The sequence below is a fragment of the Pavona decussata genome, unplaced genomic scaffold (assembly GCF_977016875.1).
Source record: "Pavona decussata unplaced genomic scaffold, jaPavDecu1.1 SCAFFOLD_258, whole genome shotgun sequence".
In the NCBI taxonomy this organism is placed as follows: Eukaryota; Metazoa; Cnidaria; class Anthozoa; order Scleractinia; family Agariciidae; genus Pavona; species Pavona decussata.
The window spans coordinates 560,590-675,182 of NW_028145661.1; the positions used below are offsets into that span (position 1 = coordinate 560,590).

At 39.1% G+C, this 114,593-nt stretch overlaps 9 protein-coding genes across 13 annotated transcripts; 4 read left to right on the plus strand and 5 right to left on the minus strand.

The window, feature by feature from the left end:
• The first annotated feature begins 1 nt into the window (after position 1).
• LOC146456333 (uncharacterized) lies at positions 2-9,059 on the plus strand. 2 transcript variants are annotated; one of them, XR_014858831.1, is made up of 7 exons: positions 2-305; positions 5,010-5,150; positions 5,665-5,772; positions 6,430-6,648; positions 7,013-7,160; positions 8,206-8,324; positions 8,912-9,059. XR_014858831.1 is itself a non-coding variant. In XM_085093269.1 (6 exons), exons 1-6 carry the CDS (start codon positions 34-36, stop codon positions 8,272-8,274), a joined length of 957 nt encoding a protein of 318 aa, XP_084949395.1. In that variant the 5' UTR covers positions 3-33; the 3' UTR covers positions 8,275-8,326. The 2 variants fall into 2 exon arrangements, 1 of the variants encoding a protein (XP_084949395.1); XM_085093269.1 differs by lacking the exon at positions 8,912-9,059 and having other exon boundaries at positions 3-305; positions 8,206-8,326.
• LOC146456334 (uncharacterized) lies at positions 8,205-24,866 on the minus strand. Its single transcript, XM_085093270.1, has 6 exons — positions 24,700-24,866; positions 12,905-13,039; positions 11,827-11,934; positions 10,748-10,966; positions 9,966-10,113; positions 8,205-9,247 (listed from the first exon to the last, which is right to left on the minus strand). Exons 1-6 carry the CDS (start codon positions 24,864-24,866, stop codon positions 9,179-9,181), a joined length of 846 nt encoding a protein of 281 aa, XP_084949396.1. The 3' UTR covers positions 8,205-9,178.
• Positions 24,867-27,985: 3,119 nt separating this feature from the next.
• Positions 27,986-33,192, plus strand: LOC146456335 (collagen triple helix repeat-containing protein 1-like). The gene is made up of 3 exons (XM_085093229.1): positions 27,986-28,174; positions 31,438-31,683; positions 32,638-33,192. Exons 1-3 carry the CDS (start codon positions 28,091-28,093, stop codon positions 32,983-32,985), a joined length of 678 nt encoding a protein of 225 aa, XP_084949355.1. The 5' UTR covers positions 27,986-28,090; the 3' UTR covers positions 32,986-33,192.
• A 2,539-nt stretch (positions 33,193-35,731) lies between these two features.
• Positions 35,732-93,469, minus strand: LOC146456336 (uncharacterized). Of its 4 annotated transcripts, XM_085093268.1 has the most exons (10): positions 93,381-93,469; positions 91,732-91,808; positions 90,911-91,057; positions 40,566-40,601; positions 40,085-40,216; positions 39,656-39,679; positions 38,637-38,777; positions 37,701-37,832; positions 37,057-37,537; positions 35,732-35,964 (listed from the first exon to the last, which is right to left on the minus strand). In XM_085093268.1, exons 3-10 carry the CDS (start codon positions 91,035-91,037, stop codon positions 35,958-35,960), a joined length of 1,080 nt encoding a protein of 359 aa, XP_084949394.1. In that variant the 5' UTR covers positions 91,038-91,057; positions 91,732-91,808; positions 93,381-93,469; the 3' UTR covers positions 35,732-35,957. The 4 variants fall into 4 exon arrangements, with proteins under 4 accessions (XP_084949394.1, XP_084949392.1, XP_084949391.1 ...); XM_085093266.1 differs by lacking the exons at positions 90,911-91,057; positions 91,732-91,808; positions 93,381-93,469 and adding an exon at positions 88,542-88,665; XM_085093265.1 differs by lacking the exons at positions 90,911-91,057; positions 91,732-91,808; positions 93,381-93,469 and adding an exon at positions 40,775-40,989.
• On the minus strand, positions 47,455-50,986 carry LOC146456337 (uncharacterized). Its single transcript, XM_085093274.1, has 3 exons — positions 50,778-50,986; positions 47,550-50,729; positions 47,455-47,485 (listed from the first exon to the last, which is right to left on the minus strand). Exons 2-3 carry the CDS (start codon positions 50,420-50,422, stop codon positions 47,455-47,457), a joined length of 2,904 nt encoding a protein of 967 aa, XP_084949400.1. The 5' UTR covers positions 50,423-50,729; positions 50,778-50,986.
• Positions 53,103-58,830, plus strand: LOC146456338 (uncharacterized). Its single transcript, XM_085093276.1, has 6 exons — positions 53,103-53,164; positions 53,968-54,108; positions 54,607-54,714; positions 55,420-55,638; positions 56,313-56,460; positions 57,755-58,830. Exons 1-6 carry the CDS (start codon positions 53,103-53,105, stop codon positions 57,821-57,823), a joined length of 747 nt encoding a protein of 248 aa, XP_084949402.1. The 3' UTR covers positions 57,824-58,830.
• Positions 59,392-70,149, minus strand: LOC146456339 (uncharacterized). Its single transcript, XM_085093271.1, has 5 exons — positions 69,983-70,149; positions 62,352-62,486; positions 61,569-61,676; positions 60,406-60,624; positions 59,392-59,661 (listed from the first exon to the last, which is right to left on the minus strand). Exons 1-5 carry the CDS (start codon positions 70,147-70,149, stop codon positions 59,457-59,459), a joined length of 834 nt encoding a protein of 277 aa, XP_084949397.1. The 3' UTR covers positions 59,392-59,456.
• LOC146456340 (collagen triple helix repeat-containing protein 1-like) lies at positions 75,584-81,099 on the plus strand. Its single transcript, XM_085093272.1, has 3 exons — positions 75,584-75,994; positions 79,336-79,581; positions 80,549-81,099. The coding sequence occupies exons 1-3, from the start codon at positions 75,911-75,913 to the stop codon at positions 80,894-80,896; spliced, it is 678 nt and encodes a 225-aa protein (XP_084949398.1). The 5' UTR covers positions 75,584-75,910; the 3' UTR covers positions 80,897-81,099.
• LOC146456341 (uncharacterized) lies at positions 83,659-88,229 on the minus strand. The gene is made up of 7 exons (XM_085093277.1): positions 88,127-88,229; positions 87,883-88,014; positions 87,461-87,484; positions 86,443-86,583; positions 85,605-85,736; positions 84,961-85,441; positions 83,659-83,887 (listed from the first exon to the last, which is right to left on the minus strand). The coding sequence occupies exons 1-7, from the start codon at positions 88,227-88,229 to the stop codon at positions 83,881-83,883; spliced, it is 1,020 nt and encodes a 339-aa protein (XP_084949403.1). The 3' UTR covers positions 83,659-83,880.
• Positions 93,470-114,593: the final 21,124 nt, after the last annotated feature.

The following is a 114,593-nucleotide window of genomic DNA, read 5'->3' on the forward strand; positions in this document are numbered from 1 at the left end:
CCCTATTCGTCGGCCAAACCTCGGGCAGTAGGAATGCCTGTTACTTGTCTTCTTCGCCTGCTCCGAGATTCTGCAAGAAAAGCACAGCTTAGACATTTTAGCCTTGATCTCCGAGCGTCAAAGAACTTCGCAACGATGAGTTTCGAAGGAGAAGGTATGGCAAGAACAGTGATGTTAAACGATGGCTACAAAATGCCTTTGTTCGGTCTTGGAGTGTACAGGGCTTTGGATGAAGACTGCAAACAAGCGGTAAAGTTCGCTTTGCAGAATGGATACCGCATGATTGATACTGCAGCATTTTACGGGTGAGTGTGATGTTTAATTTTTTCAATTATTTGGCTGGAGTGCTTGTAAACTAGGATAGCTTTAGTGTCTTCCTACGATAAACAGAAAGTACAATGTATTCCCGGGGGGGTTCTCCCGAAACTTTTCGACAGGGGTGTGCCGCGAAGGTTCTCGAACCCTGAACCCATTTAAGCTGACTTGTCCCCAGTCGTCTTCATACAGCTTGCCTGCAAAGGGAAGCGTGAGGTGGGGCAGCAGGGGTTGATCCCATCGCACCTTGCACTCCCTTTGTCGGTACCCATCTCTCCCCGCTTCGTGCGCACTTCCCTTTGCTGCGGGCTGTATGAAGACGACTGGGGACAAGTCAGGGTACAAGTAAGGGGACGACTGGGGATGAGTGAGGGTAAAGGAAGGGAAACGGATACCTTTTTTTAAGGACTGAACGCGAAAAATTACACCCTATTCAAGGGACCCAAACAAAGGCTAATGTGCACAGATAAACACAAATCTCTATGTAAATCGCTTTTCTAATACTTTAGCGAACACGTCAGTTTTAAAAAGCCATTTCTTTTTCGTAAAACGTAGCGCTTACAAGCTTCAATTTAACTGATACAATTTAGGTACCCTGTCTAAGGACTAATCCAGGAACACGTTGCTAAATGAGGAAAAAAATTAATGATACCCTATTTAAGGACTGAGAACCTCAAAAGCCATACCCTATTTCGCGGCATGTACCTATATAGCCCAAATACTTTGCAGTTTATTACTTTCACATTGCCTCACTAAAGATACATGTACACGGAGAGTTAACTCATAGCACAAGTCAAGCTCAAGTCACGAGTCAAGTTCGAGTCACAAGCCAAGTTTGAGTTAAGGTCCAACTTTAATTTTTCTCTTTTTTCTTCTTCTTCTTCTTATGTCTTCTGGTTGTTATTCTCTTTTATATTATGACGTGCTTGTGATAAACGGAAAAAAAATAACTTTCAGATTTGCAACAGTTTTCGTTATCGATCAGTGATTCACTCCTACTGTGGAAAGATATACAACATCCGTTAGTGTTTATAAATTTCCTAGGAGGATTAAGACCTGTAGCTGCATACACCTGAAGCAGAGATCCGATTTCCACGGCTAAGAAAACTGACGGTGATGAAGTATTTATTAAACCTGCCTGACTCAAGCGCCATCTTGTTGCGTCCAGAGGACACCCAGGATAACACAGAATAGAATCTATACCCTTTGCGGGCAAAATGTAGAATGTAGACAGCCAAGGGAATTTTTAATTTTCCTAACAAGTGGGTTTCACAAGGCATTATTAGTGACTGAAGCTTAATAGTCACCAACAACATTGGACAAACCTTTTCAGGAAAATTATAGATGGCGAGAATGAATGAGGACTGTGGTTAATTTGCTACCAACAATGAATTCTCACGATCACGCTGACAATAATGCTCTGAACATCAGTTGGCACATCATTATGAAAGCAAGAATCACAATCACAGCCTTTGATAAAGACGAAAACCAAGCAAAAGGGAAAAGATAACAGAAGAAACAAAACCTGACTTGAACTTGACTCGTGACTCGAACTTGACTCATGCAACGAGTAAACTCTGTACATGGATGGAGTGTTGTTTACGTTCATATAGACCTTAAGTATGGTGTTTGCATGATATAATCATCCAGTCTGGTAGGATACTGTATGTTCATTTTGGTGTAGGCACAGGCAGCCCAAGTTCGATTCACTAGAGAGCGTGTAATAATTAATTACTGGTGGGCATGATGACCTTTGAGTGCAAGCTTTGCATAAAAAAATCGCGGCTGGGATGGAAATTCGAGGAGCAAACCGCCTCTGAGCGGACTATGCGAGCTTATGATCGAAATCTTAGTGTGCTGCCTTGTCTCCGTCTTATGAGGGGAATGACAGTGATTTCAAAGAACGCTCGAAACGGTGAAATAGGCTACAAAATTCACAAGGATACACCAGAGGTGAGTCAGTTTTATTCATTTTATTGAATGAAAGTGAAATTTAGCGTTTTTTTAAGCGTAAAAATCGTCGGTATTTTATTTCCCATACAAAGTCTTATTATGTGTTCAAATTCTCAACGGCTGCCCGTAACCCAATACTGCTTACACTCAAAGGTCATCGTCTCACTAGTTATTAATTATCACACGCTGTCTAATGACGCTGCGAACTTGGCAGTTTTATTTGTTTTATTGAATGAAAGTTGAATTTAGCGTTTTTTAAACTTCATAATTGACAGTATTTTATTTCCCATAGAAAGTCTTATAGTGCGTTTTAATTCTCAATGGCTGCTTGCACTCAAAGGTCATCATACCCACTTGTCTAGTAATTAATTATTACATGCTCTCTAGTGACGTGCACTTGGGCTGCCTGTGGTGTAGGTCAAGATTTTCACACAACCTCATACAAATATTTGAGATCCTTTTTGAAACCATATTTTTTTATATGAATTTAAGTCATTTCAATAAAGATTATTATTAAATTATGCATCAGTCAATTCCAACAGTGCCCCCCTCCCTCCCTCCCTCCCTCGAGTTAAGATTTTTTTGAAAATAAACTGGCAAATGCCCCACGGCCCGTACAAACTAGTTATTCAGATGCCCTGGAATAGTGGCTCAAAAATGTTTTATTTTCTTTGTTTCTCGTCGGACTTTCATTAAAATATAAGCTAATTCAGGCCAAATTTAGTGCTATAGTAACAGTGTACGGCTGCAGTGTATAGTTTTAGATGTCCTATCTAGATGTTTTCAATAAGAAACTTACTGTATTTGGAAATAAATTGGTCATTAAAAGAAGTGACAATGCTGTATGGTGAAAAAAGCCAGATGTTGACTCAAATACCCTGGGGTACCCTCAGGATGGACAATGTGGGAAAATGCACTATTGCACCCGGAGAAGGGTGGGGGTGGGGGGGGGGGGTTGAATGGGTGCAGCTGGAATTGACTGATGCATTACAATACCATACACTGTATGATAACTTTATTTCGATGCGGTATTTCCATCAGCTGTATATTAGTCACCATAAAAATTAAATACTTAATGTAATATATATGTATAATGTACATTTTCTGGCTCATACTCTATTGAATGATGCTTGATGTTTGCTTGAGGGTTAGTACATGTATATAACAGACGCACTGTCGTGTGTGTATATTTAATATGTGGGGAAGTGCAGAATTCTTTCCAACTGCATTACAGAGAAGGAATCCCAGGGTTACTCCTCAGAATTTTTGAACATTTTTTCAGCATACTGTCTGTTTTACCAAATCCTACATGTACTCCTATTTTCAAATAGGATATTTTCAAATTTTTCAAATATTTTCAAATTTTCTTTGTACTCAAGAGAACAAAGAAAGCAATTTTCCCATATCATTTTCTGTCTGGTAAGCCTATACATCGCTCAGACCTTCCTTTCCTTTTCAGAGTTTAAGTTAGCCCAAATAATTTTTCTAGTTATGTTACTTTTCGTTTAAATTGTATTTTGTCACTATTTTGTTATGCTACTATTACCTCCTACTGAAAATTGTATACTGAGTAGCAAATGAATAAAATAAATAAATAAGTAAGTAAGTAAATAAATACATACATGTATACATACATACACAAGTTTGCACATAATCCACTGGAAGCATCCTGACTGATACTTTGTAACATGCTAAATATGGAGTAAAACATGAGCAAATGTGTTCTACAAGCCATTCCAACTATGGAATATCTTCTCCTTGACATATACAAGATACATGTAACCAAGAAGGACCACTGCCAACATGCACAATTCTCAACAGCGTTCACATCTTTATTCAAGATGGTGACCAGTGCAAGCACATAGTCTGAGTACAATGCTCAAAGCTAATGTGATTGACAAATGTGGAGATTGGCCCAACCCTGAAAGTCCTTCAAAGTGATTCATACGACATTACATGTAGCTCAACTCTTTGCTTGAGTCACAATGCAAACCAGAGTGATAAAGTGATCATTACAATCCCAAGATTGTGTCACAAATTTTGCATGAAAAATCATAAAGGGCACACAAAAAATCCATGAAATAAAACCACTCTTCTGATAAATTAAGAGGGTGTTGACGGTGAATTGAGACCAGAGCAGGCAATTTTAGGGAGGATCGTGTAGCTTGATTTAAACTAACTATGGACTTGAATTTTTATTTAAGAGAAAATGGCAGATATTTTTTGTTGAGGTTTGCAAAGAACATTATGTGCCTAGGATCCTTAACATGAAAACTATTTGCTATAATTATGCTTTTTCAGCATGAAGGTATTTTACTAATATCATGTCTTAGCACTGTTAGATGAAATTCCATTTTATACATGTAGGTGCATTGTAAACACACATGTAGCTTTCACAAAGGTTTACTTATCAAGCACTTCTAATGAGTGTTGTTTTGCAATGTAATTTAAAGCTCTGTAAGAGAGCTTAATTCGTGATGTGCAGTTTTCTATGATTCACTGTACCGGTAATAATCTTAAGACTTAGGACTGTTTATTGTTTCATTTATTGATATAGTTAGAATGTTAGTCATTAATTGATCATGTATGTTTTTTTTATATGTCTTAATATTTTAATATTTTTCTCGGCATATTAGCATCACTGTATTGATAGGGGCCCAACCAGCCTCATCATCCCAAGTTGAAAATATAAAGAACTTTATGTTCTTACTGAAAGAAAGATTTTTAATTTAATGTCTCAGAAATGAAGCTGAAGTTGGACAAGCAATCAAGGAATCAGGCATTAAACGGGAAGATATATTTGTGGTGACAAAACTTGCAAGTTGGTCTGGTGGCCATGGATATGATCAGTGTATACAAGCATTTCATGAAAGTTTTAAAAAGTGAGTACGTAGCTGTCAGAACAGGATGTAGATCTAGTAAAGGGAAACATGTACAATTAGTCTACTTGTAAAGACGGAATTGTAAGGGTGCCAGTAATGTATTTATTTATTTATTTATTTATTTATTTATTTATTTTTACAAGGAAATGCTGTGTGAAAAACCACTAACCACATTTATGTAGCTTTTGGGCTATCCTAATGAACAGTGAAATAGTTTTCATTTTCCGAGTGTTGTTAACTATAAACCAAATCTAAACTACATGCACATGTACATACATGTGTATACATGCACCTGTTGGTCTTACAACAGGTCAGGTACAAACATCACAATAAGTGAACCAGTCAATAGTCAAACTGCATTTATAAAAAATGGAAGTGGCAAAATGCAAGTGGTTCTGATTGTTGCTGGTCTTGTCTAGAGTTTCTTTTTAACCTATATTAAAGTGAAACATGCCATGCAGTACTGTTGAAAAATGTAGTATACAGTGTAATTTTATGTTCTGTCTTTTTGCAGGCTTGACACTGGTTATGTTGACTTATACCTCATTCATACCCCTGCTCCTGGAAAAAATATTGATTCATATAAAGCCATGCTGAAGCTCAAGGAGCAAGGACTGATAAGGTGACTACCGCCACTGAGGCTGCACTGTTTGAGAACTCTATCACTTACCTTATGAACTAAATACCGTGTAGGTTCAAATGTTTGATCATGTATTACCTGTTTCCTTTATTATTCTCTTAGTATTATCAAAGATCAGTGGTTCAGGCGTGTGAAGCAACAAGGAGTAAATATTACATACCCCCCCCCCCCAAAAAAAAAAAAAAAAAAAAAAAAATTTCCCTAGAGGTTCAGGGACTAGAGGGTGAAATTTTAGGCTGTTTTTGGATTTATCAAATATGCATGGTCAAACTTCGGGGGAATATGGGGCTAACTTTCTCCAATTAACTGCTGTAGTGTGCTAAAAATTAGAGCAAGCAGAACGACAGAAAAGCTTTAAATGCCAGATGTTTACTTGAAATGGTCAATGAAAATTCATTCAAGAAACCTAATCTCATTGTGCTCCATTAACTGCGTTTTTACGGTCTGTATTGCAAGTCTTGCTCAAAATAAGGAAGTGTTTTCACGTTTTTGGGCAACTTTTTCGCAAAAGTACATTAAGTGACACAAGACAATAAATTTACCTACAATGCGTTGCAAAGAGCAGTGAGTGAAAGATACAAACCATCATACATGTACAGCTGTAACTGATTCTGTAAACGTTCTTGTTTTTCCTTAAAGATCTGTTGGAGTGTCCAACTTTGGTGTTCATCACTTAAAGGAGATGGAGAAAGCAGGGCTTCCCTCTCCAGCTGTCAATCAAATTGAGCTCAATCCTTATTGGCGACTGGATGATATTGTGAACTATTGTAAAGAAAAGGGAATTGCACCAATGGGTTACTGTCCATTATTTCGTGGCCAGAAAAATGATGATCCAATATTAATTGAAATGGCAACAAGGTAAGACACTTTTTGTCATCTTTAGTGAGATAAAGAATAACCTACCCAGTGGGTCAAAAGTTTAGTATCTCATGCAAGCCTCTCCTCAACTGCACTTCTGTGACAAAATAAGGTAAATTCGGGCGATTGCTATTTAAATCCTACTGAAATTTCACAATTTAAAAGAGAAAAAAGAAACCTCTAGTGTTTAAGATGAAAATAGCACCATCGCGGAATAGGCCTGTTTGCACCTGGTTGTAAGAGGAAAATGTACATGTAATAATCAAGCTGTACTCAAAAATTCCTGTATCCAAATTACTATACAAATTACCCCTTCCTCAGGTAAAATGTCTCGCCATTTTCTAATATTCTCTTTTATCTCTAGGTACAAGAAGACAGTTCCGCAAGTTCTTATTCGCTGGAGTGTACAAAAAAATTACATAACCATTCCAAAGTCAAGTAGAAAAGAAAGAATTTTAGAAAATGCTGATGTGTTTGACTTTGTCCTCAGTGAAGAAGATATGAACATTTTGGTAAGTGATAAATACATAAATACGGCCAAAGAGCAGAGACTTTGGCCAATGTTATCACTCTATTAAACCTTGCAAGCTACGTGGAAAAACTCAAGGTCAAGGTTTAATCATTTATACTGTATTCAGGCTTACTATGGTTCAGGAAAAATCAGGCAGAAACAGTTTTTTTGTTATTTTTTTTCAAGATCAACGAAAGGTTAAGAATTCTAAATGCAATAGTGTCAAAGTCAGTAAAACGTCATTAGAAAGTTCCGATTTAAGAGTAACTTATGCAGCTTATATCTCCGAGCATTTACCCACCCAACCATGAGAATATACACACAAAGACCAGACCACAACACCGGGAACTACGTCCCCTACTTGCGAACAGTGAGTGGGTTCTTAACGTCCCACAGAGTTATTTACGAACAAGGGTTGTGAGACGGGGCCTACGGTTTATCGTCCTTATCCGAGAAGACTAGAAAGTCTAACCATTTGCAGATGTCATTACAAAGGCAGCACTTTCACCTTAGCATCACAACACCTTAGTTATTTGAAGACCCTGAGTGATGGTCCGGCCGGGTTTGAACCCACGACCTCCCGCACGGTAGTCCGGTACTCTACCAACTGAGCTAACCGGACGGCAGGTGGTAATCTTTTACTCCAGAAAACAGCATTAGGAATCATGATAAGCTTATACTAGCTTGCTTGTGATGAAATCACACGATGGTGTTGGGTTGAAACTCTCGATTGCGTGGGTTGCTGAGCATTAAAGATTTCATTTGAATAGCATAAATCATTCCAGTTACATCAAGATAAGCTACTCTTCCCGTCTCCTCGAAGGTTTTGGCAATGCGTTTTAGAACGTCGCCGATCATATCCAGGTTGAAGAGGGTGGGGATGGGGTTAAGTGACAGAGACGGGGATTTGGGGACACTGTTGTTGACTCCAGCGTTATTGGCTTCAAACGATCGCGGCAACATTATGCGAAGTGACCATAATTTTTATAATTTTAGATATGAAAATACTTCATGGGCACTGTTAACTTTATTAATTCATGTTGCAGAATAACATGCCCACGGAACAGTGTGCCGCCGGTTTGGCTAATGTGACAGGAGCACCTTGGAGAGGATAAATTTTAATTAAATCAGAAAGCCTTCACACCATGGAACATTTTTCAATTAAGTGTCCGGAAGTTAATCAATTTTGCTTTGCTTTCGTGTAACTAAAGTGCTTGAAGGAAATTTGTCATTAGTGTTAGAAGCTAGAGAGTTCATACACGTTGTTTTCACTTCCGGGAGTAGGGCACTGGTTGACCCTGCGTGTGGCTGACTGCTGAATTAGGGAACGTAAGTAACGACGACGGCGCAACGCCAACGAAAACGTCACTTGAAAATAGAAGTTCGCGCTAGCACTACTTCGCGATTATTCCACTACATTAAAACTTGTACAATGTGGCCAAAGGATACGAGAACTAAATTGATAGAAACGGCGGTCACGTAAGGAAGGGGAATGAAAAATTCACCGTCGTGTGCTGACGTTCTCCACAAAACCTTGAATTTTGTCATTTCACGTTGTTGTTTTGCTGATGACGGCAAAGAAATGTACAAAAACATATGACGTACGTGCAGAGCGATTGCTTTTGCTCATTAAACCTTTTGTTTTGTGGCATGCACGTTGCCGTCGCCGTCGTAGTTGCTTAAGTTCCCGAATGTGAATCAGCTGCGTAGTATTAGTGGCGCGTTTTAAACAACAAGTTTAAATCGGTCCAGTTTAAAAATAATCCTTAAAAACTTTCTGTAGGGGATTAAACGTCACAACATTTACAAGGTTTCCGCTGTACGGGAACTTCTGGGATATGGGCTATTTTAACCTCAGTGTTAACCGTTGGAAGAATACAGGAAACGTGGCATACTAAAGTGGATTTGCACGCTATTGGAAATATCTCGATGTATTGTCCTTTTATTAATTACATAGTATTTTTATGGGTAAAAACTATTATTCAGTAAATTTAACCGGGAACAAATTCATTGTTATCGTTATCCTTTCCAAGGGCAGTTTGTTATATCTCGTAATGTAGCACAGCATTGCTCTCTTGGCATTGTATCCTGTTTGTAAAATTTTAAAAAAAGTAAAAATGTTACAGTTACGTATATTGCTACGTCTACCACTAATACCAAAATAATTTCAGCGACGTGGTTTGCACGAAGGCTTGTTCAAGGAGCAAAAGCCTCTGTCATTTACACAGAGAGACGTAGCCCACTGCTTCTTGCTTAAAAGCGGAGGAAGACGGCTCCCCTCCCCCATCAATTGTTGATGGGCTAGACATCGAGTAGTCTTATTTTTCACTGGGATAGCAGAGTTAGCCAAATACGCGAACGCAAACAAAAATTACATGTGTCGCTCGCTTTACTATCTCGGAGAAAAATAACTCACTCCTCGTAGTCTACATCTTTAACGTTTAAGTAAGACGTTTCTCCATAGAAACAAAACCACCGTCCCTTCGCATTTTGAGGACGATTTAAAATAAAAGAAACAAGATAGGCATCGATAGGTACAAGATAGTATAGGCAGAGTCACTGTAGTCTGAAATAGAACATCGTGACAAAGCAGCGAGCCTGTGACAAGATCCGTTTAAAACCTTGTCTGACACACATAATTCTAATTAGTTGTAGTTGTATTAGCATTATAGGCAGAGTCACTGTAGTCTGAAATAGAACACAGTGACAAAGCAGCGAGCCTGTGATAACATCCGTTTGAATCCTAGGTCTAACTCACGCAATTCTCATTAGTTGTATCGGCACAAAGACTCCGTAAAATACCTACCAGTGTTTTCATGTCCTCGTCGCTGACAGCGAAGTCAAAAACGTCGGCATTTTGTTGAATCCGTTCCAGCTTTCCTGACTTTGGAATAGTAATGTAGTTTTTCTGTACACTCCAACGGATCAGAAGCTGCGGTACCGATTTGTTGTATCTATAGAATTAAAAAAAGTGGGGGGTTTTTATCGTGGCGCTGATTCTTGAATACTCTCATTACCACCGAACACGATCCTTTTGACGTTTATTGTATGACCCATATGAGTCGCTCAGTAGTACGTTAGAGCATCCGACTGCGGACAACCACGTTACCAGGGCTTTTCCCTTTAACCCCTGGAAACGAGGTTGGAGGGAAAAGGCCTGGAAACGAGGTTGGTATGCGAAAGGTTATGGATTCGATGTCCCTCAGGAACTCGAGTTTGTTAAAGCTGGATTGATTGATTGATTGATGCTCCGCTGGTATTGCAGGGACGCATGGGTTATGTAGTTAATCTTCACCAATTGTTTTAGTTTACGTTAGTGTTTTCACAGACCTACAGATTGTTTCGCACATTGTAATCCGTTAACGCTATTTGAATCGTGTCCAATTTGACTATCGTGTACTTTTTTTCGAATTTTTTCAATTCTTTTAATTTAAACAATTATTCGCCCTCAATTACCATCATCCTTTGGGTTACAGGCTCGCAAGAAAGCGCACGGAGATTACCGAGGAACATTCAGAGACATTTGAAGACAATCCTTGAAGGAAAACCAAACGCATCAGGGTTTGGCTACTTCATTATTTCACTTACCTACTAGCCATTTCGATCAGAATAGGATCTTCGTTTTTCTTGCCGCGAAATATTGGACTGTAACCCATTACGGCAATTCCTTTTACTTTACAGTAGCTCACAATGTCTTCTAAGCGCCAATAAGGATTCAGCTCTATTTGATTGACAGCTGGAGTCGGAAGGACCGCTTTCTCCATCTCTTTAAGGTGATCCACGCCGAAGTTGGAGACGCCGATTGACCTATGAGTTTCGAAATGCTTGGTTAGAGTTTAGTCAAAATATGAGTCCCTCAAGACCAACTAACATAAGCAACAGCCGAAGCACGATAGTCTCCTACGCAGACGTTCTTAGTGTCGTCACGCAACGCTCCTGCGTGACGACACTAAGAACGGCTGCGACGAGACTTAAGAAGCACGATGCCTTCTATTTGCCCAAAAAAAATCGACAAAACTGGATTGGAATTACATAGATTAAAACCTTTTCGAAAAAGAAACACTACTATTTCTCTTTCCCCGGTTCAGGAATTTTCCATACAATCCAAATTTTTCTCAGGCCTTTAGTCTTCCTGGAGAACAATTTGCTTGATTTCGAAACGTTATTCTGTACTAATCGAGAGGACTTATAACGCTATGGCTGTTTACCATGTTTAGTCGCCAAAAAGAAGAAGAAGAAGAAGAAGAAGAGGAGGAGGAGGAGGAAGAAGAAGAAGAAGAAGAAGAAGAAGAAGAAGAAGAAGAAGAAGTATAGTAAAGTATTCCACGATTTGTGGAGCGTGAGCTTCCCCCCCCCCCCCCTACCCCCGACATTTTGAATTTCGCGAGGACACTGGGGACGAGGTTGATTTTCAAGTGGATCTCTGCCTAACAACCTGCCTAAAACCAACTACAATCACAGCTCACTACTCAATAAGGATTGGTCTTCGCTTTGGCGTGGCAGTTCTCAACTCTTACCTGACATTTTAGTATTGCTTCGTGATCGTTAATAAGACATGTCAGCCGTTCGAAGGCTTACTTATTTTCCCGAGACCTTGAAACACGCGCAATAAGGCTTTTATTATCCTAAAACCTCTTGCTAAATTATAAGATAACACACATATATACCGTATAAGCCCTTGTTGCTTGAGTTTCATCATGGCTTTGTAGGAGTCAACATTTTTTCCCGCGGTAGGAGAGTGGATGAGAAACAAATCAATATAGCCTACATCAAGCCTGCAATGAAAAAACAAGTTCACTTATCACACAAGGCTTCGATTATGTACTTTGAAAACTAACTCTTGCTAATGCAGCAATTTGGTTGTTATCTCAATAATGTTATGTTAAAACCTACACGCCTTTATAGCATTCCTCACCGATATGGACCACAGCTGTCACAGTTGCGGATGTACGCATTGAACTCTGGGTCTGTTTGCTCCCATGTGGGTGCAACTGCACCAGTGTGTTTGAGACTATCAAAATATCACGTGACAACAAAGTAACAGCAACTGTAGAACAGACGTGGAAAACGGAAAAGTCATGATTTTGTTTTCCCTTTACGTCACGTTCTCTCCTCAACCGAAAGAAAACCGGATGTCCCGCACAATTGCTGTGTTGACCGAGCCAAAGCCGTTGGGGGTTTCGGAAAGTGAAGAAAAGGAAAAAAAACTCCAGCTTAACCTAGAACAAGGTTTGCATCACGGGCCGTCTAGTGCAAAAATAAAGAGAAACTCATATAAAGTGTTCATTAATTTGCTACGCATCAAAAGGTGTCTACCCCTTAAAGCCTTTATAACGTTTGAAGGATGAGATCTGAATGGAACTGAGATTATATAATAATAAATACGGTCCATTTAGTAATTCGTATTGAATAACTGCTATTATTAAAAACTGGATCATTGTATAATGCAATTCGAGCGATTTGATTGGCTTAGCGGCCATGGTATATGAGCAATTATACCATACCCGAGAAATAGAGACCATTAAATTGTCTTCTAATTGTTCTTGCAAAGCGAAATTTTCAAATTGTAGCATTATTTCTTGATTGTTTTTAATAAAACAATTATTCCACTCGCGCTTGTTGGATATGAAATGATTATAGCCAACTCGGCGCTACGCGCCTCGTTGGCTATCTATCATCTCATATCCAACGCGCGCTCGTGGAATAATTGTTAATTATCACTCCTACATTTATTAATAAACCTACTTCTTAAGACTTGTATCGAAAGCCTTCAAACATTCCTCGTATCCATGACCTGCCCCTGGTAACTTCGTCACCACAAAAATATCTTCTCGTTTCACTCCCGATTCCTTGATTCCTCGACCAACTTCATGTTCATTTCTGTTCAAAACAATTCGAATAACTTTTTAAAATAAAATCACTTCATGCAAGCTCGCCTCTCTCCTGCCCTCCCCTCCCCAACATCCCCGAAGAGAGTTTACTTGCGACCGATTTACATGAGAAATCAGCTAAGCGCGACGCCAATGTGATCTCTACGGCAAACACTCAAATCGCTCGCGAGAAATAGTAGTAGTAGAAGAAGAAGAAGAAGAAGAAGACGAAGAAGAAGAAGAAGAAGAAGAAGAAGAAGAAGAAGAAGAAGAAGACCAGGAGGCCGTTTCTCGAAAGTCCCGGTAACTTATCGGGCCCGGTAAGTGTCCCGGTAAGTACCCGATAATTTTAAGGGTGTTTCTCGAATCTCCCGCTATTTTCAATGTCAATTTCCCGGGAGATGATCTCGGAGAGGCGATTTACGTGACACCAGCGTTAGCTGAAAATTCAAAATATATTTGACGAAGAGACGGTTTTGGTGTCAGTCTACATTTTATACCCAGTCTGCAGTCTGCAATCTGCATTTTATACCTAGTCTGCATTTAATACCCAGTCTGCATTTTATACCGACCGTTTCATAATTACTTGGGCTTCCCACAGGGAGACCAAGTTGAAATTGCCCTTTTTTTTTTTTGTTTTTGTTTTCCACATTCAGTCACAAATCGCCGTCTGGGCCTTAAAACGCATGCGCAGGTAATCTTGTCGCTGCATGGGTTTGCATGGGTCGGCTATTTTTTAGTCGACGATTTTCGCGTTTTCCGAAGGAAAACACAACTTTTCGAAATGGTACATCGAAAGAAGAACTACTTGGGAATACTCAACAGTTTCGATAGCGGAAATCCGAGAAATAACGGCGAAGAAACTGTGCTTCGAGCACAAATTGTTGTTTTATCCAGGCGACGAGTTAGCGGAGCGCGGACATCTCAAATCCTTATTCAGGCCACGGACTTTCTACTAAATTTTTTAGTACTTCTGGGAATTCAACGGCTGAAAAATTACAGGTTTGATCGTGAATTTGTACTGAAATACTATTCTAATTGACCGATTCTTTATATTCTGAACAGTTTTAGCGAAAATTTGAAAAACGTGCCACGCACGGGTTGATAAATTCGCTTCGAAATGGACTGATAGTTCCTTCAAATCGCTTTCGCGTCTCTCGTCTCGCATTTAGAATTATAAGCGTTTCTTTCTTAGGCGTAAACAAAGACTATTCTCAATAAATTTTTCCTTTGGGAAAGCATTCTGTCTGTTTTTCTCTCTATTTTAATTGCCAAAACGTGACAACTGCGTAATCTTGCGTAAACAAACGCATGCACTGGAGACGGATCAAATTTCGCCGATGTGACGCGAGGACAAATTTCATCGATTAATGGGTGAAAGATACTGACAAAAAGAAATTCCCACGAAACACCAATTTCAATCAGAATTCCCTTATTTCAAAAAACAAAAACTTTTGCGAGGGGGGGATGAAGCCAACACAAGATATCCCTGCCCACTTTGCTAAATCCTGTTGGCCAGATAGATGCACAGATAGGTTGAAAGCTCGGATTTTACTGTCAGAACCTGTATTCGATTCTAAAATTTATTACTTAAACGGTCAGTGTAAAACGCAGTCTACAGACCGGGCGTAAAAAACGGACAGAGGGTACAATTTAGACCAGGAATATACATTGTTTACAATATAAGTGCTTGTACTATGCTGTAAAACAATCGACAAATGACAACTGAGATTTTATCATGTCAACTTTCTGGCGTTTACAGCTGGATATACCAGGAATGAAGCCCAAGTTCACGCACATATGCGTCTTGTTTCTTAAATAACAAGGGCCGGGACCAGGTTATGTCTTTATCAGGGGATTCAAAGCCCTTGAATAGGCTTTTGAACATTATGCTTTTGATTCCTCACTAAAATCCTCCAACTTAATGCTCCATTTTCTTTTCCACTAAAATGCTCGGTCTATCCCCCAAAAGTCACCCAAATGCTTGGATGATGAGTCATTATACACCTCCTTATATATTTTATTAATTAATGCAGGACATGAACAATAGATGAAATCGATGATCAGAAAATCAATCAGGGATCAATCGATGTGAATTAATTGATTGACATTGATAATCAATGAACAACTATGCTAAAGAAATTTGTGATTGTCGATTTTCATCGATTATAAATTTTTATCGGGTAGTGGCTCAAAAATGTTTTATTTTCTTCGTTTCTTATCTTACTTCCAATAAATTCTGGCCAAATTTAGTCCTAGCCGGTGATAGGTCTTGTTTCCAGTAGATGTAAAAATAGGTCATTCTGCATATGTATGTATAGGTAGATATTATTCAATAAGAAACTTACTGTATTTGGAGATAAATTAGTCATTAAAAGAAGTGACAATGCTGCATGGTGAAAAAAGCCAGATGGTCAAATACCCAAGGTTAATTGGGTGGTAGGCTAATGCTTGACCCCCTGGATGGAAAGTGTGGGAAAATACCCCACTATGCCGGGGTGGGGGGGGGGGGGAATGGGTACAACTGGGATTGACTGATTTTCTTTTTGGATACCAACAGCACTTGTAAGTTCTGCTTTCTCTGCATAGTTTTAAACTGTGCAAAAATATCCCTGTAGGCACCACCCATAGGATCTTAAGCCATACTTAGATGGTGTCCTCACAACTATAAGGTCCTTGATGTAGTCGGGTGCCATACCATGAATAGCTTTAAATGTGATGAGCAGCAACTTAAATTGGATCCTGAATCTGACATGACCTGGTCCTTGTTATTTAAGGAATTATGAATTATAAATAACAATGACTGTAGCAATGGACGAACCCAAACACTCGTTAAGGTGCCTAAGAAGCGAAAATTGTTTTTGTGTAGTTATAAAATTTGCACTTTGAAATATATGATTCCGAAGTTTCAGAGTGCTGGGGTAAAAATTGCGGATTTTACGAAGGCTGAAAATTGGGCTATTTTGCTCTCAAAAATGGTCAGAGGACTAGGTCGAGTTTTATGCTGAATTCCAAGTTGTGACGTCACGATGGTGCCAAAAGTTTGTTTACTCTCATTCTGTTCTTGCCGCCAAAAAGGATTGTAGAAAGAATAAAACATGACTAGCGAATCTGTGAACGATCGATTCTGGCAACTCTCTTTAATATCCGCCTCGCTGTCGCTTATCTTTCTTCTCTTCCGCCATGATGAATTGCAATTTTTGGCACCAACGTGACGTCAGAAGTTATTGTCACCTGGCATTTTGGCCGCGCGATTCGAATACCATTTTTGAGGGCAAAATAGTCTAACTTTGAGCGCTCACAATATCGGCAATTTTTACCCCAGCAATCTCAAACTTTGAAATCGCATGTTTAAAAGGGTAAATTTTATAACTACCTAAAGACAATTTTCGCTTCATAGGCACTTTAAAAGAGATGGTATTTTAAAAGCATCATTCTAAACTACAGGTGTACTAGCTGATCCTGTTAAGGTTCTTTGAAAGGAACTTCAGAAAATTCTGAAGGACCTGCATCATTTGCTACAGATTGAACAAAATTGCAACACCTGACACCAAGACCACCATTTGGGGCCTTTTTGTGGGATAATCCGCAGGACAGGTTGAACACTTCAGACTCAACCTGGTTGAAGTCCTTGTTATGTAAGGTCTTTCTACATACCAGGACTATTGTGTGCCTGTTGTCTAGTCTGTTTTTGTTCAGAGCCTCAACTCTTTGTTATGGCGCAGGTATATTTTGTAAATTTAGTTTATATATTTGAGTGTTGTCCAATACACACAAACGGAATCCGATGGAATGGATTGGCATTCCATTGGTACACCATTGGTGAATTGCATCTCATTAAGGGGACTTAAACTATTTTCACTACGGTTCGGTTTGAGTACAGCTGGATTCCGTTCGTCCATTGGTACCAATGGTACGATTGGTACCAATAGAATGACTTGGCATTCCATTGGAACACCATTGGTGAATGGCATCTCATTAAGGGGACTTAGACTATTTTCGCTACGGTTCCGTTTGAGTACAGCTGGATTCCGTTCGTCCATTGGTACCAATCGTGCGATTGGTACCAATAGAGTGACTTGGCTTGGTTCACCATTGGTGAATTGCATCTCATTAAGGGGACTTAGACTATTTTTGCTCAGTTCGGTTTGAGTACAGCTGGATTCCGTTCGTCCATTGGTACCAATGGTACGATTGGTACTAATAGAGTGACTTTGCATTCCATTGGTACACCATTGGTGAATTGCATCTCATTAAGGGGACTTAGACTATTTTCGCTACTGTTCGGTTCGAGTACAGCTGGATTCCGTTCGTCCATTGGTAGCAATGGTACGATTGGTACCAATGGAATGACTTGGATTCCATTGGAACACCATTGCTGAATTGCATCTCATTAAGGGGACTTAGACTATTTTCACTACAGTTCGGTTTGAGTACAGCTGGATTCCGTTCGTCCATTGGTACCAATGGTACGATTGGTACCAATAGAATGACTTGGCATTCCATTGGTATACCATTGGTGAATGGCATCTCATTAAGGGGACTTAGACTATTTTCACTACGGTTCGGTTTGAGTACAGCTGGACTCCGTTCGTCTATTGGTACCAATGGTACGATTGGTACCAATAGAGTGACTTGGCATTCCATTGGAACACCATTGGTGAATTGCATCTCATTAAGGGGACTTAGACTATTTTTGCTACAGTTCGGTTTGAGTACAGCTGGATTCCGTTCGTCCATTGGTACCAATGGTACGATTGGTACCAATAGAATGACTTGGCATTCCATTGGAACACCATTGGTAAATTGCATCTCATTAACGGGACTTAGGCTATTTTCACTACGGTTCGGTTTGAGTACAGCTGGATTCCGTTCGTCCATTGGTACCAATGGTACGATTGGTACCAGTAGAGTGACTTGGCATTCCATTGGAACACCATTGGTGAATTGCATCTCATTAAGGGGACTTAAACTATTTTCGCTACAGTTCGGTTTGAGTACAGCTGGATTCCGTTCGTCCATTGGTACCAATGGTGCGATTGGTACCAATAGAGTGACTTGGCATTCTATTGGTACACCATTGGTGAATTGCATCTCATTAAGGGGACTTAGACTATTTTTGCTACGGTTCGGTTCGAGTTCAGCTGGATTCCGTTCGTCTATTGGTACACCATTGGTGAATTGCATCTCATTAAGGGGACTTGAACTATTTTCGTTACGGTTCGGTTTGAGTACAGGGGGATTCCGTTCGTCCATTGGTACCAATGGTACGATTGGTACCAATAGAATGACTTGGCATTCCATTGGAACACCATTGGTGAATTGCATCTCATTAAGGGGACTTAGACTATTCTCGCTACGGTTCGGTTTGAGTACAGCTGGATTCCGTTCGTCCATTGGTACCAATGGTGCGATTGGTACCAAAAGAGTGACTTGGCATTCTATTGGTACACCATTGGTGAATTGGATCTCATTAATGGGACTTAGACTATTTTTGCTACGGTTCGGTTTGAGCACAGTGGGATTCCGTTCGTCCATTGGTACCAATGGTACGATTGGTACCAATAGAGTGACTTTGCATTCCATTGGTACACCATTGGTGAATTGTATCGCATTAAGGGGACTTAGACTATTTTTGCTACGGTTCGGTTCGAGCACAGTGGGATTCCGTTCGTCCATTGGTACCAATGGTATGATTGGTACCAATAGAGTGATTTGGCATTCAATTGGTACACCATTGGTGAAATGCATATCATTAACACATGTAAGCCGTTTGAAACTTGAACGAATGGTCGATTGGTACCATTGGTACCAATGGTACAAATGGAAAAGTATTCAGTCGATTGGTTAACCATTGGAATCTGCATCTCAATCCATCTTTAATCCATGAACCAAAACAAGCGCGTTACGCATGAATATAACTCGATTAACTTGATTAAAGAACAAGTTGTATTCAGGCGTATCGCGCTTGTTTCGGTTCACGGATTAAAGAACGAGTTATATTCATGCGTAGCGCGCTCGGTTTTCGGTTAATGGATAAAGCAACGAGTTATATTCTGTGTAGAGCGCTTGTTTCAATTCATGGATTAAAGAACGAGTTATATTCATGCGTAGCGCGCTTGTTTCGGTTAATGGATTAAAGAACGAGGTATATTCATGTGTAGCGCGCTTGTTTTGGCTTATGGATTAAAGAACGAGGTATATTCATGTGCAGCGCGCTTGTTTTGGCTCATCGATTAAAGAACGAGGAATCTTCTTGTGTAGCGCGCTTGTTTTGGCCCATCGTGCATTAAAGAAGGAGATATATTGATGTGTAGCATGCTTGTTTTGGCTCGTGGATTTAGGAACGAGGTAGATTCATGTGTAGTGCGCTCGTTTCATGTTGTTTCGGCTCATGCATTAAAGAACGAGGTATTTCGCTTAATATCAAGGAAGATTCAAGTCATGACGTTTGTCTTGAGATCCAGATTCCAATGGTGAACCAATCGACTGACTACTTTTCCATTTGTACCAATGGTACCAATGGTACCAATCGACCATTCGTTTTCGCATGGCTTACAAGTCAGTTAATGAGATGCAGTTTACAAATGGTATACCGATCGACTGAGGAGCTTACCATTTGTTCCAATGGTACGAATCAAAACCAATCGACTGACTACTTTTCCGTTTGTACCAATGGTACCAATGGTACCAATCGACCATTCGTTTTCGCATGGCTCACAAGCCAGTTAATGTGATGCAGTTTACAAATGGTATACCGATCGACTGAGGAGCTTTCCATTCGTTCCAATGGTACGAATCGTAACCAATCGACTGAGTACTTTTCCATTTGTACCAATGGTACCAATGGTACCAATCGACCATTCGTTTTTGCACGGCTTACAAGTGTTAATGAGATGCATTTCACCAATGGAATTCCGATCGAATGAGGAGCTTACCATTCGTTCCAATGGTACGAATCGTAAGGCGTCTTTGACAAATCGTAATCTTTTACCAATGGTACGATTGGTGAGGGCGTTTTGACGATTCGTATCCGTTTGTGTATATTGGACATGAGTGATATATTTAGTAAGGGAACCTTCACATAGGGCTAACCTCGTGGTCCTCCTTTTCAAATATATCATGTATGGCATATGCATTCGAATAAATTATTATTATTATCATCACCACCATCATCATCATTATAAAAAGTTTTTTCAAATATCAACTGTATATATAAAAAATTATATATACATTTATAATTATAATTATATAATTTATATTTAACTATCTTATTATTACTATTACTACTATTAGCATTATTGATAGATGAGTTAATCGTTTGTCTCACGATTGAGTCACAAAGATGTGGATCGCGACGTTTCGACCGCTATACTGCTGGTCTTCATCAGGCGATGGTGTCGACTGATTGCGTGACAGTATAAGTAGCACCTTGGTTTGTGTTGATTGGTGCGTTTCGATCCTCTCTTAGGCTGTTGTTGATAGGAGGATTTCGATCCTCGTCGTTCAGACTAGAAATTGTTCCCTCGGCCGTCCGCCTTGGTACCGATCGGCTGCTGTGTTGTTTGATCGTGGGCATCCACGCTTCCGGAATTTCAATTCCATTATCCCTATTGATGTTGTCAGGGTGAAGTCTTATGTGAATAGCCTCTTTAACCCTACGGGTGTACGGTCCGTTGGGTCTTTATTAAGAAGTCGGTATGGACCCTTCTCAATCAGTGTTTTCAGTTTATCGTCATAGGTGTTTTTGTCTAGCACTACACTGGCACGACCTTTGTCTGCCGGGAGAATCATAATGTTCTTATCCTCTTTTAAACCTTTGAGAGCTTGTTTCATCTCCCTGGTGATATTAGGTTCAGGAGGCTTAGTCTTCTGGAGGATAGAGTTTACGTTTCTCCTGACAGTGTCTGCCTGTTCTGCGTCAAGTGGTCTTATTGCAGATTCAACCTTGGCAACTATCTCAGTGGCTGGGATGCTTGTAGGTGTTACAGCAAAATTTAACCCTTTCTGTAGTAAAGATACCTCAGCGTCGCTTAAGGACCTGGAGGATAAGTTGATAACCCATTTGGATTTGTCAACTTGGGGTGTTCTGTCAACATGAGGTGTTCTTGTCGTTGAAACAGAAGACTGTTTCTCGATCAACAGGTTATCGAACTTTCGTTTCTGTCTGTCTCTGGTCTTATTAAACAGTCGTTTTGTGTTGCAACTGATCTTTTCAAGTATCTCAGAAGCATCTTTAGGCGAAAGAGTGGCTGTTATACTCTTCGCTGTAGAGTGGCTATCTTGCATCGCATTTCCCTTAGCCCTCTGAGCTAGTCTGATTCTCTCTCTTAGCAATGTCAAGGATGCTAGTTCGGCTACTCTGTGACCGCCTTTGGTTGGAACTGGCGAACGGACCCGAAGGTCTCTAGGAACAACGTGGTTCCTTACGCACCTTATGAGAAAGGTGAGGTGGTTAGCATATCGCGCGAGCTTGCGTGAGCAACGCTCGTGTCGACGAATCAACCTTAGGGCTGTGCGCCCATATTTCAGGTCAATATTATGAAAGGTGTTTGTCATCGTGGTTTAAAATGATAGATGAGTTAATCGTTTGTCTCACGATTGAGTCACAAAGATGTGGATCGCGACGTTTCGACCGCTATACTGCTGGTCTTCATCAGGCGATGGTGTCGACTGATTGCGTGACAGTATAAGTAGCACCTTGGTTTGTGTTGATTGGTGCGTTTCGATCCTCTCTTAGGCCTAAGAGAGGATCGAAACGCACCAATCAACACAAACCAAGGTTGCTACTTATACTGAGTAGGATCCTTTGCATGTTCTGTTCTTTCCTTTACTGTCATTAATACAAAGTGTCTTGCAGTTTTCTTGGAACTCTGGTGGTCCCCAGCAAACACACTCGCTCCATGTTGTAGGGCATGCCCAGCGGCTTTAACCATTTACCAAATCCTCCCGAGACTGTACCCAATGCACCAAAGATTACTGGAATGACCAAGACTGATTATCATCATCATCATTGTTTCAAACACAAACAGCAGTGTTTTATGAAGTTTAAAAAACGAGCATGAAGGCTAGAATTTTTAGACTTGATAAAACATGTGCTGTGGGTGTTTTGAACAGCTTCAATAACTGTCCCCAGAGTATTTCCTTTCTATAGTATGGCTAAGTGATTTTTTTCTGATTTGAAATATAATTGATTGAAAAATGCCAAATAAAAGCAGCAAAAATAACAAAGGTTGGTGAACTTTTGTTGTGCAAATGATATGTATTTGGGATCTGATGAGACCAGAACACCAAGCAGCCTGGAATATTGTACTCCAAGATGGCACCAGCTAAAAGGCATTTTCAGAAAGATTTCCACACAGACACTTTACTCAGTAATTATACATACATCACTGTCATACTAACCCTCTTACATAAAGAACAAGTATGAACAGAGTTTGAGTCACAAAAACTAAAGTATACATAACTATTGTATGGGGCTGAGTGGAATCTTGCATATTGTTGTTTTCATTGATAAATCTGTAGGGTTAAAACTATGGAAGAAGAGAGAAAAATGCTTGAGGAAGTGTCCCCAAGTCCACCCAAACTTCCATTAATTAAGCCTTCATTTAAGGAGGTGGTATGGCCCAGTGGTAAGGGCGTCCGACTTGAAATCCGGAGGTCCCAGGTTCATTAGTCTCGCCTCAGCCATGCTTGTAAATAGCCAGCTGGTTTGCCTCCTGCCAGTTGGGATTTTTAACATATTATGTTCGATTTGATTATTATTTGTTTCCCGTTATTTCTGAGTGGAATGCCTGTAAACTAGCTTTGGATAGCTAAGTGCATTTCCACTATAAAGGAAGTATTTTTTATTGCAATTTGTTGGTTTGTTTCTTTTTTTGGCTCTCTATGTTAATTTGGATGAACGTTTTGTAAATTATAAAATTTAATGATCATTAGCATTCTTTATTTAAAATGTTCATCCTGATTAGCAATTCATTATTTCAGTAATTCAACCCTGAATTTCCCATGACATTGAATTATTTATTTTATTTACCTTAAATGTATGGATTACACTATATGTATGCTTGTATATGCTTGCAAAATAAATTGAGACACATTGAGACAAAATTCAAAGCCCTTCCCAGACTTTTCTCTTTGATGAAATTTGTGCTTTCAATTGGACAATACATATGCATGAATATGCCCACTCAACATTCAAATTAGCCCTTCTTGACTTGCTGAAGGTAAAATATTGTTTGACCTTTGAGCTTTTTTTTGTTTTGTTTATGACTATGCTGGGAAAGCAGATCTTAGCAAGAACTGTTAAAATCCAAAAAGAAAATTGGCGGTAACCACGCATTTTTTAGAGATACAACAGTCATTCTAAAAAACAGTAAAATACAAGGAAATGTATGGCATTTTTTTCCAAATTGAAGCTTTCTTATCTCTGAAAAACGCATGATTAACCCGAAGTTTCTTTTTAAAAAGCTAGAGTACTTGCTAAGTTCTGCTTTCTGCCTAGTTTTAAACCACGCAAAACTATCCCTTTATTGGTAGGCACCACCCATAGGCAACCCGAGTAGCTCAAGATGCACAGAATGTATGCGCAGTAACAAACGTAGGCATCGTCCTTAACTCTTTGACCCCTGAACGGATGCCCTAAGGCACACTTACATATATGGTGTACATTTTGCCCCACGAAAAGGGGCCAAAGGCACATTCTACGTCCCAGACCTCCTCTACTATTGCGAGAAACAACTTTCGGGGGGGGGGGGGATTTTCAATTTTTTTCGAAGCATTGTTTATAGATGTTAGCTGGTGATTTAAAAATGGCGTCCTTCTACTCAGACATGGAGGAAATTCATTGAATTGTGTTGGAAAGACCCGACATTAGCAATGTTTCATAGGAAAATAGTTCCGAGTACAAAACCGCCAATTATTCTTCCCCAGGAGAGTCCGAAAATGTAAATACTGTGGAAGCATCAAGAGAGCAACATCTCACGCACGTGCAAAAATGGACAAATATTAAGATAGAAACAAGTTTGGCAACAAACGCCATAGAGATGAAGAGAAAACTCTAAATCTGAATCAGAGCGTTTTAAATTTCAGTTATACAATACAAACTGACCGCAATTTTCAGGCTCCAACCATGGACCGACTCATGCCTTTGAGGTTGATATCAGTACAACTATATTTTTTGACAAGCTGTTTTCAGATGAAGTGTGATCCAAGAATGAAAACGGTTGCTGATTGTTGTAGCTGATATATTATTCAAGTGATTTATTATACTCTGAGTCTGATAGTTGAACATCAGAAGCTTGCATGGAAGGTAATAAACTAGGACCCAAGACAGCAGATGTGATATTTCTTCTTTTTTGGCGAACATTTTGAATGACTAACCAGACTAGTTAATAATTAACAACATAATGTTTACATTTTCAAAATGTTAATCTCATCTACTTTCTAGATCTACAAATATATGGTTATGTATGGTTTGGATGAAAACCTAAGCTTTTATTAGCTATTTTCTCTGTCCATGTCAATTTTTAGCAAAAATTACTAAAAAATTCAGGGGGTCAAAGGGTTAAACTCGCACGGTTATGACTGGACCAAAGTTCCTCTGCTAGCATATAACACACAAGCGAGAAACCGTGATATCAATCCAGGCTTACACTGTGTCATACTCACTGATAGTATGTAGCGGTATCGATCATGCGGTATCCATTCTGTAAAGCAAACTTGGTAGTCTTTAGAGCTTCTCCTACAGTGAAGTTATTCCATACTCCAAGGCCAAACATTGGCATTTTATGGCCATCGTTTAAGCAAGCAGTTTTGAGAAGGCCTTCTCCTTCCATTCTCTCAATCTCGTACCGAGAGTCCTCAGGCTCTTTGGCCAGGGGTTGTTCGCCAGGAGAGACTCTGGAGAACTGGGGGAGGAGAGGGGGAGGGGACTTAAGAGGGAGGCCTTAAAGTGCCCATATCGGAAATTTTTTTATTTTCGTATCTGAATCTAAACATCACCCTAAGAACTTCAGTGAAAAAATTTTTCGATTTGCATAAAACGCGAATTTTTTATGAATTTTATAAGACGTTCAAATTTGCCGCCATTTTGGCCCACCATTCGCATTAGTCTCCTCTCGGTCTAGCAAGAGCTGTGACGTAGATTCAGGAACACGTGACTTCAGCCTTTCTCTGGATCTCACTGAAAACAAGTCGCGGTATTTCTGCACGTCTCTCGAAAATGCCGGAAAGATGTGTTGCAGCGAGATGTGGAAACATCAAAGACGAAGTGAATGGAATAAGCATGCACAGGATTCCTTTCTTTGGCACCACATGCCCGCAAAGACTGAGGAGGCGAAAGAAATGGATCGATTTTATGCTGGAGCGGAGGAAGATGTGGACGCGCGCCTGGAAAGACCTCGTCCTTGTGCTCGATGCACTTCAATGACGAGGATTTCACAAGGCTGATGAATTCAGGTTTAAACTTAAAACGTGAACTGAAGTAGGATGTCATAGCGTTTGTGTTTATCCTTTAAAACAGCTAAGCGAAAGGAAGACGAAGACCAAGAGCCACCCTCGAAGAGGAGCAGGGAAAAGCGAATGGTAAGCTTTCGATGCTGAATATTCACACCCGCTTGTGACATTCTAAGCGTTGTAACCGGCTGAGGTTTATAGTTTGACCTCACTGTTAACTCAGTGCAAGGTATGGCGTAATTGTTTTGGTATATATTCTTATAGATCGTGAGATCCGCGAAGTTTCGTTGAGACCAAGCTCTCAAAAAATACTAGCACAAATGCTACCACTGATGTAAAAAATAGATCGATGCGAGAACAGTCGCACTCGGCGAACCGGCACAGAAAACATTGTAAACCACGATGTAGATAAGGTAGATTAACTGCAGCAAGAATTCAACGAGCTCAAACAAATATTCTACACACATGTGTTGCAGAATTCTGCAAACAATAAAAATGTTGAAAAGTATAACAGCGTTATCTCTGAAAACCTAACCACCACAACGGGGATTCAAAATAGAAAAGGGCACAAAACAAATAACAAGCGCAAAGAGCGCAGAAAAAAAATGTTTAAAAAACGGATTGAGACACAAAGAGAAAAACACGAGAAATTCATGAAGAATTTTTCAAACAAACAACTTAGCGACAGCCTGTTAGCGTTATTTCTAAAAGGCTCAAATTTGTCCCGACACCGGTGACAGACACGAATTACATTAGACGCCAACTCTTGTTAGACTTCGAACATTTCGCAAAACATATGCGCCTAAAAGATACAATGGATTTCGTAAACTGTGGGACAGTGACAAAAAGGAAATTAACCTGTTCATTGGACAAGATAACAACTTCCATCCTACAATTAAATTTACGGCCGAAATTTCAGAGAACGAGACAAGCTATTATTATCACAATTCAAGTCGTGTCCTTCCTGTAGTTCCGCGAGAACAATGTCGCTAGTCAGCGCTTCCCAATTGCCTTCGAGTTCCTTGCAGCAGTAGCACTCGCTGATATTTGCTAGCAGATCATGGCTACAGTTATCACAAGTACATCTACATGGAAGATAATTCGTTCGAATGTATGTGAGTACTTGGCCATAGTTTTGACAGATGATAATGAGGAGCGGGTATGCAAAATGCAAGGTGAGAACTTTACCATCCACTAACACGCACTCTATTCTCCAAGCGTTTCGTTAAATCTTCCTCGAGTCGTCGCTTCTCCTCTTGTTCCTTGCGATATCTTTTTAGCCATTCTTCGTCTGCTATCGGCTCGTCCGCGTACGGTTTGAGTGTATCATCTTCACACGTATTACTTGTTTCGTGGACGCCATCTATCGCCTCGACTTCGACGCTTTCAAATTCGTCCTAGCTGCTTTCTTCAGCGGTTTGCTCACTTTCCGTGTCAGATAAGTTTTCTGCCATGGAATATATTTATTTGGAGCTCAGTTTTTCCTTCCTACCGGTGAATCCGACGATTTTCTTTCTGCCGCGAATGTACTTTACTGAAGGTCAAGTGAGTGCATAGACTCGACAGTTCCTGAATGTACGTCACAGACCATGTCACGTGGCCCTATATTGAGCCCGTCGGCATTCTCATCAGCGGGGCGGGTGGACCGCAATAAAATAGGATTTTAAAGATTTGTAAAATTCATAAAAAATTCGCGTTTCATGCAAATCGAAAAATTTTTTCGCGGACGTTCTTCGCGTTATGTAAAGATTCAGATGAGAAAACAAAAAAAATTCCGTTATGGGCACTTTAACTGTGGCCCGTTCGCGTTTCTCGAAAGTTAAGTTCCGGTTCCTTACCGAGGTCCCGTTTCTCGAAATTAATACAGATAGATTCTCGAAGTTAATACAAATAGATTCAAGAACTCTTACGTTAATCGCCTAATTTTCAAATACAATTTAGCTATTTGAGCGTATTTTAATGGTAAATAACTTTGATATTATTGTAACATGAAGATTTTTTTCTTATCTTGTGAGGAATTAAAGACTTTTATTATTAATATTAATATTTTTATTATTATTATTATTATTATTATATTTATTATTATTATTATTATTATTATTATTATTATTATTATTATTATTATTATTATTATTATTATTATTATTATTATTATTATTATTATTATTATTATTATTATATGAAAATCCCGATAACTTTTCGCGCCCGGAGCCCCTTTTCTCGAAAGTCCCGTAACTTACCGGGCCCAGTAAGTGATTGACGCCTATGGAGGACCCACTCAAGCATCGAGATCACTCGCCTAAAATGACAGCTCCCTCTTCTCTTGGTTCATCCTTATTGATTCGTTTATTGCCTCTAAGCAGCGATTTAATGTATAATGCCTGCCAGCAATGAACTGCGGCCGCAGAGCGGAAGCTTGTTCTCCGAGTGATTGACGTCCTTGGAGGAACCAATCACGCTTCAAGATCACTTCCTCAAAATTTAACAACAGCTCCTTAATCTGTTGATTCATTCTCAGTGAGACTGTTCCTCTTATATCTGATCGGTTGACGCAGCCATTAATTTATCTTTGAGGAAAAAGCCCGTAATTTCGTGAAACTTTACAATGTTTACGAGGGAGGCAGTTATTTACCTTTTTTGTTCAACTCTGATGTTTTGCTGCATTCAAGGAGTGGAGCCTGCCCAAACTGTAAGTGTATACATATAACGAAGTACGGAAGAGCGATCCCTACCTTACAGTTTATTACATTTTAATTAAATTTTTGTCCAGAGAGAAAAATTCCTCTCCAAGAGAGGATGAGACAGAGAATTCTATAAAAAATCAATTAGAGATTAAAACTAAAAGATCATTCAACAACAGGTCAAGCTGCTTGTATTTGACGGTGCTGTCTGGAAAGGAAAGCTTTTAAATCTAGTGGATCCTTCTTGATAACGGAATTATTCGGGGGTAGATGTTTGATTTTAGGTGTTGTTTGATTCTAAAAATTCATTTAGACTGATTCGTTGCCCTTGATAAAGCCCTTCTATAAAAACTTCCCTGTTGTGGTGTTAATCAGGTTTTCTAATATCAGTGTAAGTTTTCAATAGCAAAATATTTTTAAGCATTTTACTATTGCGAATGAAATTCCGTGTTGGTGCTCAGCATGAACAACCCTAAACCTTAAAATGTTTAAGATATAATCTTTGCAAGGTCAGTCCGTTTTGCCTATTCCTTAAAATGAACGTTAATTAAGGTTACCGTATACCTTCAGGGGTGGCTTCAGTTTAACGGATGTAGTGCCTCTCAGTTACATCACAGATACCCAAAACCCTATATCAAATTAAAGCTTATAGAACTGGGTGTTCCAATATTTCATTGCTTTTTACTCGACACAACTGATAAATTCCCAGGTTTTCCGTAAAGTCGAAACTTGAAGGTCCATTATCGTCCTGCAAGAGTTCCAACTCAATGCGATTTATATATTTTGGAAGTTTGTTTTTATTCTCCAGGTTAGGTCACAGCCCAAAAGCTTAAAAAACGTGTTTGGGTTTTCCTTAATTCGATTGAGTTAAAAAATTATAGAACTTTTTTAAAATTGCAAGAAAACCATGCGGGGTGAATTCACGAAAATGGCTTTGAAATAAAAAAAAAGAGGAAGCTCACAAAGCACGATTCAAGGACTCGCAAATTAAAACAAGCTCGTCTCCAAATATTTGCTTTGAGGGAAGATTTCAAGACCTTCACCTACTTTAAAGTGTAGCTTTAAGCTATTGTCTTTTTTTATCTCAGTTTCGTACTTGAGTAAACGCAAGTTCTTCCACTAAATACAGGATATTTGATGTGCAGGACTGGGAGGGGTTCAAGACTTAAGAAAGACCGTTCGCGCAATTGCCGCAACGGATGGTTACACCGGCAGCAATATACTGTCAATCAAAGTAAAATTTAACTTCCGGTGGAAATTGCTTACGTCTTATATAATTTCTCGGCAAATAGTCACTCTTTTCCTAAATTTTTTTCCTCGTTTGTAAAAACTTACTGGGAAGTTTATTTTTATCTAAGAAAAAATGAAAATCTAAACATTTTCTCTCTGAACGTACACGGTAACTTTTATACTCGGTTTTACCGTGATCAAAAGCAAGTTCTGTTGCTTTCTCCACATGTGGAAGATTGTGCAATATCGAATAATAGGTAAATTTTAATTTTAGTTTGTGGAACATCGTATGACTGATGTGGCCGAACAAATGCTCCAAGAAGTCGCTTTGAGTCCAACACTTTGAAAAGCGAATTGAAGAAGGTGCTAATCTCAAGAAAAGCTTTGACAGGATTGAACTTGTTGAGTCATCATCTGGGATATAAGAGAATAATATGAGAAGTAAAGATGGCTGCCTGTAAAGAAATCACTCGAGTTATCATGTAACAACTATCGTTGTTTTGCAAATAAATATTGTCTCTGACGTTTCCAAATATAGGGCAATCTTAGATTATTTCGCTACCATTCTTTGATAGGCCGAAATGTAGCAAGAAAACGTGGAATCTCATAAAATTAAAGGTAACCAATTAAGGTTGGTGTTTAAGTCACAAAGCCAAACAAACACTATTCTGTATATGCTGAAAATTCTGGCCACATGCCACAGTGCACATCGTTTGACATGTTTAGAACCGTTTTGAATTTTGATACACTTCATCAGCTCGAAGAGGTATTAATGCCAACGATTATTGCCTCTGATCAGACGCTTCCGCTCAGAGTGATTGACGGCTATGGAGAACCCATTCATACCTCAAGAAGACAGCTCCCTGTTGTGTTGGTTCTTTCTTATTGATTCGTTTATTGCCTCTAACCAACGATTTAATGTATAATGCATGCCAGCGATTAAATGCGGCCACAGAGCGGAACCTTCCAGTGATTGACGTTCTTGGAAGTAACACGCAAGCTTTAAGACTATTCACCTAAAACGATACCTTGCGAGCAGAGGCCCTTCAATCTTCCCAGATAAGTAAGGAAGAGGAGAAGAAATTCCTCTCCAAGAGAGGATGAGGCAAATAAATTAGTTTAAAATCAATTAGAGATTAAAAGTAAAAGATCAACGACAGTTAGGCCTCTTATATTTGGTGGAACTCTCTAGAAAGGAAAGCTTGTTGATGCACATGCTTGATAGAAATATTGCCGAATTAGTCGGATTTTACAACCCTCACCTCCCACTTGAAACTGAATGTTTTAACAGATTTTAATAGACGATGGATTGAACTTTCTACTGATATGTAGAAGAGCCTGTAACTACAAGCTACTTTTGCAATTGATTCCTTTGAACTTGGGCTAAATAACATGTTGCGATCCTTGCTCAAAGTAGATAAACTTTCCACCCTCAAATTTATTGCGGCTAGAAAATCTTATGATTGCAATTCATCACATCATAGTAACGTGCATGGTTATCGCTCATAACTAGCGAATTAGGAGGTTTTGAATTATCTGTATTCTCCAGAACTAACAGGTGCAAGTCTTCCAAAATTTGCGTTCTCGCCAGCCCAGGGTGCCCAGGGTGCAAAAAGTTCGAATTACAAAATTTTAAGAAAATTTAATTTCTCCGTTAGTATTTCATATTAGTTACCTACTTCCCACGAGAAATTGATTGAAGCGTTATCAGCGAAATATAACTTTTCAATAAAAAATGAATACGAGGTTCTTAGGGAGAGTTGCTGTCAATAAGTTCAGGCACAATATTTAGTTTTAATAGGATCCTGGAAAAAAGAAATAGACGAGGAATTTTTTTGGACAAATCGAATCATTCTAGTGACGGTGGGATTTAAACTCATATAATCGGGATATGTCTAAGAGTGTAAAAATCTGTGGTGTTGTAATAATACTAGTTAAGCACTGATGAGAAAGGACACAAAGAAAAAAATTTTCCAAATCCCTCCAAAAATTCGTGTTTAAACTTCCGTAATGATAATTTTAAGTTACTTTTGTTTTCCAGGAAGATTTCTCTTCTCATTGCTCCTCGGCAACTCCATGCTATCTGCAAGGACCGCAGGGTCCCTCCGGAACACCGGGAACGCCGGGAACACCGGGAATTCCGGGAACTCCCGGAACACCGGGAACTCCGGGAACTTCAGGTCTCCAGGGACCCGCTCCAGGATGTCTCGGTCGCAACCGAAGATGGAAACAATGCACTTGGTTATTTGACCAAACAAAGGACACCCGGGATAATGGCCAGGTTCATGTAAGTAGTAAATTTAATTATGTTAATATTGTTCTTGATATGAACCAGCGGTAAAACCTAAATCGCCCTCGCACGCCGGTTCAAAATTGACTCCAACAGATTTTGTCTAAACGTAGTTTTGTCTTTGACCGTTGGAAGCGGTTCAATTCTTTGACATTAAAAGAAAATTGCTTAGTTATACACCAAATTGGGGAATAGGAGAAAGAGAACAGAGAACAAAGTGGATAGAGATGAAAGCGATCTGGGGGCGTGAAAGAAAGGGAGCTGGATTCTTGTCTTTGCCCTATGCCCCACTTGAGAGCCTGTTCACATTCCAAGCAATCAGTTTGGTTCACTTACCAAGACATGCATTCCCACTACAAGAGACCCGGCAACGAAAATATTTCAGAACAGTTAATTTTAATTTCCGTGTCGTCAGTATACATACGTACATACAGTTTATTAAAGTGAGTTCACGCTTACCCAAAAGGCTACTTCTCAGGTAAGCTGACTGATAAAACAATCAAAATAATTGAAATACTACTTACATGCTACAAATACATGATTTACAAGTCGTTAAAAAGGTGGAGTTATAAAAATGCACCTGTAGTATAAATAACTAAAACGCATCTAGACAATACATTTTACATTGTTATATACCTAGACTTCACTCAACAAAACGAGCACTGTGATTGGTTGATTCTTGGTCACGTGCCCCTGACCAAATAAGAACTGATAGGTACATCCTAAAGTCTGCGAAAAACTGTTGACAGCTACCTTCCCCCGCCCTCACCCGCCAACACTTTATATTTTCCACCTTTGATCTTTGTCAAGTTGGTTAACTTTCCTTCCCAGTTCTGTTTCTGACTCACCACAGTCTTCCGGCTCAGACCAAGGTTTTGTATTCTACTGATCGGCTGACGGAGCGGTATCAGTTAGTAGCATGATCTTTATTTCTTTTAACTTGAATTCCAGGAGTGCGAATTTACGAAGAGGAAAAGTGATACTTACCTACGAGTGGTGTATGTGGGTAATATTCGTATATTCGGCTGCACTTTCTGCTGCAAAAGATGGTTTTTCACTTTCAACAACACAGAGTGTACAGTGCCTGCCGCTATAGATGGAGTCTTGTACCAGAGAGAAAATCTCAACATCCACAGGTCTGCCAACATAGAAGGTTACTGTGGCGGCTTGAGCCCTGGAAAGGTACAGGTTGGTTTTAACGTCGGCAACTGTGCTGAGTACGGAGATGCGAACGCGCATACAAGCTGGAATTCGGTCAGCAGGATCATTATTGAAGAAGTAGAACCGCCAGTCGCTTGAAAAACCATCGAGTTAACTATTCTTACTCTTTGTAGTAGCCTCAACTAAACATAGCTTATCGTGCAAGATTTTATCATCAGCAAAATTACTAAAAAACAAACCTTATAGTGTACTTCTGCATGACGTACTTTTGGGATTTTATTAGCAGATATCATGTAAAACAGCATTAATAAAGTTGACCGGGTGATAATGGCCTTACCATATTCAGTTTTTGCGGAGTGGAATGATTGTTTTTCCCTAGTTATTTTTATTATTTTTTTCTTTATTATGAAACATGGTATGCAAAAATGGCCTAGAATCTTTGATAAGGGACTAGACGATAAGGGAAAGGGGACTAGCTAGGTGAACTTTCTTTTTAAATTGATCCGTTTCTTTTCTGCAAAATTTGATTTTACCCCCCCCCCCCCCCCCCCTGTCCAACTCATGTCTTTTAGCACCCCACACACTCTCCTCTGAAGAGGCCTCTTTCGCTCGAGCGGAGAGGAATAAAGGAGTGAGTGGAACACGAGGGTCGAAGGGAGACAAGTCAGGGGACGAGCGAAATAATGAGCAACGGAAGAAGGGAGGGGGGAGGGGGGAGGGGAATGACCACATATAATATCGGCATTCTGAGTATAAACCACTGGAACTAAAAAGGTTTGGAATATAAAAAGAATAGAGAAACTGCATGCGCATGTGCGTGGCAACGTAGGATCACGCGCGGGACGTTTTCCAGGGGTATGGTTTCCAGGGAATATTTCACTAATCAATAAGCATTCTTAGGAAGATTTTCCCCATTCACCTTTGATTTAGACTTTTCTTTAGCTTTAGCTTAAAAGAAGCTTTTTAAAACATTTTAACGAGCGAGATGAAAACCTTGGTTAACTTTTAATCGTGTTAATCGGTTTTCGCTGAACAACCGAGCTCTGGCCTGTGGGTTTTCAGATCAGGCGCATAGAAACAATTTGCGACTGGAACAGCTAGATTCTGCAAAATGCACGGACTGTGTACATCAGTGAAATGTACCGCCCCACAAACTCACATATCCTAAGTAATATCCAAAAGCGCGTTGCTTTTGGATGTGACTTTTGAAATAAAGACGTTTGTTTAAATGAAGATAATAAATATTGAAAAGTTGCTTTAATTGACCAAAAGTGCCAGGGGGCCGAAACCTGGGCCAAACACTAAAGAACTAAAACGCTGAACGAGACACTCTTACGTTCGAAAAATCCAGGTGTTTTGCCGACTAAAAGAAAGATTTTATGTTTACAGCGTCTATCCTCATTATTGTATATCCAGTCCGCGTTTTTTACCTCAGCCCATGTTTTAAACATTACTTTTACTGACCGTTTAGACTTGCCACAAGTCGACATTAAGTCGACAGTTGTTAAAGCATCAAACACGAGCGACAACCGTCCAATTGAAAATAATCTTTAAAGGGACACTCCCACGGTGTGATGTGTCAGTAATACTGCTCTCTCTCAGAGGCTTTCTCGGACTATGTGTTTATGATGGTCGTCGGATCGATCGATCTTTTGCTGCACTTGGTGGTTTAGACGAAGATCAAGAGACATGAAACAGCCTAGAAATTACCCCTTCACTCAGTTCCCAGGGGGATTCTTGCCCCTTGTTTGGGTTTAGCTGGGGATTTGAGACCCTGATCACGTTAAGGAAAAAAATAACCTTACATGCCTCCCCTGAGTAGGACAGCACCCTCTATTTTAAGACCCTTTATGTAGACACTGAAAACAATGGCGCTAATATCTTGTCTTGAAAATGATCTAATGTTGACTGATGACATGCTAATTAGATACAGACAAGCGTCTCCGATTTGGCATTGCTAACTATTCGACAACAGTCTTGCAGCCATACTCAACCTCGTTGCTAGCGCTAGGGTCTCTCCAGCCTGGGAACGAGGTTGAGCTATACCCTGTCTAGGACGGGTCTAGACCCCGATTAGGACAGGCGCGCTTGAAATTATATACCCCGTGTTCAGGGCAGAGGGGCCAAAAACCATACCCCATCCAGCGGCACGCCCCTGTGTTGGCCATATAGGGGAGTATCCCCCCCACCCCCCTGTTGGAATAATTTACCGTTAATTAGGTTGTACAGGCACGATGCAACGGTAGTCACACAGTGTTGGTATTGAGTGAGTGATTTGCGAACCTGTTAAATAAATGAATCACGTTCCCTTACATATCTCCACAAATTGCTAAGGTTAGTACGTCATTTGAAAGCTGAGAGAATGCAGAGTCATTTCTATGAGATAACTTTGAGGTCAAAGGACGTTAAATAGGCCAAAATTAAATTATGCCCTGTTTCGGTAGCCGTACATTGAAACCAGTGGTGAGTAAAACTGATCGGAACACAGTGTCTCCTAGGGGTTAAAAGAAAAATTAGGGACTGCTTGTGACCTGTTTTTATTCTATAGACTACAATGTAGGGTCTTAACTCATGCGACTAGAGCGACCTGCCTACTCAAGATCATTTTCCAGTCCTCTCTCCCTCTCCCACTCCTCCCTTTGGAGGCTCGTCATAAGATCGAGGGTGTGCCCTCGTCTTTGCTGGGACTGAATGCCTTGTACTTTTGTTTATCCACAAGTGTGTATGAGTGAATTAGATAAACGGCTACACGGTCAAAATTCATCTCGAATGTATGTGTCACTATATCTATCCCTGAGGTGAGAGTTAGGATAACAGCCAGGGAGCAAAAATGTTTTAAAAGTACTCCTACCTCTAGTGAATACAAATAAATAGAAGTAGATCAGATGGAACTTTACTCAAGCCTTTATTGAATATAAGGTAACTTTAATACTGTAAAACCAGACAACTCTAGTTTCAACTGACACAGCACTGAGATAATATAAGAGCTTCAGGGTTCTAAGCAAATTGAAGTTACAGTAAGACAAAGGGTCACTCAAGCCTTTTGTATAATTGGCTAACGCTTTAAAGATGGATTGCTATTCATACAAAACTTGTCTCCGTCATTTTCATCAGGGGCTGCGAAACAAAAAAGAAAAAAATGAATACATATTATCAGTTTTTCTCGTAAAACAATAATGCGGAGTTGATTATTTTGGGAACTCTTGTCGCCTGAATGCTTTACATCAATGAATGTAATTGTACACTGTAATTCCCTCCCCTCTCTCCCTGGGTACGTTAAACAGTGTTGTTCTGTGCGTGTTTATTTTAGCTTTGCTTCAAGTATTGTTTCACTAATGAGGTGAAACAGGAAGTAAAAACTCATTCTGTGTTCATGTGTTCCTCTTTGCACGTGCTGACACTCTTGCTTAACGTTAGCCCGTTTCGTTGGAAACTAAATTTACCCGAGTATTGGGGGGAGGGGAGAGAAGCCTTCAAGGATAATCTGGAGTGGGTGTCTCGGGGTTCTTAAGCATAAACCAGATATTGGTGCTGATTTACAAATTAGTTGGTGCGGACACTCTTGCTTAACGTTAGCCAGTTTCGTTGGAAACTAAATCTTTGATATTATAGTTCAGCCTGCCTTCTTACTTAGCAGTTAAAGTCATTCTTTCTTTTTGTCATCCTGGTCCGCCTAGATTTGCTTTGCTACCTGCGGCGCCAAGAAATTGTAAATGTAATAAAAAAAAAAACACCTAATAAAAGTTCAAGTTGAAGTAGCTAAATTTACCCGAGTATTGGGGGGAGGGGAGAGAAGCCTTCAAGGATAATCTGGAGTGGGTGTCTCGGGGTTCTTAAGAAGAAACCAGACATTGGTGTTGATTTACAAATTAGTTGGTGCTGACACTCTTGCTTAACGTTGGCCAGTTTCGTTGGAAACTAAATCTTTGATATTATAGTTCAGCCTGCCTTCTTGCTTAGCAGTTAAAGTCATTCTTTCTTTTTGCCATCCTGGCCCGCCTAGATTAGCTTTGCTACTGCGGCGCCAAGAAATTGTAAATGTAATTTAAAAAAACACACCTAATGAAAGTTCAAGTTGAAGTAACTAAATTTACCCGAGTATTGGGGGGAGGGGAGAGAAGCCTTCAAGGAAAATCTGGAGTGGGTGTCTCGGGGTTTCAACTGGTCCATTGTTTCTTAAGCAGAGACCAGACATTGGTGTTGACTTACAAATTAGTTGGTGGTGGTACGTTCTCTTTGAACTCTCCAATCCAGTTTCCCACGGGTGAGTACCTAGCCACTGCCACAATCCTGTTGTTACCTACAGCAGTTGCCATCCCAAGTTCCCTGGTCGCTTTCCAAATAATCTGCGTGAAATGTAAGATATCTGCGCCTGGTGTCTTCGCTTGGCCTGTGCCGTAATCATAATCTTTTTCCTCATTATACCACGCCTGCACAACCTTTTCACAACTGAAACAATCTGCTCCGTTCTCACCGTAATCGCACAGTCTCTTGGCTGGCCCCTCGTAGTAAAGATTCTCACCCTGGTCTTTGCTCCGTGCTGTCGGGTCGTGATCAAACTTGCCAGTAGCGGCAAGATGATTGGCCCAATTCTGTGCGTCACGTGACAACTTTGATGACCATTTAAGGGGAGGCACCTCATGAAAGAATCGGAAATCATTGTGTGCCTCTAGGCAAGTCTTTTGAAAACCTGGTGTGACAAAAATATACATCAATGAACTAAGAATAGGCAGTGGTAAGTTTTTTGTGGCTTTTAATTTTGTGTTACATTAAGGTTTACGCCAGCCACGAATTAACTGTACATCAGTTGAGGTTAGACTGGAGGTCAACAAGTTGATTATTGTTCTGATCACCTGAAAATGGTTCCCCTGATGGTTGAGTTGGTTTTGGTGCGACACTTGGTTTTTCTGTAAGTTTCTCTGTGGGTTTCTTGGTCTCAAGCTCCTCTGTTCCCGGCTCGATAGGTGGAGATGGGGGCTTGGAACCTACAGATTACAAGAAAAGCGACAAAAAGTGAAAGAGAACAGGAAGTGTAATTATACCTCTGTTCCCGGCTCGATAGGTGGAGATGGGGGCTTGGAACCTACAGATTACAAGAAAAGCGACAAAAAGTGAAAGAGAACAGGAAGTGTAATTATACCACCATGCTGGGCCATACAGTCAAAGCCTTGCTCCTAGATTATTCATAGCTACAGGTGGGGAGGGGAGAGCAAGTGGGAGGAAGTTAATAAAATAAATCGACATGCATTATCTTTGAAAACGAAAGCTCTGAAGACGTACATTCTTACAAAACTGAGTAAACTAAATCTACTCAATTGTAGTCTCTGGTTCACCCATTTCACTGGGCAACCAAAACATTACAATTGTTATTAAGTGTAGACTTGAGAGTATGGCATTCATTAGTAAGCCAACGATGTACTTATATCTGCATTGAAACCTTGAATACTAGTCGAAATATTGGCCATCAAATATGCATGAGCTGTATATTTTTCTTTTGTCTAAGCCTGCCTATCACTGTTTGTCTACGAACCTGTTTTACTGACAAGAGATATTTTTTTTAAACAAAAATTTGAAAGCGTTTATAAGCGCAAACTCTGTTGCACCTTTTGCTCTAATCTAAAGTTTTTGTGATCAGTGAGATACATGCTATTAAAAAAGCATCAACAAAGTATGTTTTTGTTTTCAAGTTTACATTTTTTTTGTTCTACTTTGTATAGAATTAGTTAATGTGCATTTACCGAATTCTAAACGGTTAAAGCTCCAATTTATTAACAAATTTGATAACTCACAGAATCCGCAAGTGCTTTTGCATTGTTTGACCGCAGGATCATTACGCCATTTTTCACAGTACTTTTTTAATGCGTCAGACTCTCTAGTGCCTCCTGTTTTCATGATTATTTTGTAGCAATCATCACGCTCGTCTTCACATCCTATTGAGAAACGAAAGAGAAGAGATGCCATTACTGAGGCTGAAATGAACACGGACACCTGCAATAAACCTCACTGACAATGGAAGACTCTATAGACTACAATCTTTTGGCCACAAACATGACATCCAGACGGGTAAGGAGAGAAAATAAAGGCTAGCCCCTACTTTGGGGCCAGGTGGCCCGCAAACGTATTGATACGTACGGCCACAGCATGGGATGCTGATTCATCACCGGGTGAATTACGAAGACAGCAGTATGTAGGCGTCACTCATTTATACACCTTAATGGAGAAGAGCAGTACGCGCCGTTAATGTACCTGTGGATAATGCAGAACCTCTTTTCTTTTTCTTAGTTTTTGTCAGGTCTTTATAGTCTTTCAATTTTGATTTTTGTGTCCCAGTTAGCTTCCTTAGCTTAATTCATAGATGATAATAAATAGAAAATTATAACGTGGGAAGTGTGTACTGTGTGGGAACTCCATTGATACGATTCATGGTCGGGACGCAAAAGATCAAACTACGACAGACAAGGAAAAGAAAGAAAATGCAAGAAGAAACACAACAGAGGAAGGGAACAAAACTTAGAGGATGAATAAAAAGGATAAAACCTGATCCCAAAATACAGGTTAAAAAATTTTTTGTATTTGTCGTTTATTTAAGATTATTTATTAATGGGGTAAATTTAAAGAGCACAAGTGTGTGTCGCCAAAAAGCGGTCGTTGGTCCTTTCGTGTTGAGAAAATGACTGAGATTTTGTTTGGGCCACGAAAAAGTGATCTTAAGCACAAGTTTTTTATCTAGCGGGGTAGTTGTAAGTCAGAATTCCGTCGTACCGGCTTCTTGGCATTTACGACAAACACAAACTGAAAACAATCTTACCGACAGGACTTGGAGCTTTTCCGCCTGTCAAAATATAAAATGTAAGCCATTTTTAAACTGGCAAATTAAGTGTCATTTTATTGTGAAAATTTAAATGACTTGGCATCACCTAGAGTTTCAACATCATGAAGCCAGTTAAAGCTTAAAGCATGGAACTGCTTTGACCTTTAACAAACTTCACCGAAACTTGTCCATGCGGGTGTCCATGGTTACAACGCATGCGCAGGTAATCTGCACAGATCTGCACGCGCAGCTGCGTTAGTACATTGCAAAGGCAAAATTTGATTGGCAGAGCCACAAAAATGATTTCAAGGAGAAAAAGTTTCATAATTTTTTGTTCTATCAGAGAATGGCTGACAATGACGGCTAACATTGATTTAACTGCACGTATGTTCGAACAAAAATTATAGCAAACATCAAACTACTCACAAAACTTGCATGTTTTCTGACATTGCTGGATCGCTGTTGTGTGTTTCCAAGTATTGCAGTAGTCCTCTAAGCCCTTTTCTCCTTCAGTGTTTTCAACAATCCAGTTACAGTCTTGGCGCTCATCTTTACAGCCTTAAAATAAAAAGTAAAACTAGAGTCATAAAAAATGATCAGGTGAAGACGGTTACAGTATACTTTATTACATATCTGGCACTTAAGGGTTACGAATTTCGGCCTCTATACCGTTGACGCAGTGAGCAAAAGTTGACGGCCAAACACCGGGATAGAAAAATTGTTTTATGCACTTTTGTTGAACGCTTTGAGACTTGTGGAAATCTTTTCTCATGATTAGACCCTGGTATCCAAACATCAGCGTGATTTGATTTGATTTTTAGGCGAACCGTTAGTTTAGCAAATGGCAAGGGTCTGTAAAAGATCAATCTGTGAGTTAAACAAACAGAGATGACATTATTGGACTTACTGTTGGAATCTGCCAAAGAGTGAGTCAAATCCTTCACTGCAACAAACAAACATATACGGTCAAACCGAATTCTGCGTCCAGTTGATTCTGACCGGGACTTGGAGGAAGATTAATCAGTGATCATGAACTGATTAAGCTGAACGTTACTCAATAACAAAATGCAGCCAAACATAAATAAATAAATAAATAAATAAATAAATAAAACCTACCCAGATTTGAGTCTTCTTTTAACTCATGAAGTGGAACTGCAGTGGCATACCACAGAGAGACCGTCAGAACGGAGAAAACCGCGAATGAAATTATTAAAAACTTCGCCATTTCTGACTTTTTTAGCCTTGCGTGGACTGTTGTTGATCGCTCGATTTCAAATTTGAACTGAGTGAAAACCAACCTTTCAAAGACAATACAAGTTTTGGCTGGGCTATTCATATTCTAATTGGCTAAAAATAGTTTGGCTGTTTTTAAGTGCGTTTTTTAAATTTCTCTTGTTTGTTTGTGGATTGTAAGATGTGTTTTTCACTCAGGAATGCAGCTTTTGTTTAGTAAAGTTAGTGACCGTTGATTTAAACAAACGTTGGCTGTTTGGATTTTAAATGGCAATTGTCTTTTGCTCAGTTGTTTACTAAGAACTTTAAGTTCTAATAATGATTTCTCGACCGCTATAATATGTGGTAGAATAAACCAGCTATTAACAGTGGCTTGGTTTTCTCGTTTTACCCGACGGTCTGGCAAACGTTTGCATGCTCTTTAATTGTGCATGATTTTATTAAGCAGCGTGAAATAGAAAAGAATTAAATGATTCATCCAACCGAAACAATGTCAGTTATTTACAGCAGCGGCTAATTTACATTAGTAGGTTTGAATCAAGCATGGGCCAATTTTACACGCTACAATTTGCCGGTCAATTTCTATTTCTTTTGGCATCCTTAAGCGAGGGGTAATAACCAGCCTGACTGATCAGAAACAACGTAACACTGCCATAGATTATTTTCGAATGGGCCGATTCACGTCTGCTCGCCTATTTTAAATTTCTTTCTTAAATATCAAACGTTAAGGTCAAATCAGCCTGATAATCGGTTGAGTTGGTTGGCAGTTACTAATTAAGGCAACCGCTAAATCAGTCTGCAATTACACGCTTGAAATGAAAATTTCGTTTTCAACCGTCATGACTGCATTTTAGCCATACTCCTTATTCCTCCTATTGATACTTAATTAAATGTTTAATTGATTACTTCGTTGAAACCTTTGAAAATAAGTCAAGTCCATGTTGCAAGGTAACCAAGGAAACAGAAAGAAATCAAGACAGCTCTTAAACTCGCCACTGCCATTGACGTTTTGTTCTTGTTTCTTTTCGGTTAACACACTTGCTTTGAATAATCACCTCTTGATATCCCGATTTGAACATTGATTATAACGATTTTTCTTAGGATTTTCTTCTTTCAGCTGTACGCATTGTTAATCAGCGTTTGTTCTTGTTAGTGAATTGTTGTTGTTTGGAAAGATCTCTAAGAGTCATGATGAGTTAATAATGTAAACAGATCGACAATTATAGCATGACGCCCTATAATTATTTTTTTACAACGCAATTTACATTAAAAGTTTTCCAAGTCAGATGAGTATCAAAAGCCTGGTTCATGCTACCGACAAAACTTCATAAAGTTAAACTATGACGACTTTGTTTCACTAATGTGAACGAATACGACATAATGAGATGACAGCACTCATAATGTCCTAAAAATAACGAGAGATATTTATCTTCCCCTTTGTCTATATTGTTACACGTGAACCAGGCTAGGCTCAGCATATCCACAATTTAACTGAACTAACGGAAAACCAATACGATCACGCATGCTTAGTTCACAGGAGAAGCAAACACGGACTGGATACTCCTAGAATGATCGAAAATGTTCACAAAAAAAGACGATAATACCCAGCTGCTCACCCAGTGCTTTAGTCAACCGTCTTCAACCGTCTTTCCCAGACTCAGTCCAACTACTGGCACCGCGAGAGGACCTGGAACCTCGAGACTGAGACTGAGAGAATTTACCAACTAAAAGCTTGTGGAAAATGTAGGCACGTAATTCGTGCAGATATGATTCATGGAAGTTCAAAATAGGAAAATCCTGCTTCCAACCCATCTTGTTTTCCACTTACGTTGTCAGTTTCCCTAGGTTGTTAGTACATCACGTTAAATTTAGCCGACGATAAGCGCTGATTAAATAGAGGAAACATCGTTGCAGCTATTATGCAGTTGCGAAATGAAAGCAATCTTTCAGGCTTGAACGGGATTCAAACCCACGACCTCTGCGATACCAGTGCAGTGCTCTACCATGCAATCAAGCCGGCTGGGAGCTGGTCATATTGTGAGTTGACTTTGTAATATACCCATGGAGACTGAATTAATGAACATGGGGGTGAATTGATGAAACAGATATTTGAACTGCGGGTGAGAGCTTAAATAGAAGAAAGATCCTCACAGTTATGTACAATACAACTTGAAAATTGTTGGATTGCCTCAAGCAGCGGAGTACGAATCTTCGGAAGCGACCGCAGCTTTATGTCTAAAGCTATTTGAAACCATGGGAGCTGATGGAATCAACATTAACGACATAGACATTGCTCATCGTGTTCCATCACGAAGAAGATCGAACGAAGGGGCATCGAATGGTAACAGGCCAGACCCAGTTATCTGCAAATTTACCCGCCGCCTTGCAAGAGATAAGGTCTTAAGCAAAAGACAAGAAGTTAGAAAGGTGAAGTATTCAGACCTTGGTCTTACTTCCGATGACACAGTCAATTATCTTGCCGTCTACGAGCATCTAACTCCAAGATTACAGAATCTACTTTTTGAGGCCAAGAAATTCCAAACCAGTGATCGCTACCAATTTTGCTGGGCGAAAGGTTCTACAATCCTACTAAGGCAATCCTCCGACTCCCGTGTCATTAAACTAAAATCCATGAGCGACCTGGAAGTTCTCACCAGCCGACATCAGAGATAAGTTTGTTACCACAACTCTTAATCTTATTCTAAGCCTCATGACTGTAATAACAAACATTCAAACTTCTCGCCAACGCAGAAATGATCTTAAAGAACTACCATATTATAATGTAACTCCATGTCTATCTACCGTCCATGGTCAATTTAATAATAGTTTGGCTAACGATTTACCCACAAAACAACTTCTAGACAAATTACCTAGTCTTTACGATTTAGATCTCTTTAACCTAAACATCAATGAAGACATAAATCCTGATGAGAATTTTGCATACAAACAATTTCGATCTAATTATTACTCCCCGTACAAATTTTCCGAGATAAAGAGGTCCGTATCGGACTCGTCTTTATCCTTTATACATCAGAACATTAAGAGTCTAAAAAGAAATATTGAAAATTTCCAGGATCATTTACTTCATGAATTAAACTTTAATTTTAGCGTAATAGGCCTCTCAGAAACACGGATTACCAATGCTGATGCTAATTTTCTCACCTTTAATCCTGATATACCAGGTTATTGTTTTGAATATGTCCCAACACCTCTCTCTGCCGGAGGTGTTGGTATGTACATAAAGGAAGGAATTAGCTATAAGGTAATTGAAAAAACTTCGAATGTCTCTTTTCAAATGCTCAAAGCTGACACAACTGAGCCACTCATTTTCGAGATTAGGTTGTAAAATCTGGAATGAATTACCGGAATCTTTCCGTGCAAAAACTAAAGCCTCCTTTAAGAAATGCCTTCAGACCAGATTACTAAAACTTCTTGATCAAGAGGATATTTATGTTGACGTCAACACTCTGATTAAAAACTTCAAATATCAGTGGTATGATTAGCTAATATGAAACTTTCTTAATTTTAATTTAGACAGTCGTTATTTTTTACTTAACTTAGTACACATTAATTATTGGTATATCTTTAAATTATATTCTGTAAATATATACTAATCAACTGCACTACCCGCCTAGATTAGCCTATGCTATTTGCGGGCTAGTGCATTCTTGCCTTACCTTCGTGAAAAATGTGCTTTAATAAATTGAATTGAATTGAAAAAAAAAAAAACAACAACTTTGGCTTAAACTGCAGAATATCCTGCCACTTGAACAGTCTACATAGCCGGCTAACTCATTTTAAATATGTTATTATGTATTTCTCGTTAAACAACGTTTGCCATGTTTCGGAGTAAGAGCAGCTTACACTTGCTGATTGACACTGTCCGACTTAATTAACTCAATTTCCAATCTTTTTTTAATAGTTTCAATGGTAAAGTTGTGGTTTTTGTAGTAACTCATGACAGGAGCCGAACTCGATTGTTCTTTAGGAGGGGCTCTTGTCAGACAAATCCGACGATAAGGTAGGGCATTTGAACACCATTTTGGCCCAAGGGGGTGGGAATTTGAACGATTTAATCTTCAAAAGTTTAAATGCCCGGGCTTTGCCCGGGGGGGGGGGGGGGGTTGATGTTGAAGTTTCGAGTTGATCGGTGCATAACTCATAGCACGAGTCAAGCTCAAGTCATGAGTCAAGTTTGAGTCACGAGCCAAGTTCGATCTAGGGTCCAACTTTTATTTTTCTCTTTTTTTTTCTTCTTCTTCCTATGTCTTCTGGTAGTTATTCTCTTTTATATTATGATGTGCTTGTGATAAACGAAAAAAAAAAATAACTTTCGGATTTGCAACAGTTTTCGTTATCGATCAGTGATTCACTCCTACTGTGGAAAGATAAACAGTAGACTCCTGATAACTCGAACCCTCACTGACTCGAACCTCGCGCTAATTCGAACCAAGTTTCCTTTCCTTTCAGGTGATTTTCTATATTATCTTACCATCGATAACTCGAACTCCCGCAAACTCGAATCTTTTTCAATTTCCCTTGAAGGTTTGAGTTATCGGGAGATGACTGTACAACATCTGTTAGTGTTTATAAATTTCCTTAAGGAAGATTAAGACCTGTAGCTGCATACACCTGAAGCGGAGATCCGATTTTCACAGCTAAGAAAACGGACGGTGATGAAGTATTTATTAAACCTGCCTGACTCAAGCGCCATCTTGTTGTGTCCAGAGGACACCCAGGATATAACATAGAATAGAATCTATACCCTTCGCGGACAAAATGTAGAATGTACACACTGTAGACAGCCATGGGAATTTTGTAATTTTCCTAACAAGTGGGTTTCACAAGGCATAGTGACTGAAGCTTAATTGTCACCAACAACATTGGACAAACCCTTTCAGGAAAATTATAGATGGCGAGAATGAATGAGGACTGTGGTTAATGTGCTACCAACAATGAATTCTCGCGATCACGCTGACAATAATGCTTCGAACATCAGTTGGCACATCATGATGAAAGCAAGAATCACAATCACAGCCTTTGATCAAGACGAAAACCAAGCAAAAGGGAAAAGATAACAAAAGAAACAAAACCTGACTTGAACTTGACTCGTGACTCGAACTTGACTTGGGCTCGAACTTGACTCATGCAACGAGTAAACTCTGTACATGGATGGAGTGTTGTTTACGTTCATATAGACCTTAAGTATGGTGTTTGCATGATATAATCATCCAGTCTGGTAGGATACTGTATGTTCATTTTGGTGTAGGCACAGGCAGCCCAAGTTCGATTCACTAGAGAGCGTGTAATAATTAATTACTGGTGGGCATGATGACCTTTGAGTGCAAGCTTTGCATAAAAAAATCGCGGCTGGGATGGAAATTCGAGGAGCAAACCGCCTCTGAGCGGACTATGCGAGCTTATGATCGAAATCTTAGTGTGCTGCCTTGTCTCCGTCTTATGAGGGGAATGACAGTGATTTCAAAGAACGCTCGAAACGGTGAAATAGGCTACAAAATTCACAAGGATACACCAGAGGTGAGTCAGTTTTATTCATTTTATTGAATGAAAGTTAAATTTAGCGTTTTTTTAAGCGTAAAAATCGTCGGTATTTTATTTCCCATACAAAGTCTTATTATGTGTTCTGTTACGAGTTCGTTTTGTGAGTGGCGAATAGTTCGTAGTCTAAACAGAACGCAGGGTTGTCGGAACAACAACAAGGTTATTTATTCCAAATGAGCGTAGCAAATTCAACACAAAACTTCACAACAAGCACACGCTAGGCTTGTAAATTACAGTTCGACCTCTGTCACACTTGAATAAACACGGCCTCTGCCAAATATACACGCGACCTCTGTCACACTTCAATAAACACGGCCTCTGCCAAACTTTACACGTGACCTTTGTCACACTACGATAAACACGTACTCTCTTCTCATAAACAACAACCTCTCTAAAAGCTAAACCGATTTCCTTATATACTAATGAGCGTAAGATTCTAGAACTTTCCGGCGCAACTAAATAAAGTAACATTACAATATAAATCTATTTACGGGATCATACGTAAACGGCTTCAGAAACTGCTTAGTCACTATGATGCAAAACTAATTAAATATGCGAGAATATTCTAGACTAAATTAGCATACGGTCACGCAACAATTTTTCGTAACATAACCCCCTCTTGAGAAGAAATTTCTTAAATTTCTACTAACGACGAAAAATTAATTAAATAGTGCAAAGAGAGGAGGTAGTCCAATGTCTCTAAAGTTATTCCTCTACTCTGCTCAGATAATCTGCTCATCAGTAAGGTTGTCTCCAGTAGCCACATCTTTGATCGACTCTTCAGCAACATATCCACCAATTTCTAAAAAATCAACACCATCCACAGGATCAACTTCTTCTGCTTCACTTTCAGCATGTCCGCTCTTACTAGTGTCAGCGTTCACTTCGACAGCCACTGCTCCAACGGGTACAGAATCCTCTCGTTCAAAATACTTCTTTAGTAGGTTGGCATGGTAAACTCTCCTTTCCTTTGACACACACTTTATAATCGTTGAGACCCACTACTGCACTGACCTCAAATGGACCTTTCCACTGCATTAGAAGCTTGTTATGGTCGGTCGGTAGCAGTATTAATACTTTATCTCCTTGTGCAAACCTTCTGGCTTTAGCCTTACGATCGTAGTAATGCTTGCCTTTGTGCTGGGCTTTCTGAAGTTCAGTATGCGCAAGCTTGAGAGTATCTTCCAGCTTCTCACGTAGCTCAAACACATACTGGTAGCTGTTCTTTACTTCAGGTTCCTCCAACTCTTTCGTCCAGAGCTCTTTAAGAATAAACATCGGCCCTCTGACAGCTCTTCCATACAGCAACTCAAACGGCGAGAAACCAGTAGACACCTGAGGAACTTCACGATATGCAAACAATAAAGCGTTGATATAACGATTCCACTGTCTCGGCTGCTCGCTGCACAATCTCTTTAACATACTTTTCATGGTTCCATTAAACTTCTCCGTCAGGCCATTACACATAGGGTGATAAGGAGTCGTAGTGAGCTGTTTAATGCTCAACAACCGTGTCACTTCCTTCATACACTCAGATACAAATTGCGTGCCGAGGTCACTCAAGATCTCTTCAGGCACTCCTAAACGACTAAAGATATCCACCAACGCTTCCGCCACAGTCTCCGTATCAATGTTTTTGAGTGGGACAGCTTCAGGATAACGGGTTGCAAAGTCGACCAATGTCAATATATATCTATGACCGTCTTCACTCGGGGGGCCAATAGGCCCAACCAGATCGATTGCTACTCTCTTGAACGGCTTGTCAATTAATGGCATCTTCTCCAGGGGAACCTTCGGTACAGAACCCTTGTTAACCGTCTTCTGACATACATCACATGACTTGCAGTAACGAGTCACGTCCCCTTGAATACCTGGCCAATAGAATGCGCTTTGAATCTTATCAGCCGTCTTCTTTATTCCCATGTGACCTCCCATGAGCGATCCGTGAGCTAGTTCCATGATCCGACTTCTCAGCTGCACAGGAACCATAACTTGCTTCAGGGGTTTACCATTATTCACGTAAGGGTGTTTGTAGACGCGGTACAAAACTCCACCTTTCACTTCAAATGAAATCTCAGCCTGGCCTCTCACAACTACATCATTTCGCTCCCAATATTTTTGTAAGCTCTCGTCATCATTTTGCATTTGTTTGAGCTTTTCTCTATCAACTATTGGACTTTCTTTAGTACTCGGTACCTTCAATGGAATACGTTCTCCGGCCCTTTTTGCTTGACCTCTCGTGGTTACAGCACACGCCTCTTGCACATGATCTTGCCAGCTCGGATCCGGGTCGTCAGCAGCTCTCGCGCCTGGTACATTACCAACAATTAAATCATAAACAGCATCGGGAAGACACTGCGCTTCCACTTGGCCCTTGAGATAAGGTGTATCAACGTCAATCTTTGCAATGGGCACTTTCCTTGCCGTGTTGTCGATGAGCAGCATAACATTAAATTCGCCAGTGAACTGATCCTCAGACACAAGATCCTTCTTTACTACTATTCCGCTACAGCCAGTGTCTCTCAGGACATCAACAGACTTCTCTCCAACTCTACCTTTCACTACAGGCATTTTACTTCTCACTCCAGACAAAGGTTCAACACAGGCGCTACTCAATAATGGAATCTTCTTACCACAGGCTAACAGCAGCTTCTCATCTTTAATACAGGACTTAACTTCTTCCGCTGTGGGTTTACTCTCAGTCTGCTGGACTAAGCAACTGGCGCTCACTTGACCACGTTGCACAGGGTTACCATCCTTACTTTGTCCTCCGGATCTCCGTCCACCTGATCGACAGTTTCTAGCTTCGTGTCCTTGCTTGCCACACAGAAAACACCTTTTTCCTATGGTTGGGCAGTTGGCGGCTCTATGACCACGAGCGTTACACCTAAAGCACTGGAGGGCTGTTGAATTAGACTGTGTGTTCTTGGCTTCCTCCCTCTCAGGCGGTAATACCGGCTTCCTGCTCACTGGGCTAAACAAATGCTTACCATGGGCCTCTAAGTACTGGTCAGCGATCTTCGCAATCTGTGCTAGGGTCTCAGGTGCCCTTTCTCGTAGGTGAATGGCCAAATCCTTAGGGCAGGAGTCAATAAACTGTTCTTTCACTATCAAGTCCTTTAGACCGTCAAAGGTTCGCTCAGTATCCGAAAGCTCTAGCCACCGTAACAGGTACCTGTCCAGTCGCACGATAAACTGGTCCGGACTTTCGTCAACTTCCGGCTTAGACGCTCTGAATTTACGACGATAGCCGTCTTCTGTGAGATCATATCTCTTCATCAGCGCAATCTTGACTTTACCGTAATCTCTAGCTGCTTCTTCAGATAGGCGTGAGTACACTTCGAGTGCTCGTCCAGACAACAGAGCACTGAGCTTTGATGCCCATCCAGTTCTATGCCACTTGGCTGTATCTGCAAATCTCTCGAACCTCTGCAAATATGCGTCCAAATCATCTTTACCATCCACGAACGCTGGAAGTTTCGGCGCTTTAGCTCTATCATCTCTCTCTGCGGTACGACCATCACCATTCGTTGCTGCTAACCTAGCAAGTTCTAACTCATGTTCTCTCTTGGCGGCCTCAGCAATTTCCTTCTGTCTCATGAGGTCAGCTTCATGTTGTAATTTCCTAATTTCTCTTTCCTGACGTCTCGCTTCCCTTTCTTCATCCTGGCGTCTGCGTCTCTCTTCCCTCTCTTCTTCCTCACGTCTCTGCCTTTCTGCTTTCTCTTCTTCCTCACGTCTTTGCCTTTCTGCTCTCTCTTCTTCCTCACGTCTTTGCCTTTCTGCTCTCTCTTCTTCCTCGAGCTTCTGCTCCTTTACTAACTGCCTTTGTTTTTCTGCTCTCTCTTCTTCCTCACGTCTTTGTTTTTCTTCTTTCTCTTCTTCCAACTTCTGTTGTTCACGCACAAATTCGAGTAGCTTTTCACCTTCCAGTCCAAACTCCTTACCAAGTTGCATAAGTTTCTCCATTTGACAGCGTTAGAATTCCAAGGCTCTTTCACTTGCTACCACTTGTTTCCACGGCACAGTTACTTCCTTCCGAGTTGCGATCCTTTCCTGGTTATCGGTAGACAACAAACAGTTCCTTGAATTCCACTCTCCAGCGACAGGCCCCCAATGTTACGAGTTCGTTTTGTGAGTGGCGAATAGTTCGTAGTCTAAACAGAACGCAGGGTTGTCGGAACAACAACAAGGTTATTTATTCCAAATGAGCGTAGCAAATTCAACACAAAACTTCACAACAAGCACACGCTAGGCTTGTAAATTACAGTTCGACCTCTGTCACACTTGAATAAACACGGCCTCTGCCAAATATACACGCGACCTCTGTCACACTTCAATAAACACGGCCTCTGCCAAACTTTACACGTGACCTTTGTCACACTACGATAAACACGTACTCTCTTCTCATAAACAACAACCTCTCTAAAAGCTAAACCGATTTCCTTATATACTAATGAGCGTAAGATTCTAGAACTTTCCGGCGCAACTAAATAAAGTAACATTACAATATAAATCTATTTACGGGATCATACGTAAACGGCTTCAGAAACTGCTTAATCACTATGATGCAAAACTAATTAAATATGCGAGAATATTCTAGACTAAATTAGCATACGGTCACGCAACAATTTTTCGTAACATGTTCAAATTCTCAACAGCTGCCTGTAACCCAATACTGCTTACACTCAAAGGTCATCGTCTCACTAGTTATTAATTATCACACGCTGTCTAGTGACGCTGCGAACTTGGCAGTTTTATTTGTTTTATTGAATGAAAGTTGAATTTAGCGTTTTTTAAACTTCATAATTGACAGTATTTTATTTCCCATACAAAGTCTTATAATGCGTTTTAATTCTCAATGGCTGCTTGCACTCAAAGGTCATCATACCCACTAGTAATTAATTATTACATGCTCTCTAGTGATGCGCACTTGGGCTGCCTGTGGTGTAGGTCAAGATTTTCACACAACCTCATACAAATATTTGAGATCCTTTTTGAAACCATATTTTTTTATATGAATTTAAGTCATTTCAATAAAGGTTATTATTAAATTATGCATCAGTCAATTCCAACAGTGCCCCCCTCCCTCCCTCCCTCGAGTTAAGATTTTTTTGAAAATAAACTGGCAAATGCCCCACGGCCCGTACAAACTAGTTATTCAGATGCCCTGGAATAGTGGCTCAAAAATGTTTTATTTTCTTTGTTTCTCGTCGGACTTTCATTAAAATATAAGCTAATTCAGGCCAAATTTAGTGCTATAGTAACAGTGTACGGCTGCAGTGTATAGTTTTAGATGTCCTATCTAGATGTTTTCAATAAGAAACTTACTGTATTTGGAAATAAATTGGTCATTAAAAGAAGTGACAATGCTGTATGGTGAAAAAAGCCAGATGTTGACTCAAATACCCTGGGGTACCCTCAGGATGGACAATGTGGGAAAATGCACTATTGCACCCGGAGAAGGGTGGGGGTGGGGGTGGGGGGGGGGGTTGAATGGGTGCAGCTGGAATTGACTGATGCATTACAATACCATACACTGTATGATAACTTTATTTAGACGCGGTATTTCCATCAGCTGTATATTAGTCACCATAAAAATTAAATACTTAATGTAATATATATGTATAATGTACATTTTCTGGCTCATACTCTATTGAATGATGCTTGATGTTTGCTTGAGGGTTAGTACATGTATATAACAGACGCACTGTCGTGTGTGTATATGTAATATGTGGGGAAGTGCAGAATTCTTTCCAACTGCATTACAGAGAAGGACTCCCAGGGTTACTCCTCAGAATTTTTGAACATTTTTTCAGCATACTGTCTGTTTTACCAAATCCTTCATGTAATCCTATTTTCAAATAGGATATTTTCAAATTTTTCAAATATTTTCAAATTTTCTTTGTTCTCAAGAGAACAAAGAAAGCAATTTTCCCATATCATGTTCTGTCTGGTAAGCCTATACAATTACATCGCTCAGACCTTCCTTTCCTTTTCAGAGTTTAAGTTAGCACAAATAATTTTCCTAGTTATTATGTTACTTTTCGTTTAAATTGTATTTGTCACTTTTTTGTTATGCTACTAATACCTCCTACTGTAAATTGTATACTGAGTAGCAAATGAATAAAATAAATAAATAAGTAAGTAAGTAAATAAATAAATACATGCATGCATGCATGCATGCATGCATCCATCCATCCATCCATCCATCCATCCATCCATCCATCATCCATCCATCCATCATCCATCCATCCATCCATCCATCCATCCATCCATCCATCCATCCATCCATCCATCCATCCATCCATCCATCCATCCATCCATCCATCCATCCATACATACATACATACATACATACATACATACATACATACATACATACATACATACATACATACATACATACATACACAAGTTTGCACATAATCCACTGGAAGCATCCTGACTGATACTTTGTAACATGCTAAATATGGAGAAAAACATGAGCAAATTTGTTCTACAAGCCATTCCAACTATGGAATATCTTCTCCTTGACATATACAAGATACATGTAACCAAGAAGGACCACTGCCAACATGTACAATTCTCAACAGTAACACATCTTTATTCAAGGTGGCGACCAGTGCAAGCACATAGTCTGAGTACAATGCTCAAAGTTAATGTGATCGACAAATGTGGAGATTGGCCCAAACCTACAGGTCCTTCAAAGTGATTCATGTGACATTGCATGTAGCTCAACTCTTACTTGAGTCACAATGCAAACCAGAGTGATAATGTGATCATTACAATCCCAAGATTGTGTCACAAATTTTGCATGAAAAATTATAAAGGGCACACAAAAAATCCATCAAATAAAACCACTCTTCTGATAAATTAAGAGGGTGTTGACGGTGAATTGAGACCAGAGCAGGCAATTTTAGGGAGGATCGTGTAGCTTGATTTAAATTAACTATGGACTTGAATTTTTATTTAAGAGAAAATGGCAGATATTTTTTGTTGAGGTTTGCAAAGAACATTATGTGCCTAGGATCCTTAACATGAAAACTATTTGCTATAATTATGCTTTTTCAGCATGAAGGTATTTTACTAATATCATGTCTTAGCACTGTTGGATGAAATTCCATTATATACATGTAGGTGCATTGTAAACACGCATGTAGCTTTCACAAAGGTTTACTTATCAAGCACTTCTAATGAGTGTTGTTTTGCAATGTAATTTAAAGCTCTGTAAGAGAGCTTAATTCGTGATGTGCAGTTTTCTATGATTCACTGTACCGGTAATAATCTTAAGACTTAGGACTGTTTATTGTTTCATTCATTGATATAGTTAGAATGTTAGTCGTTAATTGATCATGTATGTTTTTTTTATATGTCTTAATATTTTAATATTTTTCTCGGCATATTAGCATCACTGTATTGCTAGGGGCCCAACCACCCTCATCATCCCAAGTTGAAAATATAAAGAACTTTATGTTCTTACTGAAAGAAAGATTTTTAATTTAATGTCTCAGAAATGAAGCTGAAGTTGGACAAGCAATCAAGGAATCAGGCATTAAACGGGAAGATATATTTGTGGTGACAAAACTTGCAAGTTGGTCTGGTGGCCATGGATATGATCAGTGTATACAAGCATTTCATGAAAGTTTTAAAAAGTGAGTACGTAGCTGTCGGAACAGGATGTAGATCTAGTAAAGGGAAACATGTACAATTAGTCTACTTGTAAAGACGGAATTGTAAGGGTGCCAATAATGTATTTATTTATTTATTTATTTTTACAAGGAAATGCTGTGTGAAAAACCACTAACCACATTTATGTAGCTTTTGGGCTATCCTAATGAACAGTGAAATAGTTTTCATTATCCGAGTGTTGTTAACTATAAACCAAATCTAAACTACATGCACATGTACATACATGTGTATACATGCACCTGTTGGTCTTACAACAGGTCAGGTACAAACATCACAATAAGTGAACCAGTCAATAGTCAAACCGCATTTATAAAAAATGGAAGTGGCAAAATGCAAGTGGTTCTGATTGTTGCTGGTCTTGTCTAGAGTTTCTTTTTACCCTATGTTAAAGTGAAACATGCCATGCAGTACTGTTGAAAAATGTAGTATACAGTGTAATTTTATGTTCTGTCTTTTTGCAGGCTTGACACTGGTTATGTTGACTTATACCTCATTCATACCCCTGCTCCTGGGAAAAATATTGATTCATATAAAGCCATGCTGAAGCTCAAGGAGCAAGGACTGATAAGGTGACTACCGCCACTGAGGCTGCACTGTTTGAGAACTCTATCACTTACCTTAAGAACTTAATACAGTGTAGGTTCAAATGTTTGATCATGTATTACCTGTTTCCTTTATTATTCTCTTAGTATTATCGAAGATCAGTGGTTCAGGCGTGTGAAGCAACAAGGAGTAAATATTACATACCCCCCCCCCCCCATCCAAGCATTTTGCAAATATTGCTTAGCACCCCCCTCCCCCCCCCCCCTAAAAAAAAAAAAAAAAAAAACATTTCCCTAGAGGTTCAGGGACTAGAGGGTGAAATTTTAGGCTGTTTTTGGATTTATCAAATATGCATGGCCAAACTTCGGGGGAATATGGGGCTAACTTTCTCCAATTAACTGCTGTAGTGTGCTAAAAATTAGAGCAAGCAGAATGACAGAAAAGCTTTAAATGCCAGATGTTTACTTGAAATGGTCAATGAAAATTCATTCAAGAAACCTAATCTCATTGTGCTCCATTAACTGCGTTTTTACAGTCTGTATTGCAAGTCTTGCTCAAAATAAGGAAGTGTTTTCACGTTTTTGGGCAACTTTTTCGCAAAAGTACCCTAAGTGACACAAGACAATAAATTTACCTACAATGCATTGCAAAGAGCAGTGAGTGAAAGATACAAACCATCATACATGTACAGCTGTAACTGATTCTGTAAACGTTCTTGTTTTTCCTTAAAGATCTGTTGGAGTGTCCAACTTTGGTGTTCATCACTTAAAGGAGATGGAGAAAGCAGGGCTTCCCTCTCCAGCTGTCAATCAAATTGAGCTCAATCCTTATTGGCGACTGGATGATATTGTGAACTATTGTAGAGAAAAGGGAATTGCACCAATGGGTTACTGTCCATTATTTCGTGGCCAGAAAAATGATGATCCAATATTAATTGAAATGGCAACAAGGTAAGACACTTTTTGTCATCTTTAGTGAGATAAAGAATAACCTACCCAGTGGGTCAAAAGTTTAGTATCTCATGCAAGCCTCTCCTCAACTGCACTTCTGTGACAAAAATACTGTAAATTCGGGCGATTGCTATTTCAATCCTACTGAAACTGCACAATTTAAAAGAGAAAAAAGAAACCTCTCGTGTTAAAGATGTAAATAGCACCATTGCGGAAGAGCCCTGTTTGCACCTGGTTTGAAGAGGAAAATGTAATAATCAAGCTGTACTCAAAAATTCCTGTATTCAAATTACTAAACAAATCAATAGCTATCAATATAGCTTGCAAATTCTTTTTTGTTCTTTATATTTACTTATTTGTTTATTACTTACCGGTATTTAAGTTTTATTTTGGTTGTTGCTGTTGCTTTGTAACTTTTGTTAATAATGTCAATTTGTAAACACCAAAATTTATTTGCATTTAGTTTAATATAGTCATACCTAACTGCCTCGACTAGCTTTAGCTATTTGCGGGTGTATACCTAACTTTGCAACTCTCTGTTTTTTAATAAAGTGTTGTTTGTTTGTTTGTTTGTTTTTTTAATAACGTGTTGTTGTTTCTTTAAATTCCCCCTTCCCTTCGAATGATTTTGGTAAAATGTCTCACCGTCTTCTAATATTCTCTTTTATCTCTAGGTACAAGAAGACAGTTCCGCAAGTTCTTATTCGCTGGAGTGTACAAAAAAATTACATAACCATTCCAAAGTCAAGTAGAAAAGAAAGAATTTTAGAAAATGCTGATGTGTTTGACTTTGTCCTCAGTGAAGAAGATATGAACATTTTGGTAAGTGATAAATACATAAATACGGCCAAAGAGCAGAGACTTTGGCCAATGTTATCACTCTATTAAACCTTGCACGCTGCGTGGAAAAACTCAAGGTCAAGGTTTAATCATTTATACTGTATTCAGGCTTACTATGGTTCAGGAAAAATCAGGCAGAAACAGTTTTTTTGTTATTTTCTTTCAAGATCAACGAAAGGTTAGGAATTCTAAATGCAGTAGTGTCAAAGTCAGCAAAACGTCATTAGAAGGTTCGGATTTAAGAGTAACTTATGCAGCTAATATCTCCGAGCATTTACCCACCCAACCATGAGAATATACACACAAAGACCAGACCACAACACCGGGAACTACGTCCCCTACTCTTTGCGAACAGTGAGTGGGTTCTTTAAGGCTGGTTTTCGCTAGCGACCGAATCGGAGTCGGAGTCGTAATCAGAAGCGTAGAGCTTATGATCTGGTGAAAACAGCGTTCCGATTCCGGAACGTAAGCGACGGAGTCGTAAGCGCAGTCGGAAGAAAATGGAAACGTTCTGATTCTTCTGACTCCGATTCCGTCGCGCTTATGACTCCGCTTACGACTCCGATTTTTGGTTTTCACTAGGTCATAAGCGCTCTTACGACTCCGACTCCGTCGCTAGTGAAAACCAGCCTTTAACGTCCCACAGAGTTATTTACGAACAAGGGTTGTGAGACGGGGCCTACGGTTTATCGTCCTTATCCGAGAAGACTAGAAGGTCTAACCATTGCAGATGTCATTACAAAGGGAGCACTTTCTCCTCAGTTATTTAAAGACCCTGAGTGGTGGTCCGGCCGGGGTTTGAACCCACGACCTCCCGCACGGTAGTCCAGTAATCTACCAACTGAGCTAACCGGACGGCAGGTGGTAATCTTTTACTCCAGAAAACAGCATTAGGAATCATGATAAGCTAATACTAGCTTGTGATGAAATCACACGATGGTGTTGGGTTGAAACTCTCGATTGCGTGGGTTGCTGAGCATTAAAGATTTCATTTGAATAGCATAAATCATTCCAGTTACATCAAGATAAGCTACTCTTCCCGTCTCCTCTAAGGTTTTGGCAATGCGTTTTAGAACGTCGCCGATCATATCCAGGTTGAAGAGGGTGGGGATGGGGTTAAGTGACAGAGACGGGGATTTGGGGACACTGTTGTTGACTCCAGCCTTATTGGCTTCAAACGATCGCGGCAACATTATGCGAAGTGACCATAATTTTTATAATTTTAGATATGAAAATACTTCATGGGCACTGTTAACTTTATTAATTCATGTTGCAGAATAACATGCCCACGGAACAGTGTGCCGCCGGTTTGGCTAATGTGACAGGAGCACCTTGGAGAGGATAAATTTTAATTAAATCAGAAAGCCTTCACACCATGGAACATTTTTCAATTAAGTGTCCGGAAGTTAATCAATTTTGCTTTGCTTTCGTGTAACTAAAGTGCTTGAAGGAAATTTGTCATTAGTGTTAGAAGCTAGAGAGTTCATACACGTTGTTTTCACTTCCGGGAGTAGGGTACTGGTTGACCCTGCGTGTGGCTGACTGCTGAATTAGGGAACGTAAGTAACGACGACGGCGCAACGCCAACGAAAACGTCACTTGAAAATAGAAGTTCGCGCTAGCACTACTTCGCGATTATTCCACTACATTCAAACTTGTACAATGTGGCCAAAGGATACGAGAACTAAATTGATAGAAACGGCGGTCACGTAAGGAAGGGGAATGAAAAATTCACCGTCGTGTGCTGACTTTCTCCACAAAACCTTGAATTTTGTCATTTCACGTTGTTGTTTTGCTGATGACGGCAAAGAAATGTACAAAAACATATGACGTACGTGCAGAGCGATTGCTTTTGCTCATTAAACCTTTTGTTTTGTGGCATGCACGTTGCCGTCGCCGTCGTAGTTGCTTAAGTTCCCGAATGTGAATCAGCTGCGTAGTATTAGTGGCGCTTTTTAAACAACAAGTTTAAATCGGTCCAGTTTAAAAATAATCCTTAAAAACTTTCTGTAGGGGATTAAACGTCACAACATTTACAAGGTTTCCGCTGTACGAGAACTTCTGGGATATGGGCTATTTTAACCGCAGTGTTAACCGTTGGAAGAATACAGGAAACGTGGCATACTAGAGTGCATGTGCACGCTATTGGAAATATCTCGATGTATTGTCCTTTTATTAATTACATAGTATTTTTATGGGTAAAAACTATTATTCAGTAAATTTAACCGGGAACAAATTCATTGTTATCGTTATCCTTTCCAAGTGCAGTTTGTTATATCTCGTAATGTAGCACAGCATTGCTCTCTTGGCATTGTATCCTGTTTGTAAAATTAAAAAAAAGTAAAAATGTTACAGTTACGTATATTGCTACGTCTACCACTAATACCAAAATAATTTCAGCGACGTGGTTTGCACGAAGGCTTGTTCAAGGAGCAAAAGCCTCTGTCATTTACACAGAGAGACGTAGCCCACCGCTTCTTGCTTAAAAGCGGAGGAAGACGGCTCCCCTCCCCCATCAATTGTTGATGGGCTAGACATCGAGTAGTCTTATTTTTCACTGGGATAGCGGAGTTAGCCAAATACGCGAACGCAAACAAAAATTACATGTGTCGCTCGCTTTACTATCTCGGAGAAAAATAACTCACTCCTCGTAGTCTACATCTTTAACGTTTAAGTAAGACTTTTCTCCATAGAAACAAAACCACCGTCCCTTCGCATTTTGAGGACGACTTAAAATAAAAGAAACAAGATAGGCATCGATAGGTACAAGATAGTATAGGCAGAGTCACTGTAGTCTGAAATAGAACATCGTGACAAAGCAGCGAGCCTGTGACAAGATCCGTTTAAAACCTTGTCTGACACACATAATTCTAATTAGTTGTAGTTGTATCAGCATTATAGGCAGAGTCACTGTAGTCTGAAATAGAACACAGTGACAAAGCAGCGAGCCTGTGATAACATCCGTTTGAATCCTAGGTCTAACTCACGCAATTCTCATTAGTTGTATCGGCACAAAGACTCCGTAAAATACCTACCAGTGTTTTCATGTCCTCGTCGCTAACAGCGAAGTCAAAAACGTCGGCATTTTGTTGAATCCGTTCCAGCTTTCCTGACTTTGGAATAGTAATGTAGTTTTTCTGTACACTCCAACGGATCAGAAGCTGCGGTACTGATTTGTTGTATCTATAGAATTAAAAAAAAGTGGGGGGTTTTTATCGTGGCGCTGATTCTTGAATACTCTCATTACCACCGAACACGATCCTTTTGACGTTTATTGTATGACCCATATGAGTCGCTCAGTAGTACGTTAGAGCATCCGACTGCGGACAACCACGTTACCAGGGCTTTTCCCTTTAACCCCTGGAAACGAGGTTGGAGGGAAAAGGCCTGGAAACGAGGTTGGTATGCGAAAGGTTATGGATTCGATGTCCCTCAGGAACTCGAGTTTGTTAAAGCTGGATTGATTGATTGATTGATTGATTGATTGTTTGATTGATTGATTGATTGATTGATTGATTGATTGATTGATTGATTGATTGATTGATTGATTGATTGATTGATTGATTGATTGATTGATTGATTGATGCTCCGCTGGTATTGCAGGGACGCATGGGTTATGTAGTTAATCTTCACCAATTGTTTTAGTTTACGTTAGTGTTTTCACAGACCTACAGATTGTTTCGCACATTGTAATCCGTTAACGCTATTTGAATCGTGTCCAATTTGACTATCGTGTACTTTTTTTCGAATTTTTTTCAATTCTTTTGATTTAAACAATTATTCGCCCTCAATTACCATCATCCTTTGGGTTACAGGCTCGCAAGAAAGCGCACGGAGATTACCGAGGAACATTCAGAGACATTTGAAGACAATCCTTGAAGGAAAACCAAACGTATCAGGGTTTGGCTACTTCATTATTTCACTTACCTACTAGCCATTTCGATCAGAATAGGATCTTCGTTTTTCTTGCCGCGAAATATTGGACTGTAACCCATTACGGCAATTCCTTTTACTTTACAGTAGCTCACAATGTCTTCTAAGCGCCAATAAGGATTCAGCTCTATTTGATTGACAGCTGGAGTCGGAAGGACCGCTTTCTCCATCTCTTTAAGGTGATCCACGCCGAAGTTGGAGACGCCGATTGACCTATGAGTTTCGAAATGCTTGGTTAGAGTTTAGTCAAAATATGAGTCCCTCAAGACCAACTAACATAAGCAACAGCCGAAGCACGATAGTCTCCTACGCAGACGTTCTTAGTGTCGTCACGCAACGCTCCTGCGTGACGACACTAAGAACGGCTGCGACGAGACTTAAGAAGCACGATGCCTTCCATTTGCCCAAAAAAAATCGACAAAACTGGATTGGAATTACATAGATTAAAACCTTTTCGAAAAAGAAACACTACTATTTCTCTTTCCCCGGTTCAGGAATTTTCCATACAATCCAAATTTTTCTCAGGCCTTTAGTCTTCCTGGAGAACAATTTGCTTGATTTCGAAACGTTATTCTGTACTAATCGAGAGGACTTATAACGCTATGGCTGTTTACCATGTTTAGTCGCCAAAAAGAAGAAGAAGAAGAAGAAGAAGAAGAAGAAGAAGAAGAAGAAGAAGAAGAAGAAGAAGAAGAGGAGGAGGAGGAGGAGGAGGAGGAGGAGGAGGAGGAAGAAGAAGAAGAAGAAGAAGAAGAAGAAGAATAAGAAGAAGAAGAAGAAGAAGAAGAAGTATAGTAAAGTATTCCACGATTTGTGGAGCGTGAGCTTCCCCCCCCCCCCCCTACCCCCGACATTTTGAATTTCGCGAGGACACTGGGGACGAGGTTGATTTTCAAGTGGATCTCTGCCTAACAACCTGCCTAAAACCAACTACAATCACAGCTCACTACTCAATAAGGATTGGTCTTCGCTTTGGCGTGGCAGTTCTCAACTCTTACCTGACATTTTAGTATTGCTTCGTGATCGTTAATAAGACATGTCAGCCGTTCGAAGGCTTACTTATTTTCCCGAGACCTTGAAACACACGCAATAAGGCTTTTATTATCCTAAAACCTCTTGCTAAATTATAAGATAACACACATATACAATTAGTTTACCGTATAAGCCCTTGTTGCTTGAGTTTCATCATGGCTTTGTAGGAGTCAACATTTTTTCCCGCGGTAGGAGAGTGGATGAGAAACAAATCAATATAGCCTACATCAAGCCTGCAATGAAAAAACAAGTTCACTTATCACACAAAGCTTCGATTATGTACTTTGAAAACTAACTCTTGCTAATGCAGCAATTTGGTTGTTATCTCAATAATGTTATGTTAAAACCTACACGCCTTTATAGCATTCCTCACCGATATGGACCACAGCTGTCACAGTTGCGGATGTACGCATTGAACTCTGGGTCTGTTTGCTCCCATGTGGGTGCAACTGCACCAGTGTGTTTGAGACTATCAAAATATCACGTGACAACAAAGTAACAGCAACTGTAGATAAGACGTGGAAAACGGAAAAGTCATGATTTTGTTTTCCCTTTAGGTCACGTTCTCTCCTCAACCGAAAGAAAACCGGATGTCCCGCACAATTGCTGTGTTGACCGAGCCAAAGCCGTTGGGGGTTTCGGAAAGTGAAGAAAAGGAAAAAAAACTCCAGGTTAACCTAGAACAAGGTTTGCATCACGGGCCGTCTAGTGCAAAAATAAAGAGAAACTCATATAAAGTGTTCATTAATTTGCTACGCATCAAAAGGTGTCTACCCCTTAAAGCCTTTATAACGTTTGAAGGATGAGATCTGAATGGAACTGAGATTATATAATAATAAATACGGTCCATTTAGTAATTCGTATTGAATAACTGCTATTATCACTCCTACATTTATTAATAAACCTACTTCTTAAGACTTGTATCGAAAGCCTTCAAACATTCCTCGTATCCATGACCTGCCCCTGGTAACTTCGTCACCACAAAAATATCTTCTCGTTTCACTCCCGATTCCTTGATTCCTCGACCAACTTCATGTTCATTTCTGTTCGAAACAATTCGAATAACTTTTTAAAATAAAATCACTTCATGCAAGCTCGCCTCTCTCCTGCCCTCCCCTCCCCAACATCCCCGAAGAGAGTTTGCTTGCGACCGATTTACATGAGAAATCAGCTAAGCGCGACGCCAATGTGATCTCTACGGCAAACACTCAAATCGCTCGCGAGAAATAGTAGTAGTAGAAGAAGAAGAAGAAGAAGAAGACCAGGAGGCCGTTTCTCGAAAGTCCCGGTAACTTATCGGGCCCGGTAAGTGTCCCGGTAAGTACCCGATAATTTTAAGGGTGTTTCTCGAATCTCCCGCTATTTTCAATGTCAGTTTCCCGGGAGATGATCTCGGAGAGGCGATTTACGTGACACCAGCGTTAGCTGAAAATTCAAAATATATTTGACGAAGAGACGGTTTTGGTGTCAGTCTACATTTTATACCCAGTCTGCAGTCTGCAATCTGCATTTTATACCTAGTCTGCATTTAATACCCAGTCTGCATTTTATACCGACCGTTTCATAATTACTTGGGCTTCCCACAGGGAGACCAAGTTGAAAATTGCCCTTCGTTTTTTTTTTTTTTTTTTTGTTTTCCACATTCAGTCACAAATCGCCGTCTGGGCCTTAAAACGCATGCGCAGGTAATCTTGTCGCTGCATGGGTTTGCATGGGTCGGCCATTTTTTAGTCGACGATTTTCGCGTTTTCCGAAGGAAAATACAACTTTTCGAAATGGTACATCGAAAGAAGAACTACTTAGGAATACTCAACAGTTTCGATAGCGGAAATCCGAGAAATAACGGCGAAGAAACTGTGCTTCGAGCACAAATTGTTGTTTTATCCAGGCGACGAGTTAGCGGAGCGCGGACATCTCAAATCCTTATTCAGGCCACGGACTTTCTACTAAATTTTTTAGTACTTCTGGGAATTCAACGGCTGAAAAATTACAGGTTTGATCGTGAATTTGTACTGAAATACTATTCTAATTGACCGATTCTTTATATTCTGAACAGTTTTAGCGAAAATTTGAAAAACGTGCCACGCACGGGTTGATAAATTCGCTTCGAAATGGACTGATAGTTCCTTCAAATCGCTTTCGCGTCTCTCGTCTCGCATTTAGAATTATAAGCGTTTCTTTCTTAGGCGTAAACAAAGACTATTCTCAATAAATTTTTCCTTTGGGGAAGCATTCTGTCTGTTTTTCTCTCTATTTTAATTGCCAAAACGTGACAACTGCGTAATCTTGCGTAAACAAACGCATGCACTGGAGACGGATCAAATTTCGCCGATGTGACGCGAGGACAAATTTCATCGATTAATGGGTGAAAGATACTGACAAAAAGAAATTCCCACGAAACACCAATTTCAATCAGAATTCCCTTATTTCAAAAAACAAAAACTTTTGCGAGGGGGGGATGAAGCCAACACAAGATATCCCTGCCCACTTTGCTAAATCCTGTTGGCCAGATAGATGCACAGATAGGTTGAAAGCTCGGATTTTACTGTCAGAACCTGTATTCGATTCTAAAATTTATTACTTAAACGGTCAGTGTAAAACGCAGTCTACAGACCGGGCGTAAAAAACGGACAGAGGGTACAATTTAGACCAGGAATATACATTGTTTACAATATAAGTGCTTGTACTATGCTGTAAAACAATCGACAAATGACAACTGAGATTTTATCATGTCAACTTTCTGGCATTTACAGCTGGATATACCAGGAATGGAGCCCAAGTTCACGCACATATGCGTCTTGTTTCTTAAATAACAAGGGCCGGGACCAGGTTATGTCTTTATCAGGGGATTCAAAACCCTTGAATAGGCTTTTGAACATTATGCTTTTGATTCCTCATTAAAATCCTCCACCTTAATGCTCCATTTTCTTTTCCACTAAAATGCTCGGTCTATCCCCCAAAAGTCACCCAAATGCTTGGATGATGAGTCATTATACACCTCCTTATATATTTTATTAATTAATGCAGGACATGAACAATAGATGACATCGATGATCAGAAAATCAATTGATCAATCGATGTGAATTAATTGATTGACATTGATAATCAATGAACAACTATGCTAAAGAAATTTGTGATTGTCGATTTTCATCGATTATAAATTTTTATCGGGTAGTGGCTCAAAAATGTTTTATTTTCTTCGTTTCTTATCTTACTTCCAATAAATTCTGGCCAAATTTAGTCCTAGCCGGTGATAGGTCTTGTTTCCAGTAGATGTAAAAATAGGTCATTCTGCATATGTATGTATAGGTAGATATTATTCAATAAGAAACTTACTGTATTTGGAGATAAATTAGTCATTAAAAGAAGTGACAATGCTGCATGGTGAAAAAAGCCAGATGGTCAAATACCCAAGGTTAATTGGGTGGTAGGCTAATGCTTGACCCCCTGGATGGAAAGTGTGGAAAAATACCCCACTATGCCGGGGTGGGGGGGGGGGAATGGGTACAACTGGGATTGACTGATTTTCTTTTTGGATACCAACAGCACTTGTAAGTTCTGCTTTCTCTGCATAGTTTTAAACTGTGCAAAAATATCCCTGTAGGCACCACCCATAGGATCTTAAGCCATACTTAGATGGTGTCCTCACAACTATAAGGTCCTTGATGTAGTCGGGTGCAATACCATGAATAGCTTTAAACGTGATGAGCAGCAACTTAAATTGGATCCTGAATCTGACATGACCTGGTCCTTGTTATTTAAGGAATTATGAATTATAAATAACAATGACTGTAGCAATGGACGAACCCAAACACTCGTTAAGGTGCCTAAGAAGCGAAAACTGTTTTTGTGTAGTTATAAAATTTGCACTTTGAAATATATGATTCCGAAGTTTCAGAGTGCTGGGGTAAAAATTGCGGATTTTACGAAGGCTGAAAATTGGGCTATTTTGCTCTCAAAAATGGTCAGAGGACTAGGTCGAGTTTTATGCTGAATTCCAAGTTGTGACGTCACGATGGTGCCAAAAGTTTGTTTACTCTCATTCTGTTCTTGCCGCCAAAAAGGATTGTAGAAAGAATAAAACATGACCAGCGAATCTGTAAACGATCGATTCTGGCAACTCTCTTTAATATCCGCCTCGCTGTCGCTTATCTTTCTTCTCTTCCGCCATGATGAATTGCAATTTTTGGCACCAACGTGACGTCAGAAGTTATTGTCACCTGGCATTTTGGCCGCGCGATTCGAATACCATTTTTGAGGGCAAAATAGTCTAACTTTGAGCGCTCACAATATCGGCAATTTTTACCCCAGCAATCTCAAACTTTGAAATCGCATGTTTAAAAGGGTAAATTTTATAACTACCTAAAGACAATTTTCGCTTCATAGGCACTTTAAAAGAGATGGTATTTTAAAAGCATCATTCTAAACTACAGGTGTACTAGCTGATCCTGTTAAGGTTCTTTGAAAGGAACTTCAGAAAATTCTGAAGGACCTGCACCATTTGCTACAGATTGAACAAAATTGCAACACCTGACACCAAGACCACCATTTGGGGCCTTTTTGTGGGATAATCCGCAGGACAGGTTGAACACTTCAGACTCAACCTGGTTGAAGTCCTTGTTATGTAAGGTCTTTCTACATACCAGGACTATTGTGTGCCTGTTGTCTAGTCTGTTTAAAACCAGAGCCTCAACTCTTTGTTATGGCGCAGGTATATTTTGTAAATTTAGTTTATATATTTAGTAAGGGGACCTTCACATAGGGCTAACCTCGTGGTCCTCCTTTTCAAATATATCATGTATGGCATATGCATTCGAATAAATTATTATTATTATCATCACCACCATCATCATCATTATAAAAAGTTTTTTCAAATATCAACTGTATATATAAAAAATTATATATACATTTATAATTATAATTATATAATTTATATATAACTATCTTATTATTACTAATACTACTATTAGCATTATTGATAGATGAGTTAATCGTTTGTCTCACGATTGAGTCACAAAGATGTGGATCGCGACATTTCGACCGCTATACTGCTGGTCTTCATCAGGCGATGGTGTCGACTGATTGCGTGACAGTATAAGTAGCACCTTGGTTTGTGTTGATTGGTGCGTTTCGATCCTCTCTTAGGCTGTTGTTGATTGGAGGATTTCGATCCTCGTCGTTCAGACTAGAAATTGTTCCCTCGGCCGTCCGCCTTGGTACCGATCGGCTGCTGTGTTGTTTGATCGTGGGCATCCACGCTTCCGGAATTTCAATTCCATTATCCCTATTGATGTTGTCAGGGTGAAGTCTTATGTGAATAGCCTCTTTAACCCTACGGGTGTACGGTCCGTTGGGTCTTTATTAAGAAGTCGGTATGGACCCTTCTCAATCAGTGTTTTCAGTTTATCGTCATAGGTGTTTTTGTCTAGCACTACACTGGCACGACCTTTGTCTGCCGGGAGAATCATAATGTTCTTATCCTCTTTTAAACCTTTGAGAGCTTGTTTCATCTCCCTGGTGATATTAGGTTCAGGAGGCTTAGTCTTCTGGAGGATAGAGTTTACGTTTCTCCTGACAGTGTCTGCCTGTTCTGCGTCAAGTGGTCTTATTGCAGATTCAACCTTGGCAACTATCTCAGTGGCTGGGATGCTTGTAGGTGTTACAGCAAAATTTAACCCTTTCTGTAGTAAAGATACCTCAGCGTCGCTTAAGGACCTGGAGGATAAGTTGATAACCCATTTGGATTTGTCAACTTGGGGTGTTCTGTCAACATGAGGTGTTCTTGTCGTTGAAACAGAAGACTGTTTCTCGATCAACAGGTTATCGAACTTTCGTTTCTGTCTGTCTCTGGTCTTATTAAACAGTCGTTTTGTGTTGCAACTGATCTTTTCAAGTATCTCAGAAGCATCTTTAGGCGAAAGAGTGGCTGTTATACTCTTCGCTGTAGAGTGGCTATCTTGCATCGCATTTCCCTTAGCCCTCTGAGCTAGTCTGATTCTCTCTCTTAGCAATCTCAAGGATGCTAGTTCGGCTACTCTGTGACCGCCTTTGGTTGGAACTGGCGAACGGACCCGAAGGTCTCTAGGAACAACGTGGTTCCTTACGCACCTTATGAGAAAGGTGAGGTGGTTAGCATATCGCGCGAGCTTGCGTGAGCAACGCTCGTGTCGACGAATCAACCTTAGGGCTGTGCGCCCATATTTCAGGTCAATATTATGAAAGGTGTTTGTCATCGTGGTTTAAAATGATAGATGAGTTAATCGTTTGTCTCACGATTGAGTCACAAAGATGTGGATCGCGACGTTTCGACCGCTATACTGCTGGTCTTCATCAGGCGATGGTGTCGACTGATTGCGTGACAGTATAAGTAGCACCTTGGTTTGTGTTGATTGGTGCGTTTCGATCCTCTCTTAGGCCTAAGAGAGGATCGAAACGCACCAATCAACACAAACCAAGGTTGCTACTTATACTGAGTAGGATCCTTTGCATGTTCTGTTCTTTCCTTTACTGTCATTAATACAAAGTGTCTTGCAGTTTTCTTGGAACTCTGGTGGTCCCCAGCAAACACACTCGCTCCATGTTGTAGGGCATGCCCAGCGGCTTTAACCATTTACCAAATCCTCCCGAGACTGTACCCAATGCACCAAAGATTACTGGAATGACCAAGACTGATTATCATCATCATCATTGTTTCAAACACAAACAGCAGTGTTTTATGAAGTTTAAAAATTCGAGCATGAAGGCTAGAATTTTTAGACTTGATAAAACATGTGCTGTGGGTGTTTTGAACAGCTTCAATAACTGTCCCCAGAGTATTTCCTTTCTATAGTATGGCTAAGTGATGTTTTTCTGATTTAAAATGTAATTGATTGAAAAATGCCAAATAAAAGCAGCAAAAATAACAAAGGTTGGTGAACTTTTGTTGTGCAAATGATATGTATTTGGGATCTGATGAGACCAGAACACCAAGCAGCCTGGAATATTGTACTCCAAGATGGCACCAGCTAAAAGGCATTTTCAGAAAGATTTCCACACAGACACTTTACTCAGTAATTATACATACATCACTGTCATACTTTGACTTGCTGAAGGTAAAATATTCTTTTGACTTTTGAGCTTTTTTTTGTTTTGTTTATGACTATGCTGGGAAGGCAGATCTTAGTAAGAACTGTTAAAATCCAAAAAGAAAATTGGCGGTAACCACGCATTTTTTAGAGATACAACAGTCATTCTAAAAAACAGTAAAATACAAGGAAATGTATGGCATTTTTTTCCAAATTGAAGCTTTCTTATCTCTGAAAAACGCATGATTAACCCGAAGTTTCTTTTTAAAAAGCTAGAGTACTTGCTAAGTTCTGCTTTCTGCCTAGTTTTAAACCACGCAAAACTATCCCTTTATTGGTAGGCACCACCCATAGGCAACCCGAGTAGCTCAAGATGCACAGAATGTATGCGCAGTAACAAACGTAGGCATCGTCCTTAACTCTTTGACCCCTGAACGGATGCCTTAAGGCACACTTACATATATGGTGTACATTTTGCCCCACGAAAAGGGGCCAAAGGCACATTCTACGTCCCAGACCTCCTCTACTATTGCGAGAAACAACTTTCGGGGGGGGGGGGGGGGATTTTCAATTTTTGTCGAAGCATTGTTTATAGATGTTAGCTGGTGATTTAAAAATGGCGTCCTTCTACTCAGACATGGAGGAAATTCATTGAATTGTGTTGGAAAGACCCGACATTAGCAATGTTTCATAGGAAAATAGTTCCGAGTACAAAACCGCCAATTATTCTTCCCCAGGAGAGTCCGAAAATGTAAATACTGTGGAAGCATCAAGAGAGCAACATCTCACGCACGTGCAAAAATGGACAAATATTAAGATAGAAACAAGTTTGGCAACAAACGCCATAGAGATGAAGAGAAAACTCTAAACCTGAATCAGAGCGTTTTAAATTTCAGTTATACAATACAAACTGACCGCAATTTTCAGGCTCCAACCATGGACCGACTCATGCCTTTGAGGTTGATATCAGTACGACTATATTTTTTGACAAGCTGTTTTCAGATGAAGTGTGATCCAAGAATGAAAACGGTTGCTGATTGTTGTAGCTGATATATTATTCAAGTGATTTATTATACTCTGAGTCTGATAGTTGAACATCAGAAGCTTGCATGGAAGGTAATAAACTAGGACCCAAGACAGCAGATGTGATATTTCTTCTTTTTTGGCGAACATTTTGAATGACTAACCAGACTAGTTAATAATTAACAACATAATGTTTACATTTTCAAAATGTTAATCTTATCTACTTTCTAGATCTACAAATATATGGTTATGTATGGTTTAGATGAAAACCTAAGCTTTTATTAGCTATTTTCTCTGTCCATGTCAATTTTTAGCAAAAATTACTAAAAAATTCAGGGGGTCAAAGGGTTAAACTCGCACGGTTATGACTGGACCAAAGTTCCTCTGCTAGCATATAACACACAAGCGAGAAACCGTGATATCAATCCAGGCTTACACTGTGTCATACTCACTGATAGTATGTAGCGGTATCGATCATGCGGTATCCATTCTGTAAAGCAAACTTGGTAGCCTTTAGAGCTTCTCCTACAGTGAAGTTATTCCATACTCCAAGGCCAAACATTGGCATTTTATGGCCATCGTTTAAGCAAGCAGTTTTGAGAAGGCCTTCTCCTTCCATTCTCTCAATCTCGTACCGAGAGTCCTCAGGCTCTTTGGCCAGCGGTTGTTCGCCAGGAGAGACTCTGGAGAACTGGGGGAGGAGCGGGGGAGGGGACTTAAGAGGGAGACCTTAAAGTGCCCATATCGGAAATTTTTTTATTTTCGTATCTGAATCTAAACATCACCCTAAGAACTTCAGTGAAAAAATTTTTCGATTTGCATAAAACGCGAATTTTTTATGAATTTTATAAGACGTTCAAATTTGCCGCCATTTTGGCCCACCATTCGCATTAGTCTCCTCTCGGTCTAGCAAGAGCTTTGACGTAGATTCAGGAACACGTGACTTCAGCCTTTCTCTGGATCTCACTGAAAACAAGTCGCGGTATTTCTGCACGTCTCTCGAAAATGCCGGAAAGATGTGTTGCAGCGAGATGTGGAAACATCAAAGACGAAGCGAATGGAATAAGCATGCACAGGATTCCTTTCTTTGGCACCACATGCCCGCAAAGACTGAGGAGGCGAAAGAAATGGATCGATTTTATGCTGGAGCGGAGGAAGATGTGGACGCGCGCCTGGTAAGACCTCGTCCTTGTGCTCGATGCACTTCAATGACGAGGATTTCACAAGGCTGATGAATTCAGGTTTAAACTTAAAACGTGAACTGAAGTAGGATGTCATAGCGTTTGTGTTTATCCTTTAAAACAGCTAAGCGAAAGGAAGACGAAGACCAAGAGCCACCCTCGAAGAGGAGCAGGGAAAAGCGAATGGTAAGCTTTCGATGCTGAATATTCACACCCGCTTGTGACATTCTAAGCGTTGTAACCGGCTGAGGTTTATAGTTTGACCTCACTGTTAACGCAGTCGCAAGTTTTATAAAATATGGCGTAATTGTTTTGGTATATATTCTTATAGATCGTGAGATCCGCGAAGTTTCGTTGAGACCAAGCTCTCAAAAAATACTAGCACAAATGCTACCACTGATGTAAAAAATAGATCGATGCAAGAACAGTCGCACTCGGCGAACCGGCACAGAAAACATTGTAAACCACGATGTAGATAAGGTAGATTAACTGCAGCAAGAATTCAACGAGCTCAAACAAATATTGTACACACATGTGTTGCAGAATTCTGCAAACAATAAAAATGTTGAAAAGTATAACAGCGTTATCTCTGAAAACCTAACCACCACAACGGGGGCTCAAAATAAAAAAGGGCACAAAACAAATAACAAGCGCAAAGAGCGCAGAAAAAAAATGTTTAAAAAACGGATTGAGACACAAAGAGAAAAACACGAGAAATTCATGAAGAATTTTTCAAACAACCAACTTAGCGACAGCCTGTTAGCGTTATTTCTAAAAGGCTCAAATTTGTCCCGACACCGGTGACAGACACGAATTACATTAGACGCCAACTCTTGTTAGACTTCGAACATTTCGCAAAACATATGCGCCTAAAAGATACAATGGATTTCGTAAACTGTGGGACAGTGACAAAAAGGAAATTAACCTGTTCATTGGACAAGATAACAACTTCCATCCTACAATTAAATTTACGGCCGAAATTTCAGAGAACGAGACAAGCTATTATTATCACAGTTCAACACGTGTCCTTCCTGTAGTTCCGCGAGAACAATGTCGCTAGTCAGCGCTTCCCAATTGCCTTCGAGTTCCTTGCAGCAGTAGCACTCGCTGATATTTGCTAGCAGATCACGGCTACAGTTATCACAAGTACATCTACATGGAAGATAATTCGTTCGAATGTATGTGAGTACTTGGCCATAGTTTTGACAGATGATAATGAAGAGCGGGTATGCAAAATGCAAGGTGAGAACTTTACCATCCACTAACACGCACTCTATTCTCCAAGCGTTTCGTTAAATCTTCCTCGAGTCGTCGCTTCTCCTCTTGTTCCTTGCGATATCTTTTTAGCCATTCTTCGTCTGCTATCGGCTCGTCCGCGTACGGTTTGAGTGTATCATCTTCACACGTATTACTTGTTTCGTGGACGCCATCTATCGCCTCGACTTCGACGCTTTCAAATTCGTCCTAGCTGCTTTCTTCAGCGGTTTGCTCACTTTCCGTGTCAGATAAGTTTTCTGCCATGGAATATATTTATTTGGAGCTAAGTTTTTCCTTCCTACCGGTGAATCCGACGATTTTCTTTCTGCCGCGAATGTACTTTACTGAAGGTCAAGTGAGTGCATAGACTCGACAGTTCCTGAATGTACGTCACAGACCATGTCACGTGGCCCTATATTGAGCCCGTCGGCATTCTCATCAGCGGGGCGGGTGGACCGCAATAAAATAGGATTTTAAAGATTTGTAAAATTCATAAAAAATTCGCGTTTCATGCAAATCGAAAAATTTTTTCGCGGACGTTCTTCGCGTTATGTAAAGATTCAGATGAGAAAATTAAAAAAATTCCGTTATGGGCACTTTAACTGTGGCCCGTTCGCGTTTCTCGAAAGTTAAGTTCCGGTTACTTACCGAGGTCCCGTTTCTCGAAATTAATACAGATAGATTCTCGAAGTTAATACAAATAGATTCAAGAACTCTTACGTTAATTGCCTAATTTTCAAATACAATTTAGCTATTTGAGCGTATTTTAATGGTAAATAACTTTGATATTATTGTAACATGAAGATTTTTTTTTTATCTTGTGAGGAATTAAAGACTTTTATTATTATTAATATTAATATTATTTTTATTATTATTATTATTATTATTATTATTATTATTATTATTATTATTATAATTATTATTATTATTATTATTATTATTATTATTATTATTATTATTATTATTATTATTAGTATTATTATTATTATATGAAAATCCCGATAACTTTTCGCGCCCGGAGCCCCTTTTCTCGAAAGTCCCGTAACTTACCGGGCCCAGTAAGTGATTGACGCCTATGGAGGACCCACTCAAGCATCGAGATCACTCGCTTAAAATGACAGCTCCCTCTTCTCTTGGTTCATCCTTATTGATTCTTTTATTGCCTCTAAGCAGCGATTTAATGTATAATGCCTGCCAGCAATGAACTGCGGCCGCAGAGCGGAAGCTTGTTCTCCGAGTGATTGACGTCCTTGGAGGAACCAATCACGCTTCAAGATCACTTACTCAAAATTTAACAACAGCTCCTTAATCTGTTGATTCATTCTCAGTGAGACTGTTCCTCTTATATCTGATCGGTTGACGCAGCCATTAATTTATCTTTGAGGAAAAAGCCCGTAATTTCGTGAAACTTTACAATGCTTACGAGGGAGGCAGTTATTTACCTTTTTTGTTCAACTCTGATGTTTTGCTGCATTCAAGGAGTGGAGCCTGCCCAAACTGTAAGTGTATACATATAACGAAGTACGGAAGAGCGATCCCTACCTTACAGTTTATTAAATTTTAATTAATTTTTTGTCCAGAGAGAAAAATTCCTCTCCAAGAGAGGATGAGACAGAGAATTCTATAAAAAATCAATTAGAGATTAAAACTAAAAGATCATTCAACAACAGGTCAAGCTGCTTGTATTTGACGGTGCTGTCTGGAAAGGAAAGCTTTTAAATCTAGTGGATCCTTCTTGATAACGGAATTATTCGGGGGTAGATGTTTGATTTTAGGTGTTGTTTGATTCTAAAAATTCATTTAGACTGATTCGTTGCCCTTGATAAAGCCCTTCTATAAAAACTTCCCTGTTGTGGTGTTAATCAGGTTATCTAATATCAGTGTAAGTTTTCAATAGCAAAATATTTTTAAGCATTTTACTATTGCGAATGAAATTCCGTGTTGGTGCTCAGCATGAACAACCCTAAACCTTAAAATGTTTAAGATATAATCTTTGCAAGGTCAGTCCGTTTTGCCTATTCCTTGAAATGAACGTTAATTAAGGTTACCGTATACCTTCAGGGGTGGCCTCAGTTTAACGGATGTAGCGCCTCTCAGTTACATCACAGATACCCAAAACCATATATCATATTAAAGCTTATAGAACTGGATGTTCCAATATTTCATTGCTTTTCCAACAACTGATAAATTCCCAGGTTTTCCGTAAAGTCGAAACTTGAAGGTCCCCTATTGTCCTTCAAGAGTTCCAACTCAATGCGATTTATATATTTTGGAAGTTTGCTTTTTTTCTCCAGGTTAGGTTCCCAAAAGCTTAAAAAACGTGTCTGGGTTTTCCTTAATTCGATTGCGTTGAAAAGTTACAGAAGTTTTTTAAATTTGCGAGAAAACCATGTGGGGTGAACGTACGAAAATGGCTTTCAAATAAAAAAAGAAAAAGGAAGCTCACGAAGCACGATTCACGGACTCGCGAATTAAAACAACCGCGTCTCCAAATATTTGCTTCGAAGGAAGATTTTAAGACCTTCACCTACTTTAAAGTGTACCTTAAAGCTATTATCGTCTTTTATCTCAGTTTCGTACTCGAGCAAACGCAAGTTCTTCCACTAAATACAGGATATTTGATGTGCAGGACTGGGAGGGGTTCAAGACTAAAGAAAGACCGTTCGCGCAATTACCGCAACGGATGGTTACACCGGCAGCAATATACTGTCGATCAAAGTAAAATTGAACTTAAGGTGGAAACTGCTTACGTCTTCATTTCTCGGCAAATACTTACTTTTTTTTTTACATAGTTTTTTCCTCGTTTGTAAAAACTTACTGGGAAGTTTATTTTTATCCAAAAACAAAAATGAAAATCCAAACATTTTGTCTCTGAACGTACACGGTAACTTTTATACTTGGTTCACCGTGATTAAAAGCAAGTTCTATTGCTTTCTCCACATGTGGTAGCCTCCCACGCAGTCATTTTTAGGGGACTCGTATTACCTCCTCCCCACAAACGTGGGAGGCTACACATCTGGAAGATTGTGGAATATCGAATAATAGGTAAATTTTAATTTTAGTTTGTGGAACATCGTATGACTGATGTGGCCGAACAAATGTTTCAAGAAGTCGCTTTGAGTCCAACACTTTGAAAAGCGAATTGAAGAAGGTGCTAATCTCAAGAAAAGCTTTGACAGGATTGAACTTGTTGAGTCATTATCTGGGATATAAGAGAATAATATGAGAAGTAAAGATGGCTGCCTGTAAAGAAATCACTCGAGTTATCATGTAACAACCATCGTTGTTTTGCAAATAAATATTGTCTCTGACGTTTCCAAATATAGGGCAATCTTAGATTATTTCGCTACCATTCTTTGATAGGCCGAAATGTAGCAAGAAAACGTGGAATCTCATAAAATTAAAGGTAACCAATTAGGGTAGGTGTTTAAGTCACAAAGCCATAAAAACACTATTCTGTAAATGCGGAAAATTCTGGCCACATGCCACAGTGCACATCGTTTGACACGTTTAGAACCGTTTTAAATTTTAATACACTTCATCAAGCTCGAAGAGGTATTAATGCCAACGATTATTGCCTCCGATCAGACGCTTCCGCTCAGAGTGATTGACGGCTATGGAAAACCTATTCAAACCTCAAGAAGACAGCTCCCTGCTCTGTTGGTTCATTCTTATTGATTCTTTTATTGCCTCTAAGCAACGATTTAATGTATAATGAATGCCAGCGATTAAATGCGGCCGCAGAGTGGAAGCTTGTTTACCGAGTGATTGACGTCCTTGGAGGAACCAATCACACTTCAAGATCACTTACTCAAAATTTAACAACAGCTCCCTAATCTGTTGATTCATTGTCAGTGAGACTCTTCCTCTTATATCTGATCGGTTGACGCAGCCATTAATTTATCTTTGAGGAAAAAGCCCGTAATTTCGTGAAACTTTACAATGCTTACGAGGGAGGCAGTTATTTACCTTTTTTGTTCAACTCTGATGTTTTGCTGCATTCAAGGAGTGGAGCCTGCCCAAACTGTAAGTGTATACATATAACGAAGTACGGAAGAGCGATCCCTACCTTACAGTTTATTAAATTTTAATTAATTTTTTGTCCAGAGAGAAAAATTCCTCTCCAAGAGAGGATGAGACAGAGAATTCTATAAAAAATCAATTAGAGATTAAAACTAAAAGATCATTCAACAACAGGTCAAGCTGCTTGTATTTGACGGTGCTGTCTGGAAAGGAAAGCTTTTAAATCTAGTGGATCCTTCTTGATAACGGAATTATTCGGGGGTAGATGTTTGATTTTAGGTGTTGTTTGATTCTAAAAATTCATTTAGACTGATTCGTTGCCCTTGATAAAGCCCTTCTATAAAAACTTCCCTGTTGTGGTGTTAATCAGGTTATCTAATATCAGTGTAAGTTTTCAATAGCAAAATATTTTTAAGCATTTTACTATTGCGAATGAAATTCCGTGTTGGTGCTCAGCATGAACAACCCTAAACCTTAAAATGTTTAAGATATAATCTTTGCAAGGTCAGTCCGTTTTGCCTATTCCTTGAAATGAACGTTAATTAAGGTTACCGTATACCTTCAGGGGTGGCCTCAGTTTAACGGATGTAGCGCCTCTCAGTTACATCACAGATACCCAAAACCATATATCATATTAAAGCTTATAGAACTGGATGTTCCAATATTTCATTGCTTTTCCAACAACTGATAAATTCCCAGGTTTTCCGTAAAGTCGAAACTTGAAGGTACCCTATTGTCCTTCAAGAGTTCCAACTCAATGCGATTTATATATTTTGGAAGTTTGCTTTTTTTCTCCAGGTTAGGTTCCCAAAAGCTTAAAAAACGTGTCTGGGTTTTCCTTAATTCGATTGCGTTGAAAAGTTACAGAAGTTTTTTAAATTTGCGAGAAAACCATGTGGGGTGAACGTACGAAAATGGCTTTCAAATAAAAAAAGAAAAAGGAAGCTCACGAAGCACGATTCACGGACTCGCGAATTAAAACAACCGCGTCTCCAAATATTTGCTTCGAAGGAAGATTTTAAGACCTTCACCTACTTTAAAGTGTACCTTAAAGCTATTATCGTCTTTTATCTCAGTTTCGTACTCGAGCAAACGCAAGTTCTTCCACTAAATACAGGATATTTGATGTGCAGGACTGGGAGGGGTTCAAGACTAAAGAAAGACCGTTCGCGCAATTACCGCAACGGATGGTTACACCGGCAGCAATATACTGTCGATCAAAGTAAAATTGAACTTAAGGTGGAAACTGCTTACGTCTTCATTTCTCGGCAAATACTTACTTTTTTTTTTACATAGTTTTTTCCTCGTTTGTAAAAACTTACTGGGAAGTTTATTTTTATCCAAAAACAAAAATGAAAATCCAAACATTTTGTCTCTGAACGTACACGGTAACTTTTATACTTGGTTCACCGTGATTAAAAGCAAGTTCTATTGCTTTCTCCACATGTGGTAGCCTCCCACGCAGTCATTTTTAGGGGACTCGTATTACCTCCTCCCCACAAACGTGGGAGGCTACACATCTGGAAGATTGTGGAATATCGAATAATAGGTAAATTTTAATTTTAGTTTGTGGAACATCGTATGACTGATGTGGCCGAACAAATGTTTCAAGAAGTCGCTTTGAGTCCAACACTTTGAAAAGCGAATTGAAGAAGGTGCTAATCTCAAGAAAAGCTTTGACAGGATTGAACTTGTTGAGTCATCATCTGGGATATAAGAGAATAATATGAGAAGTAAAGATGGCTGCCTGTAAAGAAATCACTCGAGTTATCATGTAACAACCATCGTTGTTTTGCAAATAAATATTGTCTCTGACGTTTCCAAATATAGGGCGATCTTAGATTATTTCGCTACCATTCTTTGATAGGCCGAAATGTAGCAAGAAAACGTGGAATCTCATAAAATTAAAGGTAACCAATTAAGGTTGGTGTTTAAGCCACAAAGCCAAACAAACACTATTCTGTATATGCTGAAAATTCTGGCCACATGCCACAGTGCACATCGTTTGACATGTTTAGAACCGTTTTGAATTTTGATACACTTCATCAGCTCGAAGAGGTATTAATGCCAACGATTATTGCCTCTGATCAGACGCTTCCGCTCAGAGTGATTGACGGCTATGGAGAACCCATTCATACCTCAAGAAGACAGCTCCCTGTTGTGTTGGTTCTTTCTTATTGATTCGTTTATTGCCTCTAACCAACGATTTAATGTATAATGCATGCCAGCGATTAAATGCGGCCACAGAGCGGAACCTCCCAGTGATTGACGTTCTTGGAAGTAACACGCAAGCTTTAAGACTATTCACCTAAAACGATACCTTGCGAGCAGAGGCCCTTCAATCTTCCCAGATAAGTAAGGAAGAGGAGAAGAAATTCCTCTCCAAGAGAGGATGAGGCAAATAAATTAGTTTAAAATCAATTAGAGATTAAAAGTAAAAGATCAACGACAGTTAGGCCTCTTATATTTGGTGGAACTCTCTAGAAAGGAAAGCTTGTTGATGCACATGCTTGATAGAAATATTGCCGAATTAGTCGGATTTTACAACCCTCACCTCCCACTTGAAACTGAATTGCGGTCAAATGTTTTAACAGATTTTAATAGACGATGGATTGAAATTTCTACTGATATGTAGAAGAGCCTGTAACTACAAGCTACTTTTGCAATTTATTCCTTTGAACTTGGGCTAAATAACATGTTGCGATCCTTGCTCAAAGTAGATAAATTTTCCACCCTCAAATTTATTGCGGCTAGAAAATCTTATGATTGCAATTCATCACATCATACTAACGTGCATGATTATCGCTCATAACTAGCGAATTAGGAGGTTTTGAATTATCTGTATTCTCCAGAACTAACAGGTGCAAGTCTTCCAAAATTTGCGTTCTCGCCAGCCCAGGGTGCCCAGGGTGCAAAAAGTTCGAATTACAAAATTTTAAGAAAATTTAATTTCTCCATTAGTATTTCATATTAGTTACCTACTTCCCACGAGAAATTGATTGAAGCGTTATCAGCGAAATATAACTTTTCAATAAAAAATGAATACGAGGTTCTTAGGGAGAGTTGCTGTCAATAAGTTCAGGCACAATATTTAGTTTTAATAGGATCCTGGAAAAAAGAAATAGACGAGGAATTTTTTTGGACAAATCGAATCATTCTAGTGACGGTGGGATTTAAACTCATATAATCGGGATATGTCTAAGAGTGTAAAAATCTGTGGTGTTGTAATAATACTAGTTAAGCACTGATGAGAAAGGACACAAAGAAAAAAATTTTCCAAATCCCTCCAAAAATTCGTGCTTAAACTTCCGTAATGATAATTTTAAGTTACTTTTGTTTTCCAGGAAGATTTCTCTTCTCATTGCTCCTCGGCAACTCCATGCTATCTGCAAGGACCGCAGGGTCCCTCCGGAACACCGGGAACGCCGGGAACACCGGGAATTCCGGGAACTCCCGGAACACCGGGAACTCCGGGAACTTCAGGTCTCCAGGGACCCGCTCCAGGATGTCTCGGTCGTAACCGAAGATGGAAACAATGCACTTGGTTATTTGACCAAACAAAGGACGCCCGGGATAATGGCCAGGTTCATGTAAGTAGTAAATTTAATTATGTTAATATTGTTCTTGATATGAACCAGCGGTAAAACCTAAATCGTCCTTGCATGCCGGTTCAAAATTGACTCCAACAGATTTTGTCTAAACGTAGTTTTGTCTTTGACCGTTGGAAGCGGTTCAATTCTTTGACATTAAAAGAAAATTGCTTAGTTATACACCAAATTGGGGAATAGGAGAAAGAGAACGGAGAACGAAGTGGATAGAGATGAAAGCGATCTGGGGGCGAGAAAGAAAGGGAGCTGGATTCTTGTCTTTGCCCTATGCCCCACTTGAGAGCCTGTTCACATTCCAAGCAATCAGTTTGGTTCACTTACCAAGACATGCATTCCCACTACAAGAGACCCGGCAACGAAAATATTTCAGAACAGTTAATTTTAATTTCCGTGTCGTCAGTATACATACGTACATACAGTTTATTAAAGTGAGTTCACGCTTACCCAAAAGGCTACTTCTCAGGTAAGCTGACTGATAAAACAATCAAAATAATTGAAATACTACTTACATGCTACAAATACATGATTTACAAGTCGTTAAAAAGGTGGAGTTATAAAAATGCACCTGTAGTATAAATAACTAAAACGCATCTAGACAATACATCTTACATTGTTATATACCTAGACTTCACTCAACAAAACGAGCACTGTGATTGGTTGATTCTTGGTCACGTGCCCCTGACCAAATAAGAACTGATAGGTACATCCTAAAGTCTGCGAAAAACTGTTGACAGCTACCTTCCCCCGCCCTCACCCGCCAACACTTTATATTTTCCACCATTGATCTTAGTCAAGTTGGTCAACTTTCCTTCCCAGTTCTGTTTCTGACTCACCACAGTCTTCCGGCTCAGACCAAGGTTTTGTATTCTACTGATCGGCTGATCCATGATCACGACGGAGCGGTATCCGTTGGTAGCATGATCTTTATTTCTTTTAACTTGAATTCCAGGAGTGCGAATTTACGAAGAGGAAAAGTGATACTTACCTACGAGTGGTGTATGTGGGTAATATTCGTATATTCGGCTGCACTTTCTGCTGCAAAAGATGGTTTTTCACTTTCAACAACACAGAGTGTACAGTGCCTGCCGCTATAGATGGAGTCTTGTACCAGAGAGAAAATCTCAACATCCACAGGTCTGCCAACATAGAAGGTTACTGTGGCGGCTTGAGCCCTGGAAAGGTACAGGTTGGTTTTAACGTCGGCAACTGTGCTGAGTACGGAGATGCGAACGCGCATACAAGCTGGAATTCGGTCAGCAGGATCATTATTGAAGAAGTAGAACCGCCAGTCGCTTGAAAAACCATCGAGTTAACTATTCTTACTCTTTGTAGTAGCCTCAACTAAACATAGCTTATCGTTCAAGATTTTATCATCAGCAAAATTACTAAAAAACAAACCTTATAGTGTACTTCTGCATGACGTACTTTTGGGATTTTATTAGCAGATATCATGTAAAACAGCATTAATAAAGTTGACCGGGTGATAATGGCCTTACCATATTCAGTTTTTGCGGAGTGGAATGATTGTTTTTCCCTAGTTATTTTTATTATTTTTTTCTTTATTATGAAACATGGTATGCAAAGTGACCTAGAATCTTTGATAAGGGACTAGACGATAAGGGAAAGGGGACTAGCTAGGTGAACTTTCTTTTTAAATTGATCCGTTTCTTTTCTGCAAAATTTGATTTTACCCCCCCCCCCCCCCCCTGTCCAACTCATGTCTTTTAGCACCCCACACACTCTCCTCTGAAGAGGCCTCTTTCGCTCGAGCGGAGAGGAATAAAGGAGTGAGTGGAACACGAGGGTCGAAGGGAGACAAGTCAGGGGACGAGCGAAATAATGAGCAACGGAAGAAGGGAGGGGGGAGGGGGGAGGGGGGAGGGGAATGACCACATATAATATCGGCATTCTGAGTATAAACCACTGGAACTAAAAAGGTTTGGAATATAAAAAGAATAGAGAAACTGCATGCGCATGTGCGTGGCAACGTAGGATCACGCGCGGGACGTTTTCCAGGGGTATGGTTTCCAGGGAATATTTCACTAATCAATAAGCATTCTTAGGAAGATTTTCCCCATTCACCTTTGATTTAGACTTTTCTTTAGCTTTAGCTTAAAAGGAGCTTTTTAAAACATTTTAACGAGCGAGATGAAAACCTTGGTTAACTTTTCATCGTGTTAATCGGTTTTCGCTGAACAACCGAGCTCTGGCCTGTAGGTTTTCAGATCAGGCGCATAGAAACAATTTGCGACTGGAACAGCTAGATTCTGCAAAATGCACGGACTGTGTACATCAGTGAAATGTACCGCCCCACAAACTCACATATCCTAAGTAATATCCAAAAGCGCGTTGCTTTTGGATGTGACTTTTGAAATAAAGACGTTTGTTTAAATGAAGATAATAAATATTGAAAAGTTGCTTTAATTGACCAAAAGTGCCAGGGGGCCGAAACCTGGGCCAAACACTAAAGAACTAAAACGCTGAACGAGACACTCTTACGTTCGAAAAATCCAGGTGTTTTGCCGACTAAAAGAAAGATTTTATGTTTACAGCGTCTATCCTCATTATTGTATATCCAGTCCGCGTTTTTTACCTCAGCCCATGTTTTAAACATTACTTTTACTGACCGTTTAGACTTGCCACAAGTCGACATTAAGTCGACAGTTGTTAAAGCATCAAACACGAGCGACAACCGTCCAATTGAAAATAACCTTTAAAGGGACACTCCCACGGTGTGATGTGTCAGTAATACTGCTCTCTCTCAGAGGCTTTCTCGGACTATGTGTTTATGATGGTCGTCGGATCGATCGATCTTTTGCTGCACTTGGTGGTTTAGACGAAGATCAAGAGACATGAAACAGCCTAGAAATTACCCCTTCACTCAGTTCCCAGGGGGATTCTTGCCCCTTGTTTGGGTATAGGGGTGCCGCTGGGGATTTGAGACCCTGATCACGTTAAGGAAAAAAATAACCTTACATGCCTCCCCTGAGTAGGACAGCACCCTCTATTTTAAGACCCTTTATGTAGACACTGAAAATAATGGCGCTAAAATCTTGTCTTGAAAATGATCTAATGTTGACTGATGACATGCTAATTAGATACAGACAAGCGTCTCCGATTTTGCATTGCTAACTATTCGACAACAGTCTTGCAGCCATACTCAACCTCGTTGCTAGCGCTAGGGTCTCTCCAGCCTGGGAACGAGGTTGAGCTATACCCTGTCTAGGACGGGTCTAGACCCCGATTGGGACAGACGCGCTTGAAATTATATACCCCGTGTTCAGGGCAGAGGGGCCAAAAACCATACCCCATCCAGCGGCACGCCCCTGTGTTGGCCATATAGGGGAGTATCCCCCCCACCCCCCTGTTGGAATAATTTACCGTTAATTAGGTTGTACAGGCACGATGCAACGGTAGTCACACAGTGTTGGTATTGAGTGAGTGATTTGCGAACCTGTTAAATAAATGAATCACGTTCCCTTACATATCTCCACAAATTGCTAAGGTTAGTACGTCATTTGAAAGCTGAGAGAATGCAGAGTCATTTCTATGAGATAACTTTGAGGTCAAAGGACGTTAAATAGGCCAAAATTAAATTATGCCCTGTTTCGGTAGCCGTACATTGAAACCAGTGGTGAGTAAAACTGATCGGAACACAGTGTCTCCTAGGGGTGAAAAGAAAAATTAGGGACTGCTTGTGACCTGTTTTTATTCTATAGACTACAATGTAGGGTCTTAACTCATGCGACTAGAGCGATCTGCCTCCTCAAGATCATTTTCCAGTCCTCTCTCCCTCTCCCACTCCTCCCTTTGGAGGCTCGTAATAAGATCGAGGGTGTGCCCTCGTCTTTGCTGGGACTGAATGCCTTGTACTTTTGTTTATCCACAAGTGTGTATGAGTGAATTAGATAAACGGCTACACGGTCAAAATTCATCTCGAATGTATGTGTCACTATATCTATCCCTGAGGTGAGAGTTAGGATAACAGCCAGGGAACAAAAATGTTTTAAAAGTACTCCTACCTCTAGTGAATACAAATAAATAGAAGTAGATCAGATGGAACTTTACTCAAGCCTTTATTGAAAATAAGGTAACTTTACTACTGTAAAACTAGACAACTCTAGTTTCAACTGACACAGCACTGAGATAATATAAGAGCTTCAGGGTTCTAAGCAAATTGAAGTTACAGTAAGACAAAGGGTCACTCAAGCCTTTTGTATAATTGGCTAACGCTTTAAAGATGGATTGCTATTCATACAAAACTTGTCTCCGTCATTTTCATCAGGGGCTGCGAAACAAAAAAGAAAAAAATGAATACATATTATCAGTTTTTCTCGTAAAACAATAATGCGGAGTTGATTATTTTGGGAACTCTTGTCGCCTGAAAGCTTTACATCAATGAATGTAATTGTACACTGTAATTCCCTCCCCTCTCCCCCTGGGTACGTTAAACAGTGTTGTTTTGTGCGTGTTTATTTTAGCTTTGCTTCAAGTATTGTTTCACTAATGAGGTGAAACAGGAAGTAAAAACTCATTCTGTGTTCATGTGTTCCTCTTTGCACGTGCTGACACTCTTGCTTAACGTTAGCCCGTTTCGTTGGAAACTAAATTTACCCGAGTATTGGGGGGAGGGGAGAGAAGCCTTCAAGGATAATCTGGAGTGGGTGTCTCGGGGTTCTTAAGCATAAACCAGATATTGGTGCTGATTTACAAATTAGTTGGTTAGCCAGTTTCGTTGGAAACTAAGTCTTTGATATTATAGTTCAGCCTGCCTTCTTACTTAGCAGTTAAAGTCATTCTTTCTTTTTGTCATCCTGGTCCGCCTAGATTAGCTTTGCTACCTGCGGCGCCAAGAAATTGTAAATGTAATAAAAAAAAAAAACACCTAATAAAAGTTCAAGTTGAAGTAGCTAAATTTACCCGAGTATTGGGGGGAGGGGAGAGAAGCCTTCAAGGATAATCTGGAGTGGGTGTCTCGGGGTTCTTAAGAAGAAACCAGACATTGGTGTTGATTTACAAATTAGTTGGTACTGACACTCTTGCTTAACGTTGGCCAGTTTCGTTGGAAACTAAATCGTTGATATTATAGTTCAGCCTGCCTTCTTACTTAGCAGTTAAAGTCATTCTTTCTTTTTGCCATCCTGGCCCGCCTAGATTAGCTTTGCTACCTGCGGCGCCAAGAAATTGTAAATGTAATTTAAAAAAACACACCTAATGAAAGTTCAAGTTGAAGTAACTAAATTTACCCGAGTATTGGGGGGAGGGGAGAGAAGCCTTCAAGGAAAATCTGGAGTGGGTGTCTCGGGGTTTCAACTGGTCCATTGTTTCTTAAGCAGAGACCAGACATTGGTGTTGACTTACAAATTAGTTGGTGGTGGTACGTTCTCTTTGAACTCTCCAATCCAGTTTCCCACGGGTGAGTACCTAGCCACTGCCACAATCCTGTTGTTACCTACAGCAGTTGCCATCCCAAGTTCCCTGGTCGCTTTCCAAATAATCTGCGTGAAATGTAAGATATCTGCGCCTGGTGTCTTCGCTTGGCCTGTGCCGTAATCATAATCTTTTTCCTCATTATACCACGCCTGCACAACCTTTTCACAACTGAAACAATCTGCTCCGTTCTCACCGTAATCGCACAGTCTCTTGGCTGGCCCCTCGTAGTAAAGATTCTCACCCTGGTCTTTGCTCCGTGCTGTCGGGTCGTGATCAAACTTGCCAGTAGCGGCAAGATGATTGGCCCAATTCTGTGCGTCACGTGACAACTTTGATGACCATTTAAGGGGAGGCACCTCATGAAAGAATCGGAAATCATTGTGTGCCTCTAGGCAAGTCTTTTGAAAACCTGGTGTGACAAAAATATACATCAATGAACTAAGAATAGGCAGTGGTAAGTTTTTTGTGGCTTTTAATTTTGTGTTACATTAAGGTTTACGCCAGCCACGAATTAACTGTACATCAGTTGAGGTTAGACTGGAGGTCAACAGGTTGATTATTGTTCTGATCACCTGAAAATGGTTCCCCTGATGGTTGAGTTGGTTTTGGTGCGACACTTGGTTTTTCTGTAAGTTTCTCTGTGGGTTTCTTGGTCTCAAGCTCCTCTGTTCCCGGCTCGATAGGTGGAGATGGAGGCTTGGAACCTACAGATTACAAGAAAAGCGACAAAAAGTGAAAGAGAACAGGAAGTGTAATTATACCACCATGCTGGGCCATACAGTCAAAACCTTGCTCCTAGATTATTCATAGCTACAGGTGGGGAGGGGAGAGCAAGTGGGAGGAAGTTAATAAAATAAATCGACATGCATTATCTTTGAAAACGAAAGCTCTGAAGACGTACATTCTTACAAAACTGAGTAAACTAAATCTACTCAATTGTAGTCTCTGGTTTACCCATTTCACTGGGCAACCAAAACATTACAATTGTTATTAAGTGTAGACTTGAGAGTATGGCATTCATTAGTAAGCCAACGATGTACTTATATCTGCATTGAAACCTTGAATACTAGTCGAAATATTGGCCATCAAATATGCATGAGCTGTATATTTTTCTTTTGTCTAAGCCTGCCTATCACTGTTTGTCTACGAACCTGTTTTACTGACAAGAGATATTTTTTTTAAACAAAAATTTGAAAGCGTTTATAAGCGCAAACTCTGTTGCACCTTTTGCTCTAATCTAAAGTTTTTGTGATCAGTGAGATACATGCTATTAAAAAAGCATCAACAAAGTATGTTTTTGTTTTCAAGTTTACATTTTTTTTGTTCTACTTTGTATAGAATTAGTGAATGTGCATTTACCGAATTCTAAACGGTTAAAGCTCCAATTTATTAACAAATTTGATAACTCACAGAATCCGCAAGTGCTTTTGCATTGTTTGACCGCAGGATCATTACGCCATTTTTCACAGTACTTTTTTAATGCGTCAGACTCTCTAGTGCCTCCTGTTTTCATGATTATTTTGTAGCAATCATCACGCTCGTCTTCACATCCTATTGAGAAACGAAAGAGAAGAGATGCCATTACTGAGGCTGAAATGAACACGGACACCTGCAATAAACCTCACTGACAATGGAAGACTCTATAGACTACAATCTTTTGGCCACAAACATGACATCCAGACGGGTAAGCAGAGAAAATAAAGGCTAGCCCCTACTTTGGGGCCAGGTGGCCCGCAAACGTATTGATACGTACGGCCACAGCATGGGATGCTGATTCATCACCGGGTGAATTACGAAGACAGCAGTATGTAGGCGTCACTCATTTATACACCTTAATGGAGAAGAGCAGTACGCGCCGTTAATGTGCCTGTGGATAATGCAGAACCTCTTTTCTTTTTCTTAGTTTTTGTCAGGTCTTTATAGTCTTTCAATTTTTATTTTTGTGTCCCAGTTAGCTTCCTTAGCTTAATTCATAGATGATGATAAATAGAAAATTATAACGTGGGAAGTGTGTACTGTGTGGGAACTCCATTGATACGATTCATGGTCGGGACGCAAAAGATCAAACTACGACAGACAAGGAAAAGAAAGAAAATGCAAGAATAAACACAACAGAGGAAGGGAACAAAACTTAGAGGATGAATAAAAAGGATAAAACCTGATCCCAAAATACAGGTTAAAAAATTTTTTGTATTTGTCGTTTATTTAAGATTATTTATTAATGGGGTAAATTTAAAGAGCACAAGTGTGTGTCGCCAAAAAGCGGTCGTTGGTCCTTCGTGTTGAGAAAATGACTGAGATTTTGTTTGGGCCACGAAAAAGTGATCTTAAGCACAAGTTTTTTATCTAGCGGGGTAGTTGTAAGTCAGAATTCCGTCGTACCGGCTTCTTGGCATTTACAACAAACACAAACTGAAAACAATCTTACCGACAGGACTTGGAGCTTTTCCGCCTGTCAAAATATAAAATGTAAGCCATTTTTAAACTGGTAAATTAAGTGCCATTTTAATTTTAAATGACTTGGCATCACCTAGAGTTTCAACATCATGAAGCCAGTTAAAGCTTAAAGCATGGAACTGCTTTGACCTTTAACAAACTTCACCGAAACTTGTCCATGCGGGTGTCCATGGTTACAACGCATGCGCAGGTAATCTGCACAGATCTGCACGCGCAGCTGCGTTAGTACATTGCAAAGGCAAAATTTGATTGGCAGAGCCACAAAAATGATTTCAAGGAGAAAAAGTTTCATAATTTTTTGCTCTATCAGAGAATGGCTGACAATGACGGCTAACATTGATTTAACTGCACGTATGTTCGAACAAAAATTATAGCAAACATCAAACTACTCACAAAACTTGCATGTTTTCTGACATTGCTGGATCGCTGTTGTGTGTTTCCAAGTACTGCAGTAGTCCTCTAAGCCCTTTTCTCCTTCAGTGTTTTCAACAATCCAGTTACAGTCTTGGCGCTCATCTTTACAGCCTTAAAATAAAAAGTAAAACTAGAGTCATAAAAAATGATCAGGTGAAGACGGTTACAGTATACTTTATTACATATCTGGCACTTAAAGGGTTACGAATTTCTGCTGCTATACCGTTGATGCAGTGAGCAAAAGTTGACGGCCAAACACCGGGATAGAAAAATTGTTTTATGCACTTTTGTTGAACGCTTTGAGACTTGTGGAAATCTTTTCTCATGATTAGACCCTGGTATCCAAACATCAGCGTGATTTGATTTGATTTTTAGGCGAACCGTTAGTTTAGCAAATGGCAAGGGTCTGTAAAAGATCAATCTGTGAGTTAAACAAACAGAGATGACATTATTGGACTTACTGTTAGAATCTTCCAAAGTGTGAGTCAAATCCTTCACTGCAACAGACAAAGATATACGGTGAAACCGAATTCTACGTCCAGTTGATTCTGACCGGGGCTGGGAGAACGATTAATCAGTGATCATGAACTGATGAAGCTGAACGTTACTCAATAACAAAATAAATTAAAAAATCCTACCCAGATTTAAGTCTTCTTTTAACTCATGAAGTGGAACTGCAGTGGCATACCACAGAAAGACCATCAGAACGGAGAAAACCACGAATGAACTTTTTAAAAACTTCGCCATTTCTGACTTTTTTAACCTTGCCTGGACAGTTGTTGATCGCTCGATTTCAAATTTGAACTGAGTGAAAACCAACCTTTCAAAGACAATACAAGTTTTGGCTGGGCTATTCATATTCTAATTGGCTAAAAATAGTTTGGCTGTTTTTAAGTGCGTTTTTTAAATTTCTCTTGTTTGTTTGTGGATTGCAAGATGTGTTTTTCACTCAGGAATGCAGCTTTTGTTTAGTAAAGTTAGTGACCGTTGATTTAAACAAACGTTGGCTGTTTGGATTTTAAATGGCAATTGTCTTTTGCTCAGTTGTTTACTAAGAACTTTAAGTTCTAATAATGATTTCTCGACCGCTATAATATGTGGTAGAATAAACCAGCTATTAACAGTGGCTTGGTTTTCTCGTTTTACCCGACGGTCTGGCAAACGTTTGCATGCTCTTTAATTGTGCATGATTTTATTAAGCAGCGTGAAATCGAAAAGAATTAAATGATTCATCCAACCGAAACAATGTCAGTTATTTACCGCAGCGGCTAATTTACATTAGTAGGTTTGAATCAAGCATGGGCCAATTTTACACGCTACAATTTGCCGGTCAATTTCTATTTCTTTTGGCATCCTTAAGCGAGGGGTAATAACCGGCCTGACTGATCAGAAACAACGTAACACTGCCATAGATTATTTTCGAATGGGCCGATTCACGTCTGCTCGCCTATTTTAAATTTCTTTCTTAAATATCAAACGTTAAGGTCAAATCAGCCTGATAATCGGTTGAGTTGGTTGGCAGTTACTAATTAAGGCAACCGCTAAATCAGTCTGCAATTACACGCTTGAAATGAAAATTTCGTTTTCAACCGTCATGACTGCATTTTAGCCATACTCCTTACACCTCCTATTGATACTTAAATGTTTAATTGATTTCTTCGTTGAAACCTTTGAAAATAAGTCAAGCCCATGTTGCAAGGTAACCAAGGAAACAGAAAGAAATCAAGACAGCTCTTAAACTCGCCACTGCCATCAGTGACGTTTTGTTCTTGTTTGTTTTCGGTTAACACACTTGCTTTGAATATCACCTCTTGATATCCCGATTTGAACATTGATTATAACGATTTTTCTTAGGATTTTCTTCTTTCAGCTGTACGCATTGTTAATCAGCGTTTGTTCTTGTTAGTGAATTGTTGTTGTTTGGAAAGATCTCTAAGAGTCATGATAAGTTAATAATGTAAACAGATCGACAATTATAGCATGACGCCCTATAATTATTTTTTTACAACGCAATTTACATTAAAAGTTTTCCAAGTCAGATGAGTATCAAAAGCCTGGTTCATGCTACCGACAAAACTTCATAAAGTTAAACTATGACGACTTTGTTTCACTAATGTGAACGAATACGACATAATGAGATGACAGCACTCATAATGTCCTAAAAATAACGAGAGATATTTATCTTTCCCTTTGTCTATATTGTTACACGTGAACCAAGCTAAAAATATTCACAATTCAAGTGAACTAACGGAAAACCAATACGGTCACGCATGCTTAGTTCACAGGAGAAGCAAACACGGACTGGATACTCCAAGAATGATCAAAAATGTTCACAAAAAAAGACGATAATACCCAGCTGCTCACCCAGTGCTTTAGTCAACCGTCTTCAACCGTCTTTCCCAGACTCAGTCCAACTACTGGCACCGCGAGAGGACCTGGAACCTCGAGACTGAGACTGAGAGAATTTACCAACTAAAAGCTTGTGGAAAATGTAGGCACGTAATTCGTGCAGATATGATTCATGGAAGTTCAAAATAGGAAAATCCTGCTTCCAACCCATCTTGTTTTCCACTTACGTTGTCAGTTTCCCTAGGTTGTTAGTACATCACGTTAAATTTAGCCGACGATAAGCGCTGATTAAATAGAGGAAATATCGTTGCAGCTATTATGCAGTTGCGAAATGAAAGCAATCTTTCAGGCTTGAACGGGATTCAAACCCATGACCTCTGCGATACCAGTGCAGTGCTCTACCATGCAATCAAGCCGGCTGGGAGCTGGTCATATTGTGAGTTGACTTTGTAATATACCCATGGAGACTGAATAAATGAACATGGGGGTGAATTGATGAAACAGATATCCAGATCCTCACAGTTATTTACGAAGCAGTAAGTAAGTGATGAGTTAACAATATGCAACAGAACAATTTATCCCTAATCAATCAGATTCGCCCCCTCACGGAGGTCAGTATCTTGACTGACGCTGGGATGCCTATAAAAAATTACCGTACCTTCGGGTTCATTTCCCAAAAAAGCGTCCACAGGAATTCGACGCACTGGGAATACGTTCGAGCCAGGGGCGGCATCAGAGAGGGCCTTGAGAGATACCAGTAATAAACCAGTAAAAATACGATACATTCTTTGTCAGCTGAAGTACCCTGAGTAAATAAATATAAAAAGTTAAGATGTTCAAAATCGGATATACAAACAGTACACTGTGCAAATTGTAAATAGTGCATATGACATGAAGGCTACTGTTAGTATGACAATATTGGAATTCTCGGTGTGCAACGATTTGCACTGAACGGTTCACTGTGGGAAGAATACGAAAAGTAATTAATTTTCTACGGAGAAAAATAGGCACTATTCAGATGACAGGCTGCCAACCGGCTTAGCCAGAAGTGATGTTTAGGCAAATCGTTAAAATGCCTAACTGATTGTGATTATGGACCTTCTTCCAAAAAGTTGGCAACTGACAACCTCTAACAGAGAAAAAACGAGATTAAGATTTCACCTATCACTTGACCGCATTTTTTTGTTATTTAAAAACTGGTAGAGCGAAGAAGATGAAGTATGCTTCAAAGAAATAAGACTTTGTTATCGCAGACTTTTTTACTGATCAAAAACTGCTTAACCCCCTTAAAGTCTTCCTTTCCTAAAAGAGAGTCTTGTCATGTATCTTTAACTTTTGAATCCTTGTTCAGTGCTAAATATTCAAAGTTTAGCTATCATTAAACAAAACTATTCAGCTCACTTCCCTGTTGCTCATGATCAGTCTGTTAGTTTTTCAATTCAGTACACTAAGTGAATTGCCCGGTCAGATGGATGTTACCTGTACTGAGACGATTCCGGCTTTAGAACTCAAAAGTTTAAGTCTGAGTGTTGGTGTTCTCACACACACGGACAACTCTGTCAAGTAAAAACAAATATCTAAGCGTTATATTTTATATCCATTCTGACAAAGGTTACCAATATCAGTCATAGACACGCTTGATACCAAGTCGCCGCCGAAAAAAACCGCCTTGCGTGCTCATTTGGCGTATATTCGATACAAAACGTCTGTAATCGGTTAGGTCCAATATTTGTAGAAGATATAGCAACCGCACCGACGAGTTTGTAATTTTTGTTTTCAACCTCAATCTTTCAAACTACCGTTTTACTCAAAAATAAAAATGAAAATAAAGATGTTTAATCACCACATTCTCGCATTAAAAATGAATTACAATGTGTTTACAATATCTAGAAAAATTATTAAAACCTCGTTGGGATTGGAGTTGACAATATAGTAATTAGAAATAGTAAAACCTGGTAAAATTACAAGAATATGGATCAAAAAGGCTGAAAACTCATACTAAACCTAAGAAAAAATCGTTCAACATTTTCACTTCTAACATTTTCTGAAGAATAATTTTGGTTGAAAACTATATTACTGACTATGACATGCGATGTGATAAACACAAATGAGTCCCTCTTTAACACGTATGAGGTTTCCATTGCTACCAGGCGGAGGAAGTGTATGTGTTATGTAATATAAACTTGCAATATTCACTCAATTCTTAAATTGCTAAATAAGTGTTATTAAGCAAAAAGGTTTTGAATTTAAACAGAACCTGTTGTTTTTTTAAAACAATTTCAACTGATTCCACTGACTTGCATTTGCAAAATTTTGCTGGTCACTTGAAAAATAATGCGTGGAGAATTGTAACGGTTTGTGGAAACGGCATATTTTTATCTTCATTTGTCAATGGTTGCAAAACAATTAATGTTTTCGATGTTTTAAGACTGCAGAAAATGCTTAATAGCGACCTTAATTTATTAAGAAGACATTTCTTCAATGCTCTCTCGTTAAAGAATCAAATTATCCTAGTGGCTTTAATGTTATGCAGTCCCAGTCATATCACCTGTGGAACCAGTTACCCTTAGTTACTAAATCTGTGTCCATACTGGCACAATTTCGATCATAATGGTGACTAGGGATTTACGCGGAAAACCATACCTTAGTTATAAACTGTTACGTTAGTTCGTGCAAAAAAAGTCAAGAAAATTATTTTTTACCTACAGCATGTACAAGTCAAGAGTTTCACCACAGGAATGACCAAAACTTTGTTTTCTTAATTTTATATCAGTTTGCCCGGTAAGCACCAGTAGACAAAACAGAAATTAGGTGATAGCTTTTATGCACAATAGTGCGAAATTGGTGAGAATATATTCTGCTTAAAGCAAGGCAGATCCTATGACTAACATTTAAGTAATTGTGATTACTTTCAAATCGGTGTGTTGTTGCGAAAATTCTATGTGTTTTACGAACATTAAATGGACTGAAATGGGTCTCGGCTTATAGCCGAATGTTTTGGTTTAATTTTTCGTGATGATCAGTCTGGCTGAGTATAAGTATAAGTTAGAAGTCTGGGGTCTCGGCTAATAGCTGAGATCGGCTTATAGCCAAATAAATAAGGTAAATCACCAATATGTAGTACTAACCTTCCTTTTATAAGCCGTTGAGAAAGTTTTCATTCAAGGTTTGCGTCGTTGCTGCTATTGAGTGAATTCACCAATCGACACAGGTTTTACTAAGTAGTTGCCTAAAGCGAAGTTTCATTACAATGCTAAGATACCGATAGTGTTTCGAAAAATGTGTATGAATATTCTTGTATCGCATATCAGATCTTCCGCGTACGACTCCGCCTCTGCAAGAAGATTAATCATGAGTTATCTTTGAGTTTTAAATTAGCTGAGTGGTTTTGAAAGTTTTGAGCGGACGTTGACAGCCACCAAGTTCCCAGTTATTATATCTGGCTTGCTCAAATGATCATTCTTTAGTAAAATCAGTTGCCAAAATCATGAACAAAAGTGGACTGACCAGCAGACCCTTATTTTCTCGGTAAAGCAAGTCAACCACAGATGACGCAAGCGCCCGTCTCCTCACGGGAAGCAATTTTCCCGCTCGCTCGCGGCGTGGTTCGCTCGCTTTACTAGGCCCAGTAACAATCAAAGACTAGATCCCAGGCTCTCTCTCCTTTGCCAAGTTGGTGATGATGTCATCCGCCCCGGGAAACTCTGCGGGGATGCCACATAAGCGTCCCAAAATATATTCATTGATTGTCCCTTACAATCTCGACTTTCAACTGTATTAGGAATGCGTTCTTTTTACGTCGAACGCAAAAAAAATAAAGCACTGCTCCTTAGTCTAAGGAGCAGTTCCAAAATGCTAATGTTCAGTGGGGAAGCGGTAAAACTACCAGACGGAGTCGTGTCACAATGCACTTTAACCTACTCGGGTCAGTACTGTTTGAGCGGACGAGATGAGGACATGCGCAATACCGGCCATGAAATGTACGTAAGACTCTTATCATATTGTTTGGTGTAATGGTATGACTGAAGCAAAAAGGTTAAGCTGAGGCATTTAAATTTCTGTGCGGCGGAACATTTCAGGGTCAAATCAAGCCATCAAATCCTGACAGGAACTTTGTCTCACCAACACTTGCGTTGTTAATCCGAGGGCGACATTGTACCGTTACAATGTCACTCTCTCGAACCGCTCAGTCTCCCACTATAAACTTTCCCCACTCCCCAGCCTGCTCCGCAGACGCGACTCTTCCTATAACAAGCTCTCCAGCTACTGAATATAATATCGTTATAATCTTTGGACACTTTGGGTGAGCCGTTTCAATCTGTTAGCCTATTTTCTGCTGTTTCTATTCACCCAATTCTGAAACCCAAACTCACTCCCCCCCTTCCCCGTCCCTCTCGTCTCACCCAGAAAACAAGCCTTCCCTTAACTCCCTAGAATATTCCTTTGCACAAATATAAGCCCAGAGCTGGTTCTGTTTTGCCGCTGATATTTTGGTTGTTTTTCAGGCTTTTCTTCCTTAGTTCGTTATGCGTTTAAGTTCACAGTAGACTCCGACACTGTAGACAGAACGAGGGCAAGCAGAAATGGTTTCTGATTTGAGTATTCCAATGACATAAATAGTTTTCGAGTAAAAATTTCTCGCGGTGTTTCTAGGATCTGACTTAAAAAAGAGTTTGGAACACTGTTGTTGGTTAACGAGAAACACAATCTAGTGACTTTTAAAATCGCCTTACTTGTTGTTTATTGTTTGACGTTCATCTAATATCCAGTTGTAATCTAAAATAGTACAAATTTTTGGTTGATTTTCAGTTTCCGTTAAGTATTATTAACATTTATTAACATAATATCGCAGTGGCAGATATATGAGAGATAGCCGAAAGGATTCATATATTTTTAAATATTCTTCCAGTTTGAACATAATACTTGTCTTCTAGTTACAACATTATTATAACAAATTGTTGTTGTTTTACTGTATACGCCGCTTGATTTCATACCCCCCCCCCCCCCCGCCCCTCGAAAAGACCAACCGTCGCTTTGATAAACGATGTTCAAGCTGTCTGACAAGGATGGATGTATTGGGTCACCTTGTAATACTAAATCACAATGTCAACACACATGATTCTCTCAATTAAATCCAAGTGCAAGGTAATCGATAGTGTTGTTCTTATATACATAGTTTAATTTGTATGTAATGTGATCATTTAAAGTTTCTTGTAAGTTTTCTCATGTATGATTGCAGTCTGAAATGTAAACAAGTTGGAATGCAAAGCAGCAGAACGTATATCGGAGCCTTACTTAAGAATGGATCAGAAAATAAGTTGATTTTCTATTTCCGATTATAATTATATTGATAACGTTACATTTAACCACAGATGGTCAATCTATCATAAAAGTGAAATATGCTCAACAGTTTAGAAAATTCTCCACTGACTGTATATGCCATGATTTTATAGCAAATCCTTTTTGTATGTGGCGTTTACACGCTCCTGGTACCCACTGTTCTATTTATTTCTCCGCGTTGTTTGGCTTAACTCTAGCAAAAATCACTGCAACCTCTATCCACGTCACAGATACATAATTTTTATCTCAAAAAATGGCGCCCAATGGTATTGATATTAGAACCCTCCAAAGAATTTGTTTTCCAATCACTTTCAGCAACAGTAAGATTGACTTTAACTCCAGCTTTCAATCCATTTAACCGGCCAAGTTTTCAAAGAATTGAAGAACGAACAAAACTACAAGGGAATATTGATAAAGTCAGAGCTTTCATTTGAGTTCAGCTTGAGGATTGAGCACCACTGCAGAACTCAACGCCTGCTTCTGAGTAAAGACGTACCCACATCATATCTGAAATTCATGAACTCTCGTGTATTAGTGGCGACAGCTGCAGGCGAAGGTTAACTTCTTCCTCTTCTTTCGGTTTATTTCCACAGTCATTGCGAATTTTTCCTAGCCTTAGATGTCAGTGTCTTTCAAGCAACACAGTGCGCATGACAGCTTGTTTATTTCGGCATTCTGACTCGTACTTCACATAGCCCATATGACGCGCAATACACCGTCGCTATACCTTGTTTACAAAGCCTGCCTTAACACCGGACTTCACTATTGAACGGGAGCTCGCGGTTTCGAGTCCCGGCGTGGCCCGACTAGACACCAAGTTCTCAAACTATCTGGTAAGGATCAGCTGGACTACTGCATTTTCTCAGCTCTTGCGTCATTGAGTGGTGACCGACTAGTCGTCCTCATTATCTCCTATACCATCTCACAGTATGTTAGTTGAAACATTTAAACTGAGAAACCACATCTGTGTTCGAAAAAAGGAATGGGACGTATTCCGCGGCAGTGTGGTCTGGATTTTTCATTTTACAGTCACTCGTTCTCTTCATGCGGTCACGGGTTAGCTGCCGTATAATAACAACATCAAAGCTGGAATAATAGCGGACAAGTACTTTTGTTACTACAAAATAATTGTAGGAAATGAAACGGTACGTTTCTCTTTTTTGTTCCTTCTTTTTTTCCCTCTCGGTAAATCGCGTCTTATACTGTGGCTGAGTACGTATATTCTAAAGCGAGCGCAGCGTTGTCTTTCTGAGTTCAGTATTTATTCGATTAACCGCCCACCCTCGAATAAACACCCACCCATAAAGCCCAAAAAAGTTAATATAAGTAACCACCTCTACCCACATCCCAACAAAAAAAACATTTCTGTTCTACGCTCAGCATGGAGTAAGAGGAGCGTCGTTCCAAAATTGGTTTTAGATTCGGTAGTCAATGAACCTTTAAATTCGGTTTCAGTATTAGCTTTTGTACTTTGTTTTGTCTTGTTGAAGCGAAATAAACTTGTTATCCCACTTTTTTGTTTTATTCTCTAAAAATGTCCTTGCATGCTGAAAATGTTGGCAAAATACAAGCACCCACTCTCGTGGAAACTTTGGCCAAGTACCATGTCTTTAATCACTGTGTAATCGGCGAAAAAGCATTTGAAAACATGCTTATCAGGCCCGCGGTTAGTTACCGGGACTTTCAAGAAACGGGCCCCATGGCGGTTCATCGAATAAATTCGGTACCGTGAATTCAGTATACACATTATTGCTGTAGAGGAGGCGAATGCTACTAAGCCTTCTACATCGATAATCACGACCTTGAAGATGAACAGGCGTGTGTGCGCATACATACCATTTACTCGTCACGTGGACCCCAGGGACAGGGATAACGCAGTGGTGAGAGCACTCGTCCTCACCAATGTGGCCCGGGTTCGATTCCCGGACCTTGCGTCATATGTGGGTTGATTTTGTTGTTGGTTCTCGTTCTTGCTCCTAGATTTTTCGTCGGGTTCTCCGATTTACCTCCCTCCACAAAACCAAGACTTCCAAATTCCAATTCGTCTGCGGACGCACGAACACCTGAAACGAGTTCCTTTCGGTGCTTCGATGGTAAAGAAATTACGTTGACGTTTTTCTATTACGCGCTCTGACTAACGACGACAAATATGTTTTAAAATAATTTGCTTTAGAAATTTAACAGACAAATTAAGATACCGTAGAGAACTTTTAGTGTTTTGTATAATTTAATCAGTCGAGAATAAACAGCATTAAAGTTTAATTTCTTATTTGATCCGTGACCATGTCGTTCTGTCTTACGTAAGACTGGTATAATTTACCCCGAGAGATAAGAAACAAAACATCACTGTTACTTACAATAGTTTTAAAAGAGATTTCGCACTGGCTTAAAAGCCCTTAAACATAATCTAATTTCCTACTTAACTACTTCTTATAGCAGATGTTGCTAAAAGTATTTATTTCATCATTTACTTGGGCACTGTTTTTGTCAGTAAGAAATGAGCTGATAACCTATTAGGAAAGTAGCCAGTCAGAACCCATGAATGCTCACATCAAGAAACTTTCTGACCCCAGTTGTTCAAAGAGCGGATAACATTATCTAGTGGATCAGTCGCTTATAATCCAACGGATAAAAGCTATTGGTTGGAGCACATTTTATCCGCTGAATAGCGAATTATCCACTGAATAGGGTTTTCCGCTCTTTGAACAACCGGGCCTGATATATAGTAATTGCATTACAGAGAGATAAGTGTTGGTGAGAGCTAAATTTCCCTGATGTTGCTTTGGAGGCAAAGAACATCTGAATCCCCAGTTTTGTCGCTTTTCAGGGTCGGCATGGTCCTACGTGTACCCCGGATGTGGACGCTTTCTTTAGTAATTTCATGGCGAGATGCATTGCCTGTTTTCTTCAGTTTTGTACACTGAGTATTGAAAACGTACATTTCTAGTCCAAGCCTTAGTAGAGAGGTTCCAAAGAAAGGCGCAGCTGATGGACACTCAAAAACTATCCCTTCTTGGATCTCAGATACGCGTACCATTAAAGATCAAAAACGCGCAAACCGTACGCGAGCTACGTCAAAAGAACGTTACACGCTTGTAACGCTCCAATAATTATATCAACTGCCACTCTCCATTTTCTCTTTAAGGTATATGAAAGGGATGCCATTTTCTCTGTAGGGTATATGAAAGGGATGCTTTTTTTCTCTGTAAGGTATATGAAAGGGATGCCATTTTCTCTGCAAGTTATATGAAAGGGATACCATTTTCTCTGTAAGTTATATGAAAGTGATGCCATTTTCTCTGTAAGGTATGCGAAAGGAATGTAATTTTCTCTGTAAGGGATATGAAAGGGATGCCATTTTCTCTGTAAGGTATATGAAACCTGGGATGTCGTTTTTTTTTCGGTAAGTTAAAGGAAAAAAAGAATTAATTCCAAGGAATTAACTTTTACAGACCTCACGTAGGAGACCCGAAGCTGTTGATTATTGCGGAGAGGTACAAGTTTCACCACGCGGAGCAGGAAGGATCGGAGTCTATTAGGCAATACTTGGCCAAGCTGCAGAAATTAGCGGATACTTGTGCGGAATTTGGCAAATATCGTGAGGGGGCTATTTGCAATCGCTTCGTTTGTGGTTTTAAGAGTTTTGCAAGGGAAAGTTCGTTTGTTTTAACGTAAGTTGCTAGCCGAAATAACTAGTTAACCTAAAAGATAGTCAGTCAGTCCCCGAAAAAGTAGAAAAAAGTTTTATTAAGATATAATAATCTAAAAAGGCCAAGCTCTGAAGCACGCACATATAATATAGTTAATATAGTTAATATAGTTAACTGTTCTGTACTACAAAATACACAGCTGTATCATGTTATTATGATAAATACAAATTATTGCAAAAACATACAATCGAATTCTAGTTTACTGAGGGAAAATCTTCAGTTAGTGAACGGCAAGACTTTTAGTTCATTCTAGAGCTCTTAGTATATACAACGGTCACAAATGGAAGTCTTCTGCGGGAGACGACCTCACAATTAAACTGTTTTTTTTTTGTTGTTGTTGTTGTTGTTGTCGGACAAAGTTGGCTGGATATTATTCATATTGGTAACAACAAAAGTCTTGAGAAAGAGCAGCAACCAGGCAGCTTTATACATGTTGTCAAGATTGTTTTTCCTTTTTGTACTCACAAGTGTTTTGTCCTAGACGGAAGAAAATAAGAGAAAACAAATCGCCATCATCATCATCATCATCATCATCATCATCATGCTTATTATTATTATTATTATTATTATTATTATTATTATTATTATTATTATTATTATTATTATTAGCTCGCTTGGGTTCTCAAAGACAAAGATAGTCGAGCACATCTTATATAGAAGATTTTAAAACAGAGCTTTATATAAAAAAAACTTGAATTTTGCTTAACTTGACTGTTAGGCGGGGAATGAGATTTCGTAGAGTTGTTCACTTTAATTGTCATGTTTTCCAGTTAAAGGTCTGTTTCCAAATGTTCAAAGAGCGGATAACTTTGTCCATTGGATAAGTCTCTATCCAGCGGTGCAAATGTACTCCAAAGAACGCTTTTGGCAAGTTTTCCACAGAATCCCACACTTAAATTTGACATATGCTTCAACCAACATTCATAAATAATAGACACATCGGGAAAATCTTGCACACGTTTTATTTGCCGGATAGCGACCTATCCAGTGGATAAAGTTATCCGTTCTTTGAACGTAACAACCGAGGCCTGGTTTTTAATGCCACATTCAAAACAGACTTTCTATCACGGTATCCCCGTGTTCGTTAAGTTATTGCAATGCTTGCCTTCGGAAGTTGTCGTTAATATCTAATAAAAGATCGGACACGACCAGGTGCATTATACAGCCATCAACTAGGGAGATAGTCGCGAGTCTTCAACAATCTTTGTCACACTTCAGAACTGGAGTAAGGGTTTTAAACATTCTTACTTAGGAACAATACAGAAATTTTCCAGAAATCGCTCATTGGTTAGCTTATTGGTTATTTTGTATGGTATATTGCTTGATTCTGCTACATATAAAGAAGTGAAGTGGCATGTGAATGACACAACGTTTTTGTTTTTACCCGGCAACATTAAGAACAGACGAAAAGTAATAACTAGGCCTATTCTTACCTCGTCACAAACAGCCGCATTGAAAGTTGCAATGCCTCTTCATGTATTCGCCATTCTTGCCAGTGTGCGTACAAAACCTTAGGAATCGTCTGCAGAACTCGTGTGAGCGTTTGTTGTGACAAGCTAACAAATAATATGTAACAACACATTAAACTTTCTGACTGTCATAGAAACCCAGTTACAGTTTTTAAGTCTTCTCATCTGTTCAAATAAAATCTACTGAGCAGTAGTTTAATACTTTACACTATTAGCCAGAAGTTCGGGTTTTTTTTTAGTTGTTGCTGTTGTTGTTGTTGTTGTTGTTGTTGTTGTTGTTGTTTTGCTGTTTGTTAAGCTGCACGACTTTGTTTTATCTTTTGAGTCTGTGGTAATTAACCCTATTCAGCTTTCTTTTTAACCCCTCAGTCTGTGGGACACAAAATCATACAAAGTGCCACACTTCGTAGCAGTGAAACCTGGAGGGTACAGAGCAGTGTCCAAACTTGTCTCCTATGGGACATTGACGTCTTGGAAGACATATTTCGGGTAAGCGTTTTTTTAAGGTTTTTATTATTATGCACTATTTCAATGGTTTGCAACAAAAGGAAATTACAATATATAAAAAAAGTAACAGCATTAAATTACATAAATGTGAAAAGTAAAGTGTGCGCAGTGACCAAAGGAGCTTAGGCTTTCGAGTTGGTCACTGCCACGTGCAACTAACTGGCTTATAACGTGCAACTAAACAGAGCAAAAAAAGTAAAGAATAATAAAAGTGCAATAATAGAAACATACTACAATTTTTACATAAAAAAACAATAGAAATGATAATTAATAGTGAGGGCAGTACCTTTTAAATAACCAAATATTTATTGGGTATTTAAAGGTACAATTTGTAATGCTTGTAGAAGCTATTATGTGAGAGCTTTTTTAATTTGTAGGGAATTTTTTCCCAAATTTTAGACCCTGCAAATGCAAAAGTGGCAGCTCCGTAATTATTCATTATTCTCGGCCGATGAAAATTAAGGTTTGATACAAATCTGGTGTTGTAGCTATGAACTTCAGAGGCAAGAGTTAGGGTTCCTTTGGAAAAATGTTAGGAATATTAATAGTTTTTTTAGTAATTTTATGTGTGAAAAGGGCCACCTTAAATTTGTAAATGTTTTCAAGTGTAAGAATACCTAAGAGATTTAAGTATGGCATAGCACTGTCCCTGCTATAAGCAAAGAACATGCTACGCACACACTTATTCTGTTTAGTTTTAATCTTGAGCAACCTGGTCTTGTAAGCACAACCCCAGCTTGTAATACCATAAGTTAAATATGGATAAATGAAGGAGAAATGCATCTGCCTTAAAGTATGAAGATCTACGTAATATCTTAATTTATTAACGATGCCAATATTTTTACCTAATTTATTGTTTACGTGTTGCATCTGTGGTCCCCAGTGTAAATTTTGATCAATGTATACACCTAAATATTTTATTTGACTTTTCCGTTCAATATTATGTATATGTATACTTCCATTTAATTTTGGAGATGAAATTACCATATAGTTTGTCTTAGCAAGATTTATAGAAAGCTTGTTAATGATGCAATACTTAAAACTAATTTTAGTTCCTCATTCATGATGGTTTCAAGATGCTGTAACTTATCGCATGTGTAAAACATATTTGTGTCATCAGCAAAAATTCGAAATGATAGTTTCTTAGAGCAATTTGGCAAGTCATTAATATAAAGTAAAAATAAAAGTTGGCCTAGCGTTGACCCTTGTGGTATGCCACAAACAATCGTTTCATAGCTGGATTTAAGGTACTTCAGTATCCATCGTCACTTCAAGAATGTTTACAATTTTTTGACGATATATAAGGCAGATAACAAAGAAGTGTTTATTAAAAGTAATAGTGACGCAGATACAAAAGTGTAAAAATATTCCATAGTACTTAAGGGAAATATTAATATTAATATTCCGCATATTCGCGTTGCCATCGAGACATCAAGTCATTAGAGAACATTTAAATTTCTTAGTTAAATGTTTTCAGATAAACTGTGAGAAAAGTGGGGAAGTATGAGAGATAGAGGCTCCGAGTCAAAGGCTCTTAAAAAAGTTATTGATAGTCAAAGTCAGAGCGGGCACCTCTCCCCTCCCCTAAGGCCTTACCAAGCTGCATAAGATTAAAGTCCCTCAGTAATGATCAGTTTAACCATTCTAACCAATTAAAGCTAAAAAGAAAATATTGAAAATCACAGGAAGGTAAAGTGTAACATCGTATTTACCTCTACGGCGTATTCGGGATAGGAAGTTCGCGGTATCCTCCAAGGCCTCTGCAAAAAAGTGTTTCGTGTTATTTAACGATGGTGCTTCCTGTGTTCAAAGGTGTTTTGCGCAGTTTATGACTATGCGAGATAGTAGATGTTAGCAAGGGCTGTTGGAATCCAAAAAGAAAAGTGGGAGTAACTACGAATTTTTCAGACGACAATTATAAAAAAAAAATTTAAAATACATAATAATGTATGACATTTTTTTCCAAATTGAAGATGAACAAGATGCCCCTTATGGCATTTTCGCGGGATACTTAATGTGGCCTCATTTATTCCCATTGTATGCTTCGCAGATTTTTAAAACTATGCTAGCTAATGGAATAGTTTGAGGCACAAAGATAACGTGATGTTGTTTCCGTATTCCCTTACGATACGCTATTTATCGTTATACCGGAAATTGCATTACGAAAACGTAATGACCACACACATGGCCCGACTCACGTTTTCTATTCTGGTTATGTAATTTCAATGAAAGTGTTAAAGTACAAATTGTTTTCGTTTCACCAAAAAACAGAAAGAAAAGCAGGCAAAGAGCTTTCCTAAATGAAAACTTTTAGTAAAAATTGACAATCAAACCTTACATGTCTTTTTGAAGTGGATTTCCAATAGCGTTTAAGCATCAATTCGGCAAAGTGATATGATGTGTGTTTTAGGTTATCAATGACCTTTCCTCCTCGCATTGTCTTTCTACAACTGTCAAACAAAGCATGAATCCTTCGCCAGGAATTCTCCAATCTGATTTCCACCGTTTTAACTGTCGATTGCTTCTTAGAAGTCAGTTCTTTCGATTTTTTGCTTCCTTTTTGAAAACGGCATAGTTGAGTCTAAAACATGTAAACAATATGGTCGCCACAAAAGTGGACAAAAACATCCCTTTTAGGAGAGAGCAGAATTTAATCCAGGTTTAATGAATAAATCAAATAACGATTTGACGTCACACAGGTAGGGATATGGAGGTCCCCTCCCTCGTGATAAACGCGCCGATAATAGATTTTGATTGGGCCGTTTTTGTTGAAGACAATCAGAACAATAAATCCCTTCAGACTGGTTAAATGAATAAATTAATGTGCAGATTTGAAGCTACCATGAAAAAAGAACCCAGCCCAATTTTAGACACGGGCTGCCCTCAGGGCATCCCGCGTAATTATCTCCTAAAAATGTGTGGTTACCTCAATTATCATTTTGGAATTCAATAGCCCTTGCTAAGATCTTCTTTGAATGCCTTTGAATTAGTCGGCACCGTCCTCATAAGTTTATTTTGTCTTTATTAGCTTACACTAAATTCCCGGCAAGGATGTAATTAGGACTTGGACATAAGTCTGGTAAACATCAGAGGTTTCGTAAAAGCGAACTATATAAGCTAAATTCCTTGTCATTACTGAAGTGTAGATGTTTTTGTTCTTGTATAGCTTTAAGGAATGACTTCTTTTAAAACACATCTGACCCTCAGTAATGGTCAGTTTAACCATCCTAACCAATTACAGAAAATGTGAAAAATTGAAAATCACAAGAAGTTAAAGTGTACCATCGTATTTACCTCTATGGCGTTCCCGGGATAAGGCTTCTGCAAAAAAAAAAAGGTTTTTGTGTTATTTAACGATGGTGCTTCCTGTATTCAAAGGTGTCTTGCGTATGCGCAGTTTATGACAATGCGAGATAGCAGATGTTAGCAAAGGCTATTGGAATCCAAAAAAAGAAAACTGGGAGTAACCGCGGATTTTTCAGATATAATTTGGCAACGCCAATTATAAAGTTGACTATAAAAATAAGCGAAAAAACGGAACGACGTTTCAGTGTCATCCTGGCACCATTATCAAGTAAAGAATGTAACAGAAAAGATAATTTATACAGAGAGTAAAGGTGTGAAATAGAAGAAATTAAATTAACTAACGTAACTGTCCGGTGTTCATTCAGAGAGGTGTTATGAAATGAGAGGTATGCCCGTTAGTTACTTTTAGTCTTAATTTAATTTATTCTATTTCACACCCTTACTTTACGTATAAATTATCTTTTTGTGCATTCTTTACTTGATAATGGTGCCAGGATGACACCAAAAGGTCGTTCCGTTTTTTCGCTTATTTTTATAGTTAACTGTATTTCTAAATTCAATCTTATGATAATTATAAAAAGCTTTAAAATACATAGCAATGTATGACCCTTTTTTTTCAAATTGAAGCATAATTATCCCTGAAAAATGTGTGGTTACCCCAATTATCGTTTTGGAATTCAATAGCCCTTGCTAAGATCTTCTTTCCTCGTAAAGTCATGAATTGCAAATAAAATACCTTTGAATTAATCGGCACCCACCCTCATAAGTTTATTTTGTCTTAATAAGCTTACACTAAATTTCCGGCACGGATGTAATTAGGACCTCAAGAGTCTTTGGTAAACATCATAGGGCTTGTGTTTCATGTACCGGGTCATGTGTGTTTCAAAAGAAGTCACGCGTTAAAGCCATAGAAGAACAAAAACATCTACACTTCAGTGATCACAAGGAATTTAGCTTAGCTGTAGATGTTTTTGTTCTTCTATGGCTTTAACGCGTGACTTCTTTTGAAACACACATGACCTTGCGAAATACAAATTGCGATTCCTGGCACCCGAGCTTTGTACAGTTCAGCGTTTGTCCGTACATGCTCGAGTATTAATTAGTTTTCACTCATTTACAGTTTACCCTAAAACCCAGTGTGTATTAGGGACAATAACATACTAACTTGCACTTTCATAAATGGAGGCCTTTGTGAAATAACTGAGTGTTTCTTTATGTTCGGTAAACAAAGACGTGTGATGCGTACCATCTAAACTTTTAATGGCAATTGGAAGTAAACTATTTAGAAAGTAAAAAGTACCAATGTTTTACCACCTTAACTGATTTAAGCACTCAAATTTTGACCGTTTTTCAAAACTGTCAATATACAAACACGAAGTACAGGTTCAACAAAGCGTAGAATAAGCTGCCCATATGCAGCTTCTACGAACCAAAAATGTCGGCACCATGAAAAGGTGTTCACAAATTGTAAGAACCTAGTCATTTCACTTTCGTCAATGGAAGCCTTTGTGAAATAACTGAGTGTTTCTTTATGTTCGGTAAACAAAGACGTGTGATGCGTACCATGTAAACTTTTAATGGCAATTGGAAGTAAACTATTTAGAAAGTAAAAAGTACCTATGTTTTACCACCTTAACTGATTTAAGCACTCAAATTTTGACCTTTTTTCAAAATTGTCAATATACAAACACGAAGTACAGGTTCAACAAAGCGTAGAATAAGCTGCCCATATGCAGCTTCTACGAACCAAAAATGTCGGCACCATGAAAAGGTGTTTACAAATTGTAAGAGCCTACTACAATAGACGCAGTTAGGTTGAAAAAAAAAGACTTGGTTGATGAACTTGAAAGAGCTCTGTGGCCAGTAAACTGATGTACGAAAGGAACTGATTTAGAAACTTTGGCGGACCATGGAGAGAGAGATAATCTCAGGTAAGCCATTAGCAAAGCGAAGATCTGTGCTAGAAAGGTTGATAACAAACTAAAACTTACATTAACAGTAATAGCCTTGCTTTAGTTACACATTTTAGAGATTTCACAAAAGGAAAATTCAAAAATGAATTTCGTAAGTTGCTGTTATCAAGAACAAATTCATAAAAATCCTGATCAGTCTTCCCGTCAAAAATGGTACGACGAGATAATACAATCCTTTCAATAATTGTACTTACTACGCAGCGATCCTGCACTACCAAGTTTCACAACAGTCAACAAAAGTGACAGAAGCAACAGCATTTTGAAGTTGTCCATGATTGTCTCTTTTTTTTTTTTCAGCTTTACGTTGGCACCGTACAACCAGCTTCTGTCGATGTCAGCTCACAACTTATTAAAACTTTGTATGCAGCAAAGCTTTATTCTGGTAAGGACCATTCATATTTTAATTACTAATTAATTAAATTTAGTCTTGCACCTTTAGTTGAATACTAGGGCTTAAAGCATTCAACGTGGTCTTTACAAATTCATATCACGTTTGTAGTAATAACAAAAGACTTGTCTTGCTTGAGTTTTTAGATATTTTTTTACTCCTTATTAGCTAGTGTCAAACTTAGTCCAAAACTATTAAAGAGTGTAGCTTACAACGTCGGCCAGCGAAAAGCAATGAACAGCAGTTTCTAGAAAGTAGCATTAAACAATGAAAGGAAATTTCAATACTTAGCGCACCTGCACACAAGCACGGATGACTGAAGTGTGGAAAGGTCCGTGGATTAAGTGGAAAACGTGATCGATAAAACAAAATTTACTGGACTGTTAGAACTTTCGAAGCTGGTCAGCGATTAAATAGTGTAAACATAACATAATCCGTGTGCATTAGATCACAGCTAAAGAATTACTTATTTCCTGCTGATAATTTGAGTTCGTAAAGGATAAAAGTATTTTCATTGTCTACAATGTAGACAGAACACAAAAATCCGATAACAAGAAAGCGAATAAGGGACTGTTCATCTTTTTATGAGATAGAGGATGCTGACAATAAATAGAAGCTGAGGGAGCATATGAAAAGATATCTGGTAAGTTAAGAAAGATTTTTGTATTTTGTCTACATTGTAGACAATTCAAATACTTGGCATCACCTTTATCCTTAGGTTTCAGTTCTGGACACGTTTATAGATTGTTAACAATAGAAATGCGGGATTGCCTAGGCCGCGTGACTTCAAGAAAAACACGTGTAATGAAATCACACGAAGGGAAAACGCGTGAAAAGAAGCAAGTCACGAGAGGAGAAAGATGTGAAAACTTAACTTAACAGGAGGGCACCCGCCGTATCATTACCGTGAATATCTGTTCGGAGGACCTTCGGGTTAAGTACTTTCGTGTGATACCGACCTGAGAACTCGTCTCTGCAACATGACTGGGGGGACAAGTCGAGTGAGTAAGTGAGTAACTTTATTAGGCTTAAATGGGGCTGGTGTCCGGTAGACCTTTGTCACTCGGCAGCCACGTTGAATCTCAGGAGAATAAAAAGCTTTGTTTTTGCATGGCAAGCCTCGCACTGAATTCGCGTCTGGGCGAGGCTTGCCATGCAAAAAAAAAAAAGTTTTATATTCTCCGGGAGTCAAAATGGCCGCCGAGTGACAAAAGTCTCATCAATTTAAAAATAAACCTATTTACAATACTAAAATTAATAAAGAATATCACAGTTAGAAAAATATAGAATATAAAAATAGTATGTTATTATAAATTTGTGTCTGTTGCGATTAATAAAAGAAAACGAATTCTTCATTAAAGCTACTGTACGTAGAACATAGTTCTTTTTTGTTTGTTTGTTTTCGGAGCGACAAAAATATCTTTAACGGCGTAAAAAAGGATAGCCAACAAAAGCTAGCTCTGAAATTCATAGCAAAATATTCTCTTCTATCTAAACCCTATTATCTGATTTAAATGGTGAGCTTACTAGACATAACATACTCTCTTTAATTATGCTTTTCAGATATTCCTTTTGAAAACCCTAACGTACGCGATTTGGAAAAGAGGAAAAGAGCATTTCAAGTTTTTTGATTAAATTAAATAGGACGCTGAAGGGAATTCAAACCCGGAGGTCAACGCCAACGAAAATCTTTTCTTGAAAATATAAATTCACGTTTACATTTGAACAACTTGGCGACTCCTCCAACTCGTACAATGTGGCCTAACTATCCAGGAACAGAATTGGTAGGGAACCGCGTGAACCGCGTGCAAGTTGCATTTGAGAAAGAGAATGAAAGATTGATCCTCATGTATGCACATGAATTTCGCCATTACACGTTGCCGTTTTGCAGAGGACAGCCAAGGAATATGCCAAAAGTTATAGCGAACGTGTAGAGTCATTGTCTTGCTCATTAAATCCTATTGTTTTCAGTGACATTCTCGTTGCTGAGGAGATCAGTAACTAACTTTAAACGCCAGTTCAAGACCAAAACAAAGTGTACTTTTGCAAAGCAGAAAGCTAAGGAGTGCCAACAACAATAAAATTATCATGCCATTTTGGAATGACTTTAACTGACGTTTCGACAACCTGAGCGGAAGTCATCTTCAGAGTCAAGTTCATCATTTGTGGAACGTCAGTAGATGGTATAATGCATTCAATGCATTCAGTGGAAAACAAAATCGTATCATCAGTGTGTGTCGACTACACCGACCACGTGCTCTGGACCAATAAAACAACTCAGAATACATCACATTTCAGCTTACTTTTTATTGACAGCAGATGAAGTTAATTACATTTGAATGTACGCAGAATAGCCTAGTCTGACTAAAGTAGTACATTTAAGAGTTTTGGTTGCCTTGCATTTGTCAGAACTAGCTGGGCGGACTGGTTACTGATTCTGCAGATTTAAGGCACCATTTTCGAGAATTGGTTCCAATGCCACTCCTTCGAGCTCCTTCCCAATGGCGCAAACAATGTGCATTTTGAAGAGCCTTTAGAGCTAGGTCTTCAAAATTTCTCGTTCCTTTTTTGAATTTGTTGTCCATCCGTGCAGTTAGTGGAGTTAAATGGTAGTGCTGTACTGTATATCTCATCATCATCATCCTTCCTCTTCATCATTTAGTAATCTCTCTTGATACAGGTAACTGCACTTTACCTTAAACATACAAAGATTAAAGACAGTTACCAATACTAAATAAGCTCGTCTTGGAGCAATCCTCTCTCTCTCTCTCTCTCTCTCTCTCTCTCTCTCTCTCTCTCTCTCTCTCTCTCTCTCTCTCTCTCTCTCTCTCTCTCTCTCTCTCGTGAGTTCGCGCTTTCGGCGAGGGATGTCTGGCCGTTGGGAATTTCTAAGTGAGAAAAACAACGGTATATATATAGATATGCAGTTTAAGAACGTTTAACAAACCTTGTATGTGAAGGCTGGATCAATTCGTCCAAATATCCAATCCACTCGTTTTCTGAGCCGAAGGCTACCCAACGAACAAAACTATCAATCGGGTGAGCGACTGGATTTTGTTTTCAAGTGCCGAGGATTCAAATTAAGTAAAGCGTGCAGTACTTTCCTCACATATACAGTACCGTATTCGGTCTACAAGACCAGCATTATTTCAGTGAATCTACTACAGTGTTTCCATGATTCTGTCAAAAATTAACTTTGCTTTTATGACGTGAAATTTTATGAATAAAAACGTAGAACAACGCAAAATTGACGGATGCGAGCTTCCTGTTACTGCATTTAATTTGGGGGTTCAACAAGCAAACAACGGAGAGGCTGAAAGAACTTCTAAAACAAGCTCTCGATGCCGAACGCGTTTATTTCAAAGTCGGCTTTGCGAAACCGGTGATTTTTTCAAATACCATATTGTTCGTTTTGCACAAATTTATAAATGATTTTTCGGGAAGACCTTCCTTATTGCTGAAGCCAGTGCTCAATTGGTTTGCGCGTTGATTATTAACATTGAGAGGAGCTAACACAGATTAAATTATAGTTTAGTCAAGAACTGAGCTGCATAGGCTACAAACAGCTTAGGATTTGAAGAGAAATTATTGTATTTTGTACTTCAATTATATTCTCACCTTAATAGCAACCACACTGGCGGTAGCAGTTTTTTTTCATGAAGTGACCATTTTTATCGTCGTGTGCACAGAACTTCTTGAACCTTTTGCAGAATTTTATATGAAGCTTATTCTTGCATTCTATATAAGTAAAGAAAATTTGAGAGAAACACGATTCGAAAACTGGTTAAATCTTCACTGACTCAAATATCAGCTTATCCCTCTTTATTGTTAGTTTATCGCTTCTGGATCTTTCTAAGATCAAGTAGCGATCAACCAAGTAACGGTTAGGTAATTAGTGCATGGGCGAGCTATATAGGGGGCGGGGAGGGTGGCGTACTCCCATATAAAAGCCATATAGGTATGTGCGGCGCAAAAGGATAGAGGTTTTGCGCCATTTTGTATAGATTTTAACCATTAAGTTTGATTCAGAGAAACGAGTAAGAATTCAAGAAACCAGCTTTGAAAATGGGTAGGAATTTTAAATGCCAAGTGTGAAAAAGGGTACCCGAAAAATTTAGTCTGAAATGGGATCAGGGTTTGGAGAACCGTAGATTAAAGTTCTAGTCTCTTATGCTAACACAAAACTAACCAATCTACTGAAAACAAAGAGTGAGTGAGTGTTGAGTGAGTGTTCTCCAAAACTTATGACAACCCATAAAATAGAATCACAGCATTTAGCAACATAACCTAGAAAATAGCAATCAGAGTGTTAGGTGTACTCCTTGAGGTTACCAATTTCTTCTTTTCCGTAATGAATGTTTTTTTTTTCTATTTCTGGTTTTCCTTATCGTTTTTTTCTTTCTTATTTGTTGACTTTTTTTCTATGAGACTTCAGATAGTCAATGAATGTGAGATATAAATTACTGACCGAAAAGGAGAAAGTAAGAATGACAGAATGAAAATAGCAAAAATGTTAACAGGGAACGTAAATATTTATTTGTGTTTAATGAACGTGGGCCAATAGATGCGAAAAAAGATCGAAAATTAATTGAAATGCATTGGTGTAATCCTCTCCACCACGCCAAACTGGTTCCTCGGTGAGACCAACTGGTCCTCGGCTTAGCTTTGGAAGTCAAACGAATTGTACAAATTACTGGGGAGAGTATCTCAAATTTTAAACTGCCGCTTTATGTAATTGTACGCTCGACGAAGAGATATTTACCATAAACACCACGAGCTATGTCATCGAAGGCGTCATCTGTTAAAAGAATAGTAAGATTTTAGTCTGTATGAATATTTATGATTCAGGAACTGTAGCGATTTTATTATAACACTATATAAATATTATGCAAGATAATTGGTCCTGAACAGTTTACAGAGCGCCAAAAGTAGCTGTTAATAAATAAACTCAAGCACAAACGAAGTTATTTCGTTTTCAAAAAACCCTTATTTCAGTTACACTCAGGAAACTGCTCATTGAAGCCTCATAGAAATCTCATATTTTTCCTTTTTTATTCATATTGTGAGCTTGCGTTACCTTTGATCTAAGAGTAACTGAGATTCTAAAATAAAGCTGAAATGCAGAATATACCTGCTGGATGGGTTGTATCATGACCTTTTTCTCTGGCACCTGGGGAGTAATGGCAGTATGTTATGGTGTTTTAGTGATATACTTTAGGATATTATTTTAGAACGATCACTTCATTCAGCGATTTCATACCGTTTATTAAGTAACTTACAAGCCCTATAATCCCCCCTCTCTCTACTAACTTTCCCCTATCTAATAACTCCCCCCCGGGGGGGACCGTTTGCTTTACAACATACGTTTGAAAGGGGCAAAGTGTTTCAATTCTGACAAAAAAAACAAAAAAAAAATGTTTTAAATTATCCTTATGAAGTAGAAACTGTTCAAACTGTTATGTCGGAGTTTTTACTTTCTTGCACTTTTTCTCGCACTGCTTGAACATAAACAAGCTTTTTGCGGTAGATGACTGGAACGCTCTCCCAGACGGCATTAGGAACATTACCGATTTTTTAGTTTTTAGACGTCTTATTAGAAACATGTAGACTCTTTTATCGACCTTGCCCTTTTTACTCTTTATTTTTAGATAGCTATATTTGTATTTTCTTGTTTGTATTCTTACATTAGATTTATGCAGGGCCTCCTTGAAAACCACATTTTGTGACGTGGGCTCCCTGTTAAAAGATCTTATTTTTTATATATATTTACGCGAATTAGAAAGCAACAAGCGGGAAAGTCTTATATAAAAGCCCTATTGAACTAGCTTGTTTAGTCCGTATTGGTTAAATAGTGGTCTAGTCCTTTTTTTATTGCAAGTTTATGGACCTTCGGCGTACATGTATCGATGATACACTTAAAAGTTTTCACCAAACTGGAAAAAACATCCAAATTTGGAAAAACGTGGCTGTCAAAATCCTATTGCCATGGAAACATCATGCCATGTGAACAATTAGATATCATACTAAATCGCTGTCATAATTTTTTTACCAAAAGTTACAAAGCTTGGTGTTGTTTGATTTGGTGTTAAAAGGATAAAATAAGCAGTCGCTAAGGGTGCGTTCAATAGGCCCTATTCTGGAATAGCCTGATACATGCATGTAATGATTTCAAGAAAACCGTTATAACAGGTTTTTGGAGTAGTTGGAATGCAAAATAGCGTTTATTTAGCAGGCTCTTTGAAGATTACACAGTTAATTCTAATTTACCTTGTCCAAATAAAGTACTGTTCTTGTTGTTGTTGTTGTTGTTGTTGTCGTCGTCGTTTAATCATGATCGTGTATAAGCGAAAGTTTACAGATACGTCTACCCAATTTTACCGGCCTAAAGATGAAATCTAACCCGTTTAATTCTTATTCCGGAAAACTATCAATCAAACGCGACGTAAGTCAATGGCGAAAATTGAATTCTTGCTAATGATAATAAAAAAAAAGTAGCTACGTAATCAGTTGTGTTGTACATGTTCCAACGTAACATGTGCAGACACGATCGGGTCAAAGAGTTTGAGTTTCATTACCGTGATGAACGGGCATTTTTTCAATGCATAATAATAAATAATTAGCCTTTTGGGCCATTTGGATTTACCTTTTAAGTTTTATCAGCCGTTTAGTACCGACGGTAAGTTATGTTACCTCTTGAGCTGGAATTTGTGTTAAGCCAGCAATCTGGCTGGAAAAAGCAAGAGTTCGTATAAAGTCAGGTAAGGAAATACCCTTTGAAAAAATGGCTATGAAAACTAGCGCGTCATTTTGGTGGTTGTTTAATTACTCTCGATCTCTCTCTTGCTTTTTTGGGGGAGACCGTGGCGTAGCGGTGAGCGCACTGGGCTCAACATGTTGTTTCCAGAGTATACGTAATATCATGGGTGACAAAAATTATTCCTTAATTTTTAGCGCAAAATTTCAGGGTTAATTAATAATATCACACGTGAAATTACAAAATTGCTATGGCGACGCTTCTCGATACAATAAACAAGTCAAAACTCACGATTGTGAGAGTAACTTGTCACCCATGATATTAAAAGGTAATCAAATAGTATACTCGTGAAATAAGAAAATATTTTTACGCACGTTTTGACAAAATTCTAATAATTTCCCTCGCCTTTTCTACTTTACATTCACTCTCTTCACCTAGATGTTTCACGTCACAGATGCTTGGTCCTAACGTGGCCCACCAGTTTGGTTACGATTCTGCTAGTCTCGTTGTAGATGGGTCCCAAAGTCTGTGAAATATCTCAGTATATATATATATCTTTTGTACTCAAGACATATAACAAGAAATACCACTCTAACGATCTCAATTATTTACCTTCAATTTGCCGGTTTTCAAAATGGCGCGAAAAGATAAACGAGCTAACATAAATTACGTGGGCGCGTTTTTCACAACAATCTAGTTAAGATACGTAGAAGAAGAGATTTGTTGAACAATTTAACTATAAAGAATTGCGACAAAGTTGAAAAGTTTAAAAAATTTAAAACCATCTTGGTTAAAAGTTTAAAAACAGCGCCGACCTTTCGACGTTCGCTCAAAGTCATTATTTGTGTCTCTTAGGAATTCTTTTACATTTATATTCGTTTTCATTTCACTCAT

Coding starts and splice junctions, on each gene's coding strand:
- LOC146456338 (XM_085093276.1), top strand. CDS start 53,103: ATGCTCAAAGTTAATGTGATCGACAAATGTGGAGATTGGCCCAAACCT. Junction 54,109..54,606: donor TTTCATGAAAGTTTTAAAAA/GTGAGTACGTAG, acceptor GTCTTTTTGCAG/GCTTGACACTGGTTATGTTG. Junction 54,715..55,419: donor AAGGAGCAAGGACTGATAAG/GTGACTACCGCC, acceptor TTTTCCTTAAAG/ATCTGTTGGAGTGTCCAACT.
- LOC146456335 (XM_085093229.1), top strand. CDS start 28,091: ATGTTTACGAGGGAGGCAGTTATTTACCTTTTTTGTTCAACTCTGATG. Junction 28,175..31,437: donor GAGTGGAGCCTGCCCAAACT/GTAAGTGTATAC, acceptor TTTGTTTTCCAG/GAAGATTTCTCTTCTCATTG. Junction 31,684..32,637: donor GGGATAATGGCCAGGTTCAT/GTAAGTAGTAAA, acceptor CTTGAATTCCAG/GAGTGCGAATTTACGAAGAG.
- LOC146456334 (XM_085093270.1), bottom strand. CDS start 24,866: ATGGAAGGAGAAGGCCTTCTCAAAACTGCTTGCTTAAACGATGGCCAT. Junction 13,040..24,699: donor GATACCGCTACATACTATCA/GTGAGTATGACA, acceptor TGTTTTGAACAG/AAATGAACATGAAGTTGGTC. Junction 9,248..9,965: donor ACGAGGACATGAAAACACTG/GTAGGTATTTTA, acceptor TTTTACAAACAG/GATACAATGCCAAGAGAGCA.
- LOC146456341 (XM_085093277.1), bottom strand. CDS start 88,229: ATGAGAAAAGATTTCCACAAGTCTCAAAGCGTTCAACAAAAGTGCATA. Junction 87,485..87,882: donor TCAGAAAACATGCAAGTTTT/GTGAGTAGTTTG, acceptor ATATTTTGACAG/GCGGAAAAGCTCCAAGTCCT. Junction 86,584..87,460: donor AAAAGCTCCAAGTCCTGTCG/GTAAGATTGTTT, acceptor GTTTCTCAATAG/GATGTGAAGACGAGCGTGAT.
- LOC146456336 (XM_085093267.1), bottom strand. CDS start 40,994: ATGAATAGCCCAGCCAAAACTTGTATTGTCTTTGAAAGGTTGGTTTTC. Junction 38,778..39,655: donor AAAAGCTCCAAGTCCTGTCG/GTAAGATTGTTT, acceptor GTTTCTCAATAG/GATGTGAAGACGAGCGTGAT. Junction 37,538..37,700: donor ATCAGGGGAACCATTTTCAG/GTGATCAGAACA, acceptor TTGTCACACCAG/GTTTTCAAAAGACTTGCCTA.
- LOC146456340 (XM_085093272.1), top strand. CDS start 75,911: ATGCTTACGAGGGAGGCAGTTATTTACCTTTTTTGTTCAACTCTGATG. Junction 75,995..79,335: donor GAGTGGAGCCTGCCCAAACT/GTAAGTGTATAC, acceptor TTTGTTTTCCAG/GAAGATTTCTCTTCTCATTG. Junction 79,582..80,548: donor GGGATAATGGCCAGGTTCAT/GTAAGTAGTAAA, acceptor CTTGAATTCCAG/GAGTGCGAATTTACGAAGAG.
- LOC146456339 (XM_085093271.1), bottom strand. CDS start 70,149: ATGGAAGGAGAAGGCCTTCTCAAAACTGCTTGCTTAAACGATGGCCAT. Junction 62,487..69,982: donor GATACCGCTACATACTATCA/GTGAGTATGACA, acceptor TGTTTCGAACAG/AAATGAACATGAAGTTGGTC. Junction 61,677..62,351: donor TTCGATACAAGTCTTAAGAA/GTAGGTTTATTA, acceptor TTTTCATTGCAG/GCTTGATGTAGGCTATATTG.
- LOC146456333 (XM_085093269.1), top strand. CDS start 34: ATGCCTGTTACTTGTCTTCTTCGCCTGCTCCGAGATTCTGCAAGAAAA. Junction 306..5,009: donor GATACTGCAGCATTTTACGG/GTGAGTGTGATG, acceptor TTAATGTCTCAG/AAATGAAGCTGAAGTTGGAC. Junction 6,649..7,012: donor TTAATTGAAATGGCAACAAG/GTAAGACACTTT, acceptor TTTTATCTCTAG/GTACAAGAAGACAGTTCCGC.
- LOC146456337 (XM_085093274.1), bottom strand. CDS start 50,422: ATGGAGAAACTTATGCAACTTGGTAAGGAGTTTGGACTGGAAGGTGAA. Junction 47,486..47,549: donor CGTAAGGCTAAAGCCAGAAG/GTTTGCACAAGG, acceptor CTTCTAATGCAG/TGGAAAGGTCCATTTGAGGT.